This window comes from Tachypleus tridentatus, chromosome 1, assembly GCF_004210375.1.
Source record: "Tachypleus tridentatus isolate NWPU-2018 chromosome 1, ASM421037v1, whole genome shotgun sequence".
In the NCBI taxonomy this organism is placed as follows: domain Eukaryota; kingdom Metazoa; phylum Arthropoda; class Merostomata; order Xiphosura; family Limulidae; genus Tachypleus; species Tachypleus tridentatus.
Genome location: NC_134825.1, coordinates 100021189 through 100153371, shown reverse-complemented (window position 1 = coordinate 100153371; position 132183 = coordinate 100021189). Strand labels below are relative to the sequence as shown.

The 132183-nt window shown below is 34.7% G+C and overlaps 1 protein-coding gene across 8 annotated transcripts; it reads right to left on the bottom strand.

Annotated features, from left to right (window-relative positions):
- Positions 1 to 22261: 22261 nt before the first annotated feature.
- On the bottom strand, positions 22262 to 125497 carry LOC143256820 (cationic amino acid transporter 3-like). Of its 8 annotated transcripts, none has more exons than XM_076514548.1 (15): positions 125081 to 125496; positions 119587 to 119731; positions 115556 to 115675; positions 114268 to 114396; positions 113316 to 113471; positions 90051 to 90190; positions 87017 to 87146; positions 70334 to 70556; positions 69319 to 69458; positions 51717 to 51819; positions 49554 to 49637; positions 47841 to 48031; positions 45621 to 45787; positions 29459 to 29567; positions 22262 to 24997 (listed from the first exon to the last, which is right to left on the bottom strand). In XM_076514548.1, the coding sequence occupies exons 2-15, from the start codon at positions 119699 to 119701 to the stop codon at positions 24861 to 24863; spliced, it is 1944 nt and encodes a 647-aa protein (XP_076370663.1). In that variant the 5' UTR covers positions 119702 to 119731; positions 125081 to 125496; the 3' UTR covers positions 22262 to 24860. The 8 variants fall into 8 exon arrangements, with proteins under 8 accessions (XP_076370663.1, XP_076370673.1, XP_076370652.1 ...); XM_076514558.1 differs by having other exon boundaries at positions 119587 to 119707; XM_076514537.1 differs by having other exon boundaries at positions 125189 to 125496.
- Between the last annotated feature and the right edge of the window lie 6686 nt (positions 125498 to 132183).

Below are 132183 nucleotides of genomic sequence, written 5' to 3'. Positions count from 1 at the left end.
GTCAAAAATTAAAAAATTACAAAACAAGAAAATTAACTTAGAATTCGCGATGACGAGAAAACCCACTTGTAGAGAAAAATATACATATATAACTTAAAGTTCGTAACAAAGAATTAACTGCAAATGTTGTTTATTTTGTTTTTAAAATTATTCTTCATTGTTCATGATGATGAATAATATCTAAACAAAATTAAGTGTAATGTAAAATTTAACTGTAATATCATGACTATCTTTTTTTCTTGTTTATTTGTTTTTCTTATTTCACTAGCTTTCAATCCTTTACCACAATTTTTTGAAAAAAAAATCGACTTACTCTCTGAAAGGGCTCAGGGTTATCAGATTTCTTGTTTTGTATATTTTATACACATATACCTAACATAGTATAACCTTCAAATAGCCAAGGACAGTTTGGTATTCAATTTTTTCTTTCTTTTTTTTCATTTTGCTTTCTCATTCTAAGGAAAATTAAAATTTTTAATCTACCCTTTGTTTTTCAACAAATTATCGATTCTTCTGTTAAACTCCTGTAAAGTGCTATGTCAGAAAAATTATATTTTGAGTGGTACTAAAGTATATATAATTTGTTTATTCCATTTTCCCCTCTTTTTATTTTTTTATCACAATAATACTGGTGCATAATTCACTTACGCTGTCTCATGAGTTGCTACAGTTGTATCCTAAACTTCAGACACCCGTCTGCTTTTTGCATATAGGCCTACTTGCAAATAATCGCTTGCCTTTTTTCCTTTTTTCAAAGTCCATCAGGCAGGTTCAGTTGCTTAAGAACACCCTATGACGAGAATTATTCTCCTAAAATGTCATAAAACTGTTAATTTCACTTCAACATAGCAATCATCAGGCTATTCACTCCTACGACGGTTAACTTTACGTTGTCTAACTTTATTATGACTGAATCTCTCTTTCACTCGGCTTTACCTTTGGCTCTCTTTTCGCTCTCTACTGTTTTTATCTCTCAATGAGCATTCTAGAAACTACGGAGATTTATAGTTAGTTAGTTAGTTTGTTTATAATAAGAGAGTTAAAAGCAGGCGATATTTGAAAGTTGTGTTTATAAGTTACTGAACAATCATGAAATATTAACTCACAAAATAAATTATTTAATACTACCTAGAGAGCCTTAGTTCTGCACTTCCTTTAGATTCTGCAAACCAACACTCGAGATGTCACCTTTTGACACTTGTAGGGGCTTGCTGTCTTGTTTGCTCTTCTTTTCTTGAGCTCTAGTAGTGACTGCAGATGTTTATCAATTTATTTTCTATCTAGTTCCACCAACTTTCTACTATCTGGTTTGTTTCCAATCGCTAAGTCATATATTAATGCCTTCCTACAATTATCTAAAGCATCGCTAAGTATGTGGATGCCCTGCATGATTAATTGTAGCAATAAATAGTGAAAGATGCTATACGAGTAATCATATTTTTCAATGTCACTATTTTTTGAAAATATCATCTTAAGGAAACACGTCGAGAAGCGCGTTATCCTGCGTGTAATATGAAAATGCAGTATAAGCGAACATATTTTTAAAGCAATAACGTTTATAGACAAAACAACAATATCTTAAGCAAACAGTACAACTAATCTGTCGATGAATAACTGACGCTACCAAAGATCAAATAAATACAGAGGTATCACTTAGGACATTACTTCAGAGAAACACACCGAGGGATTTCAGTTACGTGTTTAGATTGAACAAACAGACTATCTCGGAGTTATAGGCAGTTACCGAAGCTAAAAACTAAAATTGAGGAAATGTCTCATGAATGTTAAACTAAATAAGCAGACATCAGCAAGCTTGTAAGGAGATATACAAACTTAGATGTTGAACCTGGAGACCTCGATTAATGAGACGACGCTATAATTGGACCATTGTTCTAGAATGGGGAGGAAATACATTACATGTACAGAGAAGATGTCATGCGGTCAGTTAAATCAACCAAGCCCGTGTTTAAAAGGGGATTAGAAATTAATTAGAGAACGTAGGAGTTCGTAAAGAAAGATTGACAGTTTAATGGTGTGTCGGTAAGATTTTTGTTTATGAAAGAAACTCAGAGTAGTAGTAAACAGGAAACCAGCTGTTTCTTTGAGTAGGCCGATAATCACCCTTCTACTAATAGAAAAGGGCTTGGAAAATAAGCCCAGCTAGTTAGTCAGCTAAGTGATTCAGACAGCTTGGTATCTCAGTCAGAATCTGAATGGAAGATCAGGAAGATGTCTTCATACCCAAGTTCTTTGTAAGTATTATTAATGCCATTATTCCTTAACATCAGTCACCATGGTAACAGAAGTAACTAACTCTCTATAATAAACCTTAGCAAATTAGACTGTATATACACTACATGGCCAAAAATATGTGGACACCCCTTCTAATTAGTGGGTTCGGCTATTTCAGCCATACCCATTGCTAACAGGTGCATTAAGTCAAGCTTACAGACATGCAGTCTCCATAGACAAACATTGGCAGTAGAATGGGTCGTGCTGAAGAGCTCAGTGAATTTCAACATAGCACTGTCATAGGATAACACCTTTCCGAAAAGTAAGTTTGTCAAATTTCTGCCCTGTTAGAGCTGTCTCGGTCAACTGTAAGTACTGTTATTGTGAAGTGGAAACGTCTAAGAGCAACAACAGCTCAGCCACGAAACGGTAAGCCACAAAAGCTCACAGAACGGGACCGCCGAGAGCTCAAGCGTGTAGCGCATAAAAATCGTCTGTACACAGTTGCAATACTCACTACCGAGTTCCAAACTGCCTTTGGAAGTAACGTCAGCACAAGAACTATTTGTCGCAAGCTTCATGAAATTGGTCTCCATAGCAAGCAGCCGCACACAATCCTAAGATCACCATGCGCAATGCCAAGTGTCGGCTGGAGTGGTGTAAAGCACACAGCTATTGGACTCTGGAACAGTGGAAACGCATTCTCTGAAGAGATGAATCACATTTCACTATCTGGCAGTCTGACGGACGAATCTGGGTTTGGCGGATGCCAGGAGAACGCTACCTGCCTGAATGCATAGTGCCAACTGTAAAGTTTTGTGGATAAAGAATAATGGTCTGGAGTTGTTTTTCATGGTTTGGACTAGGTTTTACAGATCCAGTAAAGGGAAATCTTAATGCTACAGCATACAATGACATTCTAGAGACTTGTGTGCTTCCAACTTTGTAGCAACAATTTGGGGAAGGCTCTTTTTTGTTTCAGCATGACAATGCCCCCATGCACAAAGCGAGGTCCATAAAGACATGGTTTGTCGAGGTTTGTGTGGGAGAACTTGACTGGTCTGCACAGAACCCTTACCTCAACCCCATTGGACACCTTTGGGATGAATTTGAACGCCAACTGCGAGCCAGGCCTTCTCGCCCGACATTAGTGCCCGACCTCGCTAATGCTCTTGTGAGTAACTAGGAGCGAATCTCTGCAGCCATGTTCCAAAATCTAGTGAAAAGCTTTTCCAGAGAAGTGGAGGTTGTTATAGCAGCAAAGGGGGACTAACTCTATATTAATACCCATGGTTTTGGAATGAGATGTTCAGCAAGCACATATGGTGTGATGGTCGGGTGCCCACATACTTTTCGCCATGTAGTGTATGTGTATAGCATTAAGTGTTTGAAAATATAAATATAGTGTTTTATTGGACGTCTCTTGTTCGAGTCTCTTTTGTTTTAACTGTAAAGCCTTGAGTTAGTGCATATGAGCTCCATTCGCTACGACATTCACACTTAAAACTAAATTTTGCACGTGACATCCGGTAGTATTAGTCGAAGTTCTGACGACTAAGTTGATTCAACCCATTCGATTTGCCAGCAGGTCAGCCCACGACCCCGTCACGTGACAGGGTTCAAGGTCTCCTGCATAATATGGAATATTCAACTTTATTTTTGTACTATGAAACTTTCTCACTGTCCCTTCAATAAGCACACACAAGCATACCTTGCTCGTCATCTGATCATCAGATACTAGACCGGTTTTCACCACTGTGCTCAGTGTCTCACGGAACCTTAACTTCCTTATTCCTGACATATCCTTCACATATTAGCATATTATGATTTGTTACCACCTCTCGATATTTATAACGTACTGCAATTACTACTAGCACTGTTAATCCATTTGCATAACTTGACCAAACCATTAATCATGCAGTTGGCATTTTTATTGTGGTGAATCTTACGTATTTTCTTGTTTCTATTTCTTCTAGCAGCAGCATCCCAAATGGCAGTCACTCTTTTCTTGTTTCTTATCAGTACCATCTTTGTAAATAACTCCAGTTCTTGGTGGTAATGGTTGTATACTCTTTTACAATGTGCCCCATGTTATAAAAACACGCCATTTTTTTTCTCTTTTCTATCTGTTAACGAGATACCTGTCGCTTTTGGTAAACTCTTACTTCTAGTCAGACATCACTGGTTTCGAATTTGACTGGACATTTTTAACTTGCTAGTTATACTCCCTTCATGGGCTTCCTTATACTGTTCTGCCAACTTGATAATTTCCTTTACATATTTTGGCGCTCTCTACCTTCAGAAATAATGTGATGTCTGTCGAATATGTGATAATGAACTGTTGAATTTGGTTTTGTATTTTTATTTAGTTAGTTGTTGTTTTGAAGTAAGCACAAAGCTACACCATGGGCTATCTGTGCTCTGCCCACCACAGGTATCGAAACCCGGTTTTTAGCGTTGTAAATCCGCAGACATACCGCTGAGCCACTGGGGGGCATTTAATTAGTAAATGGCCTTTATTGCTGAGTGTATGTATTATAATTTCAGTATACATAATTTATATTTGGCGTATCATGTACAAATATAAGTACATGTTTTTATTTTACGTTCAGATTATATAATGTAGTAAGTTTATATGTTGAAGGAATTTAATTTTATGTTTGTTTTGTTTGTTTTGTTTGGTTTGTTTTGAATTTCGCGCAAAGCTACACAAGAGCTGTCTGCAGTAGCCGTCCCTAATTTAGCAATGTGAGACTAGAGGGAAGACAGCTAGTTATCACCACCCACGGCCAACTCTTAGGTTACTCTCTTATCAGCTAATAGTTGACCGTCACATTATGACGCTTCCACGGCTGAAAGGGCGAGCATGTTTGATGTGGCATGGATTTGATTAATTTTATGTACTAATAGAAGTCTATTTTTTTATTTTTGTTAGAGGATATTTATATATATGTATTTTTGTACTTATATTCTTCCTCAAAGTTGTTTTTGGATTCATTATTGTTAAAGGGCTTATTTTGAAAGGATGTATTTGTTATTATAATACAGATTGTTTTACCGTTTAAAACATTTGTTCAGTTTATTTATTTCTCACAGCTTAAAACTCAGCCATTTTGTTAAATTCCGGCTACTTCAAAAAATTCCTGATCGATACTCTCATTATAAAGCAAACCAAAATCAGCTTATCTGGTAATATAACAGTGTATATTTTAGATTTGATATTGAAACTTTCAAGAAAAAGCAGATCTTCATGGAAGAATAATACCAACAGAAAGACTCATACCAGGACTGAAATAAATTACATTTTTTCCCGTTTTGATTTAAGGTGAGAGTAGAGCAAGATATTTTGATTGGATCAAATAAAAGTGTTTATGAATATTTAAGTACGTGAATTTCACAGACATAAGCTTGACCATTGTGATAAATATTACTCGGTATACTCGTTATTTTATACATTTTTGATGAAACACCTAAAATTGTTGAAACCGTTTTGTAGACAAACATTTTTTATAAATATTTGATTAATAATATTTTGGTACAAGGTAAATGTATTTAACTTATAACTGAAAGAAAGCCCTTATGAAAGATTCATGGGTATAAAAAAATGGATGATGATACTACTTAACCCAAGTCACGTATAAATGTGTAATATATGTTTTGCTGTTTCTACCACCATTATTTGCCTACTAGAAATGAGTATTGTTTATGTAATAACCAAATGGTGGTGGAAGGTACTCATCTGGGTTAAAGTGCAAGCGTATTGCTATTTAACAGCAATACCAACAGGTGGTAACATTGTAAACAATTTTATGAACTTCTGGTGAAGGAAACTGACGGACCAAAGAAAGTGTTTCACACTGATAACAGTTATTGGAAGTGGATATTTTGGTGTTGGTTACAAAATACAACTTTTAAATAATGGGGAATTGGTGACAATAAAAAACGTTTTACAATACAAGACATTTTAAGAATAGAGAGCCACATATCGTGAAATGAATTAAAATATTTTAAATAACTATTTCTACTCAAGTGGTGAAAGAAGAAGCGTACCTTAATTTCATAAAGAAATTTACACTGAAGGTGGGGTAACTCGTACATTATTTTATATGCAACATATATATGTTACACTATATTCTTTACGTAGGATTTGACTTTCATTTAATACATTTTTATGTAATTTATGTATACTTCGTGTATAGAAACTATTTTACTGTTAAAATTTTACTGTGGATTGTAAAGCGTTTACTTTTGCTTGCAAAAGCGATAAATAATCAGTTTCTAATACTTGATAATGATTGTGTGTGTAAAGAATTTGTTCAGAATTTCGTGTAAAATTACCCAAGGACTATCTGTGTGTCAGACATCTCTTGGTTAGCAGTAATAGATAGAAGCAGTTTTGATACCGTTTATTTTCAAGTTCACTCAAAACCACACGAGGGCAGTTTGTGCTTGTCATACCTAATTCATCAGCTAACGAATACATAGAAAACAACTAGTCAACACCACCCAACTCTTTTACCAACGAAGAGCGAAATTAATTTCCTGTCACATTACAATATTCCAAGGTTGAAAAAAATGGCCATGTTCAGTGATGAGAATTCGAATCCGTAGGTTACGAATTGTGAATAGAGTTCTTTAGTCACTAGGCTATTAGAGGTCCGTATGTAAAGAACTCATTTTGTATTTTGTTGTTTTTTTTCTAGAAAACCTATGTTGAAAGGTTAGTTGTTATGTATTATGAGGGCCCGGCATGTCCAAGCGTGTTAAGGCGTGCGACTCGTAATTTGAGGGTCGCGGGTTCGCAACCCCGTCGCGCCAAACATGTTCGCCCTTTCAGCCGTGGGGGCATTATAATGTGACGATCAATCCCACTATTCGTCGGTAAAAGAGTAGCCCAAGAGTTGGCGGTGGGTGGTGGTAACTAGCTGCTTTCCCTCTAGTCTTACACTGCTAAATTAGGAACGGCTAGCGCAGATAGCCTGTATACTCTTTACAATGTGCCCCATGTTATAAAAACACGCCATTTTTTTCTCTTTTCTATCTGTTAACGAGATACCTGTCGCTTTTGGTAAACTCTTACTTCTAGTCAGACATCACTGGTTTCGAATTTGACTGGACATTTTTAACTTGCTAGTTATACTCCCTTCATGGGCTTCCTTATACTGTTCTGCCAACTTGATAATTTCCTTTACATATTTTGGCGCTCTCTACCTTCAGGAATAATGTGATGTCTGTCGAATATGTGATAATGAACTGTTGAATTTGGTTTTGTATTTTTATTTAGTTAGTTGTTGTTTTGAAGTAAGCACAAAGCTACACCATGGGCTATCTGTGCTCTGCCCACCACAGGTATCGAAACCCGGTTTTTAGCGTTGTAAATCCGCAGACATACCGCTGAGCCACTGGGGGACATTTAATTAGTAAATGGCCTTTATTGCTGAGTGTATGTATTATAATTTCGGTATACATAATTTATATTTGGCGTATCATGTACAAATATATGTACATGTTTTTATTTTACGTTCAGATTATATAATGTAGTAAGTTTATATGTTGAAGGAATTTAATTTTATGTTTGTTTTGTTTGGTTTGTTTTGAATTTCGCGCAAAGCTACACAAGAGCTGTCTGCAGTAGCCGTCCCTAATTTAGCAATGTGAGACTAGAGGGAAGACAGCTAGTTATCACCACCCACGGCCAACTCTTAGGTTACTCTCTTATCAGCTAATAGTTGACCGTCACATTATGACGCTTCCACGGCTGAAAGGGCGAGCATGTTTGATGTGGCATGGATTTGATTAATTTTACGTACTAATAGAAGTCTATTTTTTATTTTTGTTAGAGGATATTTATATGTATGTATTTTTGTACTTATATTCTTCCTCAAAGTTGTTTTTGGATTCATTATTGTTAAAGGGCTTATTTTGAAAGGATGTATTTGTTATTATAATACAGATTGTTTTACCGTTTAAAACATTTGTTCAGTTTATTTATTTCTCACAGCTTAAAACTCAGCCATTTTGTTAAATTCCGGCTACTTCAAAAATTCCTGATCGATACTCTCATTATAAAGCAAACCAAAATCAGCTTATCTGGTAATATAACAGTGTATATTTTAGATTTGATATTGAAACTTTCAAGAAAAAGCAGATCTTCATGGAAGAATAATACCAACAGAAAGACTCATACCAGGACTGAAATAAATTACATTTTTTCCCGTTTTGATTTAAGGTGAGAGTAGAGCAAGATATTTTGATTGGATCAAATCAAAGTGTTTATGAATATTTAAGTACGTGAATTTCACAGACATAAGCTTGACCATTGTGATAAATATTACTCGGTATACTCGTTATTTTATACATTTTTGATGTAACACCTAAAATTGTTGAAACCGTTTTGTAGACAAACATTTTTTATAAATATTTGATTAATAATATTTTGGTACAAGGTAAATGTATTTAACTTATAACTGAAAGAAAGCCCTTATGAAAGATTCATGGGTATAAAAAAAATGGATGATGATACTACTTAACCCAAGTAACGTATAAATGTGTAATATATGTTTTGCCGTTTCTACCACCATTATTTGCCTACTAGAAATGAGTATTGTTTATGTAATAACCAAATGGTGGTGGAAGGTACTCATCTGGGTTAAAGTGTAAGCGTATTGCTATTTAACAGCAATACCAACAGGTGGTAACATTGTAAACAATTTTATGAACTTATGGTGAAGGAAACCGACGGACCAAAGAAAGTGTTTCACACTGATAACAGTTATTGGAAATGGATATTTTGGTGTTGGTTACAAAATACAACTTTTAAATAATGGGGAATTGATGACAATAAAAAACGTTTTACAATACAAGAGATTTTAAGAATAGAGAGCTACATATCGTGAAATTAATTAAAATATTTTAAATAACTATTTCTACTCAAGTGGTGAAAGAAGAAGCGTACCTTAATTTCATAAAGAAATTTACACTGAAGGTGGGGTAACTCGTACATTATTTTATATGCAACTTATATATATATTACACTATATTCTTTACGTAGGATTTGACTTTCATTTAATACATTTTTATGCAATTTATGTATACTTCGTGTATAGAAACTATTTTACTGTTAAAATTTTACTGTGGATTGTAAAGCGTTTACTTTTGCTTGCAAAAGCGATAAATAATCAGTTTCTAATGCTTGATAATGATTGTGTGTGTAAGGAATTTGTTCAGAATTTCGTGCAAAATTACCCAAGGACTATCTGTGTGTCAGACATCTCTTGGTTAGCAGTAATAGATAGAAGCAGTTTTGATACGATTTATTTTCAAGTTCACACACGAAGGCAGCTTATGCTTGTCATACCTAATTCATTAGCTAACGAATACATAGAAAACAACTAGTCAACACCACCCAACTCTTTTACCAACGAAGAGCGAAATTAATTTCCTGTCACATTACAATATTCCAAGGTTAAAAAATGGCCATGTTCAGTGATGAGAATTCGAATCCGTAGGTTACGAATTGTGAATAGAGTTTTTTAGTCACTAGGCTATTAGAGGTCTGTATGTAAAGAACTCATTTTGTATTTTGTTGTTTTCTTATTTCTAGAAAACCTATGTTGAAAGGTTAGTTGCTATGTATTATGAGGGCCCAGCATGTCCAAGCGTGTTAAGGCGTGCGACTCGTAATTTGAGGGTCGCGGGTTCGCAACCCCGTCGCGCCAAACATGTTCGCCCTTTCAGCCGTGGGGGCATTATAATGTGACGATCAATCCCACTATTCGTTGGTAAAAGAGTAGCCCAAGAGTTGGCGGTGGGTGGTGATAACTAGCTGCCTTCCCTCTAGTCTTACACTGCTAAATTAGGGACGGCTAGCACAGATAGCCTTCGAGTAGCTTTGTGCGAAATTCAAAACAAACAAACAATATATTATGTGCTACGTTTTTAAGGTAAAGGGCTAGTAATCTTACATTGTATGATTGATTCTTGCTTATTTTTGTCAAAGTGAAATTAAAAACAACTAATGTTTGGCCATTTTTATGTTGAAGTGCATTGTGAGATGTTTTATCAGTGTTGAAAAGTTTTATTTTCATATTATCTGTCATGTATTTTTCTTGAAGGATTCTTTTAATGGGAACATTTTTTGTTGTTTATTGATTTTTTGCATAAAGACGTTGTCTGAGGAAATTTTTGATTACGTAATAGTCTTTTTTTATATTTAAGGATAAGAGAACAATTTCACACCCCTGGATCAATGTGTAAATTTAAAAGATTATTGGATTTAAAATTTAAATTGTCAACTTGAAGACCAGTCTAAAATAGAGAAGATATGTGTGGCATATGGATATACCACGAATTTCTATGTTTTGTAAGATTATGACGTTTATTTCTGTGCGTAAGTATGTGTGTGTTGATATGACTTGTTTACCTAAAAAACGTGGCCAAGGGTTGTCTGGAGAGGTAACTTATTTAACAGTTCTCACCACTGTACAGTAGTGTGTTGTCTGTCAGTCAATAGACACTAAATAACATCATATAAGAGACACTTAACGTTGTACTCGGGATTACTGTGACGTCCGATAAATGTGTGCATGTCATGAATTGCGAGAAGCATTATGTACTCTTCAAGCTATAACACAGCTTGACATATTAACTCCGAAAGTAAGAAAAAATATTTGTTATTCTTAATTTTGGTTTTATTGACTATTGAAACATAACACTTTTGAGAACCATGCCTAAGAACATCTAGTATATATGTATGTGTGTGTGGTGGAATACACATTCTGAAAATACAGTATTATCAATATTTTATGTACTAGGTATATAATATTATGATCTCTTAGTCATCTTTCTCAAACTGTCCCTTGTAAGTGAAGTTTAAATCCATTATTGTTAAATAGTAATACTCTTCTGAAGTTTATTTGAACCAAATCGATTTATTATTAAAAATATTTACAAGCTGTTAGAAAAAAATAAAGGGATGAGTACACAACAAGATGCTGCTATTCATCCTGTGCACAGCGTTTTGATTATTTTGAGTTTGAACAAAGATAGTTTCATTGTTTCTTGATGACGAGAAACCCACTTGAAATAAAAGTGTATCTCAGAACGGCTGGTATGGGTATTAACACTTTTACTATTAAAGCAAAGAACAACATTTTGATCTTCCTAGGTCATTTTTAGGTTAAGAAAGAGAGAGTTTGCAACTTACTGTTGCCAGGGCCCGGCATGACCAAACGTGTTAAGGCGTGCGACTCGTAATCTCAGCGTCGCATCCCCGTCACGCCAAACATGCTCGCCCTTTCAGCCGTGGGAGCGTTATATCGGTCAATCCCAGTATTCGTAGGTAAAAGAGTAGCCCAAGAGTTGGCGGTGGGTGGTGATGACTAGCAGCCTTCCTTCTAGTCTTACACTGCTCAATTAGGAACGGCTAGCGCAGATAGCCCTCGAGTAGTTTTGTGCAAAATTCAAAAACAACAACAACAACCTACTGTTGACAGGCACGTCTTAGGAACGAGAGTATAAACGGGTACGGGATTGTAGAGGCGTTGTAGTAGGATGTAAGGTTATTCATTATTATAGGTATAAAGATATTCCTTTATATTAATCTAATTTTGGTTGTAGTAGTCGTATAAATAGAGATTCTTTGATTTTGCGTTTGTTTTTATTTGTTTCCATACTTAGTGTTTTCTATAGTTATGTTGTTGTTTTTTTTTTGGTTTTATTCACAGTGTTCAAAAACGTGTGAAGGTGTTTTGTGTTCATTTTCTCGCTGATATCTGGAACATATGGTGTGCAGAAGTACAAGGCTTTGCAGTTTGTTGTATCTTGGGATTTATTGTTGTTGGTCTAGGAGTGTTCGTATAATCTTTTCCACGGTTTTTTGAGGAAATTTGTTGATGTTGATAAATTTAGTGTTGTTTTATTTTGTTGATTTCATCGTTAAATATATCAGGTGAACATAGTTTTGTGGTTCTGTTTATTTGGTTTCTTAACATATTGAGTTTTTGTTTTGTTTCATCTGCTGAGTCCCAGAGAATGTATAATCCAGTATGGGTGATTTTTCTGTGGATTTCTGGTTTGAATTGTGTATTGAGGTTAAGAAATGCTATTAGGTTAGTTTTTTCCTGTTCACAAATGATCTTAATTTTGGGGTGTGTCGAGTTAACGTGATTGAAAAAACTGAGTGTGTGTTCTGTAGATGTGAATCCAGCAATTGTATCTTCAACATACTTGTACTAGTATAATTGTGGGTATAAGGCTGAATTGATCACTTGAGATTCAATCTGCGTCATAAAAATGTTGGCCAGGACTGGTGACACGGGAGTCCTCATACTTCGGCCATTTATTTGCAGGTAGTTTTGTTTATTAAACACTACCACCAAAAATAACTTTATGTTCTCTTTCAGACAAACCTTTAGGACAAATGTCTCCCTTTTTTATTCAAAAGGGACTAGAGGGATTTCTGACTCTCCAAAATCAGTCGAAAAGCTTTGCACTGGTGACATATTGGTGGAAACATCCACATCTAAACACAGTGAACTCTTCTTAGATTCGAAAGCGATTGGCGATATACCTATTGAGGTTACACCTCATGCTACTTTGAATTCATCATGAGGAGTTGTTGTTGAGAGGGACTTGAAGAACACCCCTGATTTGGAGATTTTCGCTGGTATCTTCACCCACGGAGTTTCTGCAGTGAGGCGTATCTCCACTTGCAAAGACGGAATTATGATGCCGACCAATTTACTCATTTTAACATTTACATTACTGCATCCACCTGCCACCATCAAGGCAGGTTATCTTAATTGCAAGGTACGGACATATACTCTAAACCCTCTCAGATGTTACCAGTGTCAACGGTTCGGTCATTTGAAGACACCATGTTGTGGTTCCTTGACATGTGCTTTTTGTGGTGGCAAGGACCACGATGCCTATGAGTGTGAAACAGTCCCTCATTGTGTTAACTGTAATGGCTCTTACCCATTCTACTTTAGTTCTTGCCCTAAGTGGTTGGAAGAAAAAGAGGTGCAGCATTCGAACACGATACAAAACATTACTTACCCTGAGGCTCGAAAGTTACTGTCCATCACTTCATCTCGGACATATGCTACTGCACTTCCTTCCACTACTACAATGGGAGTGCAGATGGAACTCTCCATGGTTCCTAAAGAAAAATATGTGGTTGGTATCCTATCTGTCACATGGCAAGGAAGGCTCAAAAGTGGACCTGGAATAGTTTTTGTAGGTATCCCACACTTTTGAACTGCATCACTTTCCAGCAGGCCTGTGCAAATGCTCGGCAGGTAAGACGTCAAAGTCAGAAGGAATCTTGGATTAAATTCACAACAAGCGTCTCTTCTACCACCAGTTCCAGAGTCGTACGGGACAAGATTCAATAGGTCAGTGGGTAATATAATTTTTTCCCTCTTTTGAACTTGCTCTCTGATAGCCAGGAAGTAGGTAATACCAGGAGCATCGCCGATACTCTCGGTGAAAGCTTTTGCCGAATACCTAGTGCTTCTGCTTCATACTACACCTACTTAGCCATCAAGACTCGGGCAGAGCAATCACTTTTTTCATTTCAAACTGATCGTCTCTATGACTATAATCGCCCCTTTACACTAGTGAACTCAAATTGGCCCTTCATTGGTCTAACAGTGCATTGGCCGGACCTGATGATATACACTACGGGATGCTGAACCATCTATGTCCTTCTTCTTTTGCTATCCTTTTGATTGTTTTAACCTGATATGGCAGAAGAATGTTTTTCCTGATGCATGGTGCCAGGCTATTGTCCTATTTTTCTCTAAGCCTGGGAGGGATCCCACGATTCCTTCAAACTACCGTCTAATTGCTTTGACGAGCAGTCTCTGTAAGACCTTAAAGAGGATGGCTAATGTTCGTCTTGTTTGATTCCTCGAATCAAACAACCTCCTCTCGCTCACCCAGTGTATGTTCCGATGATAGTGCTCCATCATGGAACACCTGATTTGACGTGAAACGTCAATCAGAAAAGATTTTCTCAAATGACAACATCTTATATCAATATTCTTTGACCTTGGGAAGGTTTATGATACCAGATGGAGGTATGGCATTTTGCGAGACCCTTACTTATATGGTTTATGTAGTCATTGCCCATTTTTATTAAAATATTTTTAATGGACAGGCGATTCCAAGTTCGTGTGGGCTTAACACTTTCTCGTTCTTTACTACAGAAAGTTGGAATCCCTCAGGGCTGTGTTTTGAGTGTCACACTTTTCAGTATAAAAATTAATGCCACCAGTGATCAACTCCCTCTTACTGTTGCAAACAGTCTCTATATCAACAACTTTCACATCTCATATCAGTCATTGAACATGAGGTATATTGAGTGACAGCGACCAACTCCCGTCAATAATTTACTGAAGTGGACCACAGCAAACGGTTTTAACTTTTCTCTTTCTAAAACCATTTGCATGCACTTTTGCCCCAACAGGGTATTCACCCCAAACCTGAACTCCGTGTCAGTGAAGTTGTGCTACCCGTTGTCTCTAAGATAAAGTTCTTATGGCTTATCTTTGACTGTAAGCTGACCTTTATACTACACATCAAGCAGCTACGAGTCAAATGTACAAGAGCACTGAACACTCTTCATTCCTCTGTTCCACCATTTGTGGAGTGGATCGATGTTCTATGCAATTGTTACTCTTGGCCTCCGTATCAAGGTGCTGTTGGATGAATTTGGTCTGTCATTGGATAACATTGCTGTATCCACTGGCCAGCTCATTCCACCATGGCTTATTATAATCCCCAAATGAGACCTTTCATAAATCATCTGAGAAAAGCAGATAGGGTCATCTGATTTTGAACCATTTATGTAAATGGGAGTGGAAGGACCATTTTTTTCTGAACATCTTTAGAACCATCCTTCCACCCCATTTACACAAATGGTTCAAAATCAGATGAATTTATGGGTTCAAACATGGTTTGTTGTGGTTTGTTAGAGTTGTACAAAATACCTCTACAGTTTCTGTGTTCATACTGAACTGTATGCCGTTTCTCTTGCCCTGGATCACATAGAAGCTTAGCAGTACTTGAACTGTACTATTTACATTGACTCGCTTATCTCTACTGGCCCTGGAATTGCTTCATGTTAGTTCTCACACTGTCTCGCTGATATTCAAAACTGACTGGCCCATTTCTCTTTAACATCTACTTCTGTCCAGTTTTTCTGGATACCAGTCCACGTTGGTATTCGCGTGAACGAGCTCGCCGGCACAACAGCTAAGTCTGTTTGCTTTGGCTTTTTCACTGTTGGCAGTCGACTTGGAGTGAGCAACGTGAAAACAAGCTTTTTCAAATAAAACTCCCTATTGGACTTTGGCTGTCTTGTTTCCGTAAGGATTGGAAAGAGGAAGTTGACCTAACTAGACTACGCATTGGTCACAGTCTTTTAATTAATCGTTTTCTTTTATCTGGAACTGATGAACCAATGTGTTGTCTGTGTGACACTCAGGTCACAATAAGCCCGGGTTGCTTTCCAACGGGCCCGTGCACATACTAGGTGGGTAGAGACGTCACAGCCAGAAGGAATCTTGGATTAAGTTCACAACCAGTATATCTTCTACCACCAGTTCCAAGATCATATGGGACAGGATTCGAAAGGTTAATGGACACTACAATTCTATCCCCCTCTCGATCTTACTCTCTGATGGTCAGGAGGTGACTGATGTTCGGAACATCGCTAACACTCTAGGTGAAAGCTTTTGCCGGGTGTCTAGCACTTCTGCTTGTTCCTCCACCTTCCTGGCCATCAAGACTCGAGGCGGAGCGATCACCTCTTTCCTTTCGAACTAACTGTTTCTTTGACTATAATCGTCCTTTTACCCTGGTGGAACTAAAAATGGCCCTTCATCGGTCTGCCAGTACGTCTGTTGGACCTGATGATATTTATTATGACATGCTGCACCATTTATCTCCTGCTTCTCTTAATGTCCTTCTGATTGTTTTCAACCGGATCTGGCAGAAGAATGTTTTTCCTGATGCTTGGCGCCAGGCTATTATTTTACCTTTCTCTAAGCCAGGGAAAGATCCCAAGATTCCTTCAAACTACCGTCCAATTGCTTTGACGAGCTGTCCCTGTGAGATATTAGAAAGGATGGTTAATGCTCGTCTTGTTTGGTTCCTTGAATCAAACAACCTCCTCTCGCCCACCCAGTGTGGGTTCCGTCGACAGCACTCCACCACAGACCACCTAATTCGTCTTGAAACATCTATCAGAGAAGCCTTTCTCAACCGCCAACATCTTGTATCAATATTCTTTGACATAGAGAGGCTTACGACACAACATGGAGGTATGGCGTTTTGCGAGACCTCCATACATATGGGTTACGTGGCCATCTACCCATGTTTATTAAAAATTTTTAATGGACAGGAGATTCCAGGTTCGTGTGGGTTCGACACTTTCCCGTTCTTTTGTACAGGAACTTGGAGTCCCTCAAGGATGTGTATTGAGTGTTACACTCTTCAGTATAAAGATAAATGCCATCACTGAACAACTCCCTCTCACTGTTGCGAATGGGCTGTATGTCGATGACTTTCACATCTCATGTCAGTCGTCAAACATAAGATATATTGAGCGGCAACTACAAACCGCCCTCAATTGTGTACGGAAGTGGACTATGGCGAACGGCTTTAATTTCTCTCTCTCAAAACTGTGTGCATGCACTTTTGCCGTCGACAGGGGTATTCACCCTGATCCTGAACTTCATATCGGTGGAGTTTTGCTGCCAGTTGTCCCGGAGACCAAGTTCTTGGGGCTTATCTTTGATCGTAAACTGACCTTTATACCACACTTAAAGCAGCTTCGGGTCAAATGCACAAGAGCACTGAACATCCTCCGTGTTCTCTCTTCTACCAGTTGGGGGCAGATCGCTGTTCAATGTTAAAGGTATATCGTGCTCTTATTAGATCGAAACTCGATTATGGATCAATGGTCTATGGCTCTGCCAGACCCTCAGCCTTAAAGATGCTGGACCCCGTTCATCACCAAGGACTTCGACTCTGCTCTGGGGCTTTTTCGTACCTCTCAGTACAATGTATATACATTGAATCTCATGAACCTTCTCTACACCTTCGCCGTTTGCAACTATCTTTACAATATACTTCGAAACTTCATTTCCTTACCAAAGCATCCCACCTGGAAATGTGTTTTCCTTCCTCGGTGGGCAGTACTTTTCAGAACAGACGATCTGTCATTGCTCCGTTTGGCCTTCGCATCCGGAAGCAATTGGATGAATGGGTCAGTCCTTGGATAACATTGCATGTTCCACAGGTCGGCCCATCCCACCATGGCTTATTACAGCCCCAAATGTGACCTTTCTTTCAGTCACCTAAAAAAAGGCAGATACTCCAGATTGGAAGTACCGTCTTTTATTCAATGAATATCTTTCAAACAATCATTCAGTTCCTATTTATACAGATGGTTCCAAATCAGGTAATTCAGTGGGCTCTGCTATGGTTTGCTATGGACGCATTTTACTGTCTTGCAGTCATTATGACTCTCAACGACGACACCATTTTATACATGTTTTGCACCAAGGTTTACCAATAATGTTGGACTGTGTCGTTGTCCACCTTACAGATGTTTTCGATTTTTAGAGGCTGTTGATTTTCTTAACGCTATTTAAGTTTTTAATTCATAAATTGGACTTTTCTTTAATATGATTCATTTTTACGAATTAAAGTATAACTAGTTCGATATGAAATTGGAAAATAGCCGTGACGTTAAATAACTCGAAATCAGTACAAGAAAGGCCAACTTCAGGTGGCTGACACCGATGTTTGAAGTTACCCGTTAGTCATCCTGGCGAGTTATGATAAATAAAATATGCAACAAAAAGTCCTTTAAAACTTGTATTACTGTACTTTCTTTCTTTCTGCTGTAAAATAGATATAAAAATTGGATTTAACCCTATTTAAGTTTTTAATTCAAAAATTAAACTGTTTTAATTTACCTTGGTTCCTTTTTACGAATTTTACTTTACTTTTGACTTTTAATTGGATGTTTGGTGCAGATAGCTTAGTTACTCTGACCATAAAATGCCAAACCAACCAACAAACATCTGTCCAGTTCAACCTGTTTTGCAGGTCTCACTATTTAAAAAAAAAAGGATGAAGAGCAGATGTAGGTGCTCTAGTCTACAACATCCCACATCTTTATTACCTTTTGCTGTTTGCAACTAAATGTGGGAAAGCAGGTTAGCTGTGGGTAGGGTCCCCGAGGGGTGCCTGTCCCGGCGGCTGCCGTGTCCAGGTAGGGAGAGTTACGGTCCCCAGAAGGAGGCTGCGACTCGCTGGCCCACGTCGTGGAGGGGGCCTCTGAGGAGGCTTCGGCCCACCCTTCGAACCCGGATTTGGACCGGGCCCCTGTGGGGGTTCAGGATGGCCCGGGTGGCCCTGAGGCGTCCCTCGTATATGTGGAGGCTCTGGCCTTCCTGTCGGGTGGTGTGGGGATTGGGAGCTGTGTGGGTGTCCACAATCCAACTGCCCCTGTAGGTGTTGGGGAGCGTCCTGCACCCCTGTTTAGGATGGGTCGGTGGGGGTGGTCCGGGACTCCGTGGAGCCTCAGGCTTCCCTGCTGGTGATGCTGCAGCAGGGGGTTCTGCAGAACCCTCGGCACTGGCTCTCGGGATGGTGATTTTCCAGCCCCCTCCCCCAGGGCGCAGCCCCCGACGTTGAACGAGCTGCCGTCACCCAGGTCGTTTGCCAGACCATCATGTACCATGTACCTGTCCCTGTTCCCAACCACCTGGCCTTTACCTTTCAGTTCACAATTATCATCTTTAAGTACATCATCTGGCTTGCTCAGAACAACTTGGTCTTCGAGCAGCCTCTGGTGTTGTACTTTTCATTACTGGGAAGGGCCAGATATAGGCTATTACTCTGCCTTGAGGCGTAATACCAGCACCTGGGTTCTGAGATGTTTTACCATCTCTGGCGGCCGGACTTCTTGCCCCTTTGTGCATTGGTTGGTGGTCTGGTGGAGATCGGCTTCTGAGCCACCCTGCCTTTGCTCTCGCTTTGTTTTATTGTATATATAATGATTGTATATATTTATTTTTTGCATTTGCTTGCATATATTTCATGTCTTGCCTTTTTGTCCTGTTTTATTTGTTGTGGATACATTCAAAATGAGAGCAAAAGAGCTGTCTAAGGCCTTCAGAAAGAAAATTGTAGCTGCTTATGAGTCTGGTAAGTAATTTCAAAAGATTTCAAAAGATTTTGAAATCAGCCATTCCACTGTCCGGAAAATAGTCAACAAGTTAAGGGCTTTCAAAACAACTGCCAACATGCCCAGGATGGGTCGTCCAAGCAAATACATCCCGAGAGCAGACTGCAAAATGCTAAAAGAGGTCTCCAAACACCCTAACATGTCATCACGGGACCTACAGCAGGCTCTGGCTACTGTTGATGTGAAAGTGCATGCCTCTACAATCAGAAAGAGACTGCACAAGCTTAACTTGCATGGAAGATGTGCAAAAAGGAAACCTTTGCTCTCTAAGAGAAACATCAAGGCCAGACTGAAGTTTGCCAGAGAGAATGTAGACAAAGACCAGGACATCTGGAATATTGTTCTTTGGACAGATGAGTCCAAAACTGAATAATTTGGACACCAAAACAGAGGACATGTTTGCCGTAAACCAAATACAGCATTCCAGGAAAAGAACCTCATACCAACTGTGAAGCATGGAGGTGAAAGTGCCATAGTTTGGGGCTGCTTTGCTGCAGCAGAACCTGGACAGCTCACAATCATAGAATCCACCATGAATTCTACTGTGTATCAGAGGGTGCTTGAGGATCATGCGAGACCATCTGTACAAAAATTAAAGCTGAAGTGGAAGTGAACCCTGCAACTTGACAATGACCCAAAACATACCAGTAAATCCACCAAGGACTGGCTGAAAACTAAGAAATGGAAAGTCTTGGAATGGCTGAGTCAAAGCCAAGATCTTAATCCCATTGAGATGCAGTGGGGTGACTTGAAACGGGCTATACATGCAAGAAACCCCTCAAACATCTCACAGCTGACAGAATTCTGCATTGAGAAGTGGGGCAAGCTTTCTTCAGACCGATGTCAGAGACTGGTAGATGGCTACAAGAAGCGTCTCACTGCAGTTATTTCAGCCAAAGTGGGTGACACTAGCTATTAGGGGGTAGGGTGTTCTAACTTTTTCCTCAGTTAGAATATGCATTTTGTAGAATTACATTTACAGAAGATCTTGAAAAGTATTTTCTTCAGTTTTAATTGTTTAGTTATATTCCTATAATCTCTCAGTATTGTTGAAATTGAGATTAAATATCTATATATATCCAAAAATGTTACAAATATACACAGGCTTTCATAGGGTGTCCTAACGTTTTCACATGACTGTAGTTTGCCTGATGTTCAGTACACATACAGTCAGTGAGAGACAAATAATAGGACTAAAAGTCTAACTTCCAATAGAACTTTACTGACACATCTGCTATAAGAAAAAAACAACAACAGGAATTTTGTTACACTCTACAAAGCATTTATGCTTCACATTTGAAGTAGCAGTTTATATTCTTTAACTAAAATGCAAGTGCATTCTTTAACACTTTTTGGTAGTAAACTTGTGTATCATTCCTCTATTTTGACTATGATCCAACCCTTGAGAAGTGATGAAACAAAACATATCCAAGTAATTATAAGCTTAGTTGATTGAGTACACTGATTTATAAAATACAGGAATATGTGTTTAAATACAGTAATTATACTTTTCAACATTTATAATCCTTGTGAATACAAAAACTACATTTTATAGTTACACCTGATATTTCAAAGGCACAATAATATTGATTTGTTACTTCTTGTTAATTCTAAATGAAAGATGTACTTATGTATTGTACAGTCATTACTTGCTACAGTTTATAAAGTATCTTAAATGACAACTAGGACTTTTAAACAATTTCTCAACAAGTATATTAAAAATGGGTTTCAAAACAACTTTCAAAGTTTGTTAACTTTGTATGATTTCATAACTGTACTTGTGTACAAACATTAGAAAAAAGTCACTGTGTATCCCAAAGTAGTTGATTCACAAAAAACACTAGAAGTTCTTATAAAAAATGACATATTTAGGTGTGTATGTATGCATATAAATATTTTTCTGAAATAAATATTTATTCATACCATTTTATTACAAAAGGCTATTACAGTAGTTATCATAGTGTACTGAATGGACATAATGATAAGACTTACTAAAATATGCAAACAACTTTACAGTTTATGCCACTGAATATTTAAAACGTTATGGATTTGTTTGTTTTTTTCTTGAATTTTGCACAAAGCTACTGAAGGGCTATCTGTGCTAGCCGTCCCTAATTTAGCAGTGTAAGACAAGAGGGAAGGCAGCTAGTCATCACCACCCACCGCCAATTCTTTTACCAACGAATAGTGGGATTTACCATCACATTATAATGCCCCCACTGAGAGGGCAAGCATGTTTGGTGCGACCAGGATGCGAACCCGCAACCCTCAGATTACGAGTCGCACGCCTTAACACTCTTGGCTATGCCGGGCCAACGTTATGGAAAGGAAGTTATAGAACTTTTCTACTCTTTAGAATGCAATTTATAACTATTTCTATTATGGAAGTGTATGGTGAATGCAAATACAGCAGTTTAATACCCAGTCTTTAACTATAAGACCACAAAGAGTATTTGTTGTAAATGTTGAGCCACTCAGTTTATTTTAGGAAAAAATTTACTTAAAAAATGTTTTCTAAGAAAATATTAATAGTATTTCAGGTTCTTGTTATGAACGTTGAGAAATTCTATGTTTATTTTAGGAAAACATTTTAAAGTTTTCTAAAAAGAATATTAAGACTACTGTGATCAACAGTCTTAAATAAAAGCATAATCTGCTTGTTTAAATGTAAAAAAACTTACAGAAATGTAATCAAAGTTTTGGAATGTAAAATAATGTAAAATTGAAATTTTGTTTCAATTACTAATGACACAAAATTAATAAGGTCTTTAAATCCATTAAATTTATTGTAACACAGCTTTCTTGCAAAAAATGTCATAATTACAAAAACAACTTGAAATATAGTGTTAATATTCTGACACTTTAAAATACCTTATTTTGTGTAACATCTGTTAATACTTTCAAAAGTATAATACATATATGAAACAACCATCACACTCACTGCTATCACATCTGTAATACATTATTAACACCCTTTACCTTTTAATCATATAATGAATACCAATAAATCTTCCACAAGAACATAAGGAATATATATCAGAAAAAATTCTAACAGGGAATAAAGTGATTAAATATTAGCCAGTTGGTTTTAGTTTGGATTAGCTTGCAGATATATTTAGTGGTTGGTTTCCTTTGGAGTTTGAAAAAAGCATGACAGTAAACCGTTGTGCTTACTGAGATCATACCATATTAAATTAATAGGTATGTAACTATTTGTAATAACATATTACTGTGTGTACATTACATCTCCAATTATCTAGAACCATGCAAGTGCATTATATTTTGTAAATATGATTGTGCCACACATCTGACATTAAATTTTTGTAAAAGAAAAAAAAAAGGCATAGTTTGTGTACTGAAATGATCTGAAGTAGTAAAGTAAATGGAAGTTAAAACTTACTTTGAAACTGTTGTGATCACTAGTTCAAAATTATAAGTTATATAAAACATCAGTTTTATGTTCAGCTGAGAAGTTTCACACACACACACACACACACACACACATTATAAAGAAATATAACAGGTACATATCAAACAAACAATTATGAATTTAAATAGTTTTGACCCCCCCAAAAAAAAATAAAATAAATAAAAGGTTTGAAATTAAGTACATTTCTTACCAGTGATCTAGCCATTTAGGAAGGATTAATACTGCTCATATTTAACTTGAATCTAAGTTAATAGTTGCAATCTGAAATAAACATTTGCTAAGGAAGAACTTACAAGTAGGCACACACACACACACACATACGTACATACATACACAATTAAATGGAGTAATTCACCAATATAAAATTGAAACCTCTATCAGGCAGCATCTAAGTTCACAATAAGAGTGAAACACCAATGATGTGTAATATACGAATCTTCCTTCACATTACAAAAAAAAAAGTATATCAAGTTTGCAATTATAAGATTACCTTTGTCACTGTATCAAAAACCAAAAAGGATTTTTAGTTGGATAATTAATGATGTATATCGTTATCCTGAGCAGTTATTACACAATCTTTTGAAACAACAGCTATCTGAGGGTCCAATCTAACATAATGAGTAGTTTTTATGTGGATTGTGGAAAATACATCATTTCCCCATACAATTAATTATAATTCTCACTGCACATACTCCTGTTGGTTGGTTGCTTTGCTACTCACTTCCAAGTCCCAAATGGAGTTTTTACCAAACTTATAAATGATTAAACCACTGGCTCATTAAACTTAAAACTAATAAATATCAAACTGCAATCTAATTATTTACATACAATTTCCTCTATAATTTAATGCTACACAATACTGTTTCTGTGAAATGGACATATTTAACTAAGATTTGACAGTTTCTTCTTCTGATGTTACTATATTTACATTAAATATTCCAACTCTGATATAAATAAATATTTAAAACTCTGGTATAAACAAGTATTACATACATTAATCAAAATGTCTGCTAAAATTTAATTTTGGTCTTATTTTTGATGGCATCACACAACCATTACTACATTGTCAAGTCAATTTACTCTGAAACATTCTTGGTTTAATATAGCAGTAAACTAAAGAACCTTTCGATCTAATTTCCATATCAAATCTTGTGGTCAAATTAAATGAACCAATTTGGCTAATACCATGCTACAAAACCTTCAGAGGCTATATTTTCAACATAATCCTTAAATAATCCTAAAAACAGAAGAACGTGTTAAGGTAATTTCTTATGGATTTCTTTTGTCTTTGTTTACCAATTTTGTCTTGATAGTCTATGGTAAATCTTTCTTCAGGTTTGACTCACAACAAAGTCAAAACACAATCTTAAAACCAAGACAGTCAAATAGAAAATGCCTTAGAAACAATGACAAGATGCCAAATATATTGTCTAAACCTATTTTGAATGTGTAATAATGCTTTAATAAAACATTTTTGTCAGAATTATTTAAGATAAGAAATATTATAAACTATAGTCCAGACTTTATGGAAATTCATTTAGTAATTTGTGTTTAAGCATACTGCCATATCATTAAGAAAACAGAGTTATGTTTTTTATAATGATTTTGGTTAATGATCACTAATAGTTTTAATGAAAGAAAATGTATAATATGTAATATTGACTTGATATCCACATTTGTATAAATAATTTAAGACTGAAAATTAAAAAAAAAAAAATTCACCATTTCTGATATACCAGTGTCAAGTATAAATATTCTCTTGGTTACATTTTTTTTTTATTTCATAAAAATAAAATATTTATTATGATGCAAATAAATTACCAAATATTGATATACTCTTCAAAAGTTGAAGTAAAACTGGAAAAAGTAGTTTTGTATCACATGAAAACACATAGTTTTTTTTATAATACAAATACTGTCAGGTTTTGTCTATTTTATTAATGGGGATTCTTCATTAGTACTCTTAGTTTCACCATCACATCTACTATCATTAGTTACTTGAACATCTTTTGGCTGAAGATAGTTAGAGCTTCTCCTAATTCCATAGCCAAAATAGATGATAAAACCTGTAAAAATATAACAAACATCTTAAATCTAAATAAAACATTCTGAGAAAAGTAAATATTAAAATTAGGAAATCTTCGTCTTTCAATAACCACCTAATTATAAAAGCAAACACAATATCATTTCATAATTATTAAAACTCACTAGTTTAAATTAGTGTGGCAAATATAATCACAAACTTAAAAGGAACAGTTGATTACTGTAGTAAAATTATTTGTTTTAGTTGGCTTATTAGATAAAAATGTGAATAGATGGACAAAAGCAAAAGGTTACTATAATTGGAGTTCAATCAAACTGAATTAGCATCACAAGTGGGATAACCCAGGACTCAAGTTTTAAGACTTTTATTCTTTTTAATTTACATTAGTAACAAAAATAAAAGAATGGCCAGTAATATAATTTCATTTTTTTATGATATTAAGGTCTTGAATGTTGTGAGAAGGAAGATACTAATTCACAAAAAATGACTTATATTATTTGGTGAGTTAGGCAAATACATGGCAGACTAGTTTTTACAATGACCATTGCATGGCAATGCATGCAGTTATCATAATATGAACTGCAAGTATAAATTTGATTGGAATAACCTTAATAATGTTATGAAAGGAAAGAATTCTGATGTTCTGATTTATCAATCTATTAGGCCATCCAAGCACTAAGTTCTTGCCAGTGGTAGTACCTACAAAAATATTGAATAAGAGTCTGGAGAGAGAATTTTATTTCATATGTCACTGGTTAAGTTCAGTCTTGAGCTACTTATCCCAGGAAGGAAAATAAATTGATCAAAAGGGTTCAGAATAGGGCTACTAAGATAATACTTGGAATAGAAAGACGTCATATAAGAACAAATTAAGATCTTTATTTTTTTTTTGAGAAAATAAATAGTTGAAGGTTCTGAAATATGTTTAAGATTGTTAATGGAATTGATAGCATTAATGCCTCATATTTTTCATGTGTAACTATTAAAACAACATATGAACACTGTTAGTAGGTTATGAAACTTGTGATATTTCCTTCCACAAATGAAACTTGTGGAGGAACTTATTTGAAATTTGACAAAAACTTTCCAAACAGTATTTAGTTTCAGAAAAATAAAATATTTAATGTTGATTTTTGTACTGCTTCAAATAAAAATGTGTTATTTAATGTACTTATTTGCACTCAGAGAATAAACAGTTCAACTGCAAGGTGGTTTTCATGTTAAGTATAAATACAAAATTTTTCTTACATTTTTCACATTTTACTTGCATAATTTCTGGAACCTCCTAACTAAATATCAAAAGATTTTTCTGGAAAACTTTATATTCTATCCATTATTTGTGTTATCCTAATGCAAACTGTAGAGAAATCAGCAATAAAAAGATGAAAAATATGTAATAAATAAAAGTAATAGTTTTTCTTTGTACAAGATGATACACACTAATGGATTATTACACTTATCTATTTGAACAACATAAGCTACTAGCCTTTCATATATGCATTCTTTTACCTTTATTGCTTTATAGATATACTTAGACTGTCTCAGTGCCCTAAAATCATTTACCACATTGGGACAACTTTGTGTAAATAAACAATGAAGTTACAATCATGAGATTTGTGGATATTAAGTATCATGAGAAACTATTTCTTTTTCACTTCAGTTTTATTATCTAACTTAATTAGTTTCAAATTTTTCTACATTAGTTACTTATATAACAATAAATAAATATTCACAAGAAAGAATAAAGTTAGTACTTAAATCTCTACTCGGTAATCTAAACCTTCTTTTTGGGATATTGTATGCTGTTCACAAAATTATTCATGCTTATTTCAAATATGCATTTTAGAAAACAAAAAGGTATCACAGACTAAAACAGTATGCCATAAGACTACAACAATTTAACTGCTTAGGTTTAACACCATCACCATAAACTAAGACCGAAAAATTATAAGCACTTAATCAAAGTTACTTGTATATGGAATCCTGTAAAAAATATCATTTTTTCTGTTACTAATAAGTAATCCAGTAAAGGTTGAAGAGTTTGGATTTTTTAAAAGACAAGATGATACAGGGGGAGCATGTTATGCAATTTTGATATTTTTGTAAGTTTTGTTCTGGTGATGTGTTTTAGTATTGTTATCCACTACTGGAAATCCATTCAAAGCTAGGTATCATGGTCCCTAAGAGGTTGTTTGGAAATTTATTGATACAGAGTATGTTGTGAAGACACATAATCACCTAACTGTCATAAAGTTACCCAGCTGTGTCATGTCAATTTGTTGAAACCCTATCACATCCTATATTCATCCAAAAATATTTCAGCTGATGAGTGTTCATCTGATTTTAAGACAGTTGCTTTGACTCAGATGCCTGTAGATTTGAAAATATTGAAGATGAATGCAACATCGAACAGAGTAATTCCAATATTCAAGCTAAAGTTCATTGTGTTGTGAATTATCCAACTCCTACCAAAAAGAAAGTTTGATGAAAATTTTAAGAATGGGGTTATCACAGGAAGTTTTGTAAACATTTTGTTGTACCATTAACAAACCTACTGAAGAAAAATCAAAAGTTCAACTGGTCTAAAACATGTCAATCTAAGTTTCAAAAGCTCAAATCTTTATTGTACACTTATCATGTATTGATGGCACCTGACTTTGATAAGCCTTTTGTATTAGCTGTTGATGCCAGCAATTTTGGTGCTGGTGCTATTCTATTACAACTAGATGATAGATATTAAACACCCTGTTTATTATATTTCTAAAAAGTTTAATTGTTACCAAAAAAAACTATTGTACTATGAAAAAATAAACACTGCCCTTAGTGTTAGCTTTAGAAAATCTCAATGCATATGAATTTGCATCACAACTACTGTCATATACACTGATCATAACCCATTGACATTTTTTAACCAAATGAAGATCAAAAAACAAAAGACTGTTAAATTGGAGTTTATTGTTACAAGATTATGATTTGAAAATAATCCATGTCAAATGGAATGACAACATTTGCAATGATGCACTTTTGAATGCTATGTAATTTTATGATAATGAGCTTATTTGTATTGATTCTGTTATATATGGTCAAGATTACTGAAGTTGTATAATTCTTATATAATGTACTGTTGTTTACATAATGTTAGTTTAAAATTCTCTAATGCAAATTTCTAATTCTCTGAGGAGGGGGTGTGACAGTTTTATTGTCATTAATTTTAATATCAATGCTTGTTTAAGTCAAATTTATTTTTAGAAATGTACATAAACATAAGAATCAACAATGCGTGTGTGTGTGTGTAAACACTGGTGTATTGTCGATATTCTTGTCCAAACTGAAATTTCTAGAACTCTCCTCGCATCTTTAAATATAACCAATGTGATCTATCAAGAGACAGCACAGTATACCAACTGTAAGCATCAGAAGCTACAGCTGTGATTGTTATAATGCTTATTAATTGGGAAGTTCAGATATTTGATTAGGAATGTTTATACATTTCAAACACTACAAAGAATTAACTTAAATGGATTCACATCAGACGTTAGTATTTTTACAAAAACATCACATAATTTTGATGGTGGAATAATTTGGTGTGTGGCCTGGAAAGAAAGAAAGAACACAGAGCTAGCTACTTTCTTGTTAAGTGAATTGTACCTACATCAACTCAAAATAACTAGCTAATTGTGAACCCTCAATAAGGTATCACAAAGGTTCCAGACGAGACAGAAGACTCAATATTATTTGTAAGTTCGTAAAACTTTTGTATATAGATCATTATTTGTACTAATAGTTATCGTAAATTGTGCTGCTGATCTTATATTAAAATATAATCATATTGAAAAAGAAAACTGTGTGTCAATCTTGTTAGCAAGTATCATAAACTGTATACATAAACATTTACTCCTAAATTTAAATTATCATTTAGCTCAGTTTCAGGCCATTCAAAATTATTATGTTATGTAATAAAAGGAAGAAAATTGATGATTCATATTTTATATTTAGTTTTTGTCAATATCCATAAATGTGTGTATAATTCAGATGAATACTCAAAAAATCAAATAAGGGTAGGAAATAACAAAAACAAAAGTTAAAAATTTTGAGCACAAGCACGTTACATGACACAGAAGAGTCAAAGTTGAGAAATTATTTAAATATTTTGATGTTAGGTTTTTAAATTTTTCTACCATTTATAAACTACAGATTTTGAATGTTACACTTTAAAAAAATGTTATGACATGCATACTTTGGCACACCAATATCCAGAGGGTTAGTGAAGCTGAGATTTCTCTGTATGTAATATCTATTGAAATATGTAGCACCACACACTTTTAAATCATAAAAGAAACACAAAAGAAAAAAATTTACTTATACACTGAGCAAGTTAAAGACATCCATTTGCTAATTGAAAAAATATTTTGTTAAAGTTCAACCAACAAATAAAATAACTACTCATAACAAAGCATACTGTATGAGATAAATAAAGACTTACCAACACACATCCAAACAGCAAATCTGATCCAAGTATTTTTGGAAAGCTTCATCATCAGGTACAGGTTCATAAAAATACCCAGAAAAGGAATAAATGGGACCAAAGGTACCTGCAAAAAAATGAGTTAGTAACAAAACTATATCACCATGGAAAACTACCTAAACCACAGAAATGTAATCTGTAATTCTGCAGCATGTTTTAACATAACAGAAGTCTTCATGGACTTTAACTTAAGAATAAAAACTAAAAATCTTTTATTTTATTCTTTAAAACCACTTAGGATAGTCGATGTACACTGTGGAAAGATTTATTATAAGTGGTATAAATACAAAAGGTAAAATTATATGCTTTACATTATACACTGTTTTAAAAAAATTAGAAAACCCATTACTTCTTTGTTTCCTGAACTCCACACCAGTTTATGAGTAAAACAAGCAACAAAATATACTCTGTTTCATTAATACTATTACACCACTTTATAAATTGCATAAATATGTTTTGTGTGCCCCAGTTTTAATTAAGGTGAGGAACACTGAGGATGCATTTGATTTTGATAGAGGCATTATTTATGTAAAGGTTAATTTAGATGGATCTGTAATAAACAAAAAAATGCAACTGATTGGAAAATAAAAAACATCTCTAGTCTACATGGTATGATTGATGGAAATGACTGGGAAATCAAAAGTAATTATTTCATGTGGCAGAAATTTCAACAAACAGAGCATGAAATAAAAATCATAGATGGAAGAAAGTACTTTGAAATAGGGATTTATGGCAGTTAGCAAGATGACTTGTAAAAATCAACAGGAATTCAATAGTAGAACAACTGACAGATGACATAAATAATAGACTAAAGCTATTCATTTGAACAAGAACAAGGAGCATAGAGATGCAAGAAATGCAAACTGTTAAATACTGTCCCATCTATAAGCTATTAGTATCAGCTGCTAACAGAAAAGTGTCTTTAGAGTTATGCAAACACTACTGGAATTAGATTTTTTTGATCAATGTAAATGGGAAATGAACATGTGCTCAGATTAATATTGATATATATTGTTCAGTACTGATGGAAAAGCCAAAGACTGGCAATAATCCTATCATGATTTGGAACTGCTTCACGTTGTTTCCACTGTGCAAGCTCATGGAGGTGGAATAACAATGTGAACAACAGTTTTGTAACACAGAGTCCCTTGGTCTCTCTAAATGACTGCATTACATTCTGTGAATAATGAACCATCTTCAGGGATAAAGTGCACTCCTTTTATGATCCATTTTTATCCTCAATGAGAAGAATATTTTTAAAGTTTTCAACTGTGCTGTTATTTTTCATGGACAAATGAAGAGAACTGAAGATTTCCAGCATCTCTGACATCATAATCCACATATCTAAAACAAATGTATCATTCAGTATTATTATAATTTTGACACTGTTCTATACACTGAAGCATGCTATCAGAGTTCATTACCTTCAACCTAAAGGATTTTACACAATGTTGCATGAGGAATATACACATTTAAACCTCTCCATACAGGCTTGGTCATTTTGACCAATCTTGCAACCACAATGCTACATATGTTATAACTTTTAATGTAGTTAGTGTACCTTCACAAAATTTGGAAAGCTTACAGTAAACAGTACAAATCTTTTACATAAAAGAATTAATCTTTTTCATATACTTTTACTAAAAAATTGCCTGCAATTTCTGAAATCAGTCTGATTCAAATAATTTTCATAATACAATTAAAAATACTTTATTTGATTTCAAAATTCTCTAAAATTTCCCACATAATAGCAAACAATAAAAGTTTATAATAAATGTTATCTATTATGTACTCTATCATAACACTATACATGTTCATCAATTTGACTTTTTAATCACCACAAAAAAAAAATTAAATAATTATTTATTTTTAGAATTATTGTATATTGTAACAGAAAAGTACAATTATTTATCCAAAAAAGCCTCAGGGTTATAACAGTTTACATGTATTTTCATTAAATTGTTTGTTTTAATTTTCTTTGAACCATGTCTATTAAACTTTGCATAACAAAGCTAAGAATAACCTAGCAAACACAAAGCTTAAAAAGCAGTAATTAAAGTATTGAGTTATATACTGTAATAACAAGTTTTTACTCTTTTTCATTTTAGTTAATTTCATAACAATAAATAAAAATATGCATAAAAAACAATACATTTATTGAGGCTCTTGTACTTTTTTTTGCAGTCAGTCTTAAAGTTATATATATGCAAAAACGGCTAGTTTCGGTTGAGAAAATATTTTACGTAGAAAAGAGAACAACGTTTCGACCTTCTACGTAAAATATTTTCTCAACCCAAACAAGCTGTTTTTGCTATATATTTCTCTACAAGTGGGTTTTCTCGACATCACTGAGTCTTAAAGTTAATAAAAATTAACCATAATTTTTGGTAGGTTTGTTTTTAGTGCTTTACTGAAATTTCATTTATTTAAAATATTCAATTTAGAACACACATATAAATCACACATACATAAAACATACAATGTTCTATAATTACTATACTTTACTTGACTTATTAACTAAATTATAAGAGCATTAAAATAATTCCCTTGGTTGGTTTAGCTTGGTGATAACATTGATTCTAAAGGTTGAATAATTCAAAAGCTGCCACAAGAATGATAAAGCATTACATGTAAACCAGTAAATTAAAATTTTCTCTTTCTATTCATTATAAATATTGTAATAAATGTGAAAAATAACTGTCATTTTTTGGAAAAAGAGTATGTGATAGGAAGGCAATGCAGATGGATTTGAGTTTTTGGTTTGTATGTATGAAAAAACAAGATGATTAAAGGCCATAAAATTATGTCTTAGAAAAGACTATACTTCACAATTTTAGTTTGTATTAAGATTCAGATGCTCAAACAGAGGTGGAAAGAATGCTGAAAATATACAATTCAGACTAAATGAGTGTCATGTGATAAAGAAAAATGATGAATAAGAATTTATATATTTCATTTTGAAATTAAATCTTATATTAAAACTTGATTAATTAGTTAGATATTTATTCAAAGTTTATTAACATATATTGATAAAAATAGTTTTAATTAAAATTTGAATGTAACTGTAAGAAAAAAAAAGATTGTTGCAAGAGATTTTGTGAAATATGCCACAGAAGTGAATGGAGTCCATTTCATGACAGATTGAGGCTTGATAAAAGCATACATGTTTTACACACTTTTTGATATGTGCTCTCTGGAAAATTTTTCAGTTATGTAGTTAGATTGCTGTAATGGCAGCAACACTTGGTCAAGAAAGTTACTAAGATTATCTTGTTCTAGTTGCTTCATTTGTTTTTGGTCTGTATACATTGGTTGGTTGATTTAGTGTTTTATAGCACAAAGCAGCTAGGCTATCTGCACCAAACATCCAGTAAAAAGTTAAAAGTAAATTTAGTAAAATTCATAAAAGGATATTAGGATAAAACAAAACAAAGTTAAAAAAAAACAACACATAAATAGCATAAAACCAATGTTCACATCTAGTCTACAATGTTAAGAGAAAAACTACAGTAATTCAAGGTGTAAAGGACTTTCTGTAGCACAACTATAATTATCATTACTCGCCAAGAAGACTAAAAGATAAGTACAAAAATCACTGTCAGTTACCCGAAGTTAGCCTTTCCAATCATGGTTCTGAGTTACTTGATGTTATAGCCATTTTCAAAAAGGAAAGTAATAAAAAGGTTTTAATAGACGTGTAGCAAAATTATAATAATAATTGGCCAGGATAACTCACGAGTAGTTCAAACAGCAGCATCAGTCAAATGAAGTTGGCCTTTCCAGTCCTTGTTTCGTGTTATTTAATGTTACTGCCAGTTTCTAATTTCAAATTGAGCTAGATGAACTGTGATTTTTAAAAGGGAGCCACATTAAAAAGTGTAATGTATAAATTAAAATACTTAAATGGCATTAAAAATATTAATGGCCTTTAAAAAAATAAAAACATTACCAAGGTGGACAGTGTCACCATTACCAATAACACTGTCCAATATTATGGACAAACCTTGGGACATAACATGTTTAAAATGGTGCTGTCATTGAGTCTTAACAGCGACAAAAAATAAAATGTGGCTAATTGTGATCTGAGTGTTACACAAACTACACACTGATGCATCAGTTCCAGATAAAAAAAAATGACGAGTTGAAAACTGTGACCAATGCGTAGTCCAGTTAGAACAACTTTCTCTTTCCAATCCTTATGGAAGCAAGACGGCCAAAGTCCAATATAGGGTTTTATTTGGAAAAGCTTGTTGTTGCATTGCTCAGTCAAAGTCGACTGCCAGCTGGCATAGAGCTGAGCCTTGAATACAAGACCATAGTCCATATACGGGACAGGCACAGTGGTGATAGTGCAGAGCAGACACACTTAGCTGCGGTGTCGGAGAGCTCTTTCCCATGAATACCAACATGACCTGTTATCCAGAAAAACTGGATAGAAGGAGATGTTAAGGATAAATGGTCCAGTTGGTTTTAAATATTGGCAAGAACATGGTATGGAGGAACGAGAAGTGATTCCAAGGCCGGTAGAGAGCTAAGCAAGTCAGTATAAATAGTGCAGTTTGAGTACTGCTTAGCTTCTATGTGATCCAGAGCAAGAGAAATGGCATACAGTTCAGCAGTGAACACAGAAGCTGTAGAGAGGATTCTGCATGCAACCACCAAACCATGGCAGAGCCCATACAGTCACCTGATTTCGAACTATCTGTATAAATAGAAATGGAAGGATAGTTTGAAAGATGTTCAGCAAATAGCAGACAGTATTTCCAACCAGGAATGTCTACTTTTCTCAAATGACTTAAAGACAGGTCACAATTGGGGACTGTAAGAGGCCATGGTGGGATGGGCTGACCAGTGGATACAGCAATGTTATCCAATAACAGACCCAATGGCTGACTATCTGTTCTGAAAAAGTATGACCCACCGAGGGAGGAAAACACAACCCCAGGTGGGATGTTTTGGTAAGGAATGAAGTTTCGAAGCATACAGTAAAGCCAGTTGCAAACGGCAGAAGTGCAAAGAAGGTTCATGAAACTCTATGTATAAGCTCTAAACTGAGGAAGTGCAGAAAGCCCCAGTGCAGAGACGAAGTCCTTGATGATGAATAGGGTCTAGCATCTTAAAGGCTGAAGTTCTGGCAGAACCATAGACCAGTGACCTATAGTCTAGTTTTGATCGATAAAGAGCAAGATATATCTTTAGCATAGAACATCGATCCACTGCACAAATGGTGGAAGAAAGGACACAGAGGATGTTGAGTGCTCTTGTACATTGGACCCGTAGCTGCTTGAAGTGTGGTATAAAGGTCAGCTTACAGTCAAAGATAAGCCCCAAGACTTTATCTCAGGGACCACGGGCAGCACAACTTACCGAAATGGAGTTCAGGATCAAGATGAATACCCCGTTGATGGCAAAAGTGCATGCAAACGGTTTTAGAGAGAGAAAAGCTAAAGCCGTTTGCTGTGGTCCACTTCAGTAAAGATTGAGGGCAGTCTGTAGCTTGCCACTCAATATTCCTCATGTTCAATGACAGACAGGAGATGTGAAAGTCATTGACATAAAGCCTGTTTGCAACAGTGAGAGGGAGTTGTTCAGTGATGGCATTAATCTTTATACTGAAAAGTGTGACACTCAGAACACAGCCCTGAGGGACTCCAGGTTCCTGTAGAAAAGAATGGGAAAGTGTCGAACCCACACAAACTTGGAATCTCATGTCGATTAAAATTTTTAATAAAAATGGGCAAATGGCCATGTAACCCATATATAGAGGTTTTGCAAAGTGCCATACATCCCCGTTGTATCATAAGCCAAATCAGGTGGTCCATACTGGAGCGCTGTCGTTCAAACCCACACTGGATGGGTGAGAGGAGGTTGTGTGATTCGAGAAACCAAACAAGACAAGCATTAACCATCCTCTCTGAGGTCTTACAGAGACAGCTCATCAAAGCAATTAGATGGTAGTTTGAAGGAATCTTGGGATTCTTCCCATGCTTAGAGAAAGGTAGGACAATAGTTTGGTGCCAGGCACTAGGAAAAACATTATCCTACCAGATCTGGTTAAAAACAATCAGAAGAATAGCAAGAGAAGCAGGAGATAGATGGCACAGCATGTCATAGTGCATATCATCAGGTCCAACCGATGTACTGCTAGTGTGAGTTCCACCAGTTTAAAGGGATGATTATAGTCATAGAGACAATCAGCTCCAAAGAAAAGAGGTGATTGCTTAGCCCGAGTCGTAATAGCTAAGAAGATGGAAGAAGAAGCAGAAGTGCAAGATACCCGGCAATAGCTTTCTCTTACAGTATCAGCAATGCTCCTGTTATAAGCTACTTCCTGGCCATCAGATAGCAAGATCGAGAGGGGAACAGAATTATATTGCCCATTGACATTTTGAATCTTGTCCCATATGACTTTGGAACTGATGGTAGGAGATATGCCAGTTGTGAACTTAATCCAAGATTCCTTCTGGCTTTGATGTTTTACCCACCGAGCATGTGCACGGGTCCACTGGAAAGTGTGGGATATCTACAGAAAGTATCCCAGGCCCATTTCTGAGCATTCTGTGCCATGTGGCAGGCAGGATTCTATTGACCTTCATGGATCCTGGCCTGGGTCAATTGGGCAGGTCTTTGCTGTTGGAAGGGGATTCCAGAGGCTGAGGATGTGAACGAATGAATGTTTTGCATCTTGGGGTAGGAGAAGAAGATGTACCCGAGGAAATGCCTGTACCTGAAACCAAAGGATGTGGATCTTGGGGTTTGTTGGAATGTATGTAAGGGACAGAGATAGGTGTTGAAGTTGGTTCATCTACTTTCTTAACCATGGAGGGCAAAAGACTTTTCATTTGTTTGGAGGCACGGAGAGATCTGTTTGCACTCCAACTGTAGTTGTAGAACGAAGTGCAACAGCATACATCTGAGATGAGGTGGTGGACAGCAATTTTTGAGCCTTAGGATAAGTAATGTTATGAATCGTTTTCAAACGTTGCAGCTCTTTTTCTTCCAACCATTTAGGGCAAGAATGAAAGTAAGACAGGTGAGAGCCATTGCAATTATTGCAATGAGGGTCCATTTCACACTCATAGGCATCATGGTCCTTGCTACTGCTACGAGCACACGCCAAGGAACCACAACATGATGTTTTCGAGTGACTGAACTACTGATGCTGGAAATATTGGAGAGGGTTTGAAATGTATGGCAGTACACTGCAAATAAGATAACCTGCCTTAATGGTGGCAGGCGGACGTAGTGACATAATTGTGAGAATGAGGACATTGGTCTGTACTGTAATTCCATCTTTGCGAGTGGATATACCCTTCACTGCAAAAACTCCTTGGGTGGAGAAATCAGTGAGAATCTCTGACTCTCAGATGTTCTTCAAATTCCTCTCAACAATAACTCATCATGATGAATTCAAAGTTGCATGAGGTGTAACCTGAATAGGTGTATCCCCAATTGCCTTTGAATGCAAGAGGAATTCACTGTGTTGAGATGTGGATCTTTTCACCAATATGTCACCAGATCAACGCTTCTTTACTGACTTTGGAGAGCCAGCAAGCCCCTCTAGTCCCTTCTGAATGAAAAAATGCAATATAAGAAAATGAGGTACAACAGATGGTGAGGATTGCTGCTCAGAATCTTCAAGACATGGTCGTTTACCTGTAGACTGTTTTTTCACTATTTTATTAAGCTTTTTAATTGGAGTATCCATAATAACGAAAGAAAGGGAAATCTTGGTGTCCACTGACCCCACCCACCATGGAGCCCTACGAGGGGAAGCACTACAATATCAAACAAGAACAATGCAGCAACGCCATGGTTTTGTGAGCACTATACCCAAACGCCAGCATCAGATACAATGTCCACAATACCTGTAGAGAACACCCAACACTGGTACTTGGTTGACCCAAGCCCAAGTAGACCAGCTGGTTGACCCAAGGGGGGCCACCCCAAGGCCACCTGTCTACAGGAATTCCAGGCCAAAGTGGTGCATTAGAGTTGGACCCCTCAACCACCAGGATCCTATCCTCCCCTTCACGGGCTGCCACACATAGCAAACACGTGGGTGGATGCTTAGATCCCAGAGGAAGTAAACTGAAAGAACGGAACATTCCCTGGGAGGTCCCCTTACCATGTACAGGAATCCACACCGAAGGGGTTTGTACAGGAGATGTCTGTTCTGCATTAAAATATAGCATCTGGGTTAATAAAAATGACACTGCAATATCTTTTGCCAGTCAATTATGATTTTGAATAAATTTTACAGCTGACCAATGCTGTGAGGAAGCTAAGGTCATTAGGTAACACTACTGTACAGAGAAAGCAAGTTTAAACATTGAACTGACCACTATTTTTAGCCAATTTCTATTAGGAGATTGTAAAATTAAGACTTTTTCAAAAATATGTTTTAGTACTATGAAGAGTAATTCTGAAAAAAGTTGTGAAGTAAAATACAGCCTAACAGATAAGACTGCCATTTCATATGCATAAGAACACTATTTTGATCTCTTGAGATCAATTTTACATGCATGAAGTCAGTTGATTTGAATGGCCCTCTACTGTAAAAGTTAATTCCAGATTTAATATGTGCACTTTCACAAAAGTTAATAAGCTGTCAGTACACTTCTGGTTATAATTAAGTAGCACTAACAAGTTTGTTTGTTAAGCATAAAGGTAAACAATGGGTTATCTGAGCTGTACCCACTAGAAGTACTGAAAGTTATTTTCTTAAATTGAACATGTATTTCCAACAATACTTACCTCCCCTCACATTTATAGCTATTATTTGACTGTCAGGGTTTCTTCTTTGCCCATTTAAGATTTTTTTCTTGCTTGCTTGCTCCAGTTTTTTTTTTTTTAATACCCAACTGTATATACTGTATATAAGCATCTCATTCAGATAATGTTATCACTAAGTCTCAATCCCAGTCTCTAACACTAACTTTTAGTGGGGAGGAAAGGTCAGAGAATGTAACATGATGTAAATATCACCGGAAATACACCTTCAATTTAAGAAAATGATAAATTCCAAAATATACTTATATCCTCTCACACTTATATCTAGAATCCCATATTGAGAAGATGGAGGGGCCAGTGAGGGCATTATCCATACAGAATCTGCATCTGCATAGATCATGGGTATGTCAACAGAAGACTGGCACCCTATTGGGGTTAACAACACTACATCAAGAACAGGCATATTCTGCACCCTGAATATAATTCCTATATTGTGGGTGAAACTGTATGCAAGTGATCATCACTATGTGTAATTGTGTATGTTAGTTGTATATTCACAGCTCCTGAACACAACTGCATGATGAAAAATGTGCTGCATGCTGTGGCTATCTTCATAAAAAAATATTACCACTTACATATGTAATGTACAAAGTTCACCATTCAGGTGTACCATGCTTATACTTCACTGAAACAGTTACTAAACTTTACAAATCTGGAAAGGATTACACATTGCTGGAATATGACTTTGTCATAGTTCATCACTCAGGTCCACAACACAAAAAGACAAACTATCTCACCACAAGGTGAGACCTTGTCCATTTATACAAACATTTACAAGTGAAAGAAGATATGGTGCACCATTGCTATAAGCCTGTTATGCATGATGTTCTGCCAGCAGGGCAGCTAGTGACCCCTTCAGCTATGTGGCATGAAAAACTCCACAAACATTAGTGCACAAAATTAAGATTGGAGGGCCCCAAGGTGTAATTCACACTTCTGCTAACATTTGGTGGTGATTATTCTGGCCACAAGTGAGTCAAGATTTTTAGAGTTAATTTGAATGCTCTGTGTGTGTACTGCCCACAGAAAAAATTAATTGCAACAAGTTAAACTCTTAAAAGGATTGTTGGGGCTCCTTGGCATATGAAAGGCCTAGATATTGCTGACTTACTGCCAGATATTGCAGTGGTTTGGCTATATATTCATTGTCACTGACTATTTCACAAAGTGAGCCAATGCTTATTTACTTACCATTATGCTAGCAGAGACTGTTGTGGATGTTTTAACTGGTTACTACCATTTGGGAATAAGTAAGACAAAAACTTACTTTTTGATGTTAGCATTCCAACCCAATATGGTAGAAGAGCACTAACTGACAGCACAGCAAATGAATTATATCAGCATGAAGTGCCTCACCTAGCTGTCCAAACTACTATAGCTCCCAACCATCACCCATTCATCACGTCTACTGCCACTATCATGCTCCAAATAAGCCTTTATATGTGGTAGGGTGTATATCCTCATAAAGTAGTGCCAAGTTGTTAAATGACCTTATTTTTAACTAAATTTCTATTTCCAATTCTATATCTATTGCTATTCTTTATTTCTTACATCAGACTGGCAAATGGAGGTTAAGACTAATAGATGGTGTATCCCCACTGCTATGTGGATCCTACTTTTTCAATCACTGCCAAAACCTAGAGTACATTTTACAATTTCACATTGTATCTTCTACCCTAGGATCTTTTAGTTGATGCAGTTTTTTTTTGTTTAATTTGATTTTGTTTTGGCTTTTGAGTTGAAAAACAAATTATATATATATATATATTTGATGTGTAAGTATGTTAGACACATTACTATTTGCTCATCACCACAATTTTGTAAGAGTGACTGGTGGTCATTTTTATTATTTCAAAATTATAATGTGGTAAAAGGGTATAGTTTTTATGTCTGAGTTTGTTTTTTAAGAACGTAAATTTCCCTTTTATTTTTTGTTTGTGATTTAAATGTTGTGTAAGCAATGATTGGCTGAATTACCTTTGTTAAAGTGAAAAGTGCTTTGAAATGTTCAATTATTAAAGAGCTTTTGTTTCAACTTTTCTTTACATTTTAGTTTTTGATTAGTTTATTTTGCAGTAGTTTGCTTATTCTTAAAGTGAACAGTGTTAACTCTGCATTGCTTTTGATTCTAATCTGCATAATGGTATGTACTAGTGAAGTGCTTTTTCAGTGTTTAATGGGTATATTATGCACATTTCTGTGCTCACTCTCTCACTATAAGCTCAGTCCCAGATTGATCTTGTAAACATTTTGTGTTTGGAATAGATTCTATGCTATAACTTAACATAATAGGCATATCTGCACAAAAATTTTGCAAATTATCAGTAATTGCTCTAAGGTTTTCATATACAAAAGATGAAATTTTAAAATTTATTTTTAGAATTTTTTATGAAATGATTTCTTGTGCATTTTTCTTTCTTGAATGCTGATTGTTCAAATGTTCAAAGCAGAATAATTATGATTTGAAGATTAAAAATACTTTTATGTATCAGAAAAGTCTCAAATTTCATGTGCAAAATCTTGATAAATTTCAGATAATTATCATTGTTTTTACTATATCCACTACTGTATCTGTGTGGAGGTTTCATCTATTTGATCGACCTCATAATCACCATAAAAAATTAGGAAATAAATATAAATTACGTTTTTTTTTAATCCTAAAATGACTACAAGTTATAACAAGAAACCAAAAATATTAATTCTTATGCTCTAAATAGCTGAACTCATAACATTACACATAAAAACATGTATAAACCTTTCAGTTGTGTCTGACTAACATTACAGAAGCTGCAACGATGCAGTGAACATGCACTTACATTACCATATCCAAGAGTATAAAAGTAGCCTTTACAAAGTTACCTGGCTTGGGTTTGTTCTAGTGGATCAGTATTTTGTGAGATACAATCATATTTCTATTATAATACATTATATATGTATAAATATATTATTACTATTTACAACTAATTTCTTAAATTTCAGGTATTTGTTTAAAACATTGAATAGTAAATAAGAAATACAGAAAACAATTATCTTTTCTACTTACTAGCTTTGTACTCATTTGCTGCTTGCTGTAATTTGTTAAGCTTTGCCAAATTTCACATGTGGAAAATGTAAAACAATTCTTTTAGAGGCAAGTAAATACACAATACCATGAAGAGGAATATAAAGTTTACATCCCCTATTGCCAGAACAAGGAGTTTGTACAAAAACAAGTTTATATACTTTCACGTGTCCTTTTCAGTCTAGATTTATGATTTACATTGCGAGAGAAACAGTTTATTTTATAACTTCCATTCAGTCTCTTCAGAAGGCATATGAAATCAGTAAAGGGGTTCAGTTTAAAGTGAAATGTTGAAGTTTGGTAACATTTGAACTAACAATTTCTACAATTCTTCTCGATAAAATTTCTAGTTTTATGTATCAATTTGGTTGAATTCCAGTTAATTATACAATCAAGATGTCTCATGTGAAAAAAAATAGCATTATTTCTGACCATTTTAACATCCTTCTTAAGTTTTGCGAGTCTTTTATCTAAATTACTAGCATATCTGCAGGGCATGGGGAGAGGGTCAGGAAACATTTGACCCCACACTTTGGAGAAAAGCATACGATCTCAGAGGGAGATTCACGGAAATAAAGGAAAATAAAAAAGAAAAAGGGGAAAAGAAAGGGAAAAAATATGAAAGAAATAAATAACAAATGGATTGGATAGAGAGACAAAAAAATCAGTGTAAGAATATAAAGATTAAGATATGACATTTGGTTTTTCTTGACTCATTTCCTTACAGTCTGAGTGTGAGTGCATACATGTCAGTAAACAACTAACTGGGAATCAAGTGAGTTGATACAATGACCAATGTAATTCTGTATAAATTTTTTTTTTTTCATTTACATCTCGTTATGGCTGAATAATGAATATATAAAATATATTTTTTTCTGTTTTTCTAATAACAAAGATATGTTATTACATTTTCAGAGTGGAGAGGGTACTGACCCCCCAGTTAGGAAATCTGCCTTGCAGCCCTGTACTAGCTTTTCAATATTGGTAATTTGATTTTTTAACTCATAAGAACCTATAAACTTTGTATTTGGACATCACAAACACCTAATCCGAATTAAAATTTTATTTCCTTATACCATGAGTTTTAATATTTATCTTTAAATTATGAAATTACCTCATGTATAATAATAAAATTGAATTACGATTTACAATTTGATACCAAATTTATTGACATACATTCATAAAATTGCTGTTCAATGAAATCTACAAACATCATCCTTTCTTTGGCCACTGAACATATGAAGATCTATAGGATGTTGGACAAAGGGTATGTTTTGTTTTTTTTTTAATTGGTAGAGTATTTTTGTCATATGTTTTGTATTAAAAATTAACCCTATCTCTAAAGGGTTAGTCCATTAAACTGACTTCATAATCCCAATGTGACCAGAGTTTTCCTACACTACCTTTTAATATTTTTTATGCATCTTCATGAAAATTTGGAAGCTATCAGTAAATATTACAAGTTTTTGTACACAATAAGTCATATTTTTAATTGAGTATTTTGACTAAAAATGAATACACAAATATATGGAATCAAAATGTTTATTGCTCCATGTGCAAAGTGATTTTTCACGTAAGATTTAAAATACTTTTATTCACTTGAAAATTGTCAAATTTCATTTGTGTAACCTCTAAAAGCTACTTAAATACACATTGTATGTTTTTTTTTGTTAAATTTATTTTCTCTACCCTAGCTCTATATAAATTTATAGAATTTGAACAACCTTGTAACTACCGTAAAGAAACAGGAAGTAAATTTAAATTACCTTTTTTTTCTTTCTAGAATGACTGCAATTTGTAACAAGAAACTAAAATTGTTTAATCTTACATAGCTAAGAGATGATAATAGCTTGCGTGTTTATACTTAAATGTTATTGTTTTATTCTTTATGGACCCATGCCCCACTAAATCCTGTCACACAAGTTGTAAACTTCTCAGTGAATCGGTAGTTCATGTTATTATACTCAATTATATAATGCATGAGCTGACTGCAAACATACCTTGTGAAGAACTATTATTTTTTTACCTTACATAATCTAACCTTGTCCAACCAAGTAAGTTTATACTTTTTACAATTTAATTACTTTTATAATAATAAAGAATATACATCAAAAACAAGAAATGCAGTACTTACCTGTATCTTATTTTATGCAGTTGACTGTCCGTGAAAGCTATGACTACCTTTTCCTATACTAATGGTATTAATACCCTGAATGTTTAATTAAATAATGCATCTAAGAACACAGGATAATAACATACACATATAAAACAATGTCTTATAATTATCATAAATTACCTGGCTTCTTAACAATGCAACAAGCACCTTTAAAATTCAGCTACATTTTGTAGATCTGAATACCACAAGAGAAACTTCTAACTGTGGGCAAAATGGACAATATTCAATACCAAAAATAATGTAATATGTCATTCGGCTGTCTATTAATTATAATATTTATAACAAAGTACAAAATTTCAGAGAAAACTATCAGCAATTTGTAAAGGATATAACGTGAGTCTGATTTTTTAGTTAATGGCTCTGTAAACTAATATGACTGATGACTATAAAAATTATGCTTTGCTTTAGTAATAACAATATCATATCGAGTAATGAGTAATTTACATTAAATTCTGTAATTATCAGAGATTTGGCAAATATATTAAAGACGAGGGAAGACCTAGAGAACAAATGTCATTTTTTATACTAAAGGAAAGAGAAAATTTTAAGAAATATCTACTTACAAAATTAAGAACTTCGGTAATGTTAAAATGTTATTGATTTACTACCTTTTACATACAACAATAATCAAGTACTTTAACGAAATTTTGAATGTATCTAAAACAATTATGACATGAGCACTTTGACCAATCCACAGCAACAGGGTTAAAGGGTTTATTATTATGCATGATTAAAGATTAGGTTACTGTTCAAATAATTGTCATTTTAACTTTACTTAGTTTTTGAAAAATTAGTTTTGGGGATGTTGATTATGAATTAATGATAATCTTTTTGTAAAAAATGTAGTTCTCAGTTAAAGGTTTTGTTCATCTTGTGGCATGTAAGTGTTTTTAAGGCTAAAGAAAATAATACTCTTTAGGTATACTGTATTTGGGTTATAAAGATTGGCACTGTAATAGCTTTTACAAGTTGTGATACTGACTAAATGTAACAGTTGTCCAATGCTGAGAGGGAACAAAAGTAACTAGTTACCCCAGTCAAATGGACAAAGAAATTGGATTTACCATTTGAGTTCAGGTGTGCTTTCTTTAGCCAGCTAGGAGATAGTAAGTGAAGACTTTTTCAAGAATGTTTTAATTCTATGGAAATCAATCCCAAGGAAGAAAAAGCTGTAGATGTAAACAGTCTAGTATAAATTACTGTAATTTTACTGTATGCATCCTGTGTTTTCTGTTATTTATTATAAAAAATACTTTGATCACTAATTCAGGTTTGTCTAGACTTGTTAATTTTACACTTAAGAGAACTCAGTAAAGTCATCTATTCTTGAACTCCCATTATTTCTTGGTTGAATCTGCTGCTATTTACAGATTTGCCAATCTGATATTCTTCACAAAACCAGTTTTACTTGAAAACACAAGAGTATTACCAACATTATCCATCACTATGTTTTTAAATATTTTTGCCATCAATGTGTATATATAAAAATAAATGTTCTTAATGAACTATTTCAAAGATTTTTGTGGACTCTACTGAGTCCATGAACCTCCAGTTGAAAATCTCAAAATTAATTAAGTTCATTATATATTACAAAAATAAACTGAAGAATACATGTGTAACCCAAAAGCCTATTAAGTTATCCTGAAAGTTCACAGTTCCATATTATTTTAGTGTAAAACTAGCCATACAACTGAGCATCACGTAAAATACAATTACGTTATAATTTGCTTCAGCGATATATTTTAAAAACAAAATGAAAGCTCATTATCTACAAAATAAAGTACTTTGAACCTAGAAAAATGATAACTGAAAATAATCAAATATTCTTTCTGTCCTGTTCTAAATCAACTTTACATGTCAGAAGCACTTCAGCTAATACTGACACCACCATTTACTCAGTATGAATTACTTACTGAATTATTCTTTAACTACATACACACCAAAATGTTTTTCCACGTTTCAATTAAATCTAAACTCTAATGGCTAGTTTCTCTTTGGTATGATTAATTTTAACCAAGAATTTTATCTTAAATGATAGTGCAATACCTTTTCGATCTTTAACAAGACTTCTTTAGACCAAATTAACTTACCCGAAATGACAGTTTTCCACTATTTGAAGGCTGAAGCCAAAGAGCCACTACAATAATCAGCAACAGTAGAGCTAAAATTATCCCTGGTATGATAACTTGAATTTCTAAGGAGCTAAAATGATCTTCAAATCCAATCACGAAACAATGGAAAACCAACACCATCAATACTGAAATAGGAAGATTCATTTTTTAACATAAACTTAAGAATTTACAGAATAAAAAGTATCTTAGCTCTTAGATTAAAAGAATCTTACTTAAATGAATAAATCTACACCAGATTAAGATAGATGATGACGAAAGCAAAGGATATGTTGTTAGTGTCCAAAAAAAATCATTTTTGAATAGAAAACTCTGTATTATGCATAGAGAATATTTTATATGTAGTGACAATTCATGTGGAAAAAATCATATTGATAATTTTGTGAATCTTTACATCCCAGGTAAGTAATATAATACTAAACATATTAACTAATAAGAACAAGCAAACTAAAATAATCAAAATGGATGACTGATTATAATAACCTTAACAAATACTTTTAATTAAATGCGTGTGTGTGTATTCATGTACATAAAGCTTGTTATAAATACAAAATTTTAGTAGAAATTTAAGATTAAGATCTTTTGACAGAGCATTTAATTATTATGTTAGAACTATTTGTTTATCATATTTACATTTAAAATTAAGTTTCTGTAAACAATTATATTACTGCACTGTTAATAAACAAATATTTTACAAAAAAAATATTAAAAATGTACAATATGAATATTATAAGCTTTGAGCTCTTCAAGCAAGAGTATTAATTTAATGAGTATTTTTATTTATTACAGCTAATATTCTTTAAATTAGGTGTCTGCAGTGCTTTAACTGTTTCTTTTTTTCTTTTTAATAATCAGCTACAGCATATTTTTATTGTTTTATACTGAATTTCCTAATGAATGGTGCACATCTACTTGCAGGCCTACTAAATAAAATAAAGTGATTACGTAGAAAAATTTTTAAAACAATTGAAAAATTTTAGGCTATAAAAAGACACATGGATTCTTATATACAGAAAATGAGAAGCAATATTCACTTGATACCAATTCATCATTTTAGTTACACTAATAAGTTTATTAAACAGGATCCAGTAACTACAACAATATTTCTACATCTTCAAAGTAAACAAATTGATAACTTTATTATTGTTAACACTTACCAAAATAATAAAGTTTGGTCTTAAATTAAATGTCAAAATTAGTTCTTATTTGTCATATTTAACAATAAATTAAACCAGTTATTTTGTTGGCTAGGCATTAAAAAAAATTAATTACTTAAAAGTAATGAATTTGGAACAAACTAATATTGTGTAAAGCTACTGATGGTTGCTGTTTAATCAAAACCTTTTATATTATATCTAGAGTTTATTATAATTACATAAAAACATGGAGGTGGTATGATCAAAAATATTTCCACAAACATGATTCATTTAAACAACTGTAAAGACAAAATAATATCCATTTTTATCTATTAGAAGAACAAGAGAGTTTTACTTTCTTCTCATAGACAAGTAAAGCTAAAATGCATTACTAAATTTTTTACTACATTCTGTGGTTTAAGTCTGCAATAAATAGCCTTCAATATTTTTTGGTAAGGAACTCTTTATTTATATATAAAAAATGTAAATAAACAAAAGTGTATAGCTTTAAAGCCACGAGTCCAAGCTTATGGAAGTGACTACATGAACAATTCAATTTTTTCCGTCTCCAGCACTTCAAAAGGATGCAAGAATCTGCATAAGAACAAACCAAAATATTTCCCTTGGTGCCTCAAAATAAAAATACTGTTCTCACTCTTGCACCCATCTATTTCAAATATAAAAATACCTGTAAACAAATAATATATTGATGTAGTTATGACGTAAGAAATAACACTTAATTGATTAACACTAGTTACCAAAACATTACTTTCTTTGTTTGTTTTAAAGCAAAGCTACCTTCGATTATACACTCTGTCCACCACAGGAAATCAAGCTCTGGATTTTGGTGTTATAATTCAGACTTACCTCTGTCCCACTGGGAGACTACTAAAAAACAAACTTTATGATTTATATACCTATGAAAACTAAGTAGAAGACATGTGGTTCAATCTTATACCCTGATATACATCTTTACTAAATTTAAGAATTAAAACTTAGTTTTAATGACATATAAGTTGTTTTTTATAGAAGTGAAGATACTTACCAATTCCTGCCACCAAGTAAGTACTGACTTGCGATGACAAATGGGTTGGATTGCTAAGATTATTAAAGTTAAATATTTGCTGCAAAATCTGCCAAAGAGTGTAGTTTTCTTTTGACAAGAGCATGCTGTTATCCACAACAGATTCAGAGCTTAGTGTTGTCATATGATCTAATGAACTGTCTGACAGATGACTATCAAAATAGAAAAAAGTATTGAAAAGTTATTTCCATGTATTATAATTATCAAATTTTAATATTAAAATATTATCTGATACTAATTTGTAGTGAATTACTGACAAATGCAAACTGATAAAGAAGGAAGCAATAACTGTTTTTGAAATTAAAAAAAAGTTTTGTGCTTACATAGTATTCATAGCATTTGAAAGATGCTTTACATTCAATATATGATTATTCTTGTGCCCAGATTTAATAACTTCAATGTTTAACACCACACAATATTTTATTGTATGAAAAGTACAATATATAATGAAAAATGCTACACAATTAAAACTACATATTTTGCTGGAAAAAAAAAAAATCCCACCAGCTTCAGTAAATGAGCTACTGGTGACATTAGGTGACTTTTTACCACCTTTAAAAATTCTGATTCATTACTTCTTGGAGCATTTATGTAATAAGTATAACAGCATTCAGTTCACCATTGAAAACAAGAAAACGTTAAACTTATTTTCCTACAGACAATATTTTATAACAAATGGTAACTTTGAATAGAGAGTTTATATAAAACACAACCACTGGTTTGTATTTCGATTTTGCAAGTAGTATATCAGTATTGTTCATGAAAAAGTTAACTGAGACATTATTTTACCGAATATAAAATTGTAAGCACTTACAAAAGTGTATCAAAAGATATCTAAGCAAGAATAATTTTTTTATTACACAAATGAAACTTTATATAAAACAATCAATGTACAAAGTTCATAAATGTTTCAAGTTTGCAGTTTTGCCATTTATTTTGGCAAACAGATTTGGTACATTACAAAACATTTTCACACCCTCCTTAATAGTGTACCAATGCAGATAATTATTATGTATTTTGAAACTAAGACATATGCAGTATTTTTCTAGAAATAAAAACATAATTGCTTCTCTAAAAACATTTAAAACAATTTTTCAATTAACCTGTTGTTGTTGTAAGCAAGTTTGTATTGGATCCACCAATGTGATGGTAGACATGCATGAAAGAAAATACAAATTAAAGATTACTAAATAGTTCAAGAATATTGAAGTTTGATATAGTCATCCATCTAAGTTGCTTTAAGAAGAGAACTATGGCTAAAAAAAAAAAAACCCTAACTCTAAAAGAGTTCATTTATGTTATAAATGAAACAACTTAAGTTAATTAACCTTATTAATTGCTGATTAAATTACAAAAGTAATTATGACACATTTGACTTTTATATTTTCAAGAAGACTATGAAACAATCTACTGAAGGTAAATTATGCTATGCAAATAAACTTTATAAATATAATAAAATGTATTTAAATGAATTTTCAACAAGAGATAATTCATTTTAATTGACTTCAATTCCATCCTGTATCCTGTAATATCCTGTATATTATATTATTTGACATCAGACCAACTTTACATTAAACATAATTTCCCTATAATCTGTTATAACAAGGGTAAAAGTATCAGAATGCAGTGTGCTCGATCTTGCAAAATTAATAAGAATGTGAAAAAGTAACTCACGGTTCAAGAGATGGGTTTGAATCCTTTTTCCTAAGACTCCTTGTAGATGATTCGAGTTCAACATATTCTACATTTGGTTTGTACCTGTAACAAATAACAAACAGCATTCCAGCTGATGGATTGAAAAATTCATATTATGCAATAACAAACAAGTTCCTCTCATTCAGATAAACTCTTAAAACAAGAATATGTACAAACAAAATAAGGATGTGTATACAAACACCTACATATGTATAAAAATGTAAAACGCAGAAGACTATGATAATTTTTACATTAACTCTCTTGTAAAAATCATGCAAACAAGTTAAACAAATTCTTATAAAATAAATAGTTCTTTATAGTTAGTGCTTATTATTCAAATGTGTGTGTGTGTGTGTGTGTATTACTCTACACAACTGTAATTTTAGTTACATAGATATCATATTTAATTTTAAGCATTAGATATTTCTAATGGCTGGGCAGAACGGTCCTGTATGGACACTGCTCCTATAGCAAGTAATTGCAATCTACTATAGGTACCATTTTGCAAAGAAAAACCTATGGCAAGCCAAACTAAAAATATGTCAGAGACAGCCTCAATAACTATGTCACCAAGAACTCAATGAGCAACATCGAGTTGATAAGGAGGATTGACAACAGAGAAGTCTGGCATGCCATGGTCGTCGATGTCTGCCGCAGATTTGACACATGAAGAAGAAGAAGATATTTCTAATTTGTCAAAGTATGTTTGTGTCAGTTACTGGATGATGCTGCAATATTCATAAATTTGTGTAAGTACACAAATAAGTACACAAGTGTACTCAAGAGAACATTAAATGTCTTTCAACTTATAACAATATTCCATATCTCTTTTCATAAATACCTTGTGTTTCAGGCCATACAAGCTTTATATTATGAGAGAGATGTATAATAAATACATCTAAGTAGTAAGTTAATAGAGAAGATTTTTGTAACTTTTTAGTTATGAAACTAAATCACATAACAAAAAAAATATCTACATAAAAAATGCAAATATCTATCAAAGATAACAGATTGAATTAACATCTTATAGCTGAATTTGTAATCCAGAGAGAAAATAATTGAAGTTACTAGGAAAAATACAATTCTCCGTTTTGAAAGATTAACACATTCTGAAATAAAAACAATTCTTTGGAGTATATGTAATATTATTAAAAATATCTGAGAAAAGTTAAAAACAATGGGAAACAAGTGAGATTGTTTTCAATACAAATATTAAAATAACATGGTATAAGGCTCCTATTTTTTCTTAACTTTCTTCAAGCATATTTACAGTGTATAAAGGAACTACAAGCTTGCCTGACATTAAGTTAATTGTTATTGCATACATGTAGTAAGAGATATACTACAAGTCCACTGGAGTGTGCAGTACTGTCTGTTGCAGAAAACACACAGTTGTTGCTCATCATGAAAACTCTGTTTGAACAATCTATCAAAGTATAAAATAAGTTTTATACTTTCTTTTATTAATACAGAAACTTTAAAAATTGTGTTTAATCTGGTTATACACAGGTTTGCATTAATATGTGATCAAGAAAATCATCAGGTTGTTTTTATTTTAGTTACCTTTCTTCTTTTATATGTTTTTGACAGATACCTATTCCAACTGTGGATATATTGCTTCAACTTTACAGATTGTGCAGAAAAAGTTAGTTAGAATAGTAACTTTCACTGGCCAAGTATATGATATCTTGAGGTTACAGACTTAATTATGTTGTAAATGAATGGCCATTCCTGTGATAAATGTACATCATTATGGATATATGCAATATTTCCTATTAATACAAAGCACTGAATTCACACCATTTCTACTTTGCCTTTTACAGGACCTATCACTGTGAAAATCAACATTCAATTCTACAAAAGTACATACTGTGTTTCTTTGCTTTGCAGTAAAAACAAACATTGTGTTTCAGTTATACATAAGTGTTCAGTTTGTTTATATTCTCCACTTTAAGATTAGCTAAAATAAATGAGTTTAGAGTTATTTTGCAATCTTCCTGATTGATCCTCCTGTTATGAAGCAGACCTACAAGTTGGAAATAACCTGAGAATATCATGCATCATTTGTCACTCCTTAAAATAACAAAAAAAAGCATAAACATAAATCACACCTTATTCTCTGATATATATTTAAAAACTCACCGTAACAGAAGTACTGACACTGCCACTAGGGTGTAGGCTAAGAGTGTACCGATAGACATCATATCAGCTAGTTCTCTAACATCAAATAACATTGCCATCAAACCTAAAAACAAACTTTTGTTTAAGAAATTCAGTACAGATGTGAAATCTTAATTATTTATCACAAAATGTAAAGCACATTTTGTTTATATAAACAGGAAAAAATAAAGTTAATTGAATATGATTTAAATGTTTTAAAAATAGCATTCTTGTTTTGTTATTAATTTTTCATTTTGAAGTATGATTTAAGAAAAAATTTTCAAAACAAAAGCACTAATATATCTCTATGCTTCAATTTAAATCTTGTTTTAGCAGTCATTAAAAACATTAATATTGGGAACAGTGGTGTCACAAAATAGTGAAGCACTCCACCAGTGAATTTAGCCATTTGCTAAAATTCAGCTACCAAAATGTCAATAAGTAAAAGATGGACATTAATATTTTTTAAAAGCACAATGTAAATAAAGAAATCAATGTTACATTTCACTGTGTTGTGGCACATGGTTTACTAAAATCAAAATGGTATTTAAGGAACAACAAACTTCATACTGAATTGTTATGTACTATGCTCTTACACTTTAAAACTTTACTAGATGCAAAACCATCCAATAACAAGGAAGTTTACACTGGACTGTTATCATTGTATTGTAATTTTTTTATTTAACTTGTAATTTAAAAATTTATGGAACTTTATTATTTACAGTTAAAGATAAAATCAAACTGGAAATTAGTGAGTGAGTTCAATTTTTACACAACAGAAAGAAGTTTGTTTTACTGAACGTGAAACCATTTGGCAAAACAAACTTTCCATTCCTTATTGAATCTATTGCTGAAAGGTTCAGAAAAGGTAGCTTCACATTTACTTACTGTATTATATTTTATGTTGTTTAGCATTTCTTGAGTACTAAAGTGTTAAATCTTTATTCATATATTGACAAGACATAGCTGTATCAACATAAAGGCCTGCTAAGTCTCATGAATTTACTCATCACTTGATCAACACTTAAAATAGATATAAGTTATGAAGAAATGCATAGTCATCTAGATTACTGTACCTACTAGGTTTTATGAAAATGACTTATCATGAAACACAGGTTTCAAGATTGATCCTTGCATATTTAACAGAAGCATTAAAGGAAGAATGATTGAAAATGTAATTCAATAAAGACTCAATCTTGAAACCATAATATCTACTTCAATTTGTATATTTCATAATTTGTAGATGCATCAGTTTATGATTACATTTTGAGGATTTTATTGGATGTTCTAATATTTTCGTAGTTATTTTTATTCAAATAGACTTTTTAATCTTATTTTTGTAATCTTCTATCCAGTAAAATTATTGTTTGCATACAATCTTCAGTTAGAACCCAACTATCTCTCAAATATAAAGTGATTACAACACCATTGGTGAATTACATTACTAAATAGAAAACTTTCTCATGTTGAATATTTTTTTAATGCTTTTTCAAGTAAGTAATAAAGTAAACCATAATTATTAGGCTTCAACTATAACATAAATATATAACATAAATTACAAATTTGTAAGTAATATAATTTAAGAAAGTGATTAGGACACCAACACTCATCATCCAACACCACTGAAAGAGACAGTGTCCTCAAGTTCCAAAACCAACACATGAAAACAATTTTTTTTAAATATATTTCTCACACTTTTATAGTTTTTCACAGACAATTACAAATGTATTACAAAGTTCAATACTATATGAAATTTAAAAATAACTTGATAATTTTGATCTTAAGTTTTATATAAACTTAAAACTAAAAAGCTAAAGTATCCTTTGGACTTAACTGAATCCTGGATTGATTTCTTAGATTTATTTCAATATCTTACACAGATGAATTATGGTCTTAGCTTTTTTTACAATCTTATATGAAAACTTTAGCTAAATGAGACAATTATAAAAATAAAGGAACTGAAAATATTTGTTCTGGAACTTAAGTTACATTTAACTTATGATTCTGTCAAACGTTTTTCACTCTTTTTAAAGAAAGATTATTGAAAATATTAGGTGTTTTTCATAAATGGTAGGGAACCAATATAGATAAGTTTTTTAAAATTTTTTTCTTTTAGATATGAAAAGGATGAAGAAATGAAACAAAAGTAACAGAAAATGCTAAAGGTAATGCAAGTAAAGAACATCTCCAAGAAGAAATAATTGTGTTATGAAGGTATAATGTATAGCCTATAGAAAATAATAAGTATTAAAAAACTCTGCAAAGATTTTTGTAGATTAACTAACAACAATTTTATTTGCATTAAAAACCACAATTTTGTTTCATAGTTTTTTTTATATAGAGAATTAACAATGTTTACATTACTTCTAATATTAAAAAGCATCCTAAAAGAAACTGGAAAATTTTTTAGCACTTTAGTTATTGCTTCATAATACAATATTTTAAAATGTTTTACATTCCTATTTTCTGTTCAAGTTTTAACTTTTTACGTTGTTATAAAGTATGTAAATATTAAAGAAATATTAATTTCTTTAATTATATAATTTAAATATAATGCATTCACAATATTTAATTACATGTGTTTAAGTGTCCGATTCTAACGTCAGTAATAGTAGGTCTATTTATTGTCTAATTTAAGCACTGGGCCTAATACAAAACATCATAAGGCTTAGCTTAAACACTACTTCATTGAAACCCTTGGTAATTATTATTTTGCTTTTGTCTACAACTTAGATGTTCATTAAAAAACTCAATGTGATGTTTTTTAACTTATCACAGTACAATAAGAGAGACTAAAGTACAATTTGTTTTGTAATTAAGTCTAAAGTAAAAACAATGTGTAATAACTTACCCTCGGCCCAAGTGCATAAAATTTCTTGTGAAAACAAAATATGTATATATAATCTAATTCTTTACTGAATTAAACTATTTTGCAACCATATAACCCAAGTTATCATAAAAATAAAGAATAAAAACAAACCTTTCTAACAAAACGTATATTAGGCATTCAACATAAATGCCACAGTCAGCCTAACAAAAATATGTTGCTAGTTTTGTTGCTTGGCAATGATGTAAACTGTAGACCATTACCAAAAAAGGGAGCATAATACAAAGACAGAAACTGCTTACTACATATATTAATAAACCCTAAGGTATATTTTTACCATAACCTATTATACCACTATATTTTGCATAAATGCATCTGCACAGAACAGAGATTTTTTATAGTAATTAAAGCAACACCACCACCTATTTATAACATTACATACAGGAACATTTCTAAAAGCAGTGTGGTATGCAAATGTTATGTTAGATAAAACACACTGACCACCTTAACAAGATTCTTATTAACCCACTATAAGTAATTCCAATGTTGTTATTTGCTATCAGCTGAATGAAAGAAATGGACCTGATGTAAAAAATTAGCAGAAGCACAATGTTAAATGTAATAACACAAAGGTAAAATTAGGATAAACTTTAAAATATGGCTTTTCTAAATTTTAAATAAATTTCACCAAAATATATGCATAAAAGTGGTCTTTGCATTCTTTCTACAGCTTACCAGTCATTAACAAGATTCTAAAAATTTGGTGACATTTTCCCACCATTGTGTGATGTTGGGTACAAATAACCATTCAATGACAAGGTATATACAACCTTTGATAGTTACTCCTGCAATACAAGGGAGCACCCAGGCTAAATTATCTTAGAAATAAAATAAATTTTATCAGATTCTATACTAAAACACAAGAGTAGAATATGTTATTTCTGTATACAACAACTCCCTCCTCCTTTACCTTAGGCTTTCCTTCAAGCTAACTGTAATTTAAATTTAATGTTATTCTCTTGATTAAAATAAAAACTGACAAGAGTACACAATAATTAATTTTCCTTTACACTGGACACTAAAATTACAGAATGGGACACAAAAATTCCACAATACTGAATGGACTAGACACAAGCCTTTCTAAAGAAACAATGCCCAAAATAAAGTCCACCTGGTAGTCCTGTCTTAGAAATAACGTTGGCAGTATAACAGTTTTTCCAGGCTTTGTAAGAAACTCTTGAACACTTACCTTGTGAGCAAAGATGATATTAGTGTTATTAGATGTTGGCCAGTTTGTTCCTGAAGAAGAAAGGTATACCTAGCAAAAAGTGTTTGGGTTATAGGGTTTTTATTCATTTCTTTCTTTGTTGGGTTAGAGGTTTTGAACAAACTCTTGACAAGATTATAAATTGTTCTTCAGCTTAGTAGTATTATTTGAGTGTCAGTGTCTCTCAGTTTGTCTACTACACTGCACTCCCAATGTTTAGGATGTCTCAGCACAGTGTTGGCCAAGAACCTGTAGTAGAAAACCTTATGATGCACTCACAGGTTTCTGTAAGAATGAACAGTTTCCCTCCCAACATTTAAGGATGCAGAGTGTACACATTCAATAATCATGCATTTGGATAAGGATGAAAAACTGAGTACTTATGGGACTGTTCATAATATGTCAGATGAGGAAGTGCAAAATCTAGTGGCAGATAAAAGCTCCAACTGTTATGTTAGTACAACTGCCATATCTACCATTACAAGTAATATGGGTGGAAATAAACCTATTCACATACAACTAGAATAGTCATATGAATAGAAAACTGATGATTAAAACGAAATAATGCTCTTTGCCTGTCAAGCTATCAAATGGCACTGTTTGACTAAATTAACAATTTGAATTTTATGACTATCACTCCATTATCATAAGTTAGGAAGTCCATATGAGTAATGTAATAATTACTACATCAACAGCTGGCAAAACTACAAATAGTAACAAGAGGTTTGAAAACTCAGATGTAAGGCATTGTGGCCTTTGCTTTCCAATCTACTGAACACAGTTTTACAATAAGAGAACTCTAACATATCATGATAAAGCTGATTTTCATAAGCTAGGATGGTCAAGTGGTTGAAAAATTGGTGAATAAAAGGGCACTGCAACATTTGCTTTCCAAGCTACTAAGGATTTTCTGAGGAAAAAATTGAAAAAACAGTTAACCTAGTTGAGTGGCAGAAGTTACATGAAGCATACTGCACAATTCTCATTAAATTCTCTTCAATATAACTAATTGCATATATAACCTCCAAGTACAGTTACGGAGTTGTTTCACCTATATGTAAGTATTTATATATATTAATATGTACCACAGTGACAGCACAAAGTAATACACACTTATGAGAATTTCAGCTAAATTACGTTGGTGATTACTTATTTCATGATGTATGAAAAACTTACAGCTTGCTTATAAACCACAGTTATTGAAACATTACCTGTGGATAGTAGCCTAGCACAGCTACCACAGTAACTTACACTAGCTGGAGGCTATGTGTTATAAGCTACTGTTGTTTGTGACAAGGTGCAATAAGGATGTACATATATATAAATGTTTGGTATGTATGAGTAGTCTCAGACATGTATGTAGATCATATAGCCATTCATGTGTGTTGTATAACATGAGTGGATCAACTACATAAAGACCATATCTGATAAGTAACATGGGATGCAAATAAAGGATTTGGTCTGGATGTATAAAGGCTGACATAAAATTAACTGTAATCATGGACCTGAAATGTATTACTAGAAGATGCAATGTATCTGTTATTTTTATTATTACTAGAAACAGAGAGTTTAAATTTTGACAAATAGTAAACTTCCATGGAAAGGTAAGAGCAACATAAAACTCACACTATATACAAGGTAGAAGTTTTACTTATTGTTTTTCAGAAAGAATAGTGCAAAATATTTTGACTGGATCAAACTGAAATATTTATGAATTGGTGAAATTAATAATAGCTGATAAAATTCACAGAAAGTAGCTTGAATATCATAGCAAATGTATTCTTAGCATAATCAGTATTATTGGATGTGATAGAATATTTTATCAGAAAATAGATTTATTGAACATTTCCTTAATATTGTTTCAGTACAGAGTCAAAGATACATGAAAGTAAAGGCTGTGCATTGCTGTGGGACAAAAAGTAATACCCATATGGTGCACCTAAATAACAATAAATTTGTATCTGGAAAAAGTTTCAAAAGAGAGATGATGTGTTTAATGATTCTCATGGTCAGGGGTTAGTGTCTATTAACCCAGGTCAGCTAGTGTGTAGGAACCAGTTTCTGCAGTCTTGACCCATTTTCTTGCTATTAAGACCTACAGTTCTGTTTATGTAACACTTAGATCAACATTTCTCAAACAGAGCCATAATTTCATGTCTGAAATTTCATAAAGCTATTTAAAAAAAAGATTTATAGAATAAAAAATATTTCTTGTAAAATTAAATTTATATGAATTACAACATTTAATTTTGAAATATAGCTTTTTATGTACACAGAATAGTTTCTTTAAAACAAACTGGGACTGAGGATTCATTGGCAGCAACTATCACAATGCAAGTAATGAGGGTCCTGAAAGTAAAAACAGGTACCTCAACATTTACAGCATCAAAATCATCACTACTAAAGTAGCCCCATGGTTTATCATTGTTGCAGCCAATATCAGAGTTCCTCATTACCCCATCTATGACCATTACCACCCAAACAATACTAAAACATATTAAAGTACTTAAAAAGGCACTGACAGGAACAAGCCAAGAAATAAACAGAAGCCTGGATCTTGTACAATCATGAAAAGACCACTTACAAAAATGTCTAGAGACTTCATCATAATTAGAGAAAGGGGTTAAACAATTATATGCATATTTGGTCCAGAAATCTAAGGCCCTGGAAGATCTATTGTTAGGTCTAAGGTGAGGTGAGAACACCTGTCTTCAGTTGCCTTGTTTCAAATTGCAATATGATGACAGTGTGATTATTACTCCTAATTGTTAAAGTTTATCTTTTTTGTGTGTTTTGGTCATTCACTTGTGTTTTTTAAAGCATCTTCTTTATTTATATAAATGTGTATATTTTACTATGAAATATTTTCAGTTTCTTTAATGCTTGATTTAATTTGCAAGAAATCTATATAACTAAATGTTTAATGTGTGCATGCAAGCATGGAAAGTTTTTTTTTAATTAATTAGATTATGCAAAAATGAAATTAAGAATAGGAAAGTACAGACAATGTCACTATATGCATAAGAGAGGTGTAGTTGTAGGTGGTACTATGCACTGCAAAAGGAAAGGTATTTGAGGAATGTATCTGTCATCCCTGAGAGACCTATCTTACACAGTGGCATTTGTGTGTGAAAGTTTTATCTGTGTGAATTTCTTTATTTATAGACAGAGACAATACCATCATCATATTGAGTTTTAATACTTTCGTTAATACACTGGTGTAAAAATCTTGTGAGATCTGGTGTCTCTTACTATATATATTAATCAGTTTGTCATTTTTGATCAGACCATTTGTTTCAAAGTGTCTTTGTACCAGAGTATTTGATGGGTATCACATGCCATAGAATAGCTTTAACTTCACAATCACTGAAATACTGTACATAGCTATTGGAATAGTTCAGAACTCTATGTACCAAATCTAAAGGATGTGATTTCATGTTTATTGACTGATGGATCTCATTTCATTCTTCTACTGTTTATTTTACATTCCTTTATTGCTTTGTTTGATTTTGTTAAGCACAACAAAACTACACAATGGGTTAGCTGTGTTGTACCCACTACAGGTATCAAAATTCTTTCTAGCATTATAAGCCTTCACTTTGTCTGTAATTTTGTGATTAATTAAAGTGTTTTTTTGTCTATGATGTATTCTCCATTCTAATTGTGTATGTATGCAAAGCATTTGTGTATTATTTGAATTAATATTCATTTAGGTTTGATCATGTTTTAAGTGATTTAATTGTTAAAGGATCTTATTTCATGGTCATTTACTTATGTTAAAAAGACAAGACAAATTTCTTGTGTTTATTCTGTTTTAACTATCACTTTTCTTCATCTCAAAAATCTAAAATTTCAAAGTTCTTTTTCATTAAAACTTTAGAGTTTGTTATTTTTTTACCCTAACTCTATAAAGTAGAGTTAGTTTGACTAACCTCATAACCATCAAAACAAAAATATAGATAAAACTAAATTGCCCTTTTATCTTTCTAGAATGATTTAAAATTGTACTGTGAAACCACTTTTTTGTTTTATCCTAAATAGCTTTAAGCTCATAACAATATGCATCTATTTATACTTAAATTTTATTGTTTCATTAACCTTTGAACACTGCCTAGTTACTATTTGTGCCATTATAAGTTGTACATCACTTTGCAAACAAGCAGCTCACACTGTGCTATTGAATTACATTATGTATAAGGTACTCATGAGCTGCTCAGAAGTGTATCTCATGAAATGTTTATATTAGTTATTTCATCTAATCTAACATTAACTAACCTAAACAGTTTCCTATTTTTACATTTTAGTTACTTTTATAATAATAAATAAAGAATACACTTGAAAAAGAACAAATAAAGTACTTACATGATTTTTTTACTCTAATGGTAGTACTGCACTAAATTTATATTTAATTAAGTAATACACCAAATGACAGAAAATTATAGTATGCAAAAATAAGCAATCTCCCATAATTATCATAATTTTTCTTGCTTTCTAACTATGCAACAAGAGCCATTACAAAATCATCATGTCTCCCATGAGTTGGTTGGTTGGTTGATTTAGTGTTTTATGGTACAAAGCAGCTAGGCTATCTGCACCAAACATCTGGTAAAAAATTAAAAGTAAATTTAGCAAAATTCATAAAACGAAATTAAGGTAAAACAAAACAAAGTTAAAAAAAACAACAACATATAAATAGCAAATACCAATGTTTACATTTCGTCCACAACATTAAGAGAAAAACTACAGTAATTCAAGTTGTACAGGACTATCTGTACCATAACTGTAATTATCATATCTTGCCAGGAAGACAAACAGGTAAGCACAAAAAACCACCATCAGTCACCTTGTGTTGGCCATTCCAGTCCTGGTTTTGAGTTATTTGACGTTTAAGGTTTTAAAAGATGTACAGCAAAATTATAATAACAACTCACTAGGATGATTAACAGGTAGATCAAACAACAGCATTAGTCACCTGAAGTTGGTCATTCCTGTCCTGGTTTCGAGTTATTTAATGTTATGGCCTGTTCCAAATTTCCAATTGATCTAGATGAACTGTGATTTTTAAAAGGGAGCCACATTAAAAAAAAGTGTAATGTATAAGTTAAATCACTTAAATGGGATTAAAAAGATTAATGGCTTTTAAAAAACTAAAAACATTACCAACGTGAACAGTGTCGCCATCACCAATAACACTGTCTAACGTTATGGACAAACCTTGAAACAGAACATGTTTATAATGAGAGTCGTAACAATGGCAAGAAAGTAAAATGTGGCTTATTGTATACTGAGTGTTACACAAACTACACACTGGTGTATCAGTTCCAGACAAAAGAAAATGAGTTAAAAAACTGTGACCGATGAGTAGTCTAGTTAGAACAACTTCCACTTTCCGATCCTTATGGAAGCAAGATGGCCAAAGTCCAACATAGGGTTTTATTTGGAAAAGCTTGTTTTTGTGTTGCTAACTACAGGTCGACTGCCAGCTGGCACGGAGCATGGCACAGGCACAGCGGTGATAGTGCCAGAGCAGATAGATTAAACTGCAGTGTCGGTGAGCTTGTTCCTGCAAATACCAACGTGGCCCAGTGTCCATAAAAACTGGATAGAAGTAGATGTTAAAGAGAAATGAGCCAGTTGGTTTTGAATATCGGTGAGAACAGGGTTTGAATCAGTGTCAAGCGATTCCATCATGAAGTGATTCCAGGGCCAGTAGAGAACTAAGCAAGTCAGTAGAAATAGCGCAGTTTGAGTACTGCTTAGCTTTTATGTGATCCAGGGCAAGAAAAATAGCATACAGTTCAGCAGTGAACACAGAAGCTGTAGAGAGGATTCTGTGGGCAACCACCAAACCACAACAAACCATGGCAGAGCCCACACAGTCACCTGATTTTGAACCACCTGCATAAATAAGAATGGAAGGATGGTTCAAAAGATGTTCAGCAAATAGCAGACAGTATTTCCAATCAGGAATGTCTACTTTTCTCAGATGACTTAAAGATAAGTCACAATTGGGGACTGGAAGAAGCCATGGTGGGATGGGCTGATCAGTAGATACAGCAATGTTACCCAAGGACAGACCAAATTCATCCAACTGCACCTGGATACGAAGGCAGAAAGGAGCAATGGTAGCCCATATGTTTTGAAAAAGTATGGCCCACTGAGAAAGAAAAACACAACCCCAGGTGGGATGCTTTGGTAAGGAACAAAGTTTCAAAGCATATAGTAAAGACAACTGCAAACGGCAGAGGTGCAAAGAAAGTTCATGAGACTATGTATAAGCTCTAAATTGGGGAAGTGCAGAAAGCCCCAGTGTAGAGCAGAAGTCCTTGATGATGAATAGAGTCCAGCATCTTTAAGGCCAATGGTCTGGCAGAGCCACAAACCAGTGATTCATAGTCGAGTTTCAATCATATAAGAGCATGATATATCTTTAGCATAGAATGCTGATCTGCTCCCAGAGTCATGGAAAACAGAACACAGATGACTTTCAGTGCTCTTGTACATTTGACCCATAGCTGCTTGAAGTGTGGTATAAAGATCAGCTTACGGTCAAAGATAAGCCCCAACAACTTTGTCTCAGGGACCACTGGCAGCAAAACTTCACCGATACAGAGTTCAGGATCAGGGTGAATACCCCGTTGGTAGCAAAAGTGCATGCAAATGGTTTTAGAGAGAGAGAAGTTAAAGATATTTGTTGTAGTCCATTTAAGTAAACCATTGAGGGCAGTCTGTAGCTGCCCCTCAATATACCTCATGTTTGACGACTAACATGAGATGTGAAAGTCGTCGACATAGAGCCCGTTTGCAACAGTGAGAGGGAGTTGTTCAGTGATGGCATTACTATTTATACTGAAAAGAGTGACACTCAGAACATAGCCCTGAGGGACTGCAAGTTCCTGTAGAAAAGAACGGGAAAGTATCAAACCCACACGAACTTGGAATCGCCTGTCCATGAAAAAATTTTTTAATAAAATGGGCAAATGGCCACGTAACCCATATATAAAGAAGTCTCGTAAAATGCCATACCTCCATCTTGTATCATAAGCCTTCTCAATGTCAAAGAATATTGATACAAGATGTTGTCATTTGAGAAATGCTTCTCTGATTGACATGGTGGAATGCTGTCATCGGAACCCACACTGGGTGGGTGAGAGGAGGTTGTATGATTTGAGACACCAAACAAGATGACCATTAACCATCCTCTCTAAGGTCTTACACAGACAGCTCATCAAAGCAATTGGACAGTAGTCTGAAGGAATCTTGGGATCCTTCCCAGGCTTAGAGAAAGGTAGGATAATAGCCTGATACCAGGCATTAGGAAAAACATTCTCCTGCCAGATCCAGTTAAAAACAATTAGAAGAATAGCAAGAGAAGCAGGAGATAGATGGGACAGCATGTCATAGTGTACATCATCAGGTCCAACTGATGTACTGCCAGACCGATGAAGGGCCAATTTGAGTTTCACCAGTGTAAAGGGACAATCAGCTAGAAAGGAAAGAAGTGATTGCTCTGCCCAAGTCTTGATGGCTAAGAAGGTGGAGGAAGAAGGAGAAGTGCTAGATACCTGGCAAAAGCTCTCAACCAGAGTATCAGCAATGCTCCGGGTATTAACTACTTCCTGGCCATCAGAGAGCAAGATCGAGAGGGGACAGGATTATATAGCCCACTGACCTTTCAAATCTTGTCCCATATGATTTTGAAACTGGTGGCAGAAGATATGCCATTTGTGAATTTAATTCCAGATTCCTTCTGGCTTTGAAAGCTGGAAAGCGATGCAGTTCAAGAGTGTGGGATATCTATGGAAAGTATCCCAGGCCTGTTTTTGAGCCTTCCATGCCATGTGGCAGGCAGGATTCCACCATGGGTAAGAATATAGTGGAAAACATGTCAAGGTTTTAGGAATACATTGAGCAGTTGCTTGTATAATATAGTCAGTTACTGCTGCCACACAGTCATCTACTGATGGCTTGAAGACAATGGCAGGATCAAGTTCTGCAAAAGCAGTGAAGGAGGGCCAGTTTGTCTGTTCAAACTTCCACCGGGGCACGCGGGTCGGGTGGAATCAACCTCGGCCAGTCTCTCTTAAGATTATAGGAAAATGATCATTGGATTATTGTCAATCCTCTATGAAAAATGGGAAAATAATGAAGGGGAGCCAGTTGAGAGATCAATAGCAGTAAAGGACTGGCTAGGTGCATGGAAATAAGTAGAAGAACCAGTATTGAAAAGAGAAAGGTTTTGATCAGAGAGCATATGCTCTACAGAGCAACCCCTCTTATCAATATCAGCACTTCCTTAGAGGGGATGATGTCCATCAAAGTCCCACAGGATGAAAAAGGGAGTCAGCAACTGTTCAATGAGAGCATCAAGATCTGAAACAGTGATGGTATGACCCAAGAAAACACTGATGGCTACAGCAAAGACAGGGTGGGCACATGCTGATTAACCAACAATGCCACCCCTCCATACACTCGTCCATTACACAGTCTGTCATTTCTGTACAAAGAAGACCGTTGAAAGGTGACTGTTTTGGCAGGTTTCAGAAATGTTTCCTCTAAGGAAAAACATACAGGATGGTAGGAAGCAATCAGTGTTTTGATGTCATCCAGATTAGAACGTAAACCTCGACAGTTCCACTGTATCAAGGTAACCATTTTTATTTATGTGTAGGTGAATTGGGTGAAGAACCCTTCTGTTTATGACCACGTCTTTTTTCCTTAATGTCCTTATTCGAGACAGATCTATCAACCTCCACAGATCCTGCCCTGGGTCGATTGGGCAGGTTTTGGCTGTTGGAAGGGGATTCCAGTGACTAAGGATGTGAACAAATGACTGTTTTGCATCTTGGGGTGGGAAAAGAAGATGTATCCACAGAAATGCCTGTACCTGGAACCAAAGGATGTGGATCTTGGGGTTTGTTTGAATGTATGTAAGGGACAGAGATGGGTGTTGAAGTTGAATCATCAACTTCTTTAAGCATGGAGGTCAAAAGACTTTTCATTTGTTTGGAGAATGATTGTTTTGGAGGCATGGAGAGATCTGTCTGCACTACAATTGTAGTTGTGTCTAAGATGAGGTGGTGGACAAAAATTTTCGAGCCTCAGGATAAGCAATGTTATCAATCGTTTTCAAATGCTGCACACCTTTTTCTTCCAACCCTTCAGGGCAAAGACGAAAGTAGAATGGCTGAGAGCTATTGCAATTGATATAATGAGGGTCCATTTCACACTCGTAGGCATCATGGTCCTTGCCACTGCAATGAGCACGTCAAGGAACCACAACATGACATCTTCAAGTGACCGAACTGCTGAAAACATCGGAGAGGGTTTGGAATGTATGGCTGTACTCTGCAATTCAGATAACTTGCCTTGATGGCAGCAGGCGGACATGGTGACGTAAATGTGAGAATAAGGACATTGGTTGGCATCATAATTCCATCTTTGCCTCACTGCAGAAACTCCTTGGGTGGAGAAAACAGTAAAAAATCTCTGACTCTGAGATGTTCTTCAAATCCCTCTCAGCAATAACTCCTCATGATGAATTCAAAGTAGCATGAGGCATAACTTCAATAGGTATATCCACAATTGCTTTTGAATGCAAGAGGAGTTCACTCTGTTAAGATGTTGATGTTTCCACCAATTTGTCACCAGATCAAAGCTTCTTTACTGACTTTGGAGAGCCAGCAAATCCCTCTAGTTCCATCTGAATAAAAAAGGGAGACATCTGCCATAAAGGTTTGTCTGAAAGTGAATGCGATATAAGAAAATGAGGTACGTGTGTTACTGATGGTCCGGATTGCTGCTCAGAATCTTCAAGACATGGACCTATAGACTGTTTTTTCACCATTTTATTAAGCTTTTTAATTGGAGTATCCATAATAAAGAAAGAAAGGGAAATCTTGGTGTCCACTGACCCCACCCACCACAGAGCCCTACGAGGGAAAGCACTACAATGTCAAACAAGAACAATGCAGCAACGCCAGGGTTTCGTGAGCACTATACTCAAACACCAGCATTAGATACAATGTCTACAACACCTGTTGAGAACATTCAAGATTGGTACTTAGTTGACCCTAGCCCGAGTGGACCAGCTGATTGACCCAAGGGGGCCACCCCAAGGAATTCAAGGCCAAAGTGGTGTGTCAAGATTGGACTCAACCACCAGGATCCTCTCCTCCCTTTCACGGGTTGCCACGCATGTCAAACACGTGGGTGGATGTTTAGATCACAGAGGAGGTAAACTGAAAGAACAGAACCTTCCTGGGAGGTCCCCTCACCACGTACAGGAATCCACAACAAAGGGGTCTCTCATGAGAAGAAAGCTAGAACTGAAAACAAAATTGACACACCTCCTAACAGAAAACAAATATATTATAATGCACTATTTGATAGACGAAAATTATGGCTTTGTATTGGTTACAAATAATATAGTATTGTATGTCAAGAAAAACTATTAGTAATTTCTGATAAGTTAGCATGACATGATAGGTGTGATTGCTTATTTTATGACTAACTGTATAGGATTGAAGTCTATGTATATTATGCTTTGCCTTAGTGACAAAGATATTAGAATAAGTAGTTAACATTAAATTTTGTACTCCTTGAAGACATGGAAAATAAATTACAGAAGAGAGGATGCCTAGAGTAAAAATGTCACAAATCAGGAAAAATTCAAATTTTGTTTGTAACATTACCCTATAAAAGTAAGAACTTAAAATTGTCATCCATTAAAAGATGGATTATTAGATACTTTTTACACTATTGTTATTGGCATAACATGAAAATAAAGGTGTTTGATTAATTTTTTAATATAACTCACTAAAATCCTGCGATATGTGCAGAAAAAGATGCACATGAAGAGGTTAGAAAGTTCTTTTAATGTTTTGTCATCACGTTAAAGTGTTTTATACAATTAATCATTCTTGAAGTTGTATTTATTGTTATACTTAAGTGCCTACATTTCATTCTTGAAATGCTTCATCAACCAAGTCCTGTTAACCACAACTTTATCACCCATTAAAATAGAATACACCACTCCCGACTGAGTTATATTACTTGAATATAACCATCAAATGATACCATATATATCATCCTTTACCACATTCTGGTAGCTTCAAATATATCCATCCTGTGAGATAAGAATATAGCATTTTTGATTGAGACATGCTACATTAGGATATAACTTAAATCATATTTGTCAGATTCTATTATAGAACTGCAGGAAAAAATACAGCATTCTGTCTCTCTACTAAAAGTACAAACTATATTATAGTTGGATATGTAATACCTCATACCACAGATGCAGACATCATCGGGAAACATAGTTGAAAATACATCAGGTATATTTCGTTAAATGTTTTCTACTTGATAAAGTTATAATTTTCCTATACTGAAGATACATTTCCAATAAGTACTTACTTCCACTTATATACATAGCTATTCTTTTTCAGCACTGCCTTTTATTTGCAAATCTTTCACTCCTATGTATTGCTCACAGTACACATGGTTTAACTGATTTATGCATGTAAATCATCATGCAAAAAAACCTCTACCAATAAACAAATATGTTATTCTACCTAACTATTACTTAAAGTTTAGGCAGAAAACTCAGAACCAATGCACAATGGGGAGAAAGATTGAAAGGAAATAAGTATTTGTCAGAAATATATTTTCAGTGTTGGAAAACTATGACTTCCAACAAGGTACCTTACCCCCACTCACATACACAGTTAGAATCCCACACACTGAATAGGTAGAGGGACCAGTGAGGGAGAAAACAGAAGCATTCTTTGAAAGAATCCAAAGGGAACCCCCTAGAGGAAACCCTCTAAGAAGAAAAGAATATGTAAAGGATCACATCACTTCTGTTCCAGGTACACACTTTACTCGGATGTGGAAATTGCAAGACTGATCTGAATAGACAAATTGGAGGAGCAAAACCCAATGTAGGTGTAAGATAGGATGGGTATCAAGGTGTAGAGTAACTAGGGTGCAACAAACCACACACAACAAGTCAGATGTATCCAAAACTCAACTAATGGGAACAAACATCCATGATGATGGATGGGTGTGAAGAACAAGGATCATACCATTGGTAAATCAACTACAATCAAAACTCAAATGTCAGGATTTGTCATCAATTAAGGGTTAGGAAATAGGATCATACCATCTACACCTCAAGTTCAGCCAACAAGAAAGAGAAATTCCACCATTGATCTGTAACAGGGCACACATGACTGCCAGAAGTGCCTGTGTATTAACATGCTAAGACATCTGTATATATCTGTTGTCTTGAAGCCTCCCTGCTGATCAATCCAAACTCCCAACTTTGGAGATAAGCACCGAGGAAGAAAAATAAATCCAGACATGGAGTAGGAAATGGTAAACCTGATGACATGGATAGTATGTTAAACTATCAATGAATATAGCTGAAGAAGGAAAGTTAAGAGAAGAAACCAAATGAACCCTATAAACAGACCACACTTGTACTGTCTTCAGAAAAGACTAAATATGCCAGACTCAAAGGGAGAAGTCCTTGCATAGTAATCACATTTCCTAACACATTATTACCTTTCTGATAGTAAGATAGTTTACAGTAATAGCATGGATAATAGAAAACTCCATTAAATGCATTCAAGGAAGAGAACGAATTGTCCTGACATAGATGAGTGTATAAAAACATTCTTCAAATAGATAAATTAACTGAAGCCAGATGTTGAAGTTGTGGTGTTAGTAAAATCCCACAAAACTGGTAAGTTGTAGATCACTTGATAAAAGATATAGGGAACTGAAACAAGTTTACAGGACAAGGCACAAAAACAGTACCATAGTACATGATGAATAAAACATACAATGGTGTCCCAAGAAATGCAAATAAGACCATGTGTGTGGGCATTCTCAGTTCTGCAGAAACTGCCCACCCAATTCTGATGAAAGACTATATAGTAAAACAAAGAAGTGGTTGAGATGGGATTATCAATCAAAAACTCCAATCAACACCAAGCATTCAAGTATTCTATGAAAATGTATTTTAGTCTTAACTTGCTCTTAAACAGTTCTATTTTTGTATCTCAAAAAAATGTGTCTTATGCAACAAATACCAATGCAACATTACCTACTTTAAAAATTTTGTTTTAGATGTGGCATAAACTTCATTTAAGCAATTAGTTATTTTTAAATGAAAGTCTACAATAAACCTCTATTAGCAGTGTATCAAGTTAATGTTTTCTACATGATAGGTTATTTTCTAGAAATGATTATTTACACAGTGGTATATAAATATCACAAAAGTAAAAAGTAATGTTGGAATAATTTTATTTGACTTCTGATGCTCACACAGATTTTTAACTACTTATTTTGGAGATTATTTGAAAATTACCATTTACTAAAAAAAAGTCTATAATGCCATTACCATAACTAAATATATATCTCCTAAATCATAATAACCAAAATTAGTTGAACTAAACATTTCATAGGCTAATATCACTCACCAGCAAAAATCCCTGATATGACTGTGGCTATAACTGGAGTCTTGAATCTACCATGGACAGTAGCTAGTTGTTGAAAGATAAGACCATCACTGGCCATTGCATACATAATTCTTGGGAGAGGAAACATTGCACCTAAAATACTAAAGAAATGTACATGCTATCATGTAAAATGAAAGAAATTATATATAATGGTGCTAGAAGCTACAAAGTGTTGTACAGGAGATGGTTTTTTCCCTTCATAATTTTCACTCCGACTGACTCACTAAAGGCATTGTAACTTCACAGTCAAATGTTCAGTAAAGTTAGTTTTTGAAAAAGCTTGATTCTGTATGTACAACAGACTTAGAATGTTTATTAACAGCTTGTCAGAGTTCATGAAGATAATATACAACAGTATTGTACATTATGTATTTTCATGTATGTATCATTGTACATTAAAATACATAATATACAAAAATATGCTTTTCTTATTAATTTATTAATTTGTCCAAGAAATATGAGAATACTTACCAAAATACCTAACACAATACCTCACTTCAGACCTTTCTGAAAACATTTTTTTTACAACTCTACAATGCATACTGTGAACTTTTCCTTCTACAATTCACTATTATACATGAAAAGCTGTCAAAGACATTGAAGTGGGATTACAAAATATAAACCAAGATTTAAAACTGAAGTTCAAACATTACAAATTTTAAAACTAATTTTTTCTTCTTGTCAAAATCTGAGCACACTAGTGGTAATAGTTATGGATTATGAATCAGATAATGCATCAAATTAGTTCAGGAAATATTAAGTCAGTTCAGTAGAAATTTGTAGTGACTATTATTCTCTATAAATTAAAGAAATATAAACTGATGTTGTTTTTAATACCAATTATTTAAAAAATTTTCTGAAGAAATTAATATTATAACTAAGCACCTTTCCAGCACTAACATCTGAAGATTTGAATCTCTCCTGATCTCAGTTTTTATGAACTTCAAAATACTTGTGTTCAAAAAGAACAAAATACCTTGTTGACAAACCAGCTAAAGCACCAACAGAAATAATCCACTTGGCTATATGCCACCCAACCATTTCAAACACATAAGGAAGAGGAGCTGCTCGATTCTGGTCCCAGTATGGCCACATGAGAGTTTCCACACTTGATACTCCAAAATATGAAAGAAATATCACCAACAAAGACAATATTATGCTGATGGGGATTGCCTTTTGAGGGTTTTTAACCTCCTCACCTATCCAAGCATAATTAAAAAGAAAAAAAAATGATTAAAGTTGTCTTATTTCAAGCTTTTCAGTGCATGATAAATAACACTCACTAAAATAATTAAAAATTATACAAATAAATAAAATATATTTTGGACTACAATTACACAAATAATTTCTATTTTACATTCCATACTCTAAATCTGCAATTGCACATACATTTAAAGGGTTGATCTATAACTTTTACAGATATGAGCAATATTGCTTACATGTTATAATATTCTCAGATTGAGTGATGCACAAGTGTTGTACAGATACACTGTATAACAGGAGTCCCATGTAAAATAATCTGAATTTAACTAAATGAATGAGATAATAAACAGACTCAACATGTAATATGAATTGAGTAACAATCTTTGTTACAGAGCAAAAACGCTTTTTTCATATTTGAAGAAAATACCAGAAAATCACTTCCTGCTGCTCCTGTGAAGTAGTCAACAATGATTGTCTATCAAGATATATATCCACTGAACAGTTAGTATAGGTTTGTTTCAGCACAAAGCTCCTATATAGGCTATCTGTATTCTGTCAACTGAAGGAAACTGAACAATAGATCCTAGCATTTTAATTCAGTAAATTTACCATTGACCCACCAGAAGAACTAAACTATTCACGTATAACCAACAGAACCGGGTGTAATTTATTTTGAAAACTAAAGAAGGAAAAAATACATTGTAACAAAACATAAACCTCAGGTTTACCTGCAAGGAATAAGTGTTACACTTAACTGTCATTCATTTACAACATGGAAAGGCTGTAACCTTTCTAGATATCATCTACTGAAGAATACTGCTATCATTTGCCTAACCAATATAATGTGAAGTTCAAACAATATTCCTGTGAGCATATTAGATACTAACTGCTAGATAACAAAGATGCAAGTTTTATGGATCATGAGGTAATGCCAAAAATGCATTGAATCAGAACAAACAAAAATGTTCGAAAGTCCTATATTAATAAAAACAGATATAAAACATACATATCAGAATATCACATTTTCTCTTTTTTAAACTTTTCCTCAAGCTAACAATTAAACTTAATTCCAAAACCATTTGTCTATATTCACAAGGCCAAAAAGCACGTTAATTTCATTTTCAAATGATTACATACCACATGGATGACACAACATTAACCTTCTGAGCCAAAGTGTACATACTGACTATGTTTGCAGTTACATTTAAAATTTAATTAAACTACTTTATAATCAACATGTGCCAATAAACTTGCTATCAAAACATATTCTATAATTCAACTTTTCATATTATCTAAAATTTAATTTATTAATTTAAAAAGATGAAATTTAAATAAGTTGTCAATATGCATCTCTCAAAGACACGACTTCTTGAAATCTCGATGTTTTTGAACTAAACTTGTTGCTCTGATCAGCGAAGAAATGTTTTTAATATATTTAGAGATTAGTTAGAAAGTCAGGTAAACTATAGTATTTGTTGTAGATGTTCTAATTTAGAGTCTAATATATTTTTGTTATCTAAAATATATATACAAAAACTATATGAATTATATTTTGATAATCAATGAAAAGCTTATCAAGTCATGCACCTGAATGCACAAGGCATCAAGACAAAAGTGCAAATTTTTTTGCTTTTGCACAGTTTTATTTATTGTTATGCATTTAACAAAAGTAACTACGATGTAAAAATTATAAACATATTAGGTTGAATAAGAAAAATGAAAAACCTAAAAACAATTATCTTTTAAGAATACCCATGGGCTGCCACTGCATGATGTAGCTCCATGCTTTATTAACTTGCACCGAGCTCTCACTGGGTGATTTATTGCTTCACTACACTAGTTAGACATGGTTCAAAGAGTAACACAACGATAAAATTAAGTGAAAATGTGTGATACTGATACGAGTTTGAGGCTATTAAGGATAACTGAATTATCTGCAGTCATTCTCTAAAACTATTTTTCATTTTATCTCATAATTTTCATCCTTTGCTACAGATGATTTCACTAAATTTAGTTTTGGGGTAGAGAAAATATACGAGATAAAATATAAAGTTTCATCTAAAGAAACTTTTGAGTTATATTTAAGAGATCTGCAAGTAGTGCAAATGAAATATGAAAACTGTAAAATAAAAAGCAACATTTTTCTCTTAACATGAAAATCATCTTTCTCTTTGACTCATTGAAAGCTTTGCAAGTTCACACATACCTTATATATACTTAAAAAAATCACTTTTCTTGTACAACAGATTTGTAACATTTACTAAAAGTTTGTCAAACTTTTTGAAGTTACCCTTATTATAGTCAGAGTTATAGTTTGTATAGTTTCATTGTTGCAAGGTTGGTTAAAAAATGATCCAACTGAACCTGGAGTTAATATGCAGGCTGCAAAGGATGCAGTTTCTGAAATGTTACTTCCATTAAATATAAAAACACCATGCTCAGGAAACAAGAAGTCTTTAATGTTTACAATGTTAGAAAACTGTTGCACAATTTAAACTTCTGACAATGAAGGTTTAAAATGAACAATAAAAAGGGAGACTATATGAAAATAAAAACATCCAAAAAACATGGTGATGGATGTGTTTTCTTACAGCAAAGCCACATCGGGCTATCTGCTGAGCCCACCAAGAGGAATTGAACCCCTGATTTGAGCATTGTAAATCCGAAGACATACTGCTGTACTAGCGGGGTGCACATGGTGATGGTATTAGGGTATTTATAGCTCACTTCCTAAGATACGTTTTAATAGAATGTCTAATCAGTTAGGATTACTATTTGTGATGTTACTACTGTATTTCAATATACATACAAATGAAACAGCTGGATGCTCTGCAAAGTTCTGACTACTTAAGTAGATTACGAGTGATTCTCTTGAAATATCAGACATTGTTTTAAAGCAAAAAAAAATTCACTTAGTGGCAAGTAAAGCAAGTGCCACAACATTCTTTCAATCATGTGACCATCCTATCTTATGAACTGAGATTATAGACTGAACTTAGAATTTTGACCAATAGATAATTCTTATCCACATTCATGATTTAGATGACAGTGATAAGTATGTACCAATGACATTTTGCAGCCTCTGGGAGTGGACCAACATTATCCAGGTCTATGTTCTGCAGAGAAGACCCCACAGTTCTCTGTTGGAGATTACTCCATCTCAACAAGTTCTTTCTCAAGGCAACACAGACACACCATATAGTATTCACACCATCTCCAAACATTTTGATTAGTGTGGCTAGAGAAACAACTGTTTAATGTTAGCACAAGTGTAAGTAATACATTGGTGCTCTTTAGTCTTTGTATTATATGAAGCTTGAAGAATCTTGGGCAGTAGACCTCTGGAAACAATCAGCTGCAGCAAAGTCAAAGAAACATGGTTTGGCAGTTTATATTAACAGCACAGCAGACTTTACTGTTCTTGTACTGGTAATACAAGTGCCATGCTATATTCCTCTGTATATGGATGTACCTTGATACACAGTAAAGGGCACCCAAACTGTATAGAGATCCTTAAGTTGCTCTTTTCAGAGCTTCCAAAGCACTAATTGTGGCATCCAATCACCAGAATAATCTCCCACTTCACTGATTACCATTATAGCAGAAATGGCTATAGTTGTAACTCTCACATGGTGTTGTGGACCAGAATATTCCATGAACACACACTAGTTATCATAATCTAGATAGATACTTAATTCAGGTTTCCATGTTGTGGAACTGGGTGATGCACTAAGACAGTTATGTCCTTGCAATATTATCACTCGCATGCTATCATCCTTTCCAGATTTGTTATGCTCATTACCAACTTCAATGAAGCATGGTTTAACAAGATGGAGAACTACCATTCCAGCAGTAACCAGATATTTATCTTTTAAACCAATTAGGCTTATGTTCAGTGATAGATAATGTTGACATATTGTCACACATTTATAAACTGACAATTTTTCTTCTTTACTACCTGTAAACAGCCATTAACACGTGAACTTACACTCACCCTCTTGTAGATGGGTACTTGACCTGAAATGCAGGTGTCATTTACGCAATAGGAGATTAAGTCATCAGTTGAGTACTTTTGCTGTTAGTGGTGTTTTTGGGCTTTAATCCAAAAATGTCTAACAAGGTTGGGCTTACTTAGCAATATTACGAAGTATCAAAGTAGAACTGTCACATGTAATGGTTTATGTACTTTGCCCCATCAAATAGAGCCAATTTATTATTTAAGTAATGTTTCATATTAAAATCTAGATAATAATTTAAAACAACTACAATAAAAGTACTGAACTTACCATTGTACATTTATTTTAGTACCTACTTTTGTTTCTGAATTATTTTTTTTTTGCATGCAATATGTATTCTTGGCTAGGTATTGTGCAAATCCCACCTGTTCTCCAAATTTGTAGAATGTTCTTAAAAGTGAGAAACGACAATATTTGTTTATAAAAGTGTGCAAGAATATTGTTGAAACGTTGAGAAAATTGCAAGATATACACATAAAAACTAATGCACCGAGAGACAAGTATTATTATTACTGGACAGCAACAGTCAGTGTGGTAAATGCCGAGAGAAAGCTATAATTGTGATTTATGACTATTAATTGGAAAAACTACAGAATTTAACCCAAATCATAAATATAGATTTTAAACATTACAAACCATTCAACTTCAGGGAATTACTTCAAATGTTAGAATTTCTACAAGGATATTAAACACGCTCCTTGGTGAGAAGTGAACTTGAAAATGGTGTTAAACCAAACAAGAACCAAGCTAGCCAAGAAAGACATCATTAGCTTAAGTGATGTGTGTGACAATATCAACTCAGAATTAATTTGCTTGTTGTGGGTAAAATATTTTATTTGTAAGTTTGTAAAACTCCTGTACGTAAACCATTATTTGTAATAACTGTTAGTAATAATCATTCATAAAAATTTTATTGTTTTTACGTTTGTCTATTAAAATACATTTACATTAAAAAGGGAATTGTGTGTATCAATCTAGTTGGCACACAACATAAATTTAATACATATTAACATATAATACTAAGCTCAAATTAAAATTCCAATTATATAAAATAGCAATACGTAAGGTACATAACATAATAAATAAATTGGAGACTCATCCAAAATAAATTATGTAACAAGTTATCATTTTTTTGTTCAAAGATAGTCAGTTTCATGCTGTTTTCTGCATTACACACCTAGATAATGTTTTAACAGTTAAAAAATTAGATATACATATTTACTTTCCAATACTATGGAATAGGACTACCAGTTTGCTTGATATTACAGAAATATTCTCAAATTACTGTCTTGTGATTAAAGCTCAGCTTCAGGGAGAATCTTCTTTATGTATGCAGTTTTGGCATTTCACAGACAATTGATCATTTATTGGTGAATGTTCATTTTTTTCATTTTGTTTATTTAAATATAATTTATTCAAATTATACTTTATAACATTAATGGTTTCCACTTGATTACCATCTTTAAGTTCATCTTCAATAATAAAGCATTTCTACTTCAAAACTTAATCGTCCCATCTCTGCAACCACTACAAGTCATCACATCTGTTCTACCATATACCTGGTACTCTAATATCTACTTCTTGTGAATATCAAGTACCTGTGTGCTTGGTCTTATATCCAATTACCACAGACTATGTCACTTAAAGTCTGATGCAGTTACCTAGATACAGTTATAGTGGAAGTGATAATTTATTTGTTTATTTCCTCAAAGTGATTTCTTTATTTTTTACTCATTATGAGATAATATCCAAAAAAATGCATTTGTATTTTGGCAAGAAATATAGTAAACAGGAGGTGAGCCAAACTGATGAGAGTAAAAACACAGGAACCCAATTAATTCAAAGTTCTATGCTGAACACTGAGTGCTCACCTTCATCTCATATGTGATGTACTCTGGATCAGCAAGTAGCATTGTTATGATGACAGCAGTGTTGTCATCATAAATCTTGGTATTGAAGTTGCCTTAAACAATGTTTGGAGGGAGCATGAGTGAAAATGTTACATTTGGTAAAATATACAAATTCAAACCATTAAACAAGAGAATGAGAAGTCACCCTACTATATGGCACACTCAGCTGCATGGTTGTGATAGTGACATGTTAAACAACAATACTCAGACAAAAGAAAGTGAAGGACCAAAGGAACCCAAAAAATAGCAGTAAACCTTCATAAAACCAAACAAATAGTAGAAAAATGACCTTTCTATATTTATTATTCTTTTCTTCAGTATAAAAACAGTTAGTTGGTACTGCATTGAAAATGTTTTAATTTTTGTATTTTATACAAGGGTTTATGATATTTTAAAAGATTTGTTTATAATATTTGATAGGACAAAGTTTTCATTTGTAATAATTAAAATTTTGGTTTCATATAGATCTTTAAAGGGTTTCTTTTATTGTTATGTTATTTGTTATTGATTTAAGCAAAGGTTTTTGTAACAGTAAGGATGTTAAGTCTTATACAGAGGTAATCTGTTTATGGCATTACCAGAGACATTCCAAGTTTTTTTTTTCTTGAGGAAGGGCAACCTTATCACAACATGGGCATAAGGATCCTGAATCTACAATATTTCAAGTCTATTTAACAGTGGAAATACAAACACTTGAAGCATACTTTCTACACTATAAAATCCAAACAATACTTATATATAAAGACAAGGCTTGAGATGCAACTTTGAAAGTTTTTACCTTTCTCAGTTGACTTACAGAACTACATTTATTCCTTGATATCAAAATTATATTCCAGTTTTATTCTTTATTTAGATTAAAAATATTCCTGGATGTACAAAAAAAACAAAAAAAACCCCTAAAAACGATACTGTACTGTACAGTTCATAGCATTCATAGAGGACACGGACTGCATACTCCATTACACTGGTAGGATGCATTACATTTGTTGTGAAAGTCCAGACAATTAGAGAAAATTTTTTCCATAATCTCTTATTTAACAGTGGTTACACAAGGCAAGTGATCACCCATTACCTACTTTTAATAGCTGCAATTTGATGGAAAAAACAACAAAACACAAATGTAGGTAAAAAGCAGATCAAAACAAAACCAAAAAACTTCAGAAACAAATCTCCGAAACTTTGTGATAGATTCTAAAGTGAGTTTTATATTAGTTTCCTTTTTTTTTTTTTTTAAATACACAGTAATGAGGTGGGCTTGTTCTTTTTTTTTTATTTGCCTATTCATTACAGTTTACCTTTATTGCATTCATATAATTTGGCTTTCAGCATGTAATTTACTAGTTTCTTCCAAAGTTACTTAAGAATTTCATTTTTAAAATTTTTGGTAACATTACAATATATTTCCAAAATATGGATTTGTAAAATACAGATAAATAATTTTATGTATAACAGGTTACTCAAATGAGATATCATTGATCAACTTTAACATCAGGGGAAAGAAAAACAACAGATGGATTTAAATTTTTTGGCAACTTTATAGTATCATAGTTGAGAAATGGTTCAATCTGTGATAGTGAAGATTGAGGACATAGGACACAGAAAAAGCCAATAAAATGAATTTAATAAATTGTTTCATTAAAAAAAAAAACCTTTAAACAACTTGTTATGCATGTTAAATTGTATTTTTACATGCAGAAAGTTGGTTGATTGGTTGATTTAGTGTTTTATGGCACAAAGCAGCTAGGCTATCCGCACCAAAAGTCTGGTAAAAAGGTAAAAATAAATTAAACGTAGTAAAATACATAAAAGGAAATGAAGGTAAAACAAAACAGCATTGAAAACCAGAAAAAGCATAAAACCAATGTTGACACCTAGTCTACAATGTAAACAGAGAAAGCAGAGTAAGAGAAGTTGTAAAGGACTCTCTCTAGCATAATGGTAATGATCATAACCCACCATGAAGACTAACAGGTAAGTACAAGAACCACTGTCAGTCACCTGAAGTTTGCTTTTCCAGTCCTGGTTCCAGGTTGCGTCATTATGGCCAGTATCGAAAAGTAAAGTAATAAAAGTGTTAAAAGACATGCAGCAGAATTGCAATAACAACTCTGCCAGGACTACTAACGGGTAGTTCATATGGATAGTTCAAACAGCAGTGTTAGTCACCTGAAGTTGGCCTTTCCAGTCCAGGTGTTAAGTTATTTAACGTTATGGCCATTTTCCAATTACAAATCGAACTAGAGAAATTGAGACTTTTAAAAGGGAACCACAATAAAAAAGTGTAATGAACAGGCATGCCAATGACATTTATGAAAAAAAGATGAAAAGGTATATAGCCTGGTGCCAGAGGCACCACAGTGTGGCACAGCCGCGCCTGACCAAGGAGGTCCGGGGGCATGCCCCCCCGGGAAAGTTTAAAAAAAATGGATGCTATTTGGTGTGATTTGGTGCAATCTGGGACATAATTTCTTTGTTTTTTGACATTGCAATGTTGGAAAAGTACACAATATATATCATATAAAATAACAAAAGGAAATTAAAAGACTAAATCAAACTAATAAAAACTATAACTTTCATTTACAGTTTTTAGCAGATTGATTTATTCTTTTAATTTGCATTCATTTTTTAGAAGATATATCAAAATATCTAAAATTAACAAATAAAATATAAAGTAAATAAATGAAATTTAAGATTGTTTATTTGCTATTTATTCAGTTTAATTTTTTTCTAAATCAAAATATATTAGTAATATGAGTTAATAAAGCCAAAATAACTCAGTAAATATTTCAAATGCAAATCATTTCATTATTATCCTTTTTGTCATCAATAACATCATCATCATCAACTACTGGTATGCTGCCAATTAAATGTTTTACAGTCATTGCCAATAACTACTTCTCTGCTGCATATATTCCATACAATTTTCAAATCACATAAAATTACTCTTTTGACTAATCATGACTACCTGCAGTTCAAATTGTTCATTCATGCAATCTTGTCATTATACTACTGGTACCTTAATGTCAGTGAATTTTCCATTCTTTCACAAATTGACAATACAAACTAAAACAGCATATGAAGGAAAGCTATGACATTGCTTAAAAATTCTACTGATATGGTTCAATATTAAACTACTGATATCAGTGATATGCCTCAGAAATTAAATTTTGTACAGTCACTGACATCAACAACTACTGCTCTGCTGCATGTATTCCATTAAAATTTCAAATTACTTAAAATTACTCTACATGACTACCTACAGTAAAACTTGTTCATCTATACAATCTTGTCAGTAAATTACTGGTACCTCAATATCAGTATATTTTTCATTCTTTCACAATACAAACTGAAACAGCAAATCAAGGAAAGCTTTGACATTACTTCAAAATAAAATTAATGATATGCTTTAAAATAAACCACTGGCACTGTATGCTGCAGATAATAATAAAATGTTTTTTAGTCACTGATATCAACTTCTGCTCTGCCGCATAAATTACAGTCAAATTTCAAATCACTTAATTTCCTTTAATCAATCTTGGCTACTTTCCTCTTTTTCAAGACAAGGGTTTCCAGTGCTCTCTTCCGAGCTTTTTTTCTCTGAATGGGCAGCTCTCTGTGCCTCTGCGGCTTTCTGGACTTTTTCTTTAGCCAAGGTGGCTGGGCCAGATTTCACAGAACAATAGGCCTCAAGCCTTTCTGCCCTTTTCTTATGATTCTCCCTCAGCTTTGAGGTATACTTTGAAGCTGCTGATCTAATGTCCTTACACATTCTCTTGTCTACAGGATCAAAATGAACACCTTTCCTTTTAAACATTTCAATCACTGTTGTTTCTTTGGAGCGTAGAGAATATTTTATCTTCTGGTATGCACACGATACCAGACCACGAGACCTGCAATGAGACAAAACGAGACTGCCTCCAAGATGGCAGTCAGATTTTTTTTTTTTTCTGCAATAAACATTGAAAAAATACGATTTCTCCTCAAAAACCACCTACACGACCCCCAAAATCGCTCATATTTTCTCCTCGAATTTACACGAATCTCGTGGGTGATCGTTGGCCGTTTGAAAACTGCGGAAATCCGCGTTTCAGCGGAAAAATTGCACGCATGAATGAATAAATATCAAACACTTAAATGACATTAAAAACCTAAACTTTATCAAGGTGGACAGTGTCACCATTACCAATAACACTGTCCAATATTATGGACAAACCTTGGGACAGAACATGTTTAAAATGGTGCTGTCATTGAGTCTTAACACCGACAAGAAAATAAAATGTGGCTAATTGTGATTTGAGTGTTACACAAACTACACACTGGTGCATCAGTTCCAGATAAAAAAAAAATGACGAGTTGAAAACTGTGACCAATGTGTAGTCTAGTTAGAACAACTTTCTCTTTCCAATCCTTAAGAAAGTTAGACAGCCAAAGTCCAATATAGGGTTTTATTTGGAAAAGCTTGTTGTCGCATTGCTCACTCCAAGTTTACTGCCAGCTGGCACGGAGCCAAGCCCTAAATACAGGACCATAGTCCATGTATGGAATAGGCACAGTGATGATAGTGCTAGTTGATTGATTGATTTAGTGTTTTATGGCACAAAGCAGCTAGGCTATCTGCACCAAACCTCCGGTAAAAAGGTAAAAATAAAGTAAATGTAGTAAAATACATAAAAGGAAATAAAGGTAAAACAAAAAAATTTAAAAATATAATGTTGACACCTAGTCTACAATGTTAAGAGAGAAAGCAGAGTAACAGAAGTTGTAAAGTACTTACTTTAGCAAAATGGTAATGAACATAACCCGCCAGGAAGACTAACAGGTAAGTTCAAGAACCACCGTCAGTCACCTGAAGTTGGCCTTTCCAGTCCTGGTTCCGGGTTATGTGTCATAGCAGCCATTATCAAAATGTAAAAGAATAGAAGTTTTGAAACACACATAGCAAGATCGTAATAATGAGTTGCCAAATGTCCAGTAAAAAGATACCAACATGACCTGTTATCCAGAAAAACTGGAGAGAAGGAGATGTTAAGGATAAATGGGCCAGTCGGTTTTGAATATCAGCGAGAACAGGATGTGAGCCAACGTGAAGCGATTCCAGGGCCATTAAGCAAATCAGTATAAATAGTGCAGTTGAAGTACTGCTCAGCTGCAATATGATCCAGAGCAAGAGATATGACATACAGTTCAGCAATGAACACAGAAGCTGGAGAGGGGATTCTGCGTGTAACCACAGAACCTCAACAAACCATGGCAGAACCCACAGAGTTACCTGATTTGGAACCATCCATATAAATTGGAATGGAATGATTGTTCAAAAAATGTTCATCAAATAACAGACAGAATTTCCTATTGGGAGTATTTGCCTTTCTCAGATGACTTGAAGAACGGTCACATAAGCCATGGTGGGGTGGGCTGACCAGTGGATTCTGCAATGTTATCCAAGGTCAGACCCAATTCATCCAATTGCACCTGGATGCAAAGGCCAAAAGGAGTAATGTATGCCCCACTGAGGAAGGAAAACATCCCCAGCTGGGATGTTGTGGTAAAGAACGAAGTTTTGAAGAATATAGTAAAGACAGTTGCAAACGGCAAAGGTACAGAGAAGATTCATGAGATTCTATGTATAAGCTTTGAACTGGAGAGGTGCGAAAAGCCCCAGTGCAGAGTCGAAGTCCTTGGTGATGAATGGGGTCCAGCATCTTTAAGGCCGAGGGTCTGGCAGAGCCATAGACCATTGATCCATAGTCGAGTTTCGATCGAATGAGAGCATGATATATCTTTCACATAGAAAATCAATCTGCTCCTCAACTGGTGGTAGAGAGGACACAGGATGTTCAGTGCTCTTGTGCATTTGATCTGTAGCTGCTTTAAGTGTGGTATAAAGGTCAGCTTATAGTCAAAGATAAGCCCCAAGAACTTTGTCTCAGGGACCACTGGCAGCAAAAATTCACCGATACAGAGTTCAGAATCAGGGTGAATACCCCATTGGCAGCAAAAGTGCATGCAGACGGTTTTAGAGAGAGAGAGAAATTAAAGCCATTCACTGTGGTCTACTTCAGCACACGATTGAGGGCAGTTTGTAGTTGCTGCTCAATATATCTCATGTTCAATGACTGACACGAGATGTGAAAGTCGTCAACATAGAGCCCGTTTGCAACAGTGAGAGGGAGTTGTTCAGTGATGGCATTAATCTTTATACTGAAAAGTGTGACACTCAAAACACAGCCCTGAGGGACCCCAAGTTCCTGTAGAAAAGAACAGGAAAGTATCAAACCCACACAAACTTGGAATCTCCTGTCCATGAAAAAATTTTTAATAAAAATGGGCAAATGGCCATGTAACCCATATATATGGAGGTCTCACAAAATGCCATACTTCTATGTTGTATCATAAGCCTTCTCAATGTCAAAGAATATTGATACAAGATGTTGTCGTTTGAGAAAGGCTTCTCTGATGTTTCAAGTCAAATCAGGTGGTCCGTAGTGGAGCGCTGTTGTTGGAACCCATACTGGGTGGGCGAGAGGAGGTTTATTCGAGAAACCAAACAAGACGAGCATTAACCATCCTTTCTAAGGTCTTACAGAGACAGCTCGTCAAAGCTATCGGATGGTAGTTTGAAGGAATCTTTCCCAGGCTTAGAGAAAGGTAAGATAATAGCCTGGTGCCAGGCATTAGGAAAAACATTCTCCTGCGAGATCCAGTTAAAAACAATTAGAAGAATATCAAGAGAAGCAGGAGAGAGATAGCGCAGAATGTCATAGTGTACATCATCAGGTCCAACAGAGTTACTGCAAGACCAATGAAGGGCTATTTTCAGTTCCACCAGTGTAAAGGGAAGATTATAGTCAAAGAGACAGTCAGTTCGAAAGGAAAGAGGTGAATGCCCTGGCTAAGTCTTGATGGCCAAAAAAGGTGGAGGAACAAGGAAAAGTGCTAGATACCCAGCAAAAGCTTTCACCTAGAGTATTGGCGATGCTCTGGACATCAGCTCGCTCTTGGCCATCAGAGAGTAAGATTGAGAGGGGGACAGAATTGTAGTGCCCACTGACCTTTCGAACCCTGTCCCACGTGACCTTGGACCTGGTGGTAGCAGATATGCTAGTTGTGAACTTAATCCAAGATTCCTTCTGGCTTTGACGTCTTACCCACCTAGCATGTGCAGGGGCCCGTTGGAAAGCGATGTGGTTTGAAACTGTGGGATATCTACAGAAAGTATCCCAGGCCCATTTTAAACCTTCTGTGCCATGTGGCAGGCAGGATTCTATCGTGGATGAGGATATCGTGGAAAACGTGTCGAGGTTTGGGAATACACTGAGCAGCTGCTTGTATAATACAGTCAGTTACTGTTGCCACACAGTTGTCTATTGATAGCTGACTGATGATGGCAGGATCAAGTTCCTCGAGAGCAGTGAAAGTGGACCAGTCTACCTGATCCAGCTTCCACCAGGGCACGTGGGTAAGGTGGCATCGACCACGGCCAGTCTCTCACAAAAGTATAGGAAAATGATCATTGCTTTATGGATTATTGTCAACCCTCTATGAAAAATGGGAGAATAATGAAGGGGAGCAAACTGAGAGATCAATAGCAGTAAAGGACTGACTAGGTGCGTGAAAATAAGTGGAAGAATCGGTATTGAAAAAAGAAAGGTTGTGATCAGAGAGCATACGCTCTATGAAGCAACCTCTCTTATCAATATCAGCACTTCCCCAGAGGGGATGATGTCCATTGAAGTCCCCTAGGATTAGAAATGAAGATGGCAACTGTTCAACGAGAGCATCAAGATCTGATTGATCATATGTCTCTCCAGGGGACAGGTACAGAGAACAAACAGTGATGGTATGACCCAAGGAAACACGGATGGCTACAGCCTCCAAGGGTGTGTTGAGTGACAATGACAGGGTGGGCACGTGTTGATCAACCAACAGTGCCACCCCTCCATGTACTCGACCATCACACAGCCTGTCATTTCTGTACAGAGAAAACTGCCGAATGGAGACAGTATCAGCAGTTTTGAGAAATGTTTCTTGTAAAAAAAGACAAACAGGATGGTAGGAAGCAATCAGCGTTTTGATATCATCCAGATTAGAACGTAAACCTCGACAGTTCCATTGTATCAAGGTGGCCATTTTTAAGAACGGGTAGGTGAAGTGGCTGGAGAACCCTTTGGTTTACGATCACGTCTTTTTTCTTTACTGTCTTTAGTCGGAGGAGGTCTATTGACCTCCATGGATCCTGGAGGTTTTTGTTGTTGGAAGGGGATTCCAGTGACTGAGGATGCAAACGAATGATTGTTTTGCATCTTGGGGTAGGAGAAAAACATGCATCTGAAAAAATGCCTGTATTTGAAAACAAAGGATGTGGACCTTGGGGTTTGTTGGAATGTATGGGAGGAACAGAGTGGGTGTAGAAGTTAATTCATCAACCTTTTTAACCATGGAGGTCAAAAGGCTTTTCATTTGTTTTAAAAACGATTCTCTTGGAGACACAGAGAGATCTGTCTGCTCTCCCACTGTAGTCGTGGAACAAAGTGTAGCAGCACATGTCGGAGATGAATTGGCGGACAGCAATTTCCGAGTCTCAGGATAACTAATGTTATGAGTCATTTTCAAATGCTGCACCTCTTTCTTCCAACTATTTTGGGCAAGAACGAAAATAGGAAGGGTGAGAACCATTGCAGTTGACACAATGTGGTTCCATGTCACACTCACAGGCATCGTGGTCCTTGCCACCACAACTAGCACATGTCAGGGAACCACAACATGACGTCTTTGAGTGGCCAAACCTCTGACATTGGAAACATCGGAGAGGGTTTGGAATGTACAGCTGTACCCTGCAATTTAGATAACCTGCCTTGATGGTGGCAGGTGCAAGTGGTGATGTAAATGTCAAAACGAGGATATTTGTCGGCAGTGTAACTCCATCTTTGCGAGTGGAGATGCGCCTTACTGCAGAAACTCCTTGAGCGGAGAAACTAGTGAGAATCTCTGACTCTGGGACGTTCTTCAAATCCCTCTCAACAATAACTCCTCATGATGAATTCAAGGTAGCATGAGGGGTAACCTCAATAGGTACATCCCCAATTGCATTTGAATTCAGAGGAGTTCACTGTGTTGGGATGTGGATGTTTCAACCAATATGTCTCCAGATCAAAGCTTCTTTACTGACTTTGGAGAGCCAGCAAGTCCCTCTAGTTCCTTCTGAAAGAGAATGTAATATAAGAAAATGAGGTACGTGTGTTACAGATGTTGAATATTGCTGCTCAGTCTTCAAGACGTGGTCGTTTACCTATTGACTGTTTTTTCACTATTTTATTTAAATTTTTCATAGGACGCTCCATAGGAAAAAAGGAAAATTCGGTACCCACTGACCCCACCCACCATGGAGCCCTATGAGGGGATGCACTACAATGTCATGCAAGGACATTGCAGCAATGCCAGGGTTTCATGAGCACTATATCCAAACACCAGCATCGGACACAATGTCCACAACACCCGTTGAGAACATCCAATACAGGTACTTGGTTGACTCTAGCCCAAATGGACCAGCCGATTGACCCAAGGGGGCCACCCAAAGGCAGCCCATCTATTCAAGGCCAAAGTAGTGTGTTGGAGTTGGACCCCTCAACCACCAGGATCCTCTCCTCCCCTTCACGGGTCGCCATGCATGGCAAACAGGTGGGTGGATGTTGAGATCCCAGAGGAAGTAACCAGAAAGAACAGAACCTTCCCTGGGAAGTCCCCTCACCACGTACAGGAATCCACACCGAGGGTCATGCAGGAAGTTGTGGATATGAGAAGTGCATATCTTAACTCTCCTCCCCTTTGGATAAGATACTTTCAGAAATATGTCACATTTGATGAATTGTGTACCCATACTGTTGTGTGAATCCTACCTTCTCAGATACCCCTGTGACTAAGGTTTGTTTGTAAATTGAAAAACTGTATATCAACCTGTTTTTTGTAACTGCATAGTATTAAAAAAAAAAGTACTCAGATGTGGCTATGTTATCTGAAAAGTGTATGTTTTCCATACTTCTTTGAGGTGTGTATTTATGGTATATATAAAATAGTTTATTATAATATTTAACATTATAATTAAAACAATAGTGATCAAGAATGGAAATGAAAATTGCACTATTCTTTTGATGCAAAATTGAGCCCTGTAGAGTTTGTAAACAAGCAATTTCATTTCACTTTTTTACATCAATTAGTTAAAACTTAAGTACAATTTTTAATGAAAATATGAATAAAATTTTAAACCAATGTAAATTTATAGAACATTACATTAACTATGAAATGAAAGTACAAGTACTATACCTTACAAATATAAAATATTTGATATAAAAGATTCAACATAATTTGGAATGAAAGAAATTATTCTCAATATTTGAAATTAATGAATTAAATCTAATGGAATTTTATTGTAAGATTTAGTGCTCATATTTGGAGTTATTTTTGCTCAAAGAATTTCACATTAAAGTTGAGATTAACTGCATAATAAAGCACTTACATACCAAACTTAAGCCTTACCTGTTGTTGCAATAATATCAAAACCTACAAAGGCATAGAAACATGTGGCAGCTCCTTCCATCGTTCCTGAGAACCCATAAGGAAAAAATCCCCCATCACCATAGTTGTAGCTTGTATTAGTAGAAGGTATCTATGTATTGACATGGAACATAATCAATGTATTCAGATTAACATTATTTGCCATTCCTATGTTTAGACATCTACATTTTAATTTTGAAACTTTCATTCAGATATTTCAATTTGAAAAAATAAAAAATTTATTCAAGTAAAAAGTTTATATTTCATTTTTAAAAAGAAAGTTATGTTTTATATAACCGTAAGATTCAAATTTTGTTGATATTCATTAACATATTTTTCTTAAGCTTTTGACAATGGGCTTGGTATAACATACACAAGTATTTATACTATAACTTTTGATGTGGTATGTGTACCATCACAAAATTTGATACTTTATACTAAATAATGCAAGTCCACTGTATACAAAAATTAATTTTTTTACAAAGTATTTTTCCCAAAGATTTCTTTGTATACAAATTGAGTATATTTCATTGCTAGTCCTTGAAATGATTTGTTATGATTAAAAACTGTTCTTCATCACAAAAATTTCAAATATTATTTACCTATACTCTAAAAGCTTCTGAATGAATTTCAAACATCCACTTTCAGTAAAACTTTATATTTTATCTCATTTTCTCTACCATACTTATATGGGGTCTGTCAATTTCACCAACCTTATAACCATCATAAAAAATTAGGAAATAAATATAAATTGTAATGTTTCATTCTAAAATGATTAAAAAGTATAAAATGAAAATAAAAATGTTTACTCTAAATAGCTTAAATCTCATATTATTATACATTTATTTATATTTATTACTTTTATTATACTGAACTTTGTGTTGTGCCTGGAAAACATTACAGACATGGTGCACATGGATTCATGTTACTATATCCAAGATATAAAGTCTGCATTTACAAAGTAACCTGTCTTGGCTTTGTTTTAGTGTAAAATAGTCACATTACATTTATAATACATTATATTTGAATATACACTATTACTATTTATAAATGCATGCTTAAAGTTAGTTTTATTAAAACTTAGAACAGAAAATAAAAGAACTATAGCAAACTATTATCTCTTCTAGTTATGAACTGTGTACTCATTTGTTGCTTGTCATAAGGTTGGTAGGTTGGTAAGCTTATCAAATTTTGCACATACATTTGAAATAATTAAAATCCTTAAATTACATCATCAATACCATAGAATTCCACTATGACTTACCAAACTCAGTAATTAAGCTGTATTTGGGTCAAAGAAAATATAAAATAAGCCAACAAAAAGCAACTTACTGGCTTGAAATCTTGGATTGAAAAAAAAACAATTTGATGCTATAATATTTCAAATTGGCTGAGATATCCACTAGTGGGACATTCTGAGCATCCATTTGGTTATTCACATGATAGAGACAGAAATATAAATTGATAAGGAAGTACTTCTAAAAATGGAAAGTGGTGGGTGGGGTGACTGTGCATTTCTGAAGAACAGCAATATTTCAGCATATAGAAAAAAAATAGGAGGCTCTTACTGCATTTTCTAGCTTTTCAACATTGATCATTTGAGTTTCTAATTTGTAAGAAATTACAGACTATATTTGGGCATCACAATCATCATATAAGCCAATGCTCCATTTAACATGGTGTAATCTACAAAAATCAATATTTAGGTGTGTTCTTTTAATATTGACTTTTAAATTAAGAAATTAACTGATATATGATTCTAAAATGTGAATTAATCTGTAATTTGATACCAAACATACTAACATAAATTAATAAAACAGTAGTTTAATAAAATTTTGAATACAATTCAAATACAATGACATGGTCGTTGACACAACCTGTTGCAATAGGGTTAATACTTTATTTTATCAACTACAGTACCAATACTTCTAGCCATAAGTCATAATAAAGATGGCAAAAATTGAAAAGGGCTCATTAGTAGTCTTTGACCTAATCTTTCATAATGGCATGACTGCTTCTTTTATCAGGCTAAGTAACTACTTTTAATCAACATAAATTTATATCTAATAAATAGTTTCTTTACAATAAATGAAATTCTTTTAATTACTTATGTTTTTTTTAATATAATAAACTTAAAAATAATATTCAATACAAAAGAATTTGAGTCACTGAAATATTTTGCCATGGCTTACTGTACTTGCTAAACCTAACTTAGCTTATCTAATGTCTTGTCATACAAAAGTTTCCATAGCTTTGAAACTAATAAAACTTCATTAATGAAAAGAACATATCTAGCAACTATAAAAATATTCTCAGGTCTATGGTTTAATCTAAGTCTACTGATCTTCCTTCCACAATTCACCGATTATTTTTACTTGAAATAGTCAGTCTCCCATGGAACCATAAATTACTGCTCAAAGCATTTTATTAATTTTACTTCACATGAATAGCTTATAATCTACTTTAAGAAATAGTAATTAAAATTTTATCTGCAGTTATTTTCAAAGCTGTTATTCTCTAGTGACTATTCATATTGTGTGCTGCGACATCATAAAATGATGAGAATGAAGGATTGTAATAATAAAATCTCAAACTGAGAAGGAAAGTCATGAGAAATAAGACATGGAATGATAAATGTTTAAGAAACAAACCTATGTATTGGGATGGGAAAAAAAAATCTTAAAAATCAGTAATTTGTTCTTTATAGACAAAACATTTTGGAGCTGTACAGAAGAAAAACATGAAATATTTTCTTAGTTTTCTTTGTTAATTACTCTGAGTTGATGTTATAAAATGACAAAAATAACTTTTAAGTTGTTGAAACAGAATTATTACTTTTACTGAAATATTAAAAAGGTGCTTACTGGTTGTAATGAGGTTAGTTGTGAAATGTTTCAATTTTCGTTAACAATATACATTCAACTGTAGAGTACAATTTTGCAACTAATTAGTGGGTTTTAATTGCAATTATTACGGTCTCTACCTTTCCACTTAAGTCAACTTTCATATTTCTTACCTCAGATTTTGATAACTGCCAATTATGAATATCAGCTTCAAAAGATCCAGCAATAACAGCAAACAGCACAATGCACAAATTCAACACCATAAAAATACTGTTGAAACGAGATGATTCCTTCACACCAATGGCTAACATTACTGAGAAGTCAAATGGGAAAAATATATTAGAATGATGATTTATTAGATGTACGAAATTGACATTTTCCTTACCTGAAAATGTTTCCTGTAGATATTTATATCTCTTCACACAGTTGGTATTACATGCACAACTGCCTTCGAGATCTTGCACTTATTAGCCTTGAAATATTGTCAACCTAAGATATATTTGTAATCTGAACTGCATTAGGGCATGATATAATAACCATCCAACAATAGCCTGCACTAGATCTACACTCAAAATTAGATTCATTCTTAGATGTAGCAAAAATAATGTGCACCAGTATTGGGAAGGAATGGTGGAAAGGCATGCAAGGGGCATCTATAGAAAATGCAGTTTCCAGGTAAGGAAAGAGTTAATTTCCAGAACTGACTAACTTGTCTTTCTGCAAACAGTAGCTATAAACCCAAACTGATGTGGTGTAATGGCTAGCACATTGTGAAAACTTAGATAAGCCCCCTTCTGAGAAAGGAACAGAAAGGGAAAGACCATGGAGTGTGACACTATATAATGGGGCAAAATTCAGGGGTATAACATATCTATCTCCTGCAGGATATACTCCTTGCCAGGATAGAAGTAGGAAAGGAGAAAGGTAATAGGAGTCCATGGATCAAGGGCTAATTTTGCATACAACATGTAGAATGACCAAGAAATTTAGTTAGGGCAAGAACCAAACTGCACAGTTTTGGCACAATTTAAAATCACCAAAAAATACAGCTCCAGTCAGGTGGTCAAAGCTACAGGAATGCTGACATATTATATAAGAAGAGGTGACCTACACTAAATGTATGAGAATACTCTTTCCCTACTTCCCACCACATTGCATTGATCTCTTCAAACTCTCCCTATAGAGATCACATAACTAGGAAAAAATTCTCAAAGTTGAGAACCCCAGCGACTGAGAGTGGCAAGGGTCTTCTATTCTCCACTTGAAAATCATGGGGAAGGGGAATTGAATTGGAAGACAATAGAGAAGTACCCAGACCTAATTAGACCTAACCACTACAAAGGTCTTCTACTGGAGAAAATAAATAATTACTGCAAAACTTAATTTGAAAACCTGGCAGGACAGGACTGAGCCAGAGAAGTGGGCAGTCACTCCCTCATTCCTGCCTTTTTTCCTGTGATAGTCCATGGAAAGTATGGTCTAGAATGACAATATAAAACTTGTATTTTAAAACAATAATGAACTTAATATGAAAGAAGCATTAAAAACATTTTAATACAGATTCTATTGTCAGTCCTGGATATCACCTTAAAATCATAGCAGATAATGACTGAGGATATTCTGTTCAACATATGAAATCCAAATGCTCATGTTAAACATGAAGAAACATGGAAAAAATCAATTAAGGGTATGGACCTGTGTACTTATATATTCCTACTGGTTTTTGCTGTCTGAAGTCAGTTGTGGGAAGTTACCCTTAAAAGTTCTCATTTCCTGAAGAAAAGATGAAACCACCCTAAAATTTCTACTATTTGTAATTCCCAATGTCAACCCTCATAAAAGAAATGAAATAATACATGATTTTAATTAGAACTACAAACTATTTTTTTATATAGTTCACATTATATTTCATTATTCAAGTATAAAATGGTAAAGACAAGACAAGCCTAGCTGCTTGAAGTTAGCATTTCCATCCCAGTACACTAAATAAAATGATAATTTTAAACTTATCTAATGACTTATTGACACAAAAGGTATTATCTATATTGAAAGTTCATTTTTTAAATATTTTATACTTGTTATGAAACAGTGTAAACACATTTTTAATTGCCAGTATTTGTAACCATTAATTTTTACTTTCTTTATAAACAATACAAAATTACCAATAAAAGCATTTTCATTATTACAAACTATTAAAAATCTTTTCAGTTGCGTAATAATGATGCCTTTTAATATCATATGTGGAATAGCACAATAGAAAAATTAAATTTCTTCCCTCTATCACCTACCCAGCTTTGCTCTACCTTTTACTAAATTAATGTTCAAGTCTAAATTGTTGGCATAAGAATCATTACTACTTTTTTCCTGTTGCAAGTTTTTTTGATATACTAGGTTTGGTGCAAAAATCAAGTTAGTGATTAAATCATCTTTGTAATGAAAAGTATATCTAAGTTACAATTTTATACTTGTTTTAGAAACGAGTTTTCATAAATCAACAATTACAAATTGACCATATTAGTAAAGAAGTTCTATTCCATTGGAATACTCATGGTTTATTTATACCCTTGTTTATGGAAATTGATAATTAATGTAAATACAGAATTGAATTTTAGTAAATTAAATTTTTTTTATGTTTATTTCTGTACTTACAAAATTATTGAACAAGTCATTAAATAGTCTGGTTAAATCTTTCAAATCTGTTTCAGTACATGGTATAGCAAAATCATATGTAAAAACAAAGTTAACTATATCTGAAGCATTTAAACTATTTAAACATTCCAAAACTGCATGTTTTTAGTAATAAAAATAATTATTTAGGTTAACTGAAAACAGTGCTTCAATATTTTTGAGACACAAACAGAATAATATTAAGAACAATAGAGATTTAGTAATTGTATTTAAAGAATTAGTTGTAAATCTGAATGTAACTGGATTGTTAAATGCTTTTGAAATTGCATATAAAAATGGCAACTTAGAAGAAGAATCTGTATGTATATTCCATTTTCTAATGAATTTCTCTACATACTAATATTACTATTTTACTTTAAAGTACTTTAAGTAAAAGTAACCGTATTATTAATTTCTTCAATTAAAATCTCTACATGTAATTTTTTACATATAAAGCCAAACTTTTCAACCAGGGAAATAATAAACTGTTCTTGAACTTCATTTTATTTTTGAAGACATTGAAGGAAATACCTATTTTATATTGAGATAAATTTAAGGTTATAATGGATTTTTTATGGAACTAATGAAATATAATTTCCATTCGAAGAAGAAACATGGAGAATAGTAATTTCTCTTTCTACTTATTTTGATTTTTTTTTAAAGGAATTGTTTTACCAAATCTTTTAAAATTTCTAATTTTCTTAGCACTTTTTAAAGTCTGAATTTAGTGGCTTTCACCAATATTGAACGTAATTTCTCATCTTTGATAACTTTTAAATTATCTGTAACTATATGATTGCAAAAAGGGTCCTTAAAATAATTATTCTTATAATAACAAAACAATACACCAATTACTGTTAGAATAAATTCTTCAAGGAATTTTTTATAGTTGAGGACAAGATGTCTTACAGGTTTATTATATTTAAATATAACTATAGGTTGAACTGATTAAATGGAAAAAATGTTTTCTTGAACACTTATGGATTAGGAAAGCTAGAGGTAAAACCTATAACTATACAAGATTTGTTCTTTATTAAATGATTATTTTTGTGGTATTTGATTCCATTTTAATTTTAATTTAATTAAATCTATAGTTAAATCTTTAATATGAATATGTTTAAATTTAAATTTTAACACATTTTGACAAATATCCAAGTTTTGTATCTGAATTTAAATAATTATTTTATCATAAAGTTAACAGGTCTGTAAAGTGTAAAATTTATATTTTTGCAAGTTTTTCAAAATCAATCCATTTGTACCTTTATCCATGCACACATTTTGTTTATTGCTATGAATTTATTTGAAACAAGTTTATAATACAAGTATTTTTACTTAAAGCTTCAGCATTTTTATTTTGAAAATTTTGATTTAATCTTTATGAATACATTTACAGTTTACTATTAGCATTTGGATTTTGTCTGGTAAATGAAATACCCACAATGCACTTGGGAGCTATTACCACAGGCATTATCCACTATGACTTTAAGGTGATAAATAGGACTGACAACAGACTCTTTCCTACATTCTTTTTAATGCTTAGTCACCCACCCACTCACCACTATGAGTCTTGTAGAAAAACCCCATTCCAACAGTAGGCACTTTGAGAAAGGAAGAGTGGGAATAATATTTGTTACCTTTATCTAATGCAGACTTAGAAAAACAAGTGTACCCAGTGAGAAAGCACTAGCCATTTGTTTTGGACGGCTCTGAAAAGTGAATGAGATTGCTAGTATAAATGGGTAAGGATATAAAAGATGTGTTTATTCAAAGATGATGAGTAGATTGAAGTACAGTGACATCTAGATGGAAATGAAACTAAATGATGGTGGAGATAATGGGAGATGAAAGTGCTAGGTGTAGTCTACATTTTAGTATAGAGAATCTCATCCAAGGATTATCAAAAATATTAGGTTACAGAGTAAGTCATGAGATAAAGTTGATGCAATGCAATACAGCTTGCAAGAACCTTCTTTCAGAGAGAAACAAATAATCCAAATGAACTAAGAAATCCATCCAGTAAGCATAAAGAATGAGATCCATGGAAGAAGAGTCCCACGGTAAGAAATAATGAGGCATTCACATAAAGATGCTGTGGATTCCAAGTAATACCTGACCATCCAAACCAAACACAAAAGATAATCAGAATCAGAATCAACAAAACATGCAGATATTAACAAGCCTGGTATAATATACACAAAGTAATCTACATATTTGCACACATTAAATGTTTGTACTATAACTTTTGATACAGCAAGTGCATCTTCACAAATGTTTGTATACCTTTAGTAAAGATTACAGATATTTTGTATACAAAAAATCAGATTTTATTATGAAATGTTTTTACTAAAGATTTATTTGTGAAAATATTGAGTCTGCTTTATTACTAGCCTGAATACAAAGTGATTTTATGTTATGGTTACACTATGTAACAAATTTTGTTCCTGGATAGTATATGTTATTTCTTAATTGCTTATGTTGTAAAAATACAGAAAATGGCCATTATTCCCTTCAAACTTTGCTTTTGTGACCTGGATAATGAAATTTAGAAATTAACCTATTTTTCATGTAAAAATGGGCAAATTTGCACATTTTCATTTACATAAGGTTTGAATAAAACAACATATTAATCAAGATTTACATGTATTTATACTAAAGTTATACAAGAATGTTTAGAAGTGAGTATTTTTTCGAGATTTGTGACTAATGTAAATCACTTTCACATATCAGACCCCAAATATACTCTCCCATCATGTTTTCATTATATGCTCCTTGGTAGTGGCGTTCAAAGTCCAGTATATCTTGATGGAAGTGCTCGCCTAGCTCCTTTGAGTATGCTCCCACGTTCTTCTTGAATTTAACAAAATGAGCATCAAGGATATGGACTTTAAGAGATATCCTGCAGCCCATTTTGCAGTAGTGTTTCACCAAAGCCTCAACCAGTTCCACATAATTATTGGCCTTATGCTTGCCCAAGAAGCCCCAAATTACTGCAACAAAGCTGCCCCAAGCTTTCTTTCCTTCCTACTGAGCTTCTTGAAAAATTCTGTGCCCTCCAGGATATTCTTTATTTATGGTCCAATGAAGACACTAGCTTTGACCTTTGCCTAGGACAACTTAGGGAAGAAGTCCCGAACATACTTGAAGGCTGCAGACTTCTATCAAGAGCTGTGACAAATCGTTTTATAAGACCCAATTTTATGTGCAATGGTGGGAACAACACCTTCTGGAGGTCCACTGGGGGATAACACTTGACATTGTGCCTCCCCACAGAGAACTTAGTCTGTTGTGGCCAGTGCTTCCTGTTGTAGTGTGCTATGGTGTCTCTGCTGTCCCCTAGGCAGAGATAACAGGGAAACTTGGTAAAGCCTCCTTGGAGACCCACCAGGATTGCCACCATTTTGAAGTCCCCAATAACCTCCCAGCCATATTAATCATACTTCATGGCTTCTAGCAAGGCCTTGATGCTGTTGTATTCCTCTTCAATGTGCAACAAATTTTAAAAGGTCTAAAATTTGTATGATATAAAATCTTACTATTCAAGCAAGCAAAAATTGTCCGTCTTACCTTCTCAAGTGTTTTGCAGTGCTCGCAGGTAAAATGAGGTGCCCAGAGTTTGTCATGATCCCCAACAGACATGCCAAAATATGCCTTGCAGGCTTCATGCATTTTAGCAGATGCTGTCACAAAGTACTTTTTTGCTCTTGTCTTGATAAACTAGCCACATACCTAGCAGAATGCATCTGGAAAATGCTTGCAGCTTCTTGATGCCATCTCTGATAGGATCAGATAGGTCTATGTGTTCACTTAGGCAAGTAGAACTAAACTGAAGTGGCAAGTGGTAAGCTCCTGTATATATTACTATGGAAAGTTCTTGAAAATTCTCGTATGTTCTATAAGATTCTAGAAAATTCTTGCAAGTTCTGCAACAATCTACAAAGTTCATGAAAATTCTCTATCAGCCACTCAGCACTGAATCTACCTTAAATGTTCTGGAAAATGGATAAATTTGAAAATTTTATTACCCAGGTCACAAAAGCAAAGTTTGAAGAGAAAAAATAGGTCTTTTCCATTTACTTTAGGCATAAGCAATTGGGAAATAACATCTTCTGCCCAGGAACAAGAAAAAGTAAACATTTTATTACATAGTGATATGATTAAAAATTTTGTTTAAATTAAATATGATTAAAAATAATTGTTAAAAAATTTTATTACATGGTAATTTATCTATGTTTAAAAGACAAATTTCTTTTGTTTATTCTGTAGGTTCTTATTTTACATTCTAGCTTGTTAATATTAATAATTTGAGTTCTTTATGTGTACAAAACTGTAGAATTAGTATTTTGATATCACAAACTTCTAATTTTATATAGTGCTACATTCAACATACCATGTGGACTCACTAAAATCTATATTTAGGTGTTTTTAATAGTTACTTTTAAATTAAGAAATTTACTCATGTAATATTAAAGTTTGAATTATAATCTTCAATGCGATTTCAAACTTATTGACATGAATTCATAAAATAGTAGTTCAATAAAATTTTGAATGCAAGTCAACAAATACAATGGCATGGCCTGTGAGCCATCGTAAAACGGTTAACAGAAGAGATACGAAAAGATACAATCTCCCTCTCAAGCAATCCAGGAAGAAATGTGTAGTAAGAGGATAAAAATCAAGGAAGATCTGTAAAGCATAGGATTGGAGTCATTCAATGCATAAAGGTCAGATCTGCAAGAAACACAAGCAAGAAGGAGATATTAAGAGAGATGGTAAAAGGAGTAAATGGTTAAAGATTCAGGAGGTCTGGATAAAAACACGGAAGACCACATTAAGGCAAAGGAACCAGACAAGATAGACTGTAAAAACATTGAGAGAACACGACAGAAAAAGACAGAACATCTGCCCAAAAAAAGGCAGCCAACAAAGTCACCTGATAGTCTCTAATGTTAGAAATTTTCAATTTTTCATTAAACAAACAGATAAGAAAGGCCAAAAGGTGGACAACAATAGGATGACCTAGTGGCAACAAGCAGCAGATGGACAAGCAGTGAAAAACATTGATAGACAGAGTAGAAGGGGAACACAAATGAGACAATTAAAAGCTATGTGATCAGACAAACATATGACGAGCAATAAATGAACAGACAAGTCCTATGACTGAAGATGAAAGGTTAACACACTTAGGTGGAAGGGAGGTGGTATGATGCTAGCAGAAGAATGACCAGGATGGAGATGAAAAAAAAAAAGAAATTTAGTTGCTAATTGTGGAGAAGAAGAAAAAACTGAACTGGCCAAAAATGTGCTATCAACAGGATCTGAAAAGAAGTTGATTGATTGATTGATTGATGTTGTGTTTTATAGCACAAAGCAGCGAGGCTATCTGCCCCAGACATTCGGTAAAAATGTAAAAACAAATAAAAAATAAATAAATAAATGTAGTAATAAACATAAATGGAAATGAAGGTAAAACAAAAATGTATAAAACCAATCTTGACACCTAGTCTACAATGTTAAGATGGAAGGCAGAGTATAAGAAGTTGTAAGGTATTTACTCTAGCAAAAAGGTAATGATCATAACCCACCAGGAAGACTAACAGGTAAGTTCAAGAACCACCGTCAGTCACCTGAAGTTGGTCTTTCCAGTCCTGGTTCCGGGTTATGTGTCATAGCAACCAGTATCAAAATGTAAAAGAATAGAAGTTTTAAAAGATACATAGCAAAATTGTAACAATGAGTAGCCAAATGTCCAGTAAAAAGATAAAAGTCAAGTAAATGGAGTAGAATTTGGAAAAGTAAATGAAGGTAAAAACAAAACAGCAATTAAAACAGAAAATGGTGTAAAAACCAATGGTGACATCCAGTCTACAAAGTTGTAAAATATTTACCTGTAGCAGAATGGTAATGATCATAACCCACCAGGAAGACTAACAGGTAAGTTCAAGAACCACCGTCAGTCACCTGAAGTTGGTCTTTCCAGTCCTGGTTCGGGTTATGAGTCAATATGGCCAGTGCTAAAACATTAAAGTAGTAAAAGTGTGAAATGACATGCAGCAAAAGTATAATAACAACTCGCCAGGACGACTAACAAGTAGTTCAAACAGTAGCGTTAGTCACCTGAAGTTGGCCTTTCCAGTCCTGGTGTCGAGTTATTTAATGTTCTGGCCATTGTCCAATGTCAAATTGAAGGAGAGAGATTAAAACTGTAAAAAAAGGAACCACAAATAAAAGGTGTAATGAATAAATATCCAACACTTAAATGAGATTAAAAGATTAATGGCCATTAAAAAATTAAAAACATTATTATCAAGGTGGACAGAGTCACCATCACCAATAACTCTGTCCAATGTTACAGACTGACCCTGGCAAAAATATGTTTAAAATATTGCTGTCGTTGAGAATTGTAACGATGGCAAGAAAGTAAAACATGGCTGATAGTGATTTGAGTGTTACACAAACTACACATTGGTGCATCAGTTCCAGATAAAAGAAGATGAGTTAAAAAACTGTGACCAATGCCTAGCCTAGTGAGAACAACTTCCTCCTTCCGAACTTTACGGAAGCTAGATGGCCAAAGTCCAATTTTGGGTTTGATTTGAAAAGTTTGTTGTCGCGTTGCTCACTCCAAGTGGACTGCCAGCTGGCACGGAGCCGAGCCTTGAAGACAACACCATCGTCCATGTACGGAATAGGCATTGGAGTGATGGTGCTGAAGCAGACATATTTAGCTGCCATGTCTGCAAGCTCGTTCCCACGAATACCAACATGGCCTGGTATCCAGAAAAACTGGATTGAAGTAGCTGCTAATGAGAAATGGGCCAGTTGGTTTCGAATATCAGCGAGAATAGGATATGAGCTAACGTGTAGCGATTCCAAGGCAAGTATAGAACTAAGCGAATCAGTATAAATAGTGCAGTTGGATTACTGCTCAGCTGCAATATGATCCAGGGCAAGAGATATGGCATACAGTTCAGCAGTGAACACAGAAGCTGTAGAAGGGATTCTGCGCACAACTACTGACCCATAGCAGAGCCCACTGAATTACCTGATTTGGAACCATCTGTATAAATGGGAACTGAATGATTGTTTGAAAGATATTCATTGAATAAAAGACGGTACTTCCAATCTGGAGTATCTGCCTTTTTTAGGTGACTGAAAGAAATGTCACATTTGGGGGCTGTAATAAGCCATGGTGGGATGGGCCCGATCTGTGGAATCTGCAATGTTATCCAAGGACAGACCCAATTCATCCAATTGCCCGGATCACGAAGGCCAAATGGAGCAATGACAGATCGTCTGTTCTGAAAAGTACTGCCCACCAGGAAGGAAAACACATTTTCAGGTGGGATGCTTTGGTAAGGAAGGAAGTATATTGTAAAGATAGTTGCAAACGCAAAGGTTAGAGAAGGTTCAGATGGGATGCTTTGGAAAAGTAAGGAATGAAGTTTTTGGTAAGTATATTGTAAAGATAGTTGCAAACGGCAAAGGTGTAGAGAAGGTTCATGAGATTCAATGTATATAATGTATTGGTGATGAATGGGTCCAGCATCTTTAAGGCTGAGGGTCTGGCAGAGCCATAGACCATTGATCCATATTCGTTTCGATCTAATAAGAGCACGATATACCTTTAACATTGAACAGCAATCTGCCCCCCAACTGATAGAAGAGAGAACACAGAGGATGTTCAGTGCTCTTGTGCATTTGACCCGAAGCTGCTTTAAGTGTGGTATAAAGGTCAGTTTACAATCAAAGATAAGCCCCAAGAACTTGGTCTCCGGGACTACTGGCAGCAAAACTCCACCGATATGAAGTTCAGGATCAGGGTGAATACCCCATCGACGACAAAAGTGCATGCATACAGTTTTGGAGAGAGAGAAATTAAAGCCGTTTGCCAGAGTCCACTTCTGTACACAATTGAGGGCGGTTTGTAGTTGCTGCTCAATATATCTCATGTTTGACGACTGGCATGAGATGTGAAAGTCGTCGACATACAGCCCATTCGCAACAGTGAGAGGGAGTTGTTCAGTGATGGCATTTATCTTTATACTGAAGAGTGAAACACTCAATACACAGCCTTGAGGGACCACAACTTCCTGTACAAAAGAACGGGAAAGTGTCAAACCCACACGAACTTGGAATCTCCTGTCCATTAAAAATTTTTTAATAAACATGGGTAGATGGCCACGTAACCCATATGTATGGAGGTCTCGCAAAACGCCATACCTCCATGTTGTATCGTAAGCCTTCTCTATGTCAAAGAATATTGATACAAGATGTTGGTGGTTGAGAAAGGCTTCTCTGATAGATGTTTCAAGACGAATTAGGTGGTCTGTGGTGGAGTGCTGTCGACGGAACCCACACTGGGTGGGCGAGAGGAGGTTGTTTGATTCAAGGAACCAAACAAGACGAGCATTAACCATCCTTTCTAATGTCTTACAGAGACAGCTCGTCAAAGCAATTGGACGGTAGTTTGAAGGAATCTTGGGATCTTTCCCTGGCTTAGAGAAAGGTAAAATAATAGCCTGGCACCAGGCATCAAGAAAACATTCTCCTGCCAGATCCGGTTGAAAACAATCAGAAGGACATCAAGAGAAGCAGGAGATAGATGGTGCACCATGTCATAATGAATATCATCAGGTCCAACAGACGTACTGGCAGACCGATGAAGGGCCATTTTTAGTTCCACCAGGGTAAAGGGAAAATTATAGTCAAAGAAACAGTCACTTCGAAAGGAAAGAGGTGATCGCTCTGCTCGAGTCTTGATGGCCAGGAAGGTGGAGGAACAAGCAGAAGTGCTAGATACCCGGCAAAAGCTTTCACCTAGAGTGTTAGCGATGTTCCGAACATCAGTCACCTCCTGACCATGAGAGAGTAAGATTGAGAGGAGGACAGAATTATAGTGCCCATTAACCTTTCGAATCCTGTCCCATATGATCTTGGAACTGGTGGTAGAAGATATGCTGGTTGTGAAATTAATCCAAGATTCCTTCTGGCTTTGACCCACCTAGCATGTGCACAGGCCCATTGGAAAGCAACCCGGTTTGAAAGTGTGGGATATCTACGAAAAGTATCCCAGGCCCGCTTTTGAGCCTTCTGTGCTAAGTGGCAAGCAGGATTCCACCACGGACGAGGATATCGTGGAAAACGTGTCAAGGTTTTAGGAATACACTGAGCAGCTGCATGTGTAATACAGTCAGTTACCGCTGCTACACAGTCGTCTATTGATGGCTGATTTACAATGGCAGGATCAAGTTCTGCGAGAGCAGTGAAAGTGGACCAGTCTGCCTGATCCAGCTTCCACCGGGGCACGCGGGTAGGGTGGCATCAACCACGGCCAGTCTCTCTCAAAAGGATCGGAAAATGATCACTGCCTAGTGGATTACTGTCAACCCTCCATGAAAAATGGGAGAATAATGAAGAGGAGCAAACTGAGAGATCAATAGCATTAAAGGACTGACTAGGTGCATGAAAGTAAGTGGAAGAACCAGTATTGAAAAACGAAAGATTGTGATCAGAGAGCATCCGCTCTACAGATCGGCCCCTCCCATCAATAATAGCACTTCCCCAGAGGGCATGATGTCCATTAAAATCCTCTAGGATTAGAAATGGAGATGGCAACTGTTCAACGAGAGCAACAAGATCTGATTGATTATATGTCTCTCCAAGGGACAGGTACAGAGAACAAACAGTGATGGTATGACCCAAGGAAACACGGATGGCTACAGCCTCCAAGGGTGTGTTGAGTGACAAAGACAAGGTGGGCACGTGTTGATCAACCAACAGTGCCACCCCTCCATGTACTCGACCATCAGACAACTTGTCATTTCTGTACAGAGAAAACTGCTGAATGGAGACAGTATCAGCAGTTTTGAGAAATGTTTCTTGTAAAAAAAGGCAAACAGGATGGTACGAAGCAATCAGCGTTTTGATATCATCCAGATTAGAACGTAAACCTCGACAGTTCCATTGTATCAAGGTGGTCATTTTTCAGAACGGGTAGGTGAAGTGGCTGGAGAACCCTTCGGTTTACGACCACGTCTTTTTTCTTTACTGTCTTTAGTCGGAGGAGGTCTCTCAACCTCCATGGATCCTGCTCTGGGTTGGGTGGGCAGGTTTTTGTTATTGGAAGGGGAATCCAGTGACTGAGGACACGAATGAATAATTGTTTTGTCTCTTGTGGTGGGAGAAAAAGATGTATCAGAAAAAATGCCTGTATTTGAAACTGAAGGACGTGAATCTTGAGATTTGTTGGAAGGTATGGGAGGAACAGAGATGGGTCTGGAAGTCGATTCATCAACCTTTTTAACCACGGAGGTGAAAAGGCTTTTCATTTGTTTTGAAAACAATTCTCTTGGAGGCACAGAGAGATCTGTCTGCACTCCAACTGTAGTTGTGGAATGAAGTGCAGCAGCATATGTCTGAGATGGAGTTGTGGATAGCAATTTCCAAGCCTCAGGATAACTAATGTTATGTGTTGTTTTCAAAAGCTGAAACTCTTTTTCCTCCAACCATTTTGGGCAAGAATGAAAGTAAGAGGCGTGAGAACCATTGCAGTTTACACAATGTGGGTTCATGTCACAGTCATAGGCATCGTGGTCCTTGCCTCCACAACAAGCACATTTCAGGGAACCACGACAAGATGTCTTTGAGTGGCCGAATCTCTGACATTGGAAACATTGAAGAGGGTTTGGTATGTATGGCCAAACCCTGCAAATGAGATAACCTGCCTTGATGGTGGCAGGTGCACGTGGTGAAGTAAATGTTAAAACGAGGGTATTTGTTGGCAGTGTAACTCCATCTTTGCGAGTGGAGATGCACCTCACTGCAGAAACTCCTTGAGTGGAGAGACCAACGAGAATCTCTGACTCGGGAACGTTCTTCAAATCCCTTTCAACAATAACTCCTTGTGAAGAATTCAAGGTAGCATGGGGTGTAACCTCAATAGGTATATCCACAATTGCCTTTGAATTCAAGAGGAGTTCACCGTGTTGGGATGTTGATGTTTCAACCAATATGTCACCAGACCAAAGTTTCTTTACTGACTTTGGAGAGCCAGCAAGCCCCTCTCGTCCCTTTTGAATAAAAAGAGGGGACATTTGCCCTAAAGGTTTTTCGGAAAAAGAATGTAATATAAGAAAATGAGGTACGTGTGTTACTGATGTTGAAGATTGCTGTTCTGAGTATTCAAGACGTGGTCGCTTACCCATTGACTGTTTTTTTACAATTTTATTTAAATTTTTTGGAGGATCCATTGGAAAAAAGAAAAAATTTCGGTACCCACTGACCCCACCCACCATGGAGCCCTGCAAGGGGACGCACTACAAAGTCATGCAAGGACAATGCAGCAATGCCAGGGTTTTGTGAGCACTATACCCAAACACCAACATCAGGCACAATGTCCACAACACCTGTTGGTACATGGTTGACCCTAGCCAAAGTGGACCAGCTGATTGACTCAAGGGGGGCCACCCAAAGGCCGCCTGTCTACAGGAATTCAAGGCCAAAGTGGTGTGTTAGGGTTGGACCACTCAACCACCAGGATCCTCTCCTCCCCTTCACGGGTCGCCATGCACGGCAAACACGTGGGTGGATGTTTAGATCCCAGAGAAGGTAACCAGATAGAACAGAACCTTCCCTGGGAGGTCCCCTCACCACGTACAGGAATCCACACCGAGGGGATGAAAAGAAGTATTATGAATCAATGCCACTATATGTCAAAGAAGGTGAAGAAGATACACATACAGAAAGTGATGAAACCATTCCTTGCTGAATGCATCCACCACAATCAAAGCAGATTGGTGAAATACTAAGAACAAGAACAGGGGGAGAATTTGACACTGGGAGGAGTGGCAAGGACAGTGATTATTACCATGCCCAACTAGTGACAGATTAAAAAAAAAAAAACAAATTGAGGGTGGAATGAACATTCCATAGAAATAATTATGTCTGGTCAAGAAAGTGAATATATCACAAAGTTCAAAGCTACTGAGACATGACAGGCTGTCAGATTAACCTGATGCGAGTAGGGCAAAGCAGAAATTCTAATACGGAAAAGCAAAGATACCTGGAGAAAGTACCATCCTAATGACTGATACAACAAATGATGATAGAATTGTCTGAATGGATCATAACCAATTATTTACCAGAGGAAAAAGAATACGAGAAAATGCTTGATGGGCTACAAATATTACCAGAATATTGATGTAGAAGGTACGTTTCACAGGAGACAATCTCAAATTCATGGAGTTAACCAGAGACATACCCAAGTCATAAAAGATGCATCTATGAAGGAAAAAAAATCTGGAGGCAGTGAGATGTTGCCCATAGTATTGGCATGATTCAGCAATCAAGAAACATTCTCTGAAGAAGGAAACAGAATGACAAGAAAGAAAAGTGAATCAATCATGATAGATGCCTATTAGTTGCTTAAAGTCTATTGAAAAAGTCTCTAGTAAGCCAAGTCTAGAAGGACATGTTCTATGAATGTGAGAGTTTCCACAAGAGATAGAACCCCTTGTTCAAGAAAAAGTATAAGAAATGTAGGAGTTAAGGTAATTAGATACTCCATGTTTTGCAGCAAATTGTGGAATGGTAAGCCCCCACCTTTTTTGGATTGAAAACACTCCAAGATGGACCAAGTATTGAATCAGAAATGGTTTTTGAAAACTTGACCAGCTAACCCAGATAAGCCACCTCTTGACAGAGTGGTCATGTGGCCAAGAAGCAAGTAGAAGCCAATCACCCATATAATAATGGTATTAAAGTCCAAAACTGTGGATATATAAAGCATAGACACCAATTACTTGGTTTAAAACTACAGGAGTTGAAGCTATGCCAAGGAGCAAAATTCAAAATTAGTACACCTGACTGAGAAAAACAAAGTGTAGAAAATGGTAGGTAGATGTGGCATCAGAATAGTTAGATTGGTTGGTTGGTTTTGTTTATTCAGCATTTTATGATAATGAATGGGGTCTAGCAGAGCCATAGATCGTAGACCCATAAGTCCAGTTTCTACCAAATAAGAGCACATTATATCTTTAGCATAGAACATCAATCTGCTCCCCAAAAGCTGGAAGAGACGACAAGGAGGATGTTCAGTTCCCTTGTACATTTAACCTGTTGCTGCTTGATGTGTCGTAATAAAAGGTCAGCTTAAAATCAATTATAAGCTCCAAGAACTTTGCTTCAGGAACCATGAGAAGTACAAATTTAGTTTGTACATGAAGTTAAGGACTGGGTGAATATCCTCCTGATGGCAAAAGTATATGCAAACAGTTTTAAAGAGAGAGAGAGAAGTTAAAACTGTTTGCTATGGTTCACTTCAGTAAACAATTGACAGCATTCTGTAGTTACTATTTGTTAAACCTCACGTTTAAAGATTAACTTGAGATGTGGAAGTTATTGACACTAATCTTTATACTAAAAAGTGTAACATTCAAGACAGCCCTGAGGGACTCCAAGGGCCTGTAGGAAAGAACAGAAAAGTGTTGAAGTCATATGAACCTGGAATCACCTGCCCATCAAACATTTTAATAAAAATATGCAAATGGCCATGCAACACAAATATGTGGAAGTTTCTCAAAATGCCATACCTCTACATAGTATCATAAGATTTCTCAAGGTCAAAGAGTACTTACATAAGATGTTGTTGCTTGAGAAAGGCTTCTCTAATCAATATTTCAAATTGAATCAGGTGGTACACAGTAGAGCACTGCCATCAGAACCCACACTAGTTGGGCGAGAGGAGGTTGTATGATTTGAGAAACCAAACAAGATTAACATTAACCATCCTCTCTAAGGTCTTACAGAGACAGCTTATCAAAGCAATTGGATGGTAGTTTGAAGGAAGCTTGAGATCCTTCCCAGGCTTAGAGAAAGGCAGGACAATTGCCTGGCACTATGTATCAGGAAAAACATTCTCCTGCCAAATCTGGTTAAAAACAATCAGAAGAATAGAAAGAGAAGCAGGAGACAGATGGTGCAGCACTTCCTAGTGTGTATCATCAGGTCCAACTGATATACTACCAGACTGATGAAGGGCCAGTTTGAGTTCCACTAGTGTAAAGGGACACTTATAGTCATAGAGACAATCAGCTCGAAAGGAAAGAGGTGATTGCTCTGCTCGAGTCTTGATGGCTAAGAAGGGGGAGGAAAAATCAGAAATTCTAGATACTCAGCAAAAAAGCTTTCAACAAGCATCCAGGCATTAGCAACTTCCTGGTCAGAGAGCAAGACTGAAAGGGAGACAAAATTATACTAACCACTAACCTTCTGAATCTTGTCCCATATGACTTTAAAACTGGTGGTAGAAAAAATGCTGGCTGTGAATTTAATCCAAGATTCCTTCTGACTTTGACATCTTATCTGCTGATCATGTGCAGGGGATGTGGCTGAAAAGCTATGCAGTTCAAAAGTGTGGGATACCTACAAATGGTATCCCAGACCTATTTTTAAGCCATCCATGCCATGTGGCAGGCAGGATTCCACCACAGACGGGAATACTATGGAAAACATGTCAAGGCTTTATGAATAAATAGAGCAGTTGCCTGGATAATACAGTCACTGCTACCACACAGTCATCCATCAATGGCTTACAGACAATGGCAGAATCAAGTTCTGCAAGAGCAGTAAAAGAGACCAGTTCACATGAGGGTTGGGTGAGATCAACCACAGCCAGTTTCTCTCAAAATGACAGGAAAATAATCACTGCCTTGGGGGGTTACTGTAATTCCTCCATGAAAAGTGGGAAAATAGTGAAGGGGAGCAGACTGAGAGATCAATAGCAGCAACATAATGACTAGGTATATGAAAATAAGTATAAAAACCAGTACTGAAGAGAGAAAGCTTGTGATCTGAGTGCATATGCTCTAAAGAGCTACCCCTCCCAAGAGGGGATTATTTCTATTAAAGTCCCCAGAATTAAAATTAGAGATGACAACTGTTCAACAAGAGCATCAAGGTATAATTGATCATAGGTATCTCTAGGAGACAGATGGAGAAAACAAACAGTGATGGTATGACCCAAGGAAACACAGAGGACTATGGCCTCGAAGGGTGTGTCGAGTGGCAAAGACAGGGTGGGCACATGCTAATCAATCAGTAGTGCCACCCCTCCACACATTATTCCAGCACACAACCTGTCATTTCTATACAAATAAAATTGTTGAAAGGCGACTGTATCGGCAGGTATCAGAAGTGTTTCCTGTAAAAAAAGATACACAAGATGGTAAGAAGCAATCAGTTCTTTGATGTCATCTAGACTAGAATGTAAAAATTGACAGGTCCGCTGTACCAAAGAACCCATTTTTACTTATGTATTGGCAAATTGGGTGGAGAGTCCTTCTGTTTTGAACCACATCTTTTTTCTTTATTTGAAGGAGGTCTACAGACCTTCATGGATCCTGTCTTGAGTTGATTGGGGAGGTCTCTGTTGATGGAAGAAGATTCCAGCAACTGAAGGTGTGAACAAATGATTGTTTTGCATCTCAGAGCTGGAGAAGAAGATGAACCTGAGGAAACACCTAAACCTGGAACCAAAGGAAGTAGATCCAGGGATCTGCAAGAAGAAATGGTAGGGACAGAGATGGATGTTGACATTGATTCATCAACTTTCTTAACCATAGAGGGCTAAAGACTTTTCACATAGTTTGAAGATGATTCTTTCCAAGGTATGGAGAGATCCATCTGCACTCCCACTGTAGCAGTGGAAGGAAGTGCAGCAGCATATATTCAAGATGGAATGGTGAACAGTAATTTTTGAGCCTCGGGATAAGAGATGTTGTGAACTGTTTTCAAATGCTGTATCTCTTTTCAGATCCCAGCAATAACTCCTCATGACAAATTGAAAGTAACTTCCACTCACCTAGGGCATGAAAGAAAGTAAGATGGGTGAGAGCCACTACAATTAATACAATAAGGGTCTACCTCACACACACAGACTTGTGATCCTTGCCACAGAAATGAGCACACATCAAGAAATCACAACATCATGTCTTTGAGTGACCAAACTGCTGACATTGGAAACATCCGAGAGGATTTGGAATATACGGCCATATCTTGCAATTTAGATAACCTGCCTTGATGGTGGCAGGTGAACATGGTGTTGTAAGCATCATAATTTGGGAATGGAGATATGCCTCACTGCAGAAACTCCTTATGTGGAGAAATCAGCAAGAATCTCTGACACGAGGATGTTCTTCAGATCCCAGCAATAACTCCTCATGACAAATTGAAAGTAACATTGGGAGTAACCTTAATGGGTATGCTCCCAATGGCCTTCAAATGCAAGAGGAGTTCATTGTGTTTCAGAGTGGATGTTTCTACCAACATGTCACCAAAACAGAGTTTTTGACTGACTTAGAAGAACCAGCAAGCCCCTCTAGTCTCCTCTGAACAAAAAAGAGAAATGCCTTTCAGAATGTTGAAGATGTGATCATTTATCTATGTTTTTGTTTTTTTTCACTATTTTAGTTTGATTTTTATTTGAGGGATCCATAATAAAGAAAAAATAATTTGGTGCCCATGGACCCCATCAACCATGGAATCCTATAAGGGGATGCACTACAATGCCAGGGTTTCATGAACAGCATACTCGAACATCAACCATCAGACATAATGTCCACATCTCCTGTTGAGAACATCCAGCACTGGTACTTGGTTGACCCCAGTTGGACCAGCCGACTTACCCTAGGGGGACTACCCCAAGGCTGCTTGTCTACAGGAATTCAAGGCCAAAGTGGTGTGGTAGGGTTGAACCCCTCAACCATCAGGATCCTTTTCTACCCTTTAAGGGTCACCACACACTGCAAACACATGGGTGAATCTTTAGATCCCAGAGAAGGTAAACTGTATGTCCCCTCACCACATACAGGAATCTGAAGTGAGGGTGAATACTTAGAAAGGCATCTGAGATGTCAACTTTAGTCACCCATAGTCTAGGAGAAAAGTATGAATAGCAAAGAAGAAACTAGGGAACCACATGAAGAGAAGAAAGATCAAAACAGAGTACCAAAAACAAACACCCTGAAGAGGGGCAGAAACAACATTTTTGATGGCTCTCATTTACAAAAGATCTGACACCACAGCTTCTAGAAGCAAAACCCACTGAAGATTAGAAGAAAAAGATACAGTGGACAGATGAGGAAGAGAAGCAAAAAGCCTTTTTTAAAAACTTGAACTACCCACTAGTCAGCTGGAAAAGAAATCCATAGGTCTGCAAAGAGAAAGATGAGCTCCTTTGGGATCTGAGCTGAGTGCATACAAAGCAATGGAGGCACCATCAAATTGTGCAATAGCCAAGCCGACAGAAGGGGAATGGTAAGAAAAGATAGAGGGATGAGAAGTAGCAAAACAGTTCTAAAGGATTCAAGGAATTGAAAAATGGGAGTAGATTCATGAGGATATTGAGAGAAGAAATGATGTCATAGGATCTTAGCCCAAGCCTTCAGGAATCCAGAAACAATAGAGAGAAAAATGTCATGTGTAAGAATGTCCTAACAACAGAGGAAACAAGGGACAAAATAGAAAATGAAACCATAAAAACATACTAAAGAAGAGTGACTAGACCCCCGGAAAATCCATCAGGATTACGGCATGGAGCTTCATTTAGAATAAGGAGAGAATAGGTAGCAAAAGAGATGGGTAATTGAAATGAAAAAAAAAAGGACAATTAATCACTGGAATGTGTTACTGGAGATGGTTTAAAAGGTACTTCACAGATACTTGGAACCCAAAAAAGGGAGAATGGCTTACACCATGGTAAAAGAATCCAAGAGTTGAGGAAGAAAAGGCATTTCACAATGGAAATAAAATTATTCTAGAACCATGTTAACATGTGTACATAACTCTGGAGAGAAAAAATTAAAATCCTCTGTATTATAGTCATGTAGCACGGAATGAGAAGAATAAAAAAACCCATAGGGAAAATGGAAGGTAGAGAAGAAACCTGTGTAATCAAATATACAAAAAAAGGTTTGGAGGAGCCCAGTGCAAATTCAGGAGGTAGAAGAGGCTGATCAAAGCTGTTTTCCTTGTGGCAGAATTCAAAAAGAGGAGACTACAGTACTTCTGATGTAAAAACAAGTATATGAGAAAAGTAAAGCAACAGTTTACCCATAAAATAATTAACCATATCAGTAAAATTATTAACAGTTAATGAGACAAGTGATCATAGATATAGTGGGGAACAGTGTCACCAACAGTGCCAGAATCTTGAAAGACAGTACTAGTCACCATCACCTGAGAATTCTCTGTTGAGTAATTCACAAGGTCAAGATTTTTAATTATTTAGTAGTGATGTAGCTTTAAATCAAAGTTAAAATAAATTAAAAGGAAACAAAAATAAAAAACACTGAAAAGGTAGTGCAAATCTCACAATGTGAAGCTTAACCTTAAAGAAATGTCTGTTAAAGACAGTGCACTGAGGATAAGAATGAAGTTAAATTTCAAGTAAAGACATATTCTGTACAAAAAGTGCATTACCCTCATGTTAGTGGAAAGCTATTTTCATATGAAGATTAAATCACGCAGTCCACATCAATACATTTCTTAGGTAGGAGACAGTACAAGGCTAGTGGTATGCAAAAAGTTTTGATGGCAGATGCAAGAGAAATAGCTATTGTAAGAGTTAAGTGAATCAATTTGGAAATTGATCCCTTTATTCTTAAATTACAACAAGTTATTAAGAGATTACCATTTACCAAATCTTACATACATGCATACAAAGCAACTGGCAAGGTCTAAAATTATGTATGATTTGAAAGATGCAAGTTAATGCTCTGCAGAAACATTCTCTTTAAAGTTATTTACACTTACTTATTATGTCTATAACAGAATAAATGTAAATATTTTTTACATACATATTCAAATAACAATGACACTGACAATTATATTCTATACTCCTCAAAAAAAGAAAAGCAAAAGGGATATTTTTGTTATTTTAAAGAGAAATATATGTAATAACGTTACAAGCTCAGAGTATGTGATGTTACACGTGTTAAGGCACTGATTGTCAGACCAAAATGACAATAAACGTTGTGCACTTTGAAAATGGAGGAAAACATCGGATTTTTCGCCAAAACGCATGCGTGTCCAATAAATTTGTTTGAGAGATCTGCATGTTCTGCAAGTGCAACATGTGCAAAATCCCTATAAAACTGACGGGTTTTCGGTTTCCATAGCTCAGTGTTAAGCCACCGACATGCAATACAGTTACGCCAAGTCTGATTGAAGCACAATGCAACAACGCCATTGGTCGCTTGGAAGCAGGCGAATCTCGATCAGATGTGGCCATAGCTGTGAATGTCCACCCAAGCACCATCACAAGGCTATGCAATCGTCACCAATAACATGGATCAACTTGTGACCGTCTACGATCTGGCAGACCTCGTGTGACCATGCCCGCACAAGATCGCTACATCTGGTTACGTCACCTTCGGGATAGGACCACCACTGCAACGTCTACTGCCTCAACCATACCAGGGCTGCGTAGGATTTCTGATCAGACCGTACGCAACCGTCGACGAAATTCTTAGGACCCATGTGCAACCCATCATGGTGAGCGTCCAACGGCGTTTTCAACATGACAACGCCCGTCCTCACACAGCCCGACTCACCACTGTCTTCTTGAGACACCACAATATCAACGTTCTTCCCTGGCCCTCCAGATCACCAGAATTAAACCCCATCGAACATCTTTGGGACGAGTTGGACCGACGTCTGCGACGGCGACAACCTCAACCCCAGACTCTACCTCAGCTTGCAGCAGTTTTGCAGGCTGAGTGGACATTCATTCCACAGAATGTGATTCGTCATCTCATCGCTTCCATGGGCAGGAGATGCCAAGCAGTTATTGATGCTCATGGGGGGCATACTCGTTATTGAAGTTGAGTGACGTTAAACTTCAACTAGTGTGCGTAGACTCCGCCTTTGCAGACTTTGGATGTTCAGCAGTGAATGTGCAAAGTTTCACACATGTCATACAGAACTACCTGGAATAAACTTAACAATATGTCTCAAATTTTGCCTTTGCTTTTTTTTGAAGTATAATAACCGTCAAGGAACTCTTAGTTAAGACATTCATCTTTTAAAAAGATTATTCGCCTTTGCTGACTTTGGATGTTCAGCAGTGAATGTGCAAAGTTTCACACATGTCATACAGAACTACCTGGAATAAACTTAACAATATGTCTCAAATTTTGCCTTTTGCGTTTCTTTTTTTGAAGAGTATAATAACCGTCAAGGAACTCTTAGTTAAGACATTCATCTTTTAAAAAGATTATTCAGACTAAGTAACATAAGTATCAATCTAACATGTAAAAATAAATATTTTATCCTTCAGTATCTAATTACAAAGCATCAGAAAGTGGAAATGAAGCTTGTGTAGAAACATGTAAACATTGGTACAGATATTTGTAGGAAAAAAATAAAATCCTCTGCACTATGTGTGTGTTTTCTTATAGTTAAGCCACATTGGGCTAACTGCTGAGTCCATTCCTCTGCATTAGTCTTGAAGTTTTATGCTGTAGTATCTAATTATGAATAACATAATCTATACAAGTTTAAAACATTATAATACTAATGTAATGAAGTGCATAAATCATTCCAGTTGATATACACAAAATTTCATGATATCTAACTTACAATGGACAATTTACTAAGCAGAAACGTTTTGTCCTCTGAACAAAACAAAGGTCAAATTAAAAATGTAACACAGAATGTAAAGCCTATGACACAAACAAAAATCAAAGAGAAAATGCACATAATGAAAAACTCACAAGTTAGTAATAAAGTTATCCCAAGTGAAAGAAAATCAGGGTACTCAGATATTCCATTAAGGTTAAGAGGGAGAAGTTCTTTCAATTTATTCTGTACCGAGTTATTACTCAGTGAGTCAATGTATCCGCTATAACCTCTGGCTACTGAAGCTGTTCCTGAAAAACAGAATTAAAAAAAAAATTTATAAAACTTAAACTATAGAAACTAACAAACAGTGAAACAATGAATGCTACCTGTAACTACCAATAACTAAACCATTTCATAAAAGACTCCATTATCTAAAATCTAATAATAATATAAAATATAATGTTTCTCTGATTCAGGGAAACAGTGTTTAAAACTCAAATATATTCATAACTTCTGAACTATCAGGAGTCTTCTTCTCCATAATGACTTAGTCCCAACTAACTTAGAGTCAGCCAGTAATTTTATGAGCCAAGAATTTTTACACCTAGATGGCCAGTCCAGATGGCAAATGTATAGAACAAGCATGTTGTTAGAAAGTTTCAAACATGGTCTGCTATAAACAATAAAGTCTTTATACCTGTATTATGATGTCCATTATTAAGTTCTGTAGTTCTTATAACTAATGCAATTCTTTTAACATGAAAGTACAAAAAATTGTTTTGCAGTTTTCAACAAAAAATAAAATACACAACTAAAGTTTATTTGTTCTTTTTTTCAATGTAAAAAACACATGAAACATTAAATTGCTTCAGATTAATACACAATCTAATTATATAGTCCTATCATGCATTTTAGCACAATTGTTATATAGTTTCAAATATATAAAAAAATGTGAAGTTTTATATTTTAACTAACTCATATTGTATCAATATTAGTTTGTACAAACAATCTGCATCAGCTTCAACTTCCTTTTGCGTGCGTGCATGCGCGCGCGTTTACGTTAACAGAAACAATTTTGTAATGCAAAAAACAATTAAAACTTACCTATCACATATTCCAAAATAAGATTCCACCCTATTACAAACGCCATAAGTTCTCCAACACTGACATAACTATATATATAAGCTGATCCTGCCTTCGGAACACGAGCACCAAACTCAGCATAACATAGTCCTAAGAGATAGAAAGGATTTTAATGTTCTAAATATTGCAAACAAATTAAGCATTTGTCAATATAATGTTAATAATATGAGTAAGACATTTCCCATATATTAAACAATAAGAGTTTCACTGCAACAAAAACTAAATAAAACTTATGAGCTTTAAAATATGTTGAAGTTAAATATTCATAAAAAGTAGTACAGGCTTGCAATGAAAAACATTTGAGCCACTGGTGTAACTAACAACTTCTTTAACAATAAATACTCCAACAGATCCAGTAAAGTACAGAAAACTTGATTATACTACCTAAAGACATCTCTCTGAGGTTTCCTAATAATATCTCTCATTCAATATTGCAACAAACTTGAAAATATATACAAAACATCTTTTTTCTGTACATTCACAATTACTAATGAAAAAACACAATAGATGGCCATAACATTATACTGTTATGAATCTCCTGATTAAAATAACATTGTACAAGAAGACTCACAAAAGAATATTAAAATAATGATGAAATCTTTGTGCCTCCATTCAGATAATGCCAAACTTCTTTCAAAAGTTACATTTTAAGCTATCACCAACTACATTACTTTGTATGTATGAGAAAGACACTTCTACATGTACTTGCAAGTATTGTTTCTACTTTCTACTTGCCAGTTATACAGATTTCACATTTGGAAATTTTCCACTCTACTCACTGTAAACATCATCTTTTTTACTTTTGTAATGACAACTGATATCCTTTGAGGCACAGACAATACACTGAGGAAATTACTTTTCATATTAACAGGTCAGATTTATTATATTTTAAAAGTCAATAACAAACTCTTGTGTATTATAAGAAAAATCCCTCTGTTCACCCTTTTACATTTTAAAAAGACAAGTAATAAGTTTGGCAATAAAAATATTTACTTACACAAACAGTAATGTAGTTTACAAAGTACAATATTGCTGCTAAAATACCATGTACATGTTGCTAAAGAATGTGGAACAAATTTGACATGATGATTTGTTACTTGTAAGTTCTTGTTTGTTTATACTGTATATGTATTTTACTTGTAATAGTGAAATATGAGTTCTATTTACCCAGATTCAAGCTAAATACAGTGAATTCTGTAACTAACTCATCCAATTTCTACATTTCTAAATTCACCACAAAGTTACTTACCTGCAACTAGTGAAGCCACAGCTGCAAAAAAAAAAGACAATACAACTGAAGGGCCTGCTTTGGTACTTGCAACTTGGCCAGCCAACACATAGATGCCCAAGCCCAAAGTACTTCCAATACCTAAAAGAAGTCATATAATGAGTGTGTAATAGCAACACTGAGAAAGTTCTCTATACCTTTCAATTTTTCAAAAGTAAATTGTGTATTATAAGCATGTTTAAATTAATCTGTTAAAACACTCATTTCCTAATAAATTTTTTATTAATTTTGGTGGTTATATAGCCATGTTTGAGAATTGAAGTAAATACACACACACAAATGTTTACTGCTTAATGGCTTACTAGAAAAAACTTCATTGTAATAGTATTCCAGTGTTGTATATACTGTATTAAAACTCATATTGCAAAGTGCCCAGTGCTCTGAATGTTAAAGTGAAAAAATTCAATCAAGTGTGGGAGTAACTATGAATCTCTTAAATTTATTGATTTTCAGGAGAAGAATTGTCTCAGACTCTACGTTCATCTTGCTCCTTAAACTGGACTCTCTCAATGGGATGATTGACAATACAGGGAGGAGACCCAAACTATTCTTTTGAGAAGGAGGTGGAACCGACCTTGTCATGATTCCGAGTCCTACCAGTACCTTTTTGTAGTGAGAGTTATGAGTATCTTAACTGCTCTAGGAAAGGAAGGGAAACTGACACAGGTGGATGACCAATTACCAGGCTGGTGAACCCAGCTAGGTCTCATCACTGTAAAGTGGTAATTGAGTTAGCAATAGGGCTGAAGGTTTATGAGGGTTAGCACCCCTTATAAACTATCTTGAAACTAGAAGTAATAATATGTCTCAATATGAAATACTACCTGGCCAATGACTTGGCACATGCCCAAAATATATATTATATTTACAAGTGTAGTAGTAACAAATGTATTTGCCATCTGACATTCGTTAATCATAGCAGTTTTATAAAGTATGCAAGTTTAAGACATAATAACTTTATTCAGAAATATTATTTGTACCAATTCTAAGTTATTGTAGTTCTACTCACTCTGCATGAATTGTTAGACATGATTTTGTGTGCAAGAAGGTTTATGACACCTTAAAAGAAAAACAAAAGATTCACTAAAATTATTCAAGAACCCTGTAGACATGATCAAAATACAGGAGAACTATGTAAGCCAGACCTCTTAGCTACCGATGATAATGCTATCTATATCACGGAAGTTGCAATATCTTAGAAAACTGGGAAAAATATCTATGTACCAGATATGATAGCAAAATTAGTTATTAAAGGGGAAAATCAAGTATTAAATCTTGGTGTCAAAAATAGTTGCCTAATAAGAAAGTATATTACAAAGCAATATCCATTGGTTGTAAAGGGGGTATTTCGAATAATAGCATTTTGGAGACATATAAACTACGCATAAAATATAATCAAATTCAACTAGACTTGTAAAGACTTAAAATACATCAATTAGCCTACTCAGGGGCATTGGAAATGAGTCCTGAGAAATAACACCTCATTTCCATAACATCTTATTTGTTAATAATAATAATAATAAAAAAAAAGCCAAATACCTCATAATCTAATTAGCAATGCACATGATTGGATTAACAAGATTTCCACTGTCCCTATCTACTATCTAGTAAAACCACAGTCAAGGAAATGGACCACATATTTGGAAAGTATTGAATCCTAGTGTTGGTGCTCAATTTGACAAACCACTCAACCTCATTTACGTTGTCATTATGCAGAGATGCTTTGTTGAGGTAACTATCAGATAATTCATGTTGGTGAAAGCCATGAATCCACGAAGAGATGTTATGTGAACATGATCAACAGGTATAAGTAATACCACAGGAGATTACATTCCTACAACAATAAAATCTCATAAGCAAAGGAAGCAAAAGAGGCACTGAACTACCAGCTGTATCAAATAAAGTCAAAGAGGAGAAGATTTGGACCAACCGAGAGAGATGTTGAAAAACACCTAAATGGATAAGATATTGAGTAGGAACAAGGAAGGACTTCTCCAATTTGATTAACCAACCAACTCAAGTTGTCTCCAAAAGAAGTAGACAAGCATGCTGGGTGAACTCCAGTTTGTAATGAGCCAATAGCAACCACTCATCCATTAATAGTGTAAGTGCAGCCCTCACATGCACAAGTTCAGCAAAAGCTTTGAATGCATGACAAAATACATAAAGGTGGCAAAGCAACTGCAAAATTGATAATACATCTCTTGAGGATCAAACTGAAAATTACATCCCAACAGATGAGACAGGAATATACAGATAAGCATTAAAATTGTCTACCTTGGTCACACGTGTAGAAAACACACATCAGGAAAAAAATCAATTCCATGGTAAAGTGAAGTAGCACTAAGAAGAAATTGAGGCAGAACAAACTGATCACAGGCCTAGAAAAAAGACCTGGAAGAGGGTGAATGAAAAATCTGATAATATTCTGAGAGAGAAGATCCTGGACCATTTCGTACAAATGCTGACTTGTGGTAAGATCATAAGGCAATTGAAAGGAAATGGGTATCCAAATAATTAGGGGAGAGAGAAGAAAACAAGTCCCTCAGATAAAATCTGAAAAACCTACAGATACTTGGTGAACTTCTGCATAAAAGAACTAACTCAGATACATAAGTTATCAGATGAAGTCTAGCAATAATAAAAACCAGATAAAGGTGTATACTCCATGTATATCATGAATGTGGGAAGTTATATGTAACTGTCAAGAGATGATGCAAGTTAAATTGACATTGCTACAACCACTTAGCTTTATTGTAAATTTTTTTTTCAAAAATAAATGTACTCTTCAAAAAAAGAAATGCAAAAGCGATATTTTTGTTATTTTAAAGAGAAATATATGTAATAACGTTACAAGCTCAGAGTATGTGATGTTACACGTGTTAAGGCACTGATTGTCAGACCAAAATGACAATAAAAGTTGTACACTTTGAACACGGAGGAAAACATCGGATTTTTGCCAAAACACATTCATGTCCAATAAATTTGTTTGAGAGATCTGCATGTTCTGCAAGTGCAACATGTGCAAAATCCCTATAAAAGTAACAGGTTCTCGGTTTCCATAGCTCAGTGTTAAGCCACCGACATGCAATACAGTTACGCCAAGTCTGATTGAAGCACAATGCAACAACGCCATTGGTGCTTGGAAGCAGGCGAATCTCGATCAGATGTTGCCTGAGCTGTGAATGTCCACCCAAGTACCATCACAAGGCTATGCAATCGTCACCAATAACATGGATCAACTTGTGACCGTCTACGATCTGGCAGACCTCGTGTGACCATGCCCGCACAAGATTGCTACATCCGGTTTTGTCACCTTCGGGATAGGATTACCACTGCGATGTCTACTGCCTCAACCATACCAGGGCTGCATAGGATTTCTGATCAGACCGTACGTAACCGTCTACGAGATTCTTAGGCCCCATGTGCAACCCATCATGGTGAATGTCAACGACATTTTTCAACATGACAACACCTGTCCTCACACAGCCCGACTCACCACTGTCTTCTTGAGACACCACAATATCAACATTCTTCCCTGGCCCTCCAGATCACCAGATTTAAACCCCATCGAACATCTTTGGGACGAGTTGGACCGACGTCTGCGACGGCGATAACCTCAACCCCAGACTCTACCTCAGCTTGCAGCAGCTTTGCAGGCTGAGTGGACAGTCATTCCACAGAATGTGATTCGTCATCTCTTCGCTTCCATGGGCAGGAGATGCCAAGCAGTTATTGATGCTCATGGGGGGCATCCTCGTTATTGAAGTTGAGTGACGTTAAACTTCAACTAGTGTGCGTAGACTTCGCCTTTGCAGACTTTGGATGTTCAGCAGTGAATGTGCAAAGTTTCACACGTCATACAGAACTAGCTGGAATAAACTTAACAATTTGTCTCAAATTTTGCCTTTCTTTTTTTGAAGAGTATATATTGTTGCACTAAAAAAAAAAGTTTTCATAGTTTTAGAAAGTTTAATGTAGGTTTCTCTCACCTAAAGAAGTTAGATCGAAAACTGAAAGACATCGATGAAGACTGGTTTCTTTACAATCCCTACTGGAAAGTTGTTTTTTTCGGAACAATGCTTTCACGAAACCTCTAGTTTTCATAATTAGCTTTGAAATGCATCAAAAGAAAGTCTGAAGTGAACACAAAGAAAATGATATTTATGTTCTCCTAAAAAGCATAACAGTTATAAAACTTTTCACTTTAATGCAATAGAATATTCACCCTTATAGACATATACATACACATGCCTAGAATTATTTTCAACTGTGAAATGTTAGTGTTATCCAATTAGTTAAAAAACAGAATAATATCAAGGAAGGAATTTTATTATAATTAGTTGTCTTTCTTCATTAAAATGTGATTACTTCTAAACACATTAAGACATAAATAAATTGCTATTTCAACAGTAAGCAATATAATCTTATTTATATTATCTATGCATATAAGAACCATAAAAACTGTTTAAATAATTGGATAAAAACTGTGAAGTGTGTTTCAATGACAAATTAAGACATTAAAACAAGCCATTATCCAGAAGGATATTAAAGGACATTAAAATGGAGAATAGCAAGTTTGTACCAAAAGAAAATGCTTCATTTCTCTACAGACTTTGTGAATTTTAGTTTGAAGTTGTATCCAAGTACTACAATTTTGTGTGCAAGCCAGTCAATTATGATTTATTTCAGAACACGTATTTGTAATAACATTTGTTTATATTCAGATTCCTAGTAATAAACCAAATTAGTCTTTATATAAAAGATGTACAAGACTGCCAAATACAGTTTAAAATTTGAAACTTTATACATACATTTACAGAACACTGATGTACCATCTCTGGTGTATGTTAGCCTACCAATCATGATCAGAATTAATTTTCAGGTTAAAGTATTAAATAAATCAGGCTATTTTGAGTGCATTTGCTCAAACAATGCAAATTAATAATCACATTACATACACACAGTCAGAAATTTAACATTCTAGATTAGAAATCTATTCAAGCACCAAAAGTAAAAACAGGCTGATTAATAGCTTTCTATTTACAAATTAACACAACTAGCTTGAAAATGAATGGTCACTTGCAGATTCTTTTCATTCTTGCCATTCTTTTTACTTTTTTGTATTCATGTGTCAAAACAATGCATGGGGATATAAAATAAGGCAACAGCAGCACAAAATATCCAACATGATTATAAATGACACTTCATACAAAAAATACAATTTCATTATCTCAGATTTAACAAAATAATTTACTTTTGTATGCAAATATATATATAATAAACATATACAAAAAGTTCAGTTATATTATTAGGAATTTAAAGTAATAGTGGCATCCATACTGAATTTACTTGCAATTCCATGTACATGTTCCATCAAAATGTGACAATATTACAGTCTACTTCCTGTTAAAGCACTTCCTTATTCCTACAAAACAGTGAGATACAGCAAATACTAAACACACCAAAAAATACCCTGTACATTAACAACTTAATAACCTTTATAACAAACTATTATATTAGTTAGGTAATAAATTTACTAGAATACAGTTTGATACACATTTTATACATATTATATTGTATACATATTAGTATATTCTTTGGTAAAAAGAAAAGTTTCTACAGAATAAAAAATGTTCACATGAAATCAAATAGTTAGGGATTCTTGTAACCTCAGAATTCACAATCTAAAAAATCAAAATGTTAACACTGAACTGTGGATTTTGTGTTGTTGTTGTTAATACACTAAATAGGAAGAAACACATTTCTTGCCAATACAGTTTAATAATTTTGATAAGAAAATTAGCTAACACAATTTTGTGAAATGGCATAAATATTTGTTAATCTGCTGACAACAAAGCATCTAAACAATTTCTGTAACTTACATGAAATCATCTTAATACTACTCAATGCAAGTCAATTTTTCACTTATGGGTTTATGTAATGTTAAATAAAATACTGGTATCATTACTTGCTGATGTTAATCATGGAAATTAAAAAAAACAAAAAAAACTGTCGAGCCAATTCTTCCGAGGACATTAAAATGGAGAATAGCAAGTTTGTACCAAAAGAAAATGCTTCATTTCTCTACAGACTTTGTGAATTTTAGTTTGAAGTTGTATCCAAGTACTACAATTTTGTGTGCAAGCCAGTCAATTATGATTTATTTCAGAACATATTTGCAATAACATTTGTTTATATTCAGATTCCTAGTAATAAACCAAATTAGTCTTTATATAAAAGATGTACAAGACTGCCAAATACAGTTTAAAATTTGAAACTTTATACATACATTTACAGAACACTGATGTACCATCTCTGGTGTATGTTAGCCTACCAATCATGATCAGAATTAATTTTCAGGTTAAAGTATTAAATAAATCAGGCTATTTTGAGTGCATTTGCTCAAACAATGCAAATTAATAATCACATTACATACACACAGTCAGAAATTTAACATTCTAGATTAGAAATCTATTCAAGCACCAAAAGTAAAAACAGGCTGATTAATAGCTTTCTATTTACAAATTAACACAACTAGCTTGAAAATGAATGGTCACTTGCAGATTCTTTTCATTCTTGCCATTCTTTTAACTTTTTTGTATTCATGTGTCAAAACAATGCATGGGGATATAAAATAAGGCAACAGCAGCACAAAATATCCAACATGATTATAAATGACACTTCATACAAAAAATACAATTTCATTATCTCCAGATTTAACAAAATAATTTACTTTTGTATGCAAATATATATATAATAAACATATACAAAAAGTTCAGTTATATAATTAGGAATTTAAAGTAATAGTGGCATCCATACTGAATTTACTTGCAATTCCATGTACATGTTCCATCAAAATGTGATAATATTACAGTCTACTTCCTGTTAAAGCACTTCCTTATTCCTACAAAACAGTGAGATACAGCAAATACTAAACACACCAAAAAATACCCTGTACATTAACAACTTAATAACCTTTATAACAAACTATTATATTAGTTAGGTAATAAATTTACTAGAATACAGTTTGATACACATTTTATACATATTATATTGTATACATATTAGTATATTCTTTGGTAAAAAGAAAAGTTTCTACAGAATAAAAAATGTTCACATGAAATCAAATAGTTAGGGATTCTTGTAACCTCAGAATTCACAATCTAAAAAATCAAAATGTTAACACTGAACTGTGGATTTTGTGTTGTTGTTGTTAATACACTAAATAGGAAGAAACACATTTCTTGCCAATACAGTTTAATAATTTTGATAAGAAAATTAGCTAACACAATTTTGTGAAATGGCATAAATATTTGTTAATCTGCTGACAACAAAGCATCTAAACAATTTCTGTAACTTACATGAAATCATCTTAATACTACTCAATGCAAGTCAATTTTTCACTTATGGGTTTATGTAATGTTAAATAAAATACTGGTATCATTACTTGCTGATGTTAATCATGGAAATTAAAAAAACAAAAAAAAAACTGTTGAGCCAATTCTTCCGAGACTATAGTGTCTTTAAATACATGTAATATTAATCAATATCTGCTTTCTGTACATGTGCAAAATCTTTGAATTAAAAAAAAATCTTTAAAACCAAGCTTTATTCAATTATTTAATATTATTATTTTGTATTGAATAATACATGTATATCTTAAGGGGAAGTTTTATTCAGGTTAAATAATCAATAAAACCTAAAGTAATGATACTGCTGTTTCTTTACAAACAAAAATAGAATATTAAATACAGAAGTTCAAAGAATTTTCTACTATGCAAACTTATATACATGTAAAACTTCAGTGTTTAACACTTCTGTACAAGTATGTTTTGTTACTTGTGACACTTAGAGATACATTTAAGTGCAGGTGAATAATGAAAACCTACACAGAACACGAGCACTTCCAGTTATGTTTAGGTTGAATTCATTGGACAAATTAAGAGGAAAGTTAAAAGATAACATTTTCTTCAATTGAAAAGGTTTTAGGGATAAAAACTTTTCCATTTGCATCACTAACAGTTATTACCTCATGACAATTGCCTTTAAATTTTCTGTGCATGCCACAAACCTTGAACATATATACATATGTATTATGCCAAGATATGATGCATTCAACATAATACTGTAGCTCTCAAACCAACAAAATGGTTACATAACCTTTATGTGCAATTATCTCCATAAGCACTAACAAATGATTACAGATTCATTTTTGAGGAAGCAAATAAAATGCACCAAAAGTTGGGTGATAGGACTGCAAAGAAGTATCAATGTGAAATACATTTTGAGGTAAGGAAACTATTAACCTTTGAAATTAGCTCTGCAGTGCTAACAGATAGAACTCCCCACTGAAAATGATTATGGAGGAACCAGTGCTAACTAACTACAAACTTAAGCTTCTTTCTGAAACAGCCATACAAAAGGGAGAAAGCCTATAAGATACAACTTACATACGATAAAGAGTCACCTAGTGGAACAGCACAAAGTGGGAGACTGCAACCTTCTTGCTTAGTAGAATATACATTATGATTACAAGCATTCTATCTTGATAAAATACTTACATGAGATACATACTAGAACGAAAGGTGAAAGGAGGAAGAACCCTCAGGTTCATCCCAAGAAAATTAAGAGTTCATTCTGGTTGGACATATCCACCAGGAACTACTTAGGAGATACCTAACAAAATGTTCTGTACTACACTTCCAAGTTGGGCAAAGAGCTCAAAAAGTCACACAAATACCCTAAATTGAGAAGGACCAGGTAGATGGGATGAGAGACAAAAAAGGCTTTGAACAGGTAATAAGAAAGAATTGGTGCCTAATAATAGACAAAAATTTGTGTACAATGCTGCTCAGTATCCTGTAACAACTGAAGCAGACAGACCTTTGTAAAAAGGTAAGGTGAAGTACAATGTAGGAAAGTACAATTATGTAGTGGAAGAGATTGGTCATAAAGAGCTCTCTCATGTTAACAGAGGTTAGTGGAAATGAACGATCACCTTATACCTATCATCTGAATAAAAGCAAGCATATTCAGTGATGGGTTTAGCATTTAGAAACAAAAGGATTTATTTTTATATTTTACTAACTAGAGTACCTGTCCATAGGATAGGTGGAATAAAAAAAATATTATTTAAATATTTATCAACATTTTTTTTTTCAAATTTGCTTAAAATTTACTGCAAATACTGCATCTGTCAGTAATCCATTCCAAAGGCAAGTCCATACCCTCTCATTCTAAATCATTTCTACATTATTACTACTAAAACTTTTAGCAAAACTTCTTTTCATGCATTTTGTAACCTAATACTAACAGAAACCAAAGCAGATTTAATCTCATTGTTACTTTATTAATGCCCTTAATTTCAGAAATACGCAACTATTTCTTTATTTTTTACGAAGCCACTTCTTCTTTTCTCTTAATTTCAATATGGATAGAATATTAAAATTAAATAACCTGTAAAGTTTATGTGTAACCTCCTACCTCATTTTGAAAGACACTTCTGCTAGAGAACACGGAACTATGACATTAATCTAAGTAAAATAAAAATTATTAATATAAAGTATTAAAAACAAAGATTAATAAACTAACATTATGACCGAAGAGATCTCAGAAAAGATACTGGTGTGCGTAGCCCTTGCTTGCACAAAACTGCAGAAACCGGTTCTATCCGTATGAACAAAACATTTCAAATACCACGAAAAACATAAAATTTCACAAACATCTGCTCATCTCCGTAATCTTGGATTACAGAATAGATTATCCAGCATTACACGATGTAATCTAATATAGAATAAGAATCCAGATTGTCATAATAATTTCACAAAACTAAACTACCAATCCCAACGGACTATCTAACCTATTTAAAACTACACACTTAGGTGTGTCACGTCACGCTTGATTCCTCAAAATTGGAGACGTCACAAAAGTCACAATGTATTTATTCAGATAGAATAATTCGATTACTGTTTTTCCATCACAATTTTAGTGTTTGTTTGTTTGTTTTTTTGAATTTCGCACAAAGCTGCTCGAAGGCTATCTGTGCTAGCCGTCCCTAATTTAGCAGTGTAAGACTAGAGGGAAGGCAGCTAGTCATCACCACCCACCGCCAACTCTTGGGATACTCTTTTACCAACGAATAGTGGGATTGACCGTCACATTATAACGCCCTCACGGCTGAAAGAGCGAGCATGTTTGGCGCGGCCGGGATGCGAACCCGCGACCCTAAGATTACGAGTCGCACGCCTGAACACGCTTGGCTATGCCGGGCCACACACAATTTTAGTGATATGGGTGCAAGGAGGCCGTGAGGGATGCCTAAAATATCATAAGTGTAGCAAGCGTTGATATTATTAAATAAGACTAAAGTAAAGATGTAATGTTGACCTAGTTTAGACCAAAGTAGATAAAATTTACCATGAAAGTAACAAATATCGATTCAAATTCAAACTTAAATCGTTTTTGAATCTAGCTATTTTCTATACATTTCATTATATGCTTTAAGTACACAACAATATGAGAGTATACTTTTGTTGCTAAACAACATGACATTAAAGCCATTATCGGAAGGTAGCGTTACCAAAACACTTTGGCTTCTCTACATATTAGAAGTTCTTAATCTGATAGGTTTTTGCTAATAATTAATCAATGAATATGCCACCAATTCATTTTCATGAATGACTTAAACTTAACCAACAAACAGGTAGAACAGTGCAGTCGAAGCAGTCAAATGAGGGTAAGTTCCTTTGTGAGCCAATCAAATTTAGATTTAGAAAAATTTATTTAGTTCGGTTATTTATGAAATGGGCCCGTAAGGTGTGCGACTCGTAATCCGAGGGTCGCGGGTTCGCGCCCGCGTCGTGCTAAACATGCTCGCCCTCCCAGCCGTGGGAGTGTATAATGTGACGGCCAATCCCACTATTCGTTGGTAAAAGAGTAGCCCAAGAGTTGGCAGTGGGTGGTGATGACTAGCTGCCTTCCCTCTAGTCTTACACTACTAAATTAGGGGCGGCTAGCACAGATAGCCCTCGAGTAGCTTTGTGCGAAATTCCAAAACCAAACCATTTATGAAATGTAAGATTATAGTATACTATGGGGTGAGAGTAGTAGTAGTTTTTCATTTTTTTATTTTTTTTTGTGGGCTGTACGCTACTTTCATTATATATATACGGTTTGAATGGATAACTAAGAAACGTTATGCACGTTCAACACAGTATTAAATGTACAATGTTTCAGGTTATGATAAAAACCTTATCGAAATGTCACACATCCATTCCTATCTTCACCTTTTGGCCCGGCATCTCCAAGTGGGTTAAGGCGTTCGACCCGTAGTGTCAGGGTCGCGGGTTTGAATCCCGGTCACAACACACATGCTCTCCCTTTCAGCCGTGGGGGCGTTATAATGTTACCATCAATCCCACTATTCATTGGTAAAAGAGTAGCCAAAGAGTTGGCGGTGGGTGGTGATGACTAGCTGCCTTCCCTCTAGTCTTAAACTGCTAAATTAGAGACGGCTAGCGCAGATAGCCCTCGAGTAGCTTTGTGCGAAATTCTAAAAACAAACAAAACAAACTTGAACTTCTAAAAAAGTCTTCTTTGTTACTAATTCGAGCTGTTTCTAAACCTCGTTAATTTCGAAGTGCGTTCCTCGTTATCAAATCATTAAAGGACATTTTGTGATGTAAAGCTCTATCTGACATAAGGTGTCGATTGTATTGAAATTAATCAAACCAGACATCTGTCTTGAGAATACATTTTTACTTCAAGGGCCCAGCATGGCTAGAAGGATTAAGGTGTTCGACTCGTAATCTGAGGGTCGCGGGTTCGAATCCCCGTCACACCAAACATGGTCGCCCTGTCAGCCGTGGGGGCGTTATAATGTGATGGTCAATCCCATTATTTGCTGGTAAAAGAGTGGCCCAAGCCTTCCCTCTATTCTCACACTGCTAAATTAGGGACGGATAGCACGGATAGCCCTTGAGTAGCTTTGCGCGAAATTCAAAAAACAAACATTTTTTACTTCAAATGGGTTTTTCGTCATCACGAAAGATCTCGATCAAGTAAGCTTGAAACCTAACTCTTCGGATAGGGTGATTCCATTGTAATAAGTAAAATACATTTTCACTGTGAATCTTTAAAAAATTGCTTATTATGAATATACATTTACGTCCGGTCTCTCTTTATTTCTCAAGAAACTCAGTTAGTCAAAGGATAAAGAATTATTCCTAAGTAAACATCTTGATTAATATCTTATCATTATACAAGTTTACCTCACACTTAGGAGAAATTAAAATAAATAGGGAGGCGAAAATTTTTATGTATGATTACATGATGTATTTTTGCAAAATTTTCTGTGTTTGTCTTCTATTAAAGTACAATCTTGTGTGTAAACTTAAAAAAACAACAACTTTATTTTAGAAATATGCAATTTTTCATGACTTAAACATCTTATGACCAAGATTGTTTGTCAATAAAAATAGATAGTTTTCCAACAGAATTATTAAGTCTAGTAGAAGTCCTTTTCTTGACATAAAACTTTCACCAAATGCTACAACAGTTCAGGACATCTTTATCTTTGCAGCTAATGACTCAGGAAGAAGAGCTGCTACGTTTGATGCACCAAGGTTAGTAAATCGAGTTCTTCTCTTGAAGGTTGATTGAAAGAGACGTGAATAACTGAGAATTGCATATAGGTATGGTACTTGGCAAATCTGAGACCAAATGGCGTGGCCTGTACATGATTACCAAGTTTTTAACAATTAAAATACTCTCTACCGTATATAGTTCGGATTAAAACAACTAGAAAATGAACAAGAAAGACTGCAGTTGCATTTGGTGGATGATGTTCACCGATAAGAGCTATTTCACAAGCAAGTAAAGGTAAAGATGGTTATCCAAGAAACATTAACTACAGAGAGCTTCTGTGAGCCAGGAAGTATCATATAAGGTCAATCCTGAATCATGAGGAATACTGGGGTCAAGTACGACTGACTTATGAGATGCCTATAGCAATTCATTCTTCTGCCAGACTTTTTGTATGAGAGTTGGAATCCTGAGAATGTCTACCACAGTTTACTAACAATGTTGATGGCATCTCATCCAGGTTTTGGCTAAGAGTTTATAGAGAAGAGTCTATGGCAGGGGTGTGCAACAGGCGGCCCGCGGGCCACAACCCGGCCCGCCAAGCCATTTAGTGTGGCCCTAGTTGTTGTAATCTAACCATGTGGCCTGATCTGTAATCCAACGCAAATGGAATATTTTTAAAAGCATCGATCCTACGGGATTCCCAGGCTTCGACTCGACAAACTTCTAAAATTATCTATGTTAGAGAGGAGCAGGCCGAATTCGATTGGTCGGCCTCCTTAGGGCATGAATAGGTGACGTGCACTAGCACTATTGTCTACGACTCAACGTCATGTCCTGAACCTCGCCTTCGCCCGCTGGCGACAATTTTCCCTAACCTCTGCTGTCCGTCATTCATTATTGGTGAAAATTTTATTACCTTTTACAGTTACTACAAGAGATTGAAGGTAAATTGATTATTATTTAGCATATTGTTGTGACTTTACTGAATTTATTAAAATTTTGCTTTCAGATGCATCTGATTCTATGTACAGTGTGACCTCGTTATTCGCGGGGTTACGTTCTTTACCCTCCGCGAATAGCGAAAACCGCGAATATTGGATGCAGTTTTAAAACGTATATGTATGCGATTATATACTATATGAAATGCTTCCCAAACACTAATGATACTTATACTCATTGATGCAGTAATAATGTAGCAATATTGCATACTGTTATGTATTTCACTAAATTGTACCGTGCGTTACCGGGCTGTGCTTTGCCGTTTGCGTTGTTGGGGAAGCTGAGGCAGTCAGCCAATAGCAGTCAATCTTGTTTGGTGAAGACGACAAGTGATAAAACGGCTTAATTGAGTAAATACAACAGAAATCTCCTCGAAAAGCCCTTTCAGTCTCTGTGACCTACAAAACGCAGTTCGCGCATAACCCGCGAATATGCGGGGCCGCGAATGGCGAACCGCGAATAGGCGAGGTCACACTGTATTTTGCTATTCTCAATTAATTTAAGTACCGGAAGGCTATGATCAGGATGCCAATTTAGAAACATGTGTTTCTGTCCATAAGAGGTTCCATGTGTAAATAAATTCTATGTTTTTTCTACTTTGCTATTTTCGTGAGAATAATTTTTGTTTTGATTTCAGGGCTAGTAAAATGTCAGCAGTTAAGAAACGAAAATTGATGATGAGGGAAGGTTATTCAACAGTGAATGGTGCACAAAATATCTTGTTGTCCCACATAATCAAGGTGTTGTCTGCCTCGTCTGTCAAACTACAATTGCAGTCATGAAAGAGTACAATATTAAGCGACATTACGCAACTAAGCACTCCTCCCAGTTTGATGAAATTGTTGGTCAGGCACGAAAGGACAAAATTGAACATTTAAAACATCCATTGAAAGGCAACAAGGTGTTTTACCACTTTCAAGAAAAATTCAGAACTGGTGACAAAACTGAGTTTTAAGCTTTGTGAATGTATGGCAGAAAAGGGAAAGCCTTTCAGTGATGGAGAATTTATTAAAATTGTTTAACAATATTCACAGAATATGCATGTCCAGAGAAAAATATTTGGTGGAGCAAACTAGCCTTTCCCGCTTTACTCTCTCACGCAGGACAAAAGATCTTTCAGAGGACATCAAAGAAACTTTGAAAGAGAGATTGAATTCGTGTGAAGCTTTCAGTCTGGCTTTGGATGAAAGCACTGATATCAATGACACATCCCAACTTGTCATTTTCATCAGAGCTGTTACTGCAGGCTTTGATGTTTTCGAAGAGTTTTTAGATATGGCAAGCCTTTCCTCCACAACCACAGGACAGGATATTTGTGAACAAGTGCTTAAGGTTGTAGAAAAGTTTGAACTGAATCCTTATAAATTATGTGGTGTTACAACAGATGGTGCTCCTTCCATGACAGGTAGGACAAATGGATTCACCAAGAAATTTCTAACTGCAATTGGAGCACAAGACGTAGTTGTAAGCCATTGCATTATTCACCAAGAGAGCTTGTGCACCAAAGTTCTGGATTTTGCAGAAGTCATGAAAATGTCGTCCAATGCGTAAATTATATTCGAACACGAGGATTAAATCATCGACAATTTAAAACTTTTTTAGATGAGCTGGACAGTGAGTATTCAGATGTTTTGTACTTCTCTGCTGTACGTTGGCTTAGTAGAGCTGCTACTTTGAAGAGATTCTGGAATCTGCGAGAGGAGATTAAGTTCTTCATGGAGAGCAAACGTCAGAATGTGGACTTCTTGAGCAATGAGAACTGGCTGAATGACTTAGCATTCCTCATAGACATTACACAGCATCTGTCTGATTTAAACTTAAAACTACAAGGGAAAAGTCAACTTGTGAATAAGTTGTTTGAGCATATTTGTGCTTTTGAGAAGAAATTGGAACTTTTCCAGGTTCAGTTGAGAAGAGCCATATTGACCCATTTTACATGCCTTGCAACCAGGAAACTGGAATTTCCTAATCTGGATTGCACCAAATATGGAACCAGTGTACAAAAGCTGCGTGATGAGTTTGCAAACAGATTTCCAGATTTCAGACAAACTGAAATTAGATTGAAATTGTTCGCTCAACCTTTTGATTTGGCAGTGGAAGACAGTCCTGATGATTGCCAAATGGAACTCATTGAACTGCAGGCTGACATGGACACTAAAAGGAAATTCTCTGAAAACAGTTTGCTAGACTTTTACAAACTCTGTGTACGTGAAAAGTTTCCCAATTTGTCCCGTCATGCACAAAGAATTGCCTCCCTTTTTGGTAGCACCTACTGCTGTGAGCAATTTTTCTCCAAAATGAAGCTCATCAAAACCAAATGTAGAAGTCAGCTGACTGATGAACATTTGACCAGTCAGTTAAGAGTGGCAACCACTTCTGTCAAAGCTGATATTGACAAGCTCTGCAAGGACTCTAAATTTCAAGTGTCGCACTAAAATGATCACTCATGCAAAAATATAAAATATTATTGCTTGCATTTTGAGAATTTTTTTTAAATTTATTGTGCATGTACACGAATAAGCTTGTTTTTTAAGTGGCCCCGCTTGATTGATGAAGTTGGTTATATGGCCCACCGACGAAAAATGTTGCACACCCCTGGTCTATGGTAATAACCATGTTTCCAGGAAAGAAAAAAAGCAAATTAAGCTATTTGATGTTCAAGAATACAGCAAAAGGAGATTAATCATTTTCTAAAGTGTTTTAGGAATCGCTAGTTTCAAGAACAAGCAGACTAAATATTGACCTTTAGTCAAGACAGTCCAGCTCCCAGACTCTATTGAAACAGTCATTACCGAATTTCACTGGTAAAAGCAAGCACTTCATCAGGCCAAGTAAATGTGTATCACAGTTGGTTTGGCCACTCGTGCAGGTGATCTGTGTTACTTAAGTGAGAAGATGTAATAAAAAATGACATATTTAGTTTAAGAAGATATCTTTGTAGATAAGTTAATTGAGGGACTATCTGAAGAAGTAATTACATGCAACCCGAGCATGAGAAATAT

Bases quoted from the DNA above. Each gene is read 5' to 3' on its own strand.
- LOC143256820 (XM_076514531.1), bottom strand. From the start codon at position 120,964: ATGTACATGGAATTGCAAGTAAATTCA. The intron at 119,708-120,937 runs GTATGGATGCCA...TGCATTTCAAAG, and splicing joins TGGAATTGCAAGTAAATTCA to CTAATTATGAAAACTAGAGG. The intron at 29,568-45,620 runs GTAAGTTAATTT...ATTTTTTTGCAG, and splicing joins GTGGAAAACTGTCATTTCGG to GTACCTTTGGTCCCATTTAT.